The sequence below is a fragment of the Tachysurus vachellii genome, chromosome 9, assembly GCF_030014155.1.
Source record: "Tachysurus vachellii isolate PV-2020 chromosome 9, HZAU_Pvac_v1, whole genome shotgun sequence".
NCBI lineage: Eukaryota > Metazoa > Chordata > Actinopteri > Siluriformes > Bagridae > Tachysurus > Tachysurus vachellii.
The window spans coordinates 17,198,041-17,315,325 of record NC_083468.1 but is presented as its reverse complement, the minus strand read 5'-3'; the positions used below and the strand labels follow the sequence as shown (position 1 = coordinate 17,315,325).

The window sequence follows — 117,285 nt, the reverse complement described above, 5'->3', positions numbered from 1 at the left end:
TTAAAAATTATGATTTATTGCTGAATGGAGCTGTGATTGCAGATTAAATGAAAGTGAAGACATTTCAAACAGTTAATATCTTCCTCTTAATTTCACCCTAATTAGGCCTTTGCAACTTAATGTTAACTAACATTAACAAATTGAGTATATGAGAAGGTCCAAGTGTGGCAAGAAACATGAAATATACTATAAAGAAATCAGACTATTTGGAATCACAACCCACTAGTAACTAAGTTGTTTATGTATATTTTTGCGATGTCTATATCTTTATCTACTGCTCATTTTAATAGAATTTTATTGAATTGAATGACTTTAATCCAAACCTTGATACCTCAAAAACAAATTGTCTATAAATAAAGATTCAGAAAGATAGAAATGTTCACTCTCACTCACTCATTTCCAACCGCTTATCCGAACTACCTCAGGTCACGGGGAGCCTGTGCCTATCCCAGGCGTCATCGGGCATCAAGGCAGGATACACCCTGGACGGAGTGCCAACGGAGTGCCAACTCACGCACTCACACACTACGGACAATTTTCCAGAGATGCCAATCAACCCACCCTGCATGTCTTTGGACCGGGGGAGGAAACCGGTGTACCCGGAGGAAACCCCGAGGCACGGGGAGAACATGCAAACTCCACACACACAAGGCGGAGGCGGGAATCAAACCCCCAACCCTGGGGATGTGAGGCAAACGTGCTAAGCACTAAGCCACCGTGCCCCCTAGATAGAAATGTTAAAGATAATAAAAAAAAACTAAACAATCCTATTATTTAAACAGACCGATTATGTTCATTAAATAAATGTATCCTGAGGACATCAGTTTGGGGATGTAACCAAATTCAAATAAATTATTTGGAATGAACAGATAACATGCTTTAAATTTTTTCAGTAAGCATGCCAAAAAGGTTGAAACTATATTTTAATGGAACTTAGATACTGCAGGATATAACAAAAATGGCAGTGACTGGGAGGTTTAAACTTTTGTGTGAGCCAGTAGTCAGTTGTGTAGCTCACATGACAAACAAAGACCACATTCATTAATATGGTGTATCTTTAGTAACTCTAGGGCTCAAATGATTTAAATTAGACTACTTCTCTTATACAGCAGGAAATATAGCCAACAGAAACAAACAAAATAGATCTCAAGTTGAAAGCCATTTTAAACATTAAATGAGGTAGAGGTGATGTCACAGCGCACACTGCTGTCATTTGGTTTATTCTGAATCCGAAGTTTTCAGGTTTCGGCCACAGCCTATTTGTATTTAAATCCAAATCTAGATATTTGGAACACTAAACAAACACAGATGGTGGCATAGCTTACACCCTAATTACAGTCTTTCACATAAGCTCTTTCACCTGTGGCTGGGCATAATTTCACTACTCATGGTTATGAGGGTATATATCATTTTTGATAAAAAAGAGAAAAAAAATGGGCTTGTGTAAAATAAATGTTGAATATTCACATCTTATGCATTCTGTTTGTTTTTTGTTATGAAAATGCTACTTAAATCTTCAGGATTATATCTTTATTTTTTATTGTCTATTAGCTAGTCTATAGCAAAAAAAAATCCCCTTGTCCTTGACAGTTTTCCCCCAGGGGCATTTGTGGTTATGACTGCAGAGAGGAAAAGTGCTCTGTTTCCCATCAAAAAAAAATTTGAATGAAGGGATGATGCTCTCTTAGCCCTAAATGCAGATATTTTACACTTTAAACACTTTGGAGGATCATCTTTCTTTTCTATGTTTATTTTAGTATGAAGCTGGTGAAAGAATAAACCCAAACTGAAAATGTTTTCCCTCTAATCTGCAGCCCATAAACTCTGAGCTGTCAAGAAAAACTTTTGCCGTCTGTGATATCATACTCGTGGCTTTAGTATAACTGTTATACATAGCATGTAATACATCTTTAGACAAATGCAATGTTATTCATAATACTTATTTGAAAAAGGGAATTAGGGCATTTCAACAAAATAAACTAGATCAATTACTCTTATGGTCTTTGCATTGTCTGAATGGCAGATGTGTAGGTTATTGCAGGCTTGGGTTCCTTAGCAAATTAAGGGATCTTAAATAAAAATGTTATCTTAAAATTTCTCATTATGAGAGTATTATATAAGAGATATGAGACCATTGAACCTATTTCATATAGACTAGCTCAAAGACCTAGAAATAGAATTAATAATATTACATTCGTTATATTAGGTGAATTTGCCTATATTTCGATATATTCTTCTTTTGCAGTACATATTGTTGATTAATAGATTACTGCTTGTCTAATGAAACAAAACTGGTACAGAAGTTTTGCAATGGAATTTTCATTCCAAGAAAAGAGCAGATAAGAACGCTTTGTCCTAGAAACAGTGAAGCTGTTGGGCTTTTGCTAGAGTGTCCAGTCCCACAGGAATATTTATATAAGAAAAACATTTAGACGTTTTCCATTTCTACAAAAATGCAGATACATATTACAGCTCAAAGATTATGCACATGGCATGAAGCAGTGGTCTTATTATGTGGTGGAGCATTATTCACTAGTCTATATGTATCGGATCACTGTATTATTCATAGACAGAATTTTTAACCAGATTCTCCTAAAAGGTACTACAGATACACATTCTTGTCACATTCTTTTATCAAGTGAATTTTGCAGAACAAATCTGAGGTAAATGCATTGATATACAGAGCAGTATTGTACCTTTACAGTACATTACCTTTTTGGTGACAATAAATGCATGATTTGCTTCATGATTTGCTTTACTCATTATCTTCAGACCCTTCACCTTTCACACATTTTTTGCATGTAGTGCACATGACTTATTATTATTTTTTTGTGTGTGATTTTTCTCACATAATTCTTCTCACATAATTTTTCACATAATCACATATTGTTCACATGTGCATTGAAACTGACACTGATTCACATTGTCAGTTTTTTACAATCACTCATTATTCACACACATAAGAGATTGTTTCATGAAATCAAGTTCAGTCATTTGAATCCTTAAAGATGATGTGTCTGAGAAATGAATGCAACAAAAATGGATATGTATTAATTATTTTAATTTCATTTGTTGTCTGGTCAGGCACAAAAGAATTCTCAGCCTGTGAATGTTAAGTTGTACCATAAGATAAATTAGTAAACGCTATAGTCACTTCATAGCCTGCTTTAAAGCTTCAGATTGAGAGAAGGGGAAACGTTCCTTTACAGCACATCTGTGCAGGGGGATAGATGAGAGCCGCTGCGTCTAGCTCACTCCCAGCCTTCGGGTGGATGTCGCTCTATTTACACGTCTGACCAAAAGAATCCTATACACAGGAAATGCTTGTGAATGTGAGTCCCCCTTCTCAAATGTGGGGAAGTTTATTTATTTCCACAAGCATTCCTGATTTGCACTTTGTAAAGCTACACAGAGAGGCTGTGCAGCTGAATCAGACACATGGCTATATATAGTGGCATGGGATAAAGTGGGTACCGAAGGGGCTGGCTCTTGAGACTAAGATTAGATTTTATCACTAAAGATAAATCAAGACAAGAAATTCTCTTTGAAACTGTCCACTGTCTGCATCTGTATTCAGGTCCAAGTGTTGCTTTAGGTTAAAATGATCTTTTGCCAAAATGTCCTTTCAAATAAAATATCAACATCATGAAATATTAAACTGAAAAAACCTAAAGGTTGCTTTGAGAAAACAAATAATAGTATCATTGACATAATTGATGTTTAAATGCAATTACAATGAAAATCCTTAATATTATCAGCTATTTTAGGGTGCCATAGTTTAATATTTTATTAAAATTTAGCAAATAAGTGTAGGAACACAGTGTCAGCTAGAAATGCACAGATAGATCTTCTTTTAAATTAATATAATATATAATATATTAGAATAATATAATTAATTCAGATTAAAATGAAAAAGCTGTTTTAGAACATTTAGACACATTTCTAACAGAGATTACACATGAAAGGTTGTTGTGTAAAAAATATTTTATTTATACAATAAGTGTTATTTATTGTGTCTCGGATTTTGTTCCACAAACATGTCACTCATTCACTCCTGTTATGTTTTTCATCAGAAATGTTCCCAACTATTTGCATCCATGAAGTACTTAAGGAGCAAAGAAAAGCAACATACACAATACAATTTATCTTGTATTAACTTTACAAGCACTGAAAGGAGCATAATAAAATCAAATAAAGCTCAAATAAACATTTATATTTAAACAGCAACATCCATGAGGGGTAATCCATCAGCCGAGATAACTACTGTCAACCTTATGTGAACCTTTGAAGTGGGCCACCCAGGTTGTGTCAAACAACAACAAAAAAAAAAACAACAACAACAACAACAACAACAACAATAATAATAATAATAATGATAATAATTATTATCATTATTATTATTATTATTAGTAGTAGTAGTAGTAGTAGTATTTATGGCAGTTATTGAACTAAGCTATCGAAATAAGACCTAAAGAGTTTTTGTGTCTTATGCCACAGCGCTGCCTGGTTTTTAATTCTGATTGATCAGAAGGCCATGGAAAATTATTTCTGGTTTTTTGATAACCCTGCTTCATTTCTGCATGTTGTTGTTTTCAAAAGAGAGAAAATAGAGGCTAGTGAGGGAGTAACTACAGCTGGTGGAACATTGATGATAACAGGAACAATGTTCCATATGATTGCATATAACTTTAAAAGGTTTATACGATGTGTCATTTCTTAATCAGTTATAAATACTTGCCAAATTGTAATTTACCGCTGTGGTATAAGAGCTATAAAACCCATCAGAACAACCACTAACATTCAGTTATTGGAAAATAATCCGCTTGGTCCCAGATGAGTGTAGAAGTTAATTAAACACTGTAGATCTTAATTCACAAGTGTGAATGTCTAAGTCTCAGGCTCATTACCTGTGTTAATTGAAGCAAATGTTCTACTTTATGAGTTAGCACACTAAGCCAGCACACTAAGGCTTCCTAACAACAGATTTCATTCGATGCTAGTGATTTTCATCACCTCCAGTTATTTAAACACATCCACATAGGCTATCAGAGCTTCTTCAGCAGTTTTCTGGATCAGGTGCGTGAGAACTCTAGGAGTCGACTCTGCACTGCACTGATTCACTGCTTTTGGAGTTAAGAACTGCTACAGATTTGAGTTTGCTTTCTCACTAAGCGGTCCCTTGTCGATATCTGTCCTATCTCAGACTAATTTCTCACCACTCTTCTCGCAGTACTGAAGTAGAGTTTCGGGCCACGCCAGGGAAATATAGGAGCACAGCGGGTAGGCTCTCGGATAGGGATGCGGCGCTTGCGCACCCGGAAGAAGCACTGACGCGAGCGCGCGGTGACGCGTTTCCAGACACGCAGACTCTGAGCCTCCGCAGCTGCACCTGCGCTGGAGCCGGTTTACCTTTTTTGCTAAAATGCTATCTATGCTAAATTCTTTTGATTTGTCTGAAGTCTTCTTGCTGTCCGTTAGATCTTTGGTGTCTCCCTTTGGAAGTTTCGCGGAACCCACAGACGGAGTGCCATCGGTGCTTTCTGCGCTTGTCAAATTCCCAGTCTGCATTTCGCGCACCTGTGGAGAGAGCAGTTGTGACTGATGCTTGGGCTTTGGCGAAGACGGGCTTTGGTCCCCAGTTAGGGAGCAGGAATGCAGACTGGTCGGATTTACACCACGACAGTGTTTCAGTGAGCTGGAAGGCGGGAAGCTCAGATATCCTCGAAGTGGACGTTCTTGGCCTTTGTGCTGAATTATCATTTCAGTCAGTGGCTTTTCACTATTAGGGGTTCCATCTTTCACATCCTGCGTTCCTGCGCAATCTTTAGTGATTCCCTGAGCCTGAGTAGTCGGACCCCGGCTTCGTTTGTGACTCGGTTTAGCATCGCTAGGCTCCTGCATTTTAGACTTCCTTTTCCTCCTCCTGTAGTTGCCGTTCTCAAACATGTCCAGGCACTTTGGGTCTAGAGTCCAGTAGCTGCCTTTTCCCGGGCGCCCTTTCTCCCTGGGCACTTTAATGAAGCAGTCATTCAGCGAGAGGTTGTGTCGAATGGAGTTCTGCCAACCCTGTTTGTTGTCGTGATAAAACGGAAAGCGGTCCATAATAAACTGGTAGATGCCGCTCAGCGTTGCGCGTTTGCCCGGTGCGTTCTTGATGGCCATGGCGATGAGAGCGATGTAACTGTACGGGGGCTTCTGTGGAGGTTCCTGTCGGGCTGAGGCGAGTCCAAGTGCCGGTATCACGCCTCCCACTTCTCCACCATACAGATAGATCAGGGACGAATTGGTAAGGCTGAGACCCGCGGGTCCCTGCGATACCCGGCCGTGATACAAGTTCATGTTGTGTCCTCTTAAATGCGCACCGGTTTAGAGCTACTCGAGCTGCGGTCCATAGAGATGTCGCAAAGAAGCCCGAGAGTCAGTCAGGCTGGCTGTCCTACACTAGTCAGCAATGATAATTGTTGCACGTTTTGCTTTTTTATGTTGACTTAGCGCCGGAAAATAAATTGACTATGATAAACACTCGTTGTGTTTCTCTCAGCCCACCCACATTAATTAAAATTTCATTGCCCCAAAAGCCCCGTGTCTCCTTCTGCCTGCCTTCTCTCTTCCCGTGTGTCCTATACCCACCAGCCAATGGTGAGCTCGGTTTATTCCCTCATTTGTTTATAGAATTAGTCTGTTGATAAGTCTGCCCACCCAAGTCGAATCAAGCTGTGTTTATTTGGAAAAAATTTCCGGGCACCCAATACATAAACGTGCTGATCTGATGTTTGAAAGATCACGTCCACCCCTCGACGCTGAGAGTTGCTCACACAGAGAGAACAAGCAAACAGGACAGAGCTCGTGCTCAGAGTTTCTCTGGTCTGCTCGAAAAGAAAACAAAGCATGAAAAGGAAACAACCTAAACAGTTCTTCTTATATGTCAGCTCCATAGATGTGGCGTTTTTTTCACCAAACACCAAAAGCACAATTACCAATGAAATGGTTGCTTCACCTCATTTCAATTATGCTTTTAAAAAGATTACATGAAAATTGAATTAAGTGCTAGACTCCTTTTATCAGAACATTACCAGATTAGTGCAGATTTCAGCTAAACCTGTTAAACCATTATCATTTGTGAATAATGTAATATAGGCAATATCTTTAGATCTACATTTTTTTTTATAAAGCATCAATAATCAAACCTCAATCATTTGAACAAACATGGCAGTCATTTCCAAAAAAGGAGAAATTGGCAGGATACTGGAGTAAACTATATTTTTGTGAATGTGCACATGATTCTGTATATTATGTATTTTCCTGTTTATAGGAGCAAGGGGGATTATAACAACTTTACAAGTGCACACAGCTGGCCCATGATTACATTACGTGTTTGGAGGTTTCAACGGATAAACTTAGAAGTTTTCCTGAGTTTGACTTTTCCATCCACAGACAGTGATTCATAAAGTTTTATACATGCCAGACCCAACAGCAATATGTCTCAATGTGTGGGCATTGAGCATATTCTTCTGTTTTGAAATCAGTCAGTTCCTTTTCCCCTGCAGATAACTCCATTTTGGCCCATACCCTGCACAATTGCATCATAGCTTGCACAGCAAATCCAGCACTTTTGTCACTAGAGTGGTATCCCCAGGAATCATTTAAGGAGCACTCTTTTAGGCTACATTAAAGAAATGAATTAAAGCCGAACCATATGGAGCGCAGTGAACCATCTGAAGTACACATGGCTCTTGCTGGTCCCTTGTTTTAAGGAAATTGTATAATAGGCCTGCCTTTTTTCCTGACACACTATAGCAGTTATGTAAAGTCTAAGAAGATTTTAAGAGAGAAACTCAGAGACAGTTAAAGGTAAAGAGGTATATGATTCCTCTGTGCTTCATTACTTGGATCACACATGTGAATATCTGAAAAGGAAATCTTGCCTGCATTGAAAACACATCAGCTATATATTTGCTGAATTTACAGGTAAGCAATGTCTACAGATACAACTGTCCACAATGCATACAATGTTTTTAGCGGTGTACAGTAATCTGCATGTATCTGCATCTCCAGTAGTCTAACCATCAATGGGGAGGAAACAGGAGTACCTGGAAAAAATCCAAATTTTTTATTTTCTTTAATGCTTTATTTAACTTTCCCTTGCAGCTGCCAACCTGCTGTGTGTGTGTGTGTGTGTGTGTGTGTGTGTGTGTGTATATGTGTGTGTGTGTGTGTGTGTGTGTGTGTGTGTGTGTGTGTGTGTGTGTGTGTGTGTGTGTGTGTGTGTGTGTGTGTGTGTGTGTGTGTGTGTGTATGCTACCATCTGGTGGTCATTTCTAGAAATGTGATAAGATTAGAAGTGCATCTCTAATACAGCAAGTTAAACACTGTAGTAATTTGTATGTGGAAAGACAATGCTGCGGATTTACACTTGAAAAGTGTCACTCTGAACGACATGGATACTACAATCCACCAACGTACTTAAATGTTAATATAAGGTGTCAGAATAGGTTTTATTACACTAAAAATACAACTGATTCATATTCGCCATAGGACTGTTACTTTGACAACTAGAAAACGCCAGCGGTGCAGTGACTCTTCACACCGGAAGTTGGAATATCAGCTGATCGAGCTGTTTGCGATGGAAGTTACCGTTGGAACTGTGCAGGGTTTATTATTGTGTCGAGCTGAAGAGAAACATCAGTGAGACAGAAGCATAAACGCGGTCTTATAAAGTACGACTGAATCCTAGGAAGGCGGAGAGAACTGAGGCGTTATGAACAGTCTGGTACCAGTGTTGGGAAATTCGCGAGCTGTTGAACCTCAGTGAAGAAAGAAAACAAGGCTAGGCGAGTCTGTCTCTCTGTGTGTGTGTGTGTGTGTGTGTGTGTGTGTGTGTGTGTGTTAGTTATTGTGTTATTATGTGTGTGTTGAATCCGTTAGCTAATTTAACCACAGTGGTCTGAACCTGAAAGGCAGTTAAACTGACTAGTGTTTTACTTTAGAAGGACATTTAGGTTGTGTGTGTGTTATTGTGTGTGTGTTATTGTGTGTTGTGTGTGTGTTATTGTGTGTTGTGTGTGTGTGTGTTGAATACGTTAGCTTATTTAACCACAGTGGTCTGAACCTGAAAGGCAACTAAACTAACTAGTGTTTTAGTTTGGGAGGACGTTTAGGTTGTGTGTGTGTGTGTGTGTGTGTGTGTGTGTGTGTGTGTGTGTGTGTGTGTGTGTGTGTGTAATGTTATTAGGGCTCGAGTTTACAGTGATTGTGTGCATTATAAACATTTCTCTTTAACCGCTGGACTGATTGTTTTTAATGTTCACAGCGTACTTAAAGGAAAGACAACCTGTAGCCATTCGCGCCTGGTCGTATTTAATAATATTTAATAATAAAGTTTTATGTATTTTTAATACATTTCTAAATAAGTGTGCTTGTGTGCGTTAGGTTTTTTTTTTTTTTTTGTTTGTTTTTTTTTTTTTTTTTTATGTCGTATGTTTTTAGCACGCAGACACTGTTAGTTTGGTGAACCCTAGAGAACGACCGTGTGCATATTGATTGGTTGATGTGGCCTCTGACAGAGAGGTGCAGGTGAAACTGAGGCTTGTGTAACAGCAATTTTAGTCTGTAGTGTGAGACAGAGGAAAGGTCCAGCTCTGGCCCAGTCCGAGAAGCCCACTGAGAACCCAATGCTGGATCTGGAGGTGGTTCCTGAGCGCTCTTTGGGAAATGAACAATGGGAATTCGCATTAGGTAAGATTAGGAAACAAAAAGCAGCTTGGGATCTGGTGGTTAAGGCTTTGGACTAGGGTTAAGTTCTTCAGCAAAATCCTTAACTATCAACTGCTCATTTGTGTGTATTATAAATAAATAAATAAATAATCTGCCAAATGAATACATGTAAAACAAAATCGAACCACTTCGTCTCACACTGCATGGAGCTTTTATAATCTTATGAAATTGATAAAATAGATGCTTTATAGATAGAGGGATACATGCATTAATGAAACATCATATATTTTTATTCTAAAAGGAATGCCATTGGCCCAGGCCATTTCCATCTTGCAAAAGCACTGCCGTATTATCAAGAATGTTCAGGTGCTCTACAGCGAACAAGTAAGGATCAACAAATCATTGTTCATTTCTAAAAATTAAAAGCACCAATTAAGGAAAACTGATGCTAGATCTTGGTCTTTTAAAAATCATTCTCTTTTGTGCAGATGCCACTAAGTCACGACCTCATACTCAACTTGACTCAGGATGGAATTAAACTGCTGTTTGATGCCTGCAATCAGAGACTGAAGGTGTGTGTGTGTGTGTGTGTGTGTGTGTGTGTGTGTGTGTGTGTGTGTATGTGCGCATGTGCAAACTGGTCAGTTGTTTTGCTCATTTATAGAATCATTTATTGATTTATTGTTTTGCTCATTTATTTTAGAATTTAATAGGATAGTTGAATTTGTGCCCTGTCTGTTTTCAGTTTCACATATACGAACTTATTATTATTATTATTATTATTATTATTATTATTATTATTATTATTAGGTTTATTACGTGTATGATTATCATTTGCAGGTTATTGAAGCGTATGACCTGAGCAAGGTGAAATTGAAATACTGGTAAGTAAGACGAGATAAATAAGATAAAATATTTCTTTCTGTACTACAATGGAAAAACATGTATTGTTACAGCAGCATAGGAATAGCAGTTAAAGAAAAAGATCAAGATAAAGAAATTATAGAAATATAAATACACAGTACAGGATTGTATATATAGAATAATGTCCCTACATTATTGCAGTATTCCCATTTGAAATGTAGGATTCCCAAAGATTTATTATCCAGTTATTATGGTGGGAGCAGTACTGGCTGTACAGTCTCACAGCAGCAGGGAGGAAGGACCTGCAGTACCAATCCTTCACACACTTGGAGTGATCTTTTCCATGTAGGAGTTGTCCAGTGTTGTCAGAGTCTCATTTGTGGGGTGGAAGTCATTCTCCTGCATACATGATAGTTTAGCTATAATCTTGTGTCATATACCTGTGTATTTTCACAGTTATATAGTATATTTTAACAGTTAGTCAACAGCATAAAATGCAAAATTCCATAACAATGAAAGCTGCATTAAATATTAACATCAAGACTTGTTAGGACATGACCTGAAAATGGCATCTTGGCCTGTGTTTGAAAGACTTTGAAAGACTAGAGTGTCATTAGGTTTGAGGTAGAGCACCACCTGCTGGGGAGGGGGTTACTTGTCAAAGTACTGCACCAAACATACTAATCTCTTCTTCCTTATCTTACAGTGGAGTACATTTTAACTCTCAGGCAATAGCACCCACCATAGAGCAGATTGACCAGTCTTTTGGCGCTACTCATCCAGGAGGTATGTCATCCAATCTCTCCATTTCTCCACTACTAAAATTGCTGCTTTCTTTACTGATATTATATGGACTGCAAATGTACCATCTGTTTAAAGGTCTCTTCCGGGAGGTATATGCATAGAGCATGCAGTGAACTTTCAAAGTAATTGCTCATGGTGATTAAATAATTGTTCTTCTATACCCAGTGTACAATGCTGCAGAACAGCTATTCCATCTGAACTTTCGAGGCCTCTCGTTCTCCTTCCAGTTAGACTCATGGAGCGAAGCCCCAAAATACGAGGTAAGCTTATTGTCCACATTATTGCTTGTCCTTTCCCCTGATTTGTTGCTGTACACAAAGCTTTAATCATTTTCTAGATTCTTCCTTCATATTCCAGAAATCGTATCACACCTGTCATTGGCTATTATCAAGACAATTTAAATTATACTGAATGATACTATGAAACATGATAGGACATGCTGTTATAGGAACTTAATCAATGACATGGTGCTGTGATGCTTTTACGTCACAAAGTATTTTATTCTTTTAACATTAAGGGAAGTTTTTACCATTTCAACATTTGAATTTCTAAAAGAGTGACACATTAGGCTTGGTGGCTTAGATGTTAGCATGTTTGCCTCACACCTGTGAGGACAGGGGTTTAATTCCTGTCTCTGTCCTGCATATGTGTAACTTGCATGTTCCGGGGACTCTGGTTTCCTCCCCAGTACAAAGACATGCATTGTACGTTGATTGGCAATTGGTGTGTGTCTGTCTGTGTGTCTGTGTGTGTGTCTGTGTGTGTGTGTGTGTCTGTGTGTGTGTGTGTGTGTGTGTGTGTGTGTGTGTCTGTGTGTGTGTGTGTGTGTGTGTCTGTGTGTGTGTCTGTGTGTGTGTGTCTGTGTGTGTGTCTGTGTGTGTGTCTGTGTGTGTCTCTGTGTGTGTCTGTGTGTGTGTGTCTGTGTGTGTGTGTCTGTGTGTGTGTGTCTGTGTGTGTGTCTGTGTGTGTGTCTGTGTGTGTGTCTGTGTGTGTGTCTGTGTGTGTGTCTGTGTGTGTGTCTGTGTGTGTGTCTGTGTGTGTGAGAGGGAGATTTGTGCCTTGTAATGGGTTGGGCACAATCATGACACTTCATGATTTTTGTTTGTTTGTTTTTAAATACCAATGTAGAGGTGCATTTATTGTTATGAAACATCTGTGAAACTAGTTCATTTTTCTTATCACTTACATTCCAGACTCTGTTAATGACATAAATAATTTTTTTTTTACTCTGGAGACTCATCCATAAATGTTTGTAGAGCTTTTCCAACCCTGTCATTTAGCTGTTCTTATAGAAACGGCATTGCATTTGATTAAATTGTTTATTAATATAAAGCTGTGATTTTTTTTTTCTATTACACCCTTCACCATCAGAGCTGTACTGTCAGGGAAGATTTTAAAAGATTAAAAATCAGATATGTTAGCTATTTAAGAATCTATTAACCCCTTTTAAACCCCTATTGGGTTTAAAACATAACAAAAATGCTTCACTTACCTGAGAAGAATTCTATTTTAAAAACACTTTTACATGAATTGTTAGTTTCCGCTCTTTATCCATAGCTATTATAAATCTCTTAGATAATATAAAATGTTTCACACCTACACCTATGCATGCTAATCCCTTTCAAAGTAAAGTTATTTTACTTTGACAGCCTAACTTTGCCCATGGCTTGGCCTCCCTGCAGATTCCTCATGGAGCGACCGTGAAGAGGATGTATATTTACACTGGAAATAACCTTCAAGAAACCAAGTAAGCTTTGTGTTTGTATTCAGGTGTGTGTACACAAGTCTGGCATGTGAATCAAATCCTATTCTGAGAACATAAAATCTCTGAGACTCGGCAGAAAATCAATAGGCAGAACTGCTTACCTCTCATTTAACACAAATGATATAGTTCTCTGTCGGATGTAAGTTGACCAGCAAAACTGATAGATTTAAACATCGTAATCAGTTGTAAATCCTGTTAAGTGGTGTCAGGCCATTGATAATAAAGTTTCAAGGGTCTAGGCAGCTTAACTTTGCTCATGGCTTGGCCTCACTGCAGTTTTCCTCATATGGAGGAGTTTTAGTTTTGAGCAGGATGTTAAGGTATGGGGGAATAAGTCAGTTGTAGAATGCACTAGTTACATATAGTTGTAAACCCTATCCATAAGAACAAGCTGTATGAAAGCTTCTAACATATCAATGTCAGGATATTTTTCCAAAACCTGGTCTGCCAGTTAGTTAGTTGCCAGGAAGTTGCGTTAGCTCTAAATGGACTTTTCAGCCAGATAAGGTGCAGCTGCTCAGGATGCTCTCAATGGTTCCTCTGTAGTACATGGTGTGGATGGGGGAGGGAGATGGGCTTTCATAAGAAGTATAGACGCTGCTGGTCTTTCTTGTTGATGGAACTGGTGTTGAGTGAAGGTCTTGGTTCCATTGACAGGAAACTGTAATGCTAGAGGTGATGGGGAAGACATTCAATACTCTGTTTACATTATATAGTTGTATGCTTCCAACTTTGTGGGAACAATTTGAGGAAGAACCATACGAGTGTGTGTGTGTGTGTGTGTGTGTGTGAGAGATCATCAGGTGTCCACATACCTTTGACCATATAGCGTACAGTTTGTTTTTGTGCCGGTCGTTTTGAAATCATTGTTCACCTGGAAATAAAAAAGGTTGTTTATGAAATCTTAAATTTGAAATGTGGTGAAGGGTTTTGTATCATTATATCATTAGTTAAATCATTAAGATTCAGAATTGGCACAAATCCTCTGGATTCGTTTCATTCTTGAAGAGAGATAAATGACTTTAAACTCTACACATTTGCCAGAGTGTCTCTAAACGTAACCTTGTTCCATGTGAGTGCAAAGAGTATAAGTGTTGTATATGCTACCTAGATATGCAGCTAATTTAATGATCAGTGCTAATGCATTTTTTTTTTACAACACATTAGCTATAGAATTGAGAATAGGGTTTAAAATACCATTTGAGTTCAAGTGCTTAAATGAGTCCAAAACTACTTTCCTCAAGCTCTCTCTCTCTCTCTCTCTCTCACTCTCGCTCTCTCTCAGAGCCCCTGGGATGCCCCAGGCCTGTTTTCTCGGTAATGTGTATGCAGAGTGTGTTGATGTTCTGAGGGATGCAACAGGGCCTTTGGGTCTCAAACTGCGGATCCTCACTGCAGGTTTGTATGATATTAGTCTGTTTCACTCATATCAGGATTCTACTGTGATGATTTAACATATAGCTGCAGCATTCCTATCACTTAGCTATTTATATATAATTATAATACTGTGCTGTTAAATTCTTGAGTCTAAGCAGTGTTGAAGCAGAATGGTTTAGTTAAATTCATTTTCTATAACAGTGCAGCTCTGTGCTGCTCTGTAGTGCTTGTCCTTATATGTTTTACTAGCAATTCAGTCACTGTGATTTATGTATGGCTAATAATCTATGCCTAATAAGCAGATTTGAAAACCTTTTTTATTTAACTATGAAGTGTCTTTGTGTGTCTTTGTGTGTCTTTGTGTGTCTTTGTGTGTCTTTGTGTGTCTTTGTGTGTCTTTGTGTGTCTGTGTGTGTCTGTGTGTGTCTGTGTGTGTTTCTCAGGCTGTGGTCCAGGCATGTTGGCTGATGCCAAAGTGAGGGCAGTGGAAAGAAACATCTACTTTGGTGATTCGTGTCAGGATGTACTGAGTGCTCTGGGCTCCCCACATAAGATTTTCTACAAGTCTGAAGACAAGGTAGTGACACAACAATAATCAGACAGTGTCAGTTTGCTTTTAGAAAAGCATCTGATTGGATTCACTGCTTTCCCAGTGCTCACTCAAAGGTAGAGGTCTGCACTTTCCACCTCCTATAAAGACTCAAAACCTTACAAAGTCCCTTTTAATTGTCAAGATCTTTCTTTAGGACTTTTCACCAAGTACTTGAATATCCCAATCACCCATTTGTGTGTTTAAACCTGTGTATATTCTGTTTCTGTTTTTATTCTTATTCAGTAAACAATGTCAATGTTAAATGCGCTATACAAATGAATTCAATTGGTGTGTGTGTGTGTGTGTGTGTTTTGCATATTTCTTTTCTTGTGTGCTTTCTACATTTTGTACAAAACTTGATACTATTTAATTTAAGGTTTAGCTTGATAGCATCCTTAGTCCCTGTCTTAGACATTATCAAAAGTCTGCGATAAAGATAAGAGCGTCTTCTTTATGCTATAAACTTAGATGTCTTAGTGATGTATTAAAAACTCTCTTGTGATCTATTAGATGAAGATCCATTCTCCTTCTCCACACAAGCAAGTCCCATCCAAGTGTAATGACTACTTCTTCAACTACTTTACCCTGGGAGTGGTAAGTGTCTGAAGTAGGAAAGCATCTGTTTCTCTGCAGCTCAAGCCAGCCTGCTCTGTCCACAGTTGTTTTCTACTGCATTAAGTAGCTCTTACGTTTTCAGTCTTCCAAATCAAAAGAACTCTTTGATTGGATCACATTGATTAGGTTTTATTATGAATATGATTATATATTTTTTTATTATGAATGTAATCCACATTTTTAAATATTAGGTATATTAGACCATTATTTATTTGTTATTTATTCTTGTCATTTTAACATGTATTGGAGTTGATTTATTCTATTTTTCATGGGTTATACCAAATGATTCAGCTGGAGATTAGGAAATTTCTTGCAAGAAAAGCATTGGCTTGACAGATTGCTCGATTGAGAAATTATTAAAAAAAAAAAAAAAACGACACATCTTTGTCAGTTTATCACTGACCTTCCACTGGAAACCACAGTTTCAGAACATCTGGCTATAGTAGGGTAAATGAATGGCGGGAAATTCCCCCCTGTCTCCAACACACAAATTAAATGCATTGGAATTTCCCACTATTCACGATGCAAGTGAGACAAATCCAGTTTCCTTGACTTACTACTGCTTAAATGGCAAAATGGTGCCTAGATTTAATTTGCAATCAAATGGAGCCCTTGATAAGACTCATTTTGGAGCATATAAAGAAATTGCAAGCAGCAACATATTTCTACAAATAATTCTTTAACTGTTTTCCCTACAGGACATACTGTTTGACTCCGCAACCCACCTGGTGAAGAAGTTTGTTCTGCACACTAATTACCCCGGACATTACAATTTCAACATGTGAGTCTTGTGCTGCTTCGGTTCAGCCCTGCTTAGCAGTGCACAGAGAATATGTTTGGATCGATGATCATTTCCTCAGACGAGGGATGTTAAACTGCTAGTTTAGTAGTGTGGATGAATTACCATTTCCGTAGGTAACTAAGACTCTGCATGAATTAAACAACACACATTTAATCTTCTAAGAACATTTATGGATGTTGGTCTGATTTAGAGTGTTAACCGATTCTAACAAGCACTTTCCTGAATTTGACATAAATTTAACTCCCTTCCTGATTACAGATACCATCGATGTGATTTTAAGATTCCACTCATTATTAAAAAAGGTGAGTGAAAATCAGGCTTGTGTACTTTTTTTTTCTTTCTTTCTTTCTAAACTTATGTTTCCCTAATACAGTGAGACAAATTGTTAGAAGCTCTGCTTTGTCTTCATGTTTTTCAGATGGACCTGATGCTCAGGAGGAAGATTGTATCCTCACCACCTACAGCAAGGTGACTGCACATAACTTACATCACTGAATGCAAAAGGTTTTGTTAAATGTTAAATGGTAAATGTGCTAAATATATTTTTTCCAACTCAGTGGGATCATATCCAGGAGTTATTGGGACACCCTATGGAGAAACCAGTGGTGCTTCATAGGTAAGAGAGAGAGTAATACGTTTTGAACAAATTTACGAAAGTTAAACAAAAGTATATAAGAATATAAGGAATGGCTGAAATAATTCCTAAGCATCTGATATAAATGTGTAATTCATAGTCTTTCTTTGTAGCCTATGAAATCTGTGCAGTAATTTTTGTTTCCCATTCAACATAAAACAAATTAACAAACAACATTTGTGATGTATGTGTGCTAAATATGGACAAGAACATGGTTGGACCTGTTTTTTTCACTACTGAGAAAAGACTGAGAAAACCTGTGTTCAAGTTATTTGTGGTTATTTATTCTTCATTTGTGTTATTAATCCATTAAGAAATGGGAATACTTTTTAAAGCAGAAATGTTGCACTAACGCCAGACACTTTCAGCCTGAACACACATGGCTACACACAACATAATTACACGCCTTTATATAAGCAGCCGGACTTTGTAACTACTAAAGAAAAGCTTTGGTCTCATTCTTAGGGTTAGGGTGGCTGCTTCATAGCTCCATGGTTACTGACTATGTGGATGTCCGTATCTCTCTGGGTTCCTCTGGGTTCTCTGGTTTTCTCTCACCTCCCAAAGCCATGCCTGTAGGTGTAATGGCTGTGCTAAATTACCTCTGTTTAGAATGAGAGTGTAAATGTGCACAGTGATCTGCAGTGGACTGGTTTTTCAGTCAGGATTTATTTCTACCTTACGTGCTTATCCTGGTCAAGATTACAGTTACTAAATGTTAGTGAATGAAATTCATTGACATTTCCAGTATTGTAGTTACATATTCTAACATTCATATTATTTAATTGCATATTTTAATTGTTTAATTCAAGAGATGGTTTCGGTTTATTGGTCACTTTCCAGTAAGTAGGATTTTGTAACGCCGTAGCAACACTAGAAACATTCTTTAAAGTTGTTGGTAAAAAACCTTGGAGGACATAGGCAATTTACAGTATGTTTTATTTACAAAACTAATGATTAACTTTTCTTTAGATCATCATCCGCTAATAACACCAATCCCTTCGGATCGACGTTCTGCTACGGGCTACAGAGGATGATCTTTGAGGTGTGAGAGTCAGGCTGTTGCATGTGGGACTGTGACGTATTTCATTTAACATATACACTCACAAGATACTTTAATACTTGCTCATTTATGCAGTTATACAATCAGCCAATCATGTGGCAGCAGGAGATTGCATACTTTCAGTCAGACACAGAACATCTCTGGAGATTTTAACACCCAGTAGTCTTTAAAGTTTACACAGAATGGAGGAGCAGTTCTGTGTATGGAACGGCATGTTAATTTTTTTATCACTTTTTTTGTATTGCTCTGTGTAAACTCTAAAGACTAAATACTTGAAAATTCCATGAGATCAGCCATTTTCGCCCATTCTGATGTTTGATGTGAACATTAGCTCTAAATCTATTGACTTGTGTCTGGATGCATGTATACACTTCTGCAGAATAATTGCATAAATAAAGCACATGTACAGGTGAGTGTAGACTTTTCAGGCAATTCTGCCCACACAGTGATTTACTTGATTATGCCTGAAACATGACACCTCTGTCGCTTTGCTTCCAGGTGATGCAGAATAACTACATAGCATCAGTGACCCTGTATGGAGCCCCTCGCCCTGCCGGCCTTCCACGTGCCGAGCCAAGCGCTCACTGAGATTCCCGTCCTGCCCAGTAGGGCCCACCAGCGCCGTGTGCCTTCCCTCACTGCTGCCATCACACAAGCTAGAGAGCCACATGTTGGGAGTTCCCCAGCTATCCTCCAACAGCCTTCTGCACACCAGGATGGGTGTCCCTCTTTGACCCTCTTTATTAAAAACACAAACAAACAAAACCCCTCACACACAACAGACTGCATTGCTCCTTCTCCCTTCCACCTCCATCTGTGTCAGCACAAACACACACAGACACATTTTAACTTTTACATTAATAAGCATTGTGCACACATTTACAATGAATCTATTATTTTATATTTCTAAATTTGTCCCACAAAAGACACATCACAGGATGGATTTGTCCTGCATTTCATCACCCGTTAATTTACTGCACATCACACACTCTTTAGACGCATTTTCAGTTCATTTCAGTACAGCAGTGATGGCACACACAGCTCACAGATAAACACATGGCTAACTGGCATCTACTGCATGAATACAGTGTTGCTTATGGATTGTTTTGTTGTTTTATAAATTTGAACTGATTGATGTACATTATTACAAGCACAAATTAGCTGTGCAGTTGATGAGTATGTTAGTGCTATGAATGTTTTCTTGGCACAGGAGGCAACACTTTCTCCCATAGAGATACAAATGTACACAAGTCAAGTACACAGCATGGATCTTCTCCCAAGCTTCAGCTTTAAATTCAGTTTGCTGCCGATCATCATTGTGTGCTGTTTTAAGGTGAAGCATTGTGGGTTTTTTTTTTTTTTTTTACATTTGCACTAAATATGCATCGTATTTACTTGACAATTGATGTCTTCACTTCTTTAAACTGAGGACTGTTGGGATTATTGAGTGTGGGATGGAGAGATTATGTGAGAGTAGAGGAGGGCAGAGAATTATTGATTTTCAAGCTGTTAATGCAGCCCTCTGGACTTCCTGATCTCACAAGTTTTGTTCCCGCTACTTAACACTCTCTTTTACACTGTTTGTGGATTTGATCTCATAATTTGTCAACTATCTCAATTCTTGATCCTTTTTTTAATTGCCAAACATTTGCCAAAGAAGGAAGAATAATAGATTGATCATATTAACTTACAAAAAAGTTGTTGTGTAGGATATTCCCCAGAAATATTTCTTGTTCTAATTATATACTCTTGTACTGTTATTTTAAGGTATTTTAGCATTAGATATCCTATCCTCTTTTGCTCTGTGCTTTTCTCCTGGTTTCTGTTCTACAGAAAGGTCTGGTGCTGTTTCTATACCAGACAGAAGTGAGGTTTTCCACAGCACTTTGCTGCTGTGCTTGTTTATGTACAGATGTGTAAATAGTGTACTTTAAAAGTCTTGTCCTTTTAAGCTCATGGTACCATGTGGGTTCAGATCAAGTTGAACCTGAGTTTTCAGACCCAAGTGGTTCAGATGGACAGTGAAGCAGCAGTGTAGCAGCAGACGAAGTCAGACGATTGCAGTGCTTTTAGTATTCCACATTTTGTCTAAATAATTTCTAGTTTCCCAGCACTTGGTGGTACTTCCCTTGCTAAATAAAACCTTGACCTCATCATTTTAGTACCAGGTATAGAGTTGTGTTTAACGAGGGAAGTCAGTAAACCATGCTGCAGACCTCTGTTTTAAAAGTTTAATGCTGAGCCCCAGAGCCAGATGCTTGTAGATGGAAATGTGTGGTGATATTTTCTTCTGTAGCAGGAACATCAGCTAACACTGAACAAATCTTTGCGGCTCAGGCTTCAGTACATGATGCAGGCGTATATGAGCATTGATCAGTTTCACAGATCAGTACGGCTGTGGTTCATGGTCATGTTTTTCCCCCTTGCATACAGCAAGTTCCACATTAATGGGAAAATAAACTAAACCGCTGTTAGGGCTGTCATCTCCCATAGAGCTTGACTTGAGTGTAAAGGAAATTATTTAAACTGCTTTGTGTATGATTGATTGAGCATGTACAACTCTAAAACCAGTGAACTGTCTGTTAGTCATTTTGCAGCAAAAAAAGAGCCCTACATGATTATGTATGAAAGGAGAAATGTCATGAAGGGCTGAGGATATCAAGTCACAAATTAAAGTTCAAAAGTACTTCGGTACTGCTATGTAAATTTAGTTTACCTGTAATGAAACATTTTTCCATTCGTTCAGTTCTCCATGACTCGACATTCACTCTGATGGTTGTGATGTTTCTACAGAACCAAACACGCACTTTCATAGAATCTATTCAATGTTCTTTTGAATAGCTTTTACATTCATACGAGGGTATTTTTTTACATGCACAACTGGAGTCTCAAGTTCAGACGTTCATCCAGGAAATTCTGAAAAGAAGCAGCACAACCACTCAGTCATACAAATGTAAAAATATCAGGAGAGAGTAGTTGGATGGGCCGATTGGCTGCCCGATCTCAGGTGGATCATTTTAAAGCCGGGAGCAAGTGAATGCTTCGTTTTCATCAACATTCTTGCTTATTTCCTGTTTTTGATTTTATGCTAACGTTGCATTGGAATGATTCAGAAATGGAAATTCTGTTCATTGTAATGCATGTTTAAATGCTATGTATTGTGTTCCTGACATGTTGTATGTTTTCACCCCATCCTCAGTAATGTTTTTTTTTTTTATTCAGTATATTTGGTCCATTTCTGGAAATGGGCTTCTTAATTAAACATTGTGAATCATTGCAATGTTGTGTTATGTATTTTGCTTAGACTATTGGTATTTATCAAGCATATATTCTGTTGTTTTGTTTTTGTTCATTTGTTTTTAAAGCAATAACTAGCTGTGGTGAATAATTCATTGAAAGGGCCAGCTATAAGCTTGACAAGGCCTTTGAACCCATGCAAAAATGCTGTGACTAGTTTGTCTCTCGTCTAGTCTACTGAAAGCACGACATTTGCAATTTTGTAAACTGCATTAACTTTTGCTCATTAAACATTGTTACAGTGTGTTCAGCAAGAATAATATTTGAAGACTGGATGTAATAAATATGGGAAAAATGGTCTTTGGGTTTTTTCTTCTTTTTTTAATGAAATATGAAGAACAAGCCTTATTTGGGTCTTGCTTAACTTAAGTGCTTTGGCATTAACAGCATTTTCACCATAAGCTTTTAGTAACATTTATTAATAGCCATCTGACTCTTACCAAACAAAAATGGCAGATGGTTAAAACGAAGTTAACTGTAAATTCTAAAAACCATGTGAAGTCTAAACCCATGCTTAAGAGTGTTTTGGATGATAAGTGGTACAATTTGAGTATCTACAGTATTCCACATGCCTGTCATTATGATTAGCCTGTGGGCTTTGATAAGGTGGAATTGGCTCTAGTCCCCTGGGCTTTACTGTCCCTAGAAAATGTTATTCACAATGTCCTTGGCCTCCGCACTTTGCTTTTATAGATTATACAAGTGCCAACATAAGCCAAGGAAAAATAAAATCCATTTTAAACCCTGGGAAACCCTGGGATTCTTGCTCTATTGCAAACAGTGGGTGTTTAGAAATATTATCTCTTGATTAAAACTGCCAATAGCAAACCTTTTACATTCAAGACTTTACATTTCACAGCATGGGCATCTCAGTGCTTCACAAACACTTGCATGTCATAGTCAGGTTTATGAGAATCCTTAGTCTCTGCTTGTTTTGGTGTGTTTTTCATCCACTTAAAGGGTTTGGCTGTATGAATATGATTAGTATGACAACGTAAGCTGGGGTCATGTAGTAGGTTCCACATAAGCCAGATCTGTGGCACATTCAGGCTGTGCACCACCATCAGCTCCCGGTAGAAACATGGGTCAAACACCTGAAGGTGTGGCGCCGCCGATGGACGCACAATTCCAAAGGTACGGAAGCCCTCGTGGCGGCTCGGCTTAAGACCAATCCTTAGCAGACACATTCCCAGGAAGACGTCATCTATGGGGAAAAGTTCCACTTCTTTGCAGGCCAAATGTAGCCTAAGCGCAGTGTGGCCTGACATGACAAAGCCTCCACCTCCTGCATATGAAGGATAGATGCCCTGGCCATATATAAATTCAGGCACAAAATATTTACTGTTTCGTCTTCGAATTGGTTTTGCATGGAAGATAATGTCTCCGACTAAAAAATCCTCACCGGCTGATCTACTGCCAAGCATTTCCAGGATGTTCTCAATGTTCACAAAGACATCTGCGTCACCCTTGAATATAAACTTAACGTTTGAACAGCTTGAGTTCACCCACTGGAGGAAGTGAATTTCTTTAAGTGTCAGATTAAAGAACGTGTCCTCAAAGTCCCACAGCAAAATATCCTGAAACATTTGGCTCTCATACACCAACAACCTGTCCCACAAAGGAAGCGCTGTAACATTATGGGGCACTCCAAGAAGAAAAACAGTCATGATGTTCATTCCTTTCTGTGCTATACCTTCTCTGCCCCAGGTGTGTCGCACAACCTGTCGCTTGTCGAAGTCTTCCACTACTGATTTTATGGCAATCAGCAAATATGGTGCACCTTTAGGCCCTATACATTTCTCTGGCTGGTCAATAAGCAACTGGAACTCTCGCTGGTCCTTCTTGCGAAGGTAATCCTCAAAGTCAAACTGAGGAAGAGTGGGTACAGTAATAGGTTTTGCTGTAGCCTTTTTCCTCCCATCTTTTTTCTTTGATTTGACTTGACTTTTTGGAGGTTTTATTTTAGCCTGTGGTTTATATTTGGCTTGTGCCTGGACTGTAAGCTCACAATGATCACAATGACGTTTTGAAGTTTGAGAGGTTGGCAAGATTCCTTTTGCTGGTGCCCCAAGAAGTGTTCTTGAACTGCTAGAGCCATGCTCGATGAGCACTGCCCCCAATATAGGTGTCAAACTCTGGTGGGCATACCACAATATACAGAGTAGAACCAGTAAGATGAGAGTGCAAAGCACATCTCCTTTTATGTGGACTCTCCTCATTCTGTTAAACACTGAATCCCAGGGATTTTTGGATTGCTCACTAAGCATGGAAACTTCAGATTTGTCATACTGTCAAAGTTTCCTCATTGCCACTGATTCCAATCCAACCACACTCCATTTGGAGCAATATTTATCCCCTCGTTGAGTGTGAGCTTGATTTTTATCCAACTGAGAAGGTTTTTTCACTCTGAGAAGTAATCTCAGAAATTCTGATGAGTATGCTGGCCAAAAACAGTCTGTATTAAAACATACATTATTGTAGTATGTGTGCTGTCATGTCCCAAGTCAAAAGCAGCTCCTAAAAACAGAAATACAGTATTACATTTATTACACTAGATACATAGTTGATATATATATATATATACACACACACACACACACAACTACTGTATATACTATTGCAATGTAAATATCTATGTCACTCACTCACTGTGGAAGCCAAAAGCTTTTTTCACACCATTCTGTGTAAACTCTAGACTGTTGTGTTTCTGAAACACTCAAACCAGCCCTTCTGGTACTAAAACCCATGCCGTCACTGAAATCACATTTTTTCCACATTCAGCTTTTTGATGTGAATATTACACAAGGCTCCAGTACATTATTGTTTTGACTTTATAGGTAACTTCATAAATGTAGAAAGTGGTGCATAGAGTATACCCCATTATTTATTTATTTGATTTTATTTATTACTGAAGAACAGACTCTGTTGGAGGAGGAGGCTTAGGTGACAATGCTTATAACTTGTTGAAATATCAATCTTTGAATCATTCATGACAAAGAATCTTTTGCGTGTCACAAACTTTGATATCAACATATAAACATAATTATTCAAGTCAAGTAAAAAAAAAACTTTGAGAAAAAAGCTTTCATTTCGACCATGTATAGCTAATGCCGTACATAGTGAACTGAAACAACATTCTTCCTGGACCATGGTGCTATATAAAGACACTGCTTTACCGTCGATGATGAAAGTTTTAAAGGTTGGAAAGTTGGAGCTATATAGTATATTCATTTGCAGAGTGGAAACCTGGGGGTGTGACAGACATTATCAAATGGGTTTTTGAAGTAAAAGAAGTGTGTACTTCATATGCCATCTGTCCGAATTGTGCGTTGAATTCTTTTTAGTTTAGTTTGGGTCTTGTGCATGAATAAGTCAGAAAACCAATTTCCTTTGTGCAGATGTTGAAGATGTCCAGATGTTAAATATCCTTCTTGCAAATCTCTTTTGAGAGGCCAGAGTGAGGATACAATCCCAACATGAAAAGCTCCACACCAAAATGCTTTTACTTTGGGACAGATTTTCTAAAAATTTATTACCAAAATGACTTTATAGACTATTTCATACTGTTGTGAAAAGTTTTCCTATCAATCTAATAGCAACAAAAAAAAACTTACCAAGAAATTTCAGCAAATAGTGATTAAAAGTCAAGAAGAGCAGTTCCTTACATGTGATTTCATATTCCAACAGTTGGTGAACCTTTTCGATAAATAATATTAGAAAATTATGAAAAATAATAATAATAAAAATCAGTAGAGACTTGATGCTTCTTACATCGCGTTGTAGCTGAAAAGTCAGTACTTTTTAAAGTAGGCGGCCCCTTTAACAAGCTGAGGTGTTCACGTGACCTCCAGATGCCAGCACAGCAGACGGCGCGCGCGCGCGGGGTGCAAGAAATAAACAGGGCGCGCGCTAAAGTTCAGTTGTTTGTAAAAGTACTGATTTTTTAGTACTTTTTTTTAGTAATGTTTATTAACCGTCTTTACTGCACACGACAAACGGACACGACTGTCGGATTTCGCCCCCTAGTGACAGTCGCACGGAATATGCAATATGATTGTGTAGACGTCAACATGGAAGAGAAGTTAATTCTCGCGGTCTCGCAAAATCCATTACTAGATGATCGTGATAAAAATCTTCTCCATTAAGGCGCAACTCTTGCACTAAACGGTGATACCGAGACTTTTTCTCCGAGTCGGGTAGTGTTTTATACACACTGATTTGCAATGTTTTCTTTGGCATCTCCAGTAAAGGAGAGCAAAAGCAAGAGCCTGTGTATTCTCCCTCCATTTATCATTGTGAATACAAATAAATAAATACAAACAATCAATGCAACAATAAATCCAGAAAGACCGCGAATAATTTTTGAGGAAACATGGACACAACATTAAAAATAATACAATATAAATATTAATACGTTTTTACTTTTTTATCAATAACAATATATTTAAAACAGTTTTTGGTAAAGTTTAAAAATTACTAAAGTTAATATTAATACTTTTCAATAATTCTTATCACCTCGCGCACACGAACCTGATAGGACACCGTTAGAATACATCACATCCGGTCGGCATATCGGATGCGGTGTAGTCGCACAAGTTCAATTTTTTTAACGGATCCAACGCTCAAAACGGATCCGAAAATTACGGATCCGCAGATGGTCGGCACCTCATGCAGCGACCTTGCGACTCTCCATAGGAAATGAATGACTTCCGGTTTATCGGCGGTCGTTTGTCGTGGTCGAAGCCGCCTTCACACTGCACACGACAAACGACCGCCGATAAACCGGTGATAAGAATTATTAAAAAGTATTAATATAAACTTTAGTAATTTTTAAACTTTATCAAAAACAATATTTTTGTTATAAATACATTGTTATTGATAAAAAAAAAAAAGTAATAAATTGTTAATATTTATATTGTATTATTTTTAATGTTGTTCCCATGTTTCCTCAAAAATTATTCGCGGTCTTTCTGGATTGCATTGATTGTTTGTACTCCTAACTTCATCCACCATGATAAATGGAGGGAGAATACAGGCTAATTAAGTTTGCAAACATTTAGCACATTTTGTAATTACAACACACCTGAAAGACCGACAATCTCGGCAACACGCTTCCATGCTTCATTTTTCCTGTAAGCATCTCTGTATGATTCAAGAGTTGGATCATAAAGTAACGGGTGTTCGGAGAATCACGCTTCTCTCCCATGTTGACGTCTGCACGATCATATTGCACATTACGTGCGACTGTCACTAGGGGGCGAAATCCGACAGTCGTGTCCGTTTGTCGTGTGCAGTGTGAAGGCGGCTTCAAGGCGGCTTAAGTGTAATAGCACTTTTCCACTGGACAGCACAGCTGGATTTATAACTAATATGGACCCTATTAAGTAATTGTATGGAGTATGATCAGTTAAATACTTTTTTCTTTAATATAAAATAAACTGTCTACTGTAATGTTTTAATCATTAACATACATTTCAGTATTGTTTATGGAAGATTTATTTTTAAATCAAATAAAAACAGCAAAAAAACACCTGAAAGATTATATTTATAGATATATAAAGAAATTAGATGACTTTTGCCTTTTTCATTTTTTCCCCCCTCTTGATGGGTCAGACATTTATAGACCTGGTAAAATAAGTGTCTCAGAAACAATAATTATTGAATTTTTGAAGTAAACCAGTGTAGACATACTCTTTATTGTGTTTGAATTCTTTTTAAGTTGGCATAACCTACATGTTTATCGCAGTGACTGTGATGGTCCTGTTCATTTCACTGGCCTTCCTAATACAATCCTTACAAAAAGATGCTTTAGGATCTCATCCATGTATTGAACAAGCTTGCCATCTTCATGATATATATGTTTAGCTACATTTATTTAATAACTAATCTTATAGCATGACAGCATCCAGCCATTTAGCTATTTGTTTATCTATTCCAATGAGAATCCCTTTGTGTACTGAAAGACACGGCATCCTTCTGATCTCCCACCAAGACAACATAGCCAGTTTGCTCTCTTGCACTCCCAGCCACAAAATTGTATTATTGATATTAACTTTCTTACAAGAGGGCAAACATTCTCCCCTTTGACATGAGATTTTGATCAATAAATGAAAGCAAATTACTGTTATATACAAGGAATAAAACACTTTGGAACATGTATGTTTCCTATTACAGCTTAAACTACATGAAATCAGTGGGCAGCACCAACTCAGTCACCACATAAAAGTTCACATATATTTAGACTAAAATGGTAAAAGCATAAATATTCATTCATTCATTCATTTTCTACCGCTTATCCGAACTACCTCAGGTCACAGGGAGCCTGTGCCTATCTCAGGCGTCATTGGGCATCAAGGCAGGATGCACCCTGGACGGAGTGCCAACCCATCGCAGGGCACACACACACACTCTCAAGCATAAATATAAAAATGATAAAAGCTAATTGTTCTATAATACAAAATCACAGCCAGTGAAACCACCCATCTGTTGTCTTAATCATTATTTAAATAATCATTAATTCTTAAGAGGTTAATGAGAAATGTTTAATAAAATGGTGCTATTGGAATACCTAAAAATAGTTTTTAAACTGTATAGATAATATAATTAAATTATGACATGCAATTATGTTTCGGTTGTAGTTGTGCAGCGAATTTGCTGTTTGTCATTATGCAACTGATTTGTCCTGAGCAGATACAAACATCTGTACTTGACTGTATATCTTATTTGCAGGAATAAGTATGATTTTTGACCAAGAGATGTTTTCAATAATTTAATTAGATTCTCATACACAATAAGTGCCTATATACACCTACAAAAATTTTGTGTCATACCTTCCACTGTTCATTCAACACAACAATTCTTTTCAGCTGCCTCTTTCAGAGGACCCAACTACTCCTCTACATACAAGTGCTGCCACAGTGAGGAAGCAGATAGAGCCTGGAATAGAGATTCGCTCCTGCATGATTTTCCCTGACCTTAACTGTAAAAGCTGAGGTTTTAGGACTGTGTGTGCAGCACTGCATTTCGGTCTCTCCCTGAGGGCTGGGTCAGTAGCCAGAGCTCCATCTTTTAGGTAATACGGGTGACCAGTGAAAGGCCTCCTCACGAGGAAGCAGTCCCTGCACGCATGATCTTAAAAAGGGCATTTATGTTGTTGTTTTTGATGGCTTCCCTGCAGGCAGTGATGACCTGGTTCTTTGGTTTTCCCACTACAAGATAAAGAAATAAAAAAGAAAGACCAAAAAAGTCTATATTTAAACATATTCTCATTAAACATTAAGAGCATTTCTCTGAGAAACTGGAAAATGCCAATTACTGACATTGGGGACTCCTTCCATGATAATTAAGATGGTAAATATTCAAAAACGAAAGCTGCACCATAATCAACAATTACATTTTTATCTGTAAAATAACGTTTTAAATCTGTTTATTTTTAGCCTTAGATCAAATGTTACCTTCTGACTAATCAGATGTGAGAATTCAACAACACTGTGATACAACACACATTATTACCTGCTGCTGTTTTTATAAAAAGACATCACCCAAAAACCATTCCGAGTTCTCTACCTACCTCTAAGCCTGCCGGCTCTCTGAATGGCTTGGTTCACAGCCTTAAGGCGGGATAACAGAGCATTGTGGTTGTTGGAACGGATTTTATATTCGTTGATCAGATCTCGATTGAGGTCATATAGCTCAATATAACGCTTCTTCATGGTCTTTCTATTAGAGAAAGGGGTGGGGCAGATTAATGCGCAAGTCAGAGAGACAGAATAAGACATGAGTGCAGACATATTTACAGCATCATAAGGGTGAATGACTGACTTAAGACACTTACAAGTCCCCCATGAGCCTGGAGTCTTCCGCCTGCACCAGCATGTTCCTGATGTGACTGGAGTGATCTGCCATGGCTGCGGTCAACTTCTGATGCACTGAATGGAAGTCATCCACCTACCAACACAGTAATGCATATTAGCATAACCTACATGTTTATCGCAGTGACTGTGGTGGTCCTGTTCATTTCACTGGCCTTCCTAATACAATCCTTACGAAAAGATGCTTTAGGATCTCATCCATGTATTGAACCAGCTAGCCATCTTCATGATATACAGTGCCCTCCATAATTATTGGCACCCCTGTTTAAGATGTGGTCATGGACTTCAAAAAATTTTCCTTTTTTTTAAACAACATAAAACCCAAATGCAAAAAAAAGAGAAAAATACAACCTTTCATTTATGTACATTACTTTGGTGGTAGTAAAAAAAAAAAAAATATCACACATTTAGAAAAAACAACAACTTGAAATCACGTGTCCCAATGTTATTGGCACCCCTGATGTTAATACTTTGTACAACATCCTTTTGCCACCAAGACAGCACTTAATCTCCTCCTATAACATTTCACAAGATTGGAGAACACAAAGAGAGGGATCTTTGACCATTCTTCTTGCACAATCTTTCTAGATCATCCAGTGTCCTGGGTCCTCTCTTATGCACTCTCCTCTTTAGATCACCCCACAGGTTTTCGATTGGGTTGAGGTCTGGGGACCGAGATGGCCATGGGAGGACCTTGAGTTTGTGACTGCTGAACCATTTTTGTGTAGATTTTGTCACATTTTTTGGATCATTATCCCACTGAAAGACCCAATGACGACCCATCTTCAGATTTCTTGCAGAGGCCATCAGGTTTTTATTTAAAATGTCCTGGTAGTTCAAAGTGTTCATAATGCCATGCACCCTAACAAGGTTCCCAGGGCCTTTGGAAGAGAAACTGGCCCACATCACAGATCCTCCACCATACTTCACGGTGGGCATGAGGTGCTTTTCGGCATACTCATCATCATTTTGTTTTACGCCAGACCCACTTAGAGTGTTAGTTGCCAAGAAGCTCAATCTTAGTCTCATCTGACCAAAGCACAGGATCCCAGTTGAAGTCCCAGTACCGCTTAGCAAACTCCATACGTTTACATTTGTGAGTGTTAGTGAGAAAATTCTTTTTCCTTGCATGCCTCCCAAACAGCTTGTTGGCATGTAGAGAGCGTCTGATGGTTGTTATGGAGACTTTGTGACCCCAAGATGCCACTCTTTGATGCAATTCTGTGACAGTGAGCTTAGGAAATTTTTTTACTTCTCTTACCATCCTCCTCACTGTGCGTTGTGGCAAGATAGACTTGGGACCTCTTCCAGCCTTGTTTGTCACTGTTCCAGTTGTTTTAAACTTCTTAATGATTCCTCTGACTGTAGATACGGGCAAGTTAAGGCGAGTGGCTATTTTCTTGTAGCCATTGCCTGACTTATGAAGGTCGACACACATCTGCCTTACTTGAATGGTGTGTTCTCTTGTCTTTGCCATGTTGACAAATGGGTAAGAGAATTAGGCCTCTGTGTCACGTCATATTTATACCCCAGGGAAACAGGAAGTCATGAATTACTAATTAAAAGTTCCTCGATACCCTGACCAACTTTAGCAACTATAGAAAAATCTATTACATTATTCAGAGGAATTGTTAGGGGTGCCAATAATTGTGGAACAGGTGATTTTATAATATATATATTAACTTCCTTACAATAGGGCAAACATTATCTTCTTGTGACAACCTGCTATATTTAAAATCCAAGACAAAAAAGTATGGGTTTTTGATCAACAAATGAAAGCAAGTTGAAGCATTACTGTTATATACAAGGAATAAAACACTTTGGAACATGTATGTTTCCTATTACAGCTTAGACTACATGACATCAGTGAGCAGCTCCACCCCAGTCACCACATAAAATTTCACATATATTTACACTAAAATGATAAAAGCATAAATATTAATCAGTGGTTACACATTTTCGAAGCAGGTAGCATTATACACAATTAGTTACCTCTGTGAGAGTGACTCGAAGCTCCTCAAAGTAAGTAGGAAAATCAGCCTCTGCCTGCAAATCTTCTATTGCCAGAAAAGTAGCCAGTGACTGTACCAGATCTCCTGCTAGGTCAATGTCATCTGTATTTAGTGATATCTGAAAGAGCAGCAGATGTCAATTTGGGGAAAAAAATAGTATTAGTTCTCAGTTTTAGGTTTAGATCTCCAGTTTGTAAAAAGTTTTTCCATTTTATAACTCAATTGTCCACATTTAAGTTGTTGATAAGGCACAGATTGGGCAACACACACACACCTCGCCAGTGGACTGCATGCTAATAGACAGCAGTCCTTCTCCACGCAGTGCAGTGAATGTCACATTTGGGCTGTTGATGCCTTCAGGTAGAAGAAAGTTCTGGTTCAGCCACATAACAACCTGAATATAGATACAGAGACTGCTTTAGAAATGGCAGACATGCACAGTTATATCACAAAGGAAGTTTCATCTTAGCAAAAACTAATCCCACTCTCCTCACCAAGGGGCACCACCAGAGGGCGTTGTCACACCAAACAACCCCATAAACAACCTACACCTAAGAGCTATTTTCAAACAAAAATATTTTAACCTGAACACAATGACAATAAAATTTGATTGCTGTGCCTCCTTCTTGTTATACTAACACTTCTCTAACAGTTTTTTAGTGGACACTGCAAAGCACTTCTGTAAGTCACTCTATCTAAGTGCATCTGTTAAATTGTGTGAAAATAAAAATGCAATTTGGATAAAAATAAAAGGCTACTAGAAACCATTCACAAGTGTTTTACAATCTTCAGACTGTTTATTGAGGTCTTATAAGAAAAACAGAAGATTTAATCATTTCAAAAAAGAGTGAGAACAAGAGAAAGTCATGGATAACAGGTATACATCTAACAAGCTACAAATAGCCTGAAGATAAATGGAGAGAATAAACTTACATGTTTACTAGAAGACAACATTACACTTCTAGTGCATTAATAAACAGCTAATTAATCCTAATGTCACTTAAAGGCAGAATGGCATATGGAAGCTACTCAGTGCAGTGGTGATTTCTTTGATAAATAATAAACAAAATTGCAATAATTTGTGAGAAAGCTCATCAGGCTACAACTAATAATTCATTTCCATTGCTTCTCTTTAGACAACTTGTGACCATGTCCTTTGAGAGTCCTTTCAAGACATGAAGCACAAGGCTCACATGTATACTCACATTTATGAGCGAGAGCGAGAGAGAGAGAGCAAGAGAAGGAAGCCATTTGGGATTCAGACTTATCCCTGGGCAGACATTTACAGCTAAGCTAGAAACAGCTGTAAATACATTTTGTTGTACATGTTGCTTGCTGCAGAGAAAAGTGCTGCTTTGTTGTTATTCTAGCAAAACACCCACAAATTCCAACATTGTATTTGTTAGCTTTCAAAAATGATTTGATATCATTGTCATGTGTTTCAAAGGTCAGCTTGTACTTGGGTCGACACATCTCCCACATTCAAACAGATAAAGCTTGCAATTGTATAGCTGACAATAACTTGCTGGGAGCGTTTTCATGATGGATACAATGTGCAAAAACATTACATAATAATGACTTAGTGGCATACAACACTAAACTAAAATGGGCCTTTGTGTTTGTATAAGAATGTATTTATGTGTCAAACTTACCCTTTGTGGCCTGTCGTTGACACTGAATGTAACTCTTCCTTTTGGATGGGGGGTTGAGGGATCAACTTGAAGGTCGTACATGGAGAATCGAGGCAGCTGACGAGTTATCTCAAACACATGAAACTGTGTACTAAAAGGAGGGGACATAAAAGCAAAAAAAAAGCACAAATGTTATTAAAACTAGGACTCTCTGTTACTGTTACATTTTTTTACTTTAGAGTAGCTTAAAATATAGACAAAGCTCTACTGGATTACTTTGGATCAACATCATATCTTGGGTGCTTTCATAACAGGTCCGTTAAATGTGCAGCGCAATACACAAAGGTTAACTTTTGTGCACAGTCCTCCTTCTAATCAGAATAAACACATTAATATAGGAATAATATCTGAGCCTGTAAAGTGGCTTAATGTCAGATGTCCATCAGCTTTAAATGAATGTATGTGAATTGCTGGAATCCCATCACTTCCTTCTTTTTGTTCATCTAAAGGATAATTCCTTGACAGATCTTCTATTATTAAATGTGATGGCACTTCAGTGAGTGCAGTGTGGCACGATTCTTTTCTAGAATGATCCATAGCCATCTCTGATGTCAAAGCAGACAAATATTGCATGAGTTATTCAAGCAGGTTTCTTTGTTTATGAAACAAAGTCATTAATAACCCATGATCGCTACTCTGGAATGTTACTGATATTACTGCAAGGTTCATCCTATTTACAGCAATTTCGTGTTTTTTTTTCTTTTATGTCATGAGCAGTAAAATTCAATACAAACACAACTTTCATGTCAAACAGTTGGACACTTGCCATTTAGTTGTATCTGGCTCACGTATATATGTAAAATATATTTACAGGTCTCTCAAAAATGGAAATATTAAAATTAATCAAACATAGTTTTCATACGGCATAGTTTTCATATGTAGACTGACCACATATTGATACCTCATCACCAAGAAAAAAATATATATACCTTGTCCTTCCACCCACAAAAGCCTTAATGTGCAGATCTACTGGAATGTCTTTAGGAGGAATTATGGGAACACAGATGCAGCCAGACAAGGTTTGAACACTAGGGTGCACCACATGACTCTCCCCCTCAAAAATGCCCTCAGCAAAAATCAACACAGCCCGAATGATGGTCTCTAAAGGAAGAGAGAATGCAAGAGTGTGGAAAAGAAAACAGTACCTAGAAAAATGATAAAGCAGGAGGAATCAGTACAGGAATTGAGATTGAAAATTATAAATGGGATGTTAAAATTATTAGTCTGTTGTGCTGTTATAGGCTCTTTTGAGGGGTCTTGAGGTGGTAGTTGGTGCTACCATTTGGTGTAGATATGCTGAGTTCTATGTGGGCTCTCTGGCTCTCAGTGCCTGCTCGGACACTCAAGGCCGTCTGAAGCTGAGTGTTGGCAGGAATGACACCCATCTGATTTTCCACTTCTGGGGCACCAGGAAGTGCCTAGAACAAAAGGTAAGTATTCAGACACTATTGCTTGTTATTTAATATACTGTTTATATATCCACTTATGTTATCCAATACACATATATATATATATATATATATATATATATAAAATCACATAAATAAATGTTAGGGAATGACATAAAAGAGTCCTAGATATAAATGCCACAAAAAGGTTTTTATGCAAAATGAACTGCAATTAAAAAAGATAAGGGAAACACCATGATCATCTCCAGTCCTATACACCACAAATACAACTGCTAAAAAAGTTCAGAGATGTGTGTCTAAAAGCATTTTAAAAAAATCAGAACTCACATCAACTCGTGCTGAGAGCAAAAAAGGGTTGTGTGTATGATCCTAAGCTCACTAGTACAACCATGTGCTACTGTCAATCAAATACTTTCAGTTGCATTAATCATAAGACATGTTGTGTCTACTAAACAGACATTGTATATTTATTTGCACATGTATATATTTGGACCTTGTTACTTTCTTCATAGTTCCGTAGCTCCAGTAACAGGTTTTGTTTGCGCTGGCTCAACTCTCTAATGAGGTCTTGTTCCACGCTTGCATCCATAAGATTCCCCTTCATATCCTTACTGGCTGGAAGGTAGCCACGTACTATAAGACACAGGGAAGCAAATGATAAGCAGATGATGAAACACAGTAGTCTGTTTCATTCAGATGCCAAATCTATCGGGTAATTTCAGTGCTAGGGGTGTGATTATATTTGTCAGTGTTACTAGAGAAATATGTAAATTGCCAGCACGAGCTTAGCATTGACGAGTCAGCATATTTGACCATAAATGCTGTAAATGTTAAAGGCCCGTATAGACTGTTCAAAACGCGAGTTACAAATCATTTGTTGCATGCATGAAAATTGAATGAAATAAAGCATCCGTTCCAACAGACCTAACCTTAGATCCAAGTTACTTACAGGTGTGAATGCATTTCAGTTTGACATCTTCTCCATGGATTTCCCCCATGCTAACAACTTTCTCTTTTACTTTTATTTTGTTATGTATTCATACAGGAATACTTCCAGGATGCCTATGCTTGTCTTGCTACATTACATCCCCAACAGAGTTTTTAGACTGATGGTATTGTTAGTCCATGATCTAGTAAACCAGTATCAGAGTGAATTTATTAACAAAGACTTCAGAGCACTCGGGATAAAGACCTTTAACCAAAGGGCAAAAAATTTAAATGTAAAAGATGTAAAGCCCTGTAGTGTCAAGCAATAAATTACTTTAATTGTTATGTTCAAATATTTAAATTTGCTACTCAATAAAATACTCGGGGGGCACGGTGGCTTAGTGGTTAGCACGTTCGCCTCACACCTCCAGGGTTGGGGGTTCGATTCCCGCCTCCGCCTTGTGTGTGTGGAGTTTGCATGTTCTCCCCGTGCCTTGAGGGTTTCCTCCAGGTACTCCGGTTTCCTCCCTCGGTCCAAAGACATGCATGGTAGGTTGATTGGCATCTCTGGAAAATTGTCCGTAGTGCATGAGTGAATGAGAGTGTGTGTGTGCCCTGCGATGGGTTGGCACTCCGTCCAGGGTGTATCCTGCCTTGATGCCCGATGACGCCTGAGATAGGCACAGGCTCCCCGTGACCCGAGAAGTTCGGATAAGCGGTAGAAAATGAACGAATGAAAGAATGAATGAAATACTCTTTGCTATATCACCTTCTCCGTCAACAGAGGTGCAAATAAGTTGGACCTGTCCATCCATGCGATAGTCTCCCTCTACCACACCAGCCACAGATGAAGAAAAGTTGTCCTTGAAGATCACTTCACCAGTTCGGTCACTACGAGCATCAATCTAGATAATCATCGGAAAGGAGATCTCTTAAAGAGACCAAAATTTAAAAAATCATTAAGTCAGAATGTGTTTTGAATGTGTCTCACCTTTCCATTAGACCACCCAGTTATGAGTTCTACAACTCCATCCCCATTCAGGTCAAAAGCGTGGATGCTCATTGCATGGTTTTTTGACTATGAAAAGAGAAGACAGGCTTATATAATTATCAACTTAAAAAAAAACAAAAAACCTTTTAACAGAAACAAGTTGTTTGCCCTGAAGTGACAATCACAATTTTTTTCACCACATAACAAAAAAAGTACCTTAATTCTCCAGTAGCGGGCTGTACGGTCATACACTCCCACTGTTCCATTGGCCAAAGCATAACCAAACCTGCTGCCATGCATGTGACACAGTGATGTTACAGTCTAAGAGGAACAAAAAGTCACCAATAAACATTCTTTAAAGATTTTTTTACAAGACTCTTTTAGCTTATGACTTTACAATCAACCATCAACTATTTTTCACACAGTTACCTCATTCTCTGCCATCTCAGACACCAGCTCATCTTCTCTAAATACCCTGATGTCAAAATCTTCTGATCCCACAAGAAGCTACGAATAACACAATACAGCATGAGGGACACAGAAACAAATACCATAAAACATATGTATTGTTTATTATGTCAATAACCTATAAAAACATATGAATTGTTCATAGTGAAGCATAATGACCAAATACACTAAGATGGATAAATTAGTAGCCCAGAATTTCTGAATAAGCAGATTTTGTTTCTGGGCTATTCGGTTTTAATTCATTATTGCCTAGAGGACAGACAGGATCAAAACCAAAAACGAAAGAAACTTTTATTGTTAAAGTAAGATTATAATGGCAAAATGCTGAAAACAGATTTGACATACCCATGTCAAAAGGATGGTAAACATAAACATGATTTTGGGAGATAGAAACAAAAGATCCTGGGAGAATTATGGACATGGGGACATCATAAACGACACAAATATTAAGATTTGGGTGGCTGCTAGGTGGTTCCCACTGTGCCAACCTTCTGTGTAAACAATCACAGATATATTGTCTAAACAGTAAAGCTAAATCTTACCTCGTTCTTCCCATCACCAGTAAAATCACACAGCACCATTGATCTCACGTTATCGCCAGTTACCTTTCATACACAAACACATACTTTAAAAATTCTTTAAAACACCTTTAAAAGGAGTGAAAGAAAAAAATTGTTCTGCAGACTGACTTACTGTCCAGAACTGATCATTTCCCTCACAGTCAAAGCCTTGGAGAGCACAGTTTCCTCCAACGATGGCAAGGGGTGACTGGATGTTCCCTAATTTTCCCAAAACAATGGCATTGGCCCCGTCTGTCACCTGTAACACATAAAAAGCTTCAGATAGACCTTTCATGGAATATACACTATTTTGATATTATTCAATCAACAGTTAAAACTATAAATTATATATGAATTGCACACACCTCCCTGTAGAATATGTCAGTGTTGTCATGTACATCATATGCTAGCAGACTGGATTGGGAGCCCACCAGCAGTGTGTCCCCTGTCGTATTGGGACCCAAAGTACCAGCTGCCAGACAGCTTACTGCCTGGTTAATATTAAGCAAGGTGATGTCAGAGTCTTGGGTACTCTGACTCAACCGATGAGCTGTTTGCCTTTTCCCTCGAGTGTGAGGGTTGTGGATGAATACCTAGTCAGTGTGAAAGGGATTTAGTTGTGGGCTTTCAATAAGAGACATGTTTTCAAAACAACATGGTACTCTTACCTTGCCTGCTTGTGTTGCTGCAGTTAAACATGGATGAACGCCATCAAATTTCCCCACAGTAACCATCCGTGGGTTAATCTTATGGTTCAGCTTTAGGGTGAAGATTGGGACCAACATAATGGCACAGTTTTGTTTTTGGCTAGAGTCTAAAATAGGTCAAATGTGATTTAGAATCATTCACTAATTTGAAGTAAGTCAATCTGAATGTATAATAATTTGGAGTCATGCACAAGCACTATAATGCTAGGTGTATAAATCCTCCTGTCTTTCTAATGAAATAAACAGCTTAACCAACATGCGTCTGTTGCCTGCCAACCTACGGTTGCCTAGCAACACCGCGCGCTTTTATCAACCCACTTTTGCTAGCGTGCTAGAAAACTATTGATAACTATTTACCCCGTTAAAAACAATAGCAGCAACAACAACCGTCATGTCTTGCCATATGTATTCAGAATATACTTGAAATGTAGTGTTTTGCTGCCAAATCGAATAAATATCTGCGCTTAACTTGACTAGCTAACCAGCTAAAGCTAGCCAGCACGTCAATCTGCTTACTAAAGATAGATATTATATTTATATAATATAATTATTTTATACACATGTGTGACGCTTGATTTGACAGCAAAGCATCTTAACATCTTACCCAAATCCTTTACTTGTTGAAAGAAAAGATTCGTATTCAGTTATCTTCCTAACTAGCATGCTAAGCTGAACGTCGTAGTACATCCACGCATGCGCAGGAATGACGCAGAATGATCCTGGGAATAATAATGGCGTATATGGAATACTCTGTACACTACTCAACATCTATCTATCATATCTATTACCCATCATGTCTATTAGTGACTTTTAAAGCAGACTTTTCAAACGTGTGTCATTTAACAAGTCTGCTTGTGAAGTTTAATATGAGTTTTGGTGAAAATGGCCAGATCTTTTACTCTGTTATACAACACAATTCTACCGTCAGCTATTTTTGGGGAAACAGTGACCTTAGGTGAAAAAACATTGCACTCGTTACGCTATTTTCGTACTCATTTCCCCTTTCCTAAAACCCCCTTTATCACCATGACTGAGTGCAAAACTCTTATTTTGTTTGTTTTGGTCTCGCGCGCAGGACTTTGGCCGCGTGCAGAACAGCGCGCGAGACCGTTAGAGAAGGTGCCGTGTGCAAAAAGAGCCCGCTGAAAGCACTGAAAATGAATTGTAATTAAATTGCAATAAATTATTTTTCTGTTATTTTTATCTTTTAAACACAACCCATCTTTAAACATTCATAAATAACAAAAAAACAAATATATATTTACGAGAGAGAGAGAGATCGAAATAAATCTTTCATAAATTAACTGAAATTGTAAATATTATTAAATGTTTATTAAGTATAAACAAAATAAGAATGAATTGTGTTCAAAATGAACCAATTGTGTTTTATCAAAACTTGTATCTATTCATTTTTAAATTCCATCATTAATCACAGACTTGATTAAATATTGGACTCCATGAAGTCCTTCAATAATCTTTCTTCCCTGATTCTTGTTTATTTGAGATTCCCTGTGAAACGGGTATATTTTTAAATGTTTTTTTAAACATACAGTACATTTTCTCATGACTTAAGCAAAAACTTTTATCATTAAACACTGACTTCTTATATATATATATATATATATATATATATATATATATATATATATATATATATATATATATATACACACACATATATACACACACACACACACAGAGGGGCGATTCTAGAATTTTCATTTTAGGCCCCCAGTGTAGGGTTGTATACTACTAACCTTATTGCAATCCACTATTCCATTGTATTCCCTGTATTTTACTGTAAAAAAAATTATGTATAATGATGTATAATGTATAATGATGTGTGTCTAATCATTTCTGCATATTTGTAATGCCGAAATACACAATAATATGTTTTACATTTTAAAAGGTCAATTAAAATAAATCATGGTCGTTTTCTAAAGTATGTTTTCATGGGTGTTAATCGCCTCATTTTTGTTGTAAGAAAAAACAACTATCACACTGTGATAAGGGCTGAAGTTGAACGCAGCGAAGACGCATTGGATGAGAAACCGAACTGTGTACTGGTCCAGTAAACTGCAATTACAAGAACTGCACCGATGCAGATGTCATATCATAGCAATCCATCAACAAAAGCACACACACCTTGTACTCTCTGATGTTCGCTCTGCTCGGCGTCCCTGCAAATTGAAAAACGCGCTGAATCCACGCAGACTCAATTCAGCGGAGGAGCCGAAACATGACACAGCTTGTCGCCGCTTCAAATGCGTTTTTAAAGCGATCAAAAAATAATTAATCAAATAATTTTTTAGGGGGGCTGGGCAGAAGTTTAGGGGTGCTAAAGCTCCCCTAAAAAGGGCCTAGTGACGCCCCTGTATATATGTATGTATTTATGTATGTATATTCCTAATTACACGAATAAACTCAACTTTTTTCAAGCATGTGCACCAAAAGCCTTTCAGTCACATGCAAACACATCAAAAACTCTCTCCATGATAATAACATGCTCAGGTGAGCTTTTTGAATAAACCCAAGAAAGACGTTTTGAAAAAAAAGCAACAATTGTGTATAATGATATAAACAAGGCATGGCTGAAGAGAGGCGTGTGTAATTAGCGGCTGAGGGTTTGCACCCAGTGTTGATGGCGTGTGGAAACGTGTGGAGACGTGCGCAGTGTGTTTGGAGGCGGAGCCGCTGCTCTTTGCGCTCGTCCTCGCCTCTTCAGCCTGCTATAAATTCACCACCTGCACGTTTACACGTTATATTCAACCTTCAACCACAAGAAGAAAGAGACTTCTACGAACTTCTATCTCTTAAAGAGTTTCGTTTTTTTGGAAAGCGATAATGGATCCTTGCGAGTGCTCCAAGAGTAAGTAGATGTTATGTGGCTTTTGGTTATGTTTTGTTTTCCCTTTAGCTTTATGTGGCGTTGGTAAACAACCATTTTTTTCCCTCATGTTATTCAGCTGGACCCTGCAAATGCGGTACATCCTGCAAATGCTCAAAGTGCCAGTGCACATCAGGCAAGAAAAGTAAGGCTTTCTTAAACATTTCGATGACTAATAACCTCCGTTAACCTTCCAGACTCTTCATATATTCACCAGAAATTTTTCTCCTTGTCTGTCTACCCTGACAGGCTGCTGCTCTTGCTGCCCTTCTGGCTGCAGTAAGTGCGCCTCTGGATGTGTGTGTAAGGGCGATTCCTGCGATTCCAAGTGCTGTCAGTGAAGACTCCAACATTCCCACCATGTGAATGTGTCTTTATATTGCATGTAGCCTTACCTGAGGTTTCTTATGTGAAACTACAATAAATCAAATCGGTGGCATTTTTGTCTCTAATGGTGTGGGGTGTTTTTGGGGTGTTTGTTTGTTTTTTTTTCCCTGTAGATTTTGCTTAGGTTTGCTTAGTGTCAACATTTATACTCCTTTTTGTCTTCAGGTTCAAAAATGAATCGTTCACTACCCCTTGAAATTTATACATTATCACTTAAGATATAATCTATCCAACACACTCTTTGACTATTAGGGTACACTTCTGAGTCTAGAAGGTGGACAGGTAATAAGTGTCTTTTGTTTTGTTTAAGCAGTAGTTCATAGTAATGACTTGACAATCACTTGCACAGAGCTTTAATGCGACTATACTTTACTGTGGCAAACTTTTTCAAATAAAACATAAAACAATCCTTCAATTTTAAACTTTTTTTTAATCAATCTATTATTGCCTGCACCATGAATGCATGCCATTGAACCCACCATGTGGGGGGGACCAAGATTTTTGCTAAAAGAGGTGTTAATTGAAAGCATTTAAAGGTCAACTACAGAAGAATCTGATTTTAAGTGTTTTGTTATTGCTGTATTATTTGGATCTTAAGTTTTAGGTGCTTGCATCTTTTATGCCCTGATGCACATTTATGGCATTTTGGCAGACACCTTTTTAGCCAGAGTGACTTAAGTTTTACGCAATTGAGGGTTAAGGGCCTTGCTCAGGGGCCCAGCTGTGGCAGATTCAAACTCAATCTTCTGATTTGTAGTCCAACACCTTTACCACTATGCTACCACATCCTCTGTGTGAAGCTTTTTATTTCTTATCCTCATAATGTGTATTTTAAAGTACATGTATTCATTTTAAATGTTTCAAATAAATTTAATGTTTTTCTGCATGTTCATGATTAAATGTCTATTGACTAAATGTACTGGGTTGTTCAAAAAGTAATTATGCAGTGTAGCTGTGAGGGTCACAAGGCAGCATCATGGTGGAACACGTTTATTAGGCCACGAGGCAGCGTCATGGTGGAACACGTTTATTAGTCCACGAGGCAGCGTCATGGTGGAACACGTTTATTAGGCCAAGAGGCAGCGTCATGGTGGAACACATTTGCACGAGGCAGCGTCATGGTGGAGCACATTTACACGAGGCAGCAGCATGGTGGAACACTATTAGGCCATGAGGCAGCGCCATGGTGGAACACGTTTATTATACCATGAGGCAGCGTAATGGTGGAACACATTTACACGAGGCAGCGTCATGGTAGAACACATTTACACGAGGTAGCGCCATGGTGGAACACATTTATTATACCATGAGGCAGCGTCATGGTGGAACTCATTTACACGAGGCAGCGTCATGGTGGAACACGTTTATTAGGCCACAAGGCAGCGTCATGGTGGAACACGTTTATTAGGCCACGAGGCAGCGTCATGGTGGAACACATTTACACGAGGCAGCGTCATGGTGGAACATGTTTATTAGGCCATGAGGCAGCGTCATGGTGGAAAACGTTTATTAGTCCATGAGGCAGTGTCATGGTGAAACACGTTTATTAGGCCACGAGGCAGCGTCATGGTGGAACACATTTATTAGGCCATGAGGCAGCGTCATGGTGGAACACATTTACACGAGGCAGCGTCATGGTGGAACACATTTACACGAGGCAGTGCCATGGTGGAACACGTTTATTAGGCCACGAGGCAGCGTCATGGTGGAACACGTTTATTAGGCCACGAGGCAGCGTCATGGTGAAACACGTTTATTAGGCCACGAGGCCGCGTCATGGTGGAACACGTTTATTAGGCCACGAGGCAGCGTCATGGTGGAACACGTTTATTAGGCCACGAGGCAGCGTCATGGTGAAACACGTTTATTAGGCCACGAGGCCGCGTCATGGTGGAACACGTTTATTAGGCCACGAGGCAGCGTCATGGTGAAACACGTTTATTAGGCCACGAGGCCGCGTCATGGTGAAACACGTTTATTAGGCCAAGAGGCAGCGTCATGGTGGAACACGTTTATTAGGCCACGAGGCAGCGTCATGGTGGAACACGTTTATTAGGCCACGAGGCAGCGTCATGGTGGAACACATTTATTAGGCCAAGAGGCAGCGTCATGGTGGAACACGTTTATTAGGCCACGAGGCAGCGTCATGGTGGAACACGTTTATTAGGCCACGAGGCCGCGTCATGGTGAAACACGTTTATTAGGCCAAGAGGCAGCGTCATGGTGGAACACGTTTATTAGGCCACGAGGCAGCGTCATGGTGGAACACGTTTATTAGGCCACGAGGCAGCGTCATGGTGGAACACGTTTATTAGGCCAAGAGGCAGCGTCATGGTGGAACACGTTTATTAGGCCATGAGGCAGCGTCATGGTGAAACACGTTTATTAGGCCAAGAGGCAGCGTCATGGTGAAACACGTTTATTAGGCCAAGAGGCAGCGTCATGGTGAAACACGTTTATTAGGCCAAGAGGCAGCGTCATGGTGAAACACGTTTATTAGGCCAAGAGGCAGCGTCATGGTGGAACACGTTTATTAGGCCATGAGGCAGCGTCACGGTGGAACACGTTTATTCCGTGCATTCCAACACAGTCTGGCACATGTACTATTTAATAATAATGTGATTATTTGTAAATAATAAATATATATAATTAAATACATTTGGTTTGTTGAGTTCTGTCAGTGCTGGAGCGCGTGGTCTGTGCATGGGTTTTAAATAAAGTTATTTTGAACGCGTCATGGACCGAGTGAATGAGCCAATCAGCGTCGGCGATGTGCAGAACCCGGGAGTGAAACTGGAGTAATGTGAACACTGAGACTCTTATTATAAACTGTCAAAACAACCAGTTTGAGCGCTTCATCGCAATTGTACGCCTTTTGGAAATAAACCGGTAAGTGAAACAATCCGCCATCAGCTTCTGTTCACTGTACAGTGAGTTATTGGTCCAGAGACACCGGTATATTAATGACATGATGTGAAACGTGCTACATGCTAACTAAGCTAGCATGTGTGTAGTTAGCTTCATACATTCATTCATACAGTCTAGACAATTCTATTCATGTTTTTTAGTCTTCTTTCCGTATCTGACCGTAAATATATTCGTTTCTATGACGTGCACAGTAGCTGAGTAACACATCAGTGTAGATAGATAAAGTTTTTAGCCGATTTGCTATCAGTATATCTGTGTGTAATTGTAGTGTTTATTGTAATGTGTGAATACAATGACCTGAGCAATTAGATCCGGTGAAATTCAGTTACTGCAGAATTTTGCTTTACAAAAGCTACTTATTTTACTCCGTGTGGTGGGAGATACAAAAAATACATTAGTAGGATATTTGAAGGCACTTGCAGGATACAATTTAATGTTTTTTTTTAAAGTCTGTGAAAACACAATGAACACAGATTTTATAAGATGTGAAAATAACATAACAATAAAATATCTTTATTTTTAGAAAGTTTTTTTTAGCTTTAAGGTCATAAAAACATCTGATCAGCTACTTCCAGTCAGACCTTTTAACTCTTATGGAAATACTGATGAGACCTGAGATAAGTCTCATGAAACCTGATGTTTTGTAGATGCTCTGCCCCATCGATGGTTGAGGAAACAGGAGTACCTGGAAAAAATCCAAATTTTCCTTTGCACCTGCCAACCTGCTGTGTATGTGTATGTGTGTGTGAGAGAGAGATGGGATGGGTTGACACCTTGTCCAATGTTTCTCTTGTTTTGTGCCCTAGTTATAGTGTCCAGTTTCTTGGCATCTTTTCTATTCTAGAAATAATGCCAAATTAAATGCTTCTGCGAAAAAAACTATTTACACAATTCATGCCCAACATATTACACATCAATAAATGATCTTATTGCACTACACACAATAGTCATTTAAGATTCAGGCTTAATAACACTGCCACTGATACTAAATTGTACTAAAGTAATGCAATACATGCCCTCTGTGTTTGTATTTGTTTGTTATTACTTACAGTGTGTGAAACGTAAAATTGTGAAGGGATGAACAGGTACATGCATGATTATAAACTCCGTACTCTTTTCTGTGTAATCTCAGGAGTTTAGACATGGATGCCGAGGGCTTCGGAGAACTGCTGCAGCAGGCTGAGCAGCTGGCAGCTGAGACCGAGGCCGTGTCCGAGCTGCCTCACGTTGAACGCAACCTTCAGGAGATCCAGCAGGCTGGAGAGAGACTGCGCTCTCGCACCCTCACACGGACCTCGCAGGACACGGCTGATGTCAAAGCGTGAGTGTGCATTTAGCACTTTATTCACCCACTGATTATTATTTAATACCACACCAAAACAATATTACCAATTACAGCACATTCTTTTGTGAATTTTTTCTTTTTCTTGTATACATAAGTGTTTGTCACTTGAGAGTCTTTTGCTCCAAAGAACATTTCTACAAAATTAAATACTTAGCTAACTGATTCTTATTGTCAGCTTCAAAACCATACGCTTGCTAAACTCCTAAAGTTCCACTGTTTTGAAATGTGCAAAATTCATAATTCTAAAGTAATACTTAATAACAATAACATTCAGTACTTTTGGAACTAGTTACATTTACCCTGTGTATGAAGAACCCCACACCACACAGCAGCAACAGGAAGCAATAAGACTTCACACAAGAGCAGCAAAGCTTCAAAGTGCACAATAAACTTAAAAATAAGGCTACAAGCAAGTTATTACAGCCTGAAACAGATCTCTGTACAGATGAACTGTATGAACAATATTTACCGATTTAAAACTCTGTGCTTAATGCAGCTGCTGTCAACATCATGTATACCTTCAGATTAATATCGAAAGAATAAAACCTTATGTTGATAATGTAACTGAGTCAGTGATGCTTCTCACAAAACACACAAATATTTACCGAACACCACATTAGAACTTTACACATTATTGATTACTTATTGTATAAAACTTGAGAATCATATTAACGGTTGCATACATTCCCTTAATCTACTCACCCTCATAATGAAGGCATTCTACTGAACAGAACATAAATAGTGTATCTTGAATATGAAAAATGGCAAAACAATAACAGTACTTTGTTTGTACACATTTAACAGCCTTTAAAATGCTGAAAAACAAACAGATCAAATACTAAGATATCTGTTACTCCTTAAAGCTTTCCTTCCAAGTGAGATCGAATTCTTTTCCAAATCTTATTAAAAGTGCAGATCTTATTTCCTGCAGATACACATTTCCCAGCTCTTTTGGCCACATCTCAAAAATTTATAGAGATTCTGTCAAATGCACAGACAGCACAATATATTCTGTAAAAAATCTGTGATGTCTCCACTTGTATAATTTTGTGCCAAATGGCCACAAAGCATGCAACACATTGGAGCATTGAAATAATGTGAGAATTACAAACACCCAGCCCCCCTTTCTTGTGTGCGTTTTGCCTGATTTCTTTTTTCTTTTCTTCTTCTTTAAAAAAAATAAAAAATTCAATTTGATCATAATGATGGTGTATTTTGAGCCAGTTCTGAGACCAGCTCTAAATATATATATATATATATATATATATATATATATATATATATATATATATATATATATATATATATATTATATATTTGTTTTTTATTTCAGGTGAGTCAGATAGAGAGATATATATATATATATATATCTATCTATATATATATATATCTATATATATATATATATATCTATATATATATCTCTGTCATATATATATATATATATATATATATATATATATATATATATATATATATATATATATATATATATATATATATATATAAAGGAGACTATATTCAGCTGCAGCACTTAATGGATGATCCTATTAGAAGCTATCCGCCTGATGCAGTGTATGAATTATATACATGAATTAGCACCAGTTTTTTCCCCTTCTCTATTAGATTTCAGATGTGCAGATTAACAACAGTATATAGGTTGTTTTTTTAAAATAAAAAATACATGAAATGAAAATCCAAATTACTTTTAATCGGTATGTTATTGTGTCATGCTGGTAATTGTGTAATCAGTGGAGTATAAAACCTGTCGATATATCAGTACAGCGAATAACTTTTAAATAGCTCAGCATTAACATTACAGGCAAACTGCGTGTCATGAGCTGCCGTCACGATCACTTCTCATTTCATAGTGATTCGTTAGTGTGTTGAATGTTTGAAATACATCATGAATAAATTCAAAATCTCCATCGTGACCTGAAATGACCCTGGATTTGATAGGACCAGATATTAATATACCTCTTATATCTTCTTTCTCCTCACCAGCTCGATTCTCCTGGGCTCCAGAGGACTGGATATCTTTCACATCTCCCAACGTCTGGAGAGCCTGAGCGCAGCTACGACCTTCGAGCCACTGGAACCTGTGAAAGATGCAGATATTCAGGTGAGTCAGATTACAGAGGTATTGTAATATTTGTAAATGTGGAGATTGTAAGAAGTCTGACTGTCTTGTCTAAAATATGAAGAAAGTTTTGGTCTTTACACGTAACTATGACCTTAACCAGTCGGTGGCTTATTTCTTTCAATTAAAAGTAATCAATCAACCAAAGAAAAAAATACAAAAACATAGCAAGTTGAATCACAACTTCAAACAAAAATCCTGTAGGAAGGGTTTAATATATAAATCCTAAAATGATCCAAGGTGGAACAACAGAAAAGCATTTGCTCTGTTGGGAGGTCACACTTGGGAATCACACTAGTGGCTGTCGGTCCTAGTGATTCTCCGTATTCTAGTAAAGTTTACTTTACAGTGCGTTTAAGGAACAGTCGTAAAACACATTTCACTACATGTCATACCGTGTATATTTACATATACAAATAAAACTTGAATTTTCTCCTTTCCCCGTCATCAGTGACTCAAACAAATTGCAGGCTTCTGTCAAGTCTCGTATGTTCGGGAGGACAGTTAATCTGCCTTATGACACATCATGAGCAACAGGTGGAAAGATGTGGATGATGGCTTCATTTGTCTCCGAGGAAGTTTTCATTTTTCCTGATGTGTAATGGGGCGAGAAATGATGGGGAAAAAATCCAATCAACATATCAGTCAAACAATAGAACAGTATATCAGCAGCTCAATGTAACGAAACAACCCTTTCACAGGATTCGCCTTCATCTATGAGCATCTTGGGAAAACCATAAAAAATTAATGGTGTCATTTGTGATTTTAATCAATAAATATTGTTGACAATTTTCTGTCGTATAAAAGGACTAAAACATGCTGTTTTAGCAAAATAATAAACTCGCTACCGATGGCAGTGTCTTATTGTAGAGTGATACGAAGTGAAATTCCGTAGGTAGTGAAGAAGTCTGTCAGTTTTTGCTCATTCTTACACAGACTCCGTGTGCAACTCAGCTAGAGTTTGTGCTGCCCGTTTTGCTTCTTCTGTTCCAAATAATCCCACACAATTTTCTACAGAATTGAAGTCCAGTGATTTGGCAGGTCAGTCACAGTGACTCAGTGTACCGTCATTCTTGTCAGACAAATCGCACACACATTTCTTTCTTCAGCGGTCATCCTGTTACGTAGGAGTGTCAGTGTTGTGTTAAGTCTAGCTGATAATCGACAGTTTTATGCTGAGTAATATACGTACAGTTGTACAAAACGATGCTGCTATTGGTGGAAGCTTCATTTTCCTTATTTCTTAACATGCCAGATATGCACCTGCTCCTTAATCTATAGCCACAGAAATCACACAATAAAATAAATCTCTTTCAATGTTGATTTATCTATTTTTTTTTAAGATTCTTCTATAGTTTAGAGCCTCTACTTATCTTTCACTCAGTGCTACTGTATCTAATCTACTGTACGTGCACTAGAGGGCGATAGAGGACACAGCACAAGGGCGTAGTATTTGCTGCCTTTTTGATGATCATTCTTGTTGAAAGTGTTCCTAGAGGACATTAGGTACTTAATGATATTTAAAGCCTGATATTGATATGTAAATCATGCTTTAATTGGTATATACTGTCTCTAGTCAGTGGTGCCTTTTTAAACAATTATTTAAAATGCCTCAGCGTGGGATATGAGCTGTTCGCTTGAAGACTGATCGTATGACAGATTCATGGGAAACTTTGCTTAAATAAGTCCTCCTGAATATGTGCAGATGTCTTCTTGGTTTTGATTTATTGGTGCTTTTCTGAACGAATAACAGATTTATGTGTGGTGATGTGTAGAGCTGAGATATTAGACCCTTACCTGGAAAATGAGTCACGGAATGACAGTGGTGACCGAACACAGAGAATTAGATCATCTGGCTGTATTTTTCTCAGAGCTCATAGTGTACGTCATGAGGAAATTTTATGAACCTCATTCATTTTAAATGTATTCACAAAGCTACGGATGATGCTCGGATGTCAAGATTAGTCAAGATTGGAGCAGGTTTGCACGGGTTGGTAGTTTGATTCCCACCTAGCTAGCGGAAGTCATTAGACTCCATTAACCACAAATAGAACATTACGTCCGTAGACTAATTTGGCCGAGCCTTTGTCCAGCATTTCTCGAGTTGAGATGCTTGATTACATATTTTCCAATGTCCTTTTCTTGGAAAGAAACGATTTTTTCTTGGAAAAGATGAAATGATTTCCAGTAAGGGATCATAGTGAACAGTAATGCTCTCTTGTGTTTGTGGTGCATTGTGGGATTTTTTTTTTAGGGCTCATACATTCCAGGGCACTAGAAGGATTCTGTGATTGAGACAGACTTTAAAATGGCCGACTCCCTGGTCAGTGCCCTGACTGCTAAACTAGAGATCTGATGTTCAACTTCATCTCCTGCACTAGTAATAATTATAGGTTTTAATGGTATTTATCTTAACCTGGCTGCATTTCTTATCATTAAGTTTTTTTCTTTTGATCGCAGCAAAAGGCTCCGGCTGCACTGGGCGCTTGGAGGATTTCAACATTTTTCCCGTTTTGAACAGACTGAGATGGGGGTGGAATGACTGGGCATTTAGGGAGTGTCTATAAAAAGACTGACAGGAAGCCCACGTAAACACAGACAAGCACTCAGGCCCAAAACCCAGTTTTTATGAGAACTGGTTTTCATAACCACATTATACACTTCGGTTAATCCCACAGCTTCAACAGCAGTGTTTTTATTTTTTTTTATTTTTACATCATGTTCCACATATTTTTCAGATTATTTTTACAAGTAATAAATAATGCAGCAAGGAAGATGTAAGGCTTCCTGTGTCTTATCTGCTTTTTGTGCACTTCTATACACTTAACCCTGAGCCTCAATTTCGGCTGTCCCATAAGATCTTGTCCTGTTGTTTCAGACCGGATCATGGACACTTGTCAGTCACGGCTACATGTTCATTGTGGATGTGTTTTGATTTTTGCTAAGGGTCATCATATGCGTGCATTTTTTTTGTTTTTTGTTTTAATCGATGCAGCGCGATAGAGACAGGTTTTGTCGACTCATCACGTTAGCGTATCGATCCCCTTATGTTTTGTATCGCATCCTGAAGCCTCAGTGTGCCTCCTCCCTCATTCGAGTCTGCGTCTCCCTCCCTCTTTCCCTTCTTAGCCTAGATATTTCTGTGGTGGGGCCTGCCAGAGTGTTCCTCTTACTGGAAGTGCACTTAGCATCTGGCAGTAAAGCTCTCTCTCTCTCTCTCTCTCTCTCTCACACTCACACACACACACACACACACACACACACACATACACTCGCTAACTCTTTTTCCCAGTACGGACCGTGTGTCTTTGATCCTCCAGCACTTATCATGCTTTGATTTGATGTGTCTCTCTTAATAACTGAATTATTTTTAATATAAAGACTTTTGAAAGTCTCTTATTTCGGAAGTATAATGAATATGACTCTATACATATGCCATGAGGAAGTGTGTGTGGTGGGGGTTAAGGATGTCAGACAGCTATTGTGTGCTGCATTTATGTTAAGTTATTGTTCTTTGTGCTGCTCTCTCTAAGGCTGCTGAGCTGCTTGTCTCAAGACAAAGAAAGCATACACTGTTGATAAGGCGTAGCCGGGTATATCTCCCTGCGTGTGTGTGTTTTGGTAAATTCAGTGTAAAAGTTATTCATTATTTTATGATGAAAGGAGAGCTGTGAATTGGGCTGTATGAGATGTATATGAATGTGATTATGCATCACCACTCTCTAAATACTGTATAGATCAGAGAAGAAGGTAAGGCCTATAGCAATTGGCTTTTCTGTGCATGATAGAAGTGTGGAGGTTGTGCAGCGCAGCAGGAGCATGTAACAGCATTTGAGCCAGGAGTGGGATGTATGGAAAGACTTCTCACTATGACATCAAGACGGTAGAATCATGAAATGCGCAAGTCTTTTCCTTCTCTCCTGCTTTTTGCTTCTTTTGCGTTCTGTCTTCGAGAGCAGCCCCTGTTGTCTGCTTCCACACTGTGATAGATGCAGCTGCTCTTGCTCACGAGGGTGAAATAGCTGTACATGCACTCGTGCTTGGCCTGGCCAGCCGCTCCAAAGCCACTGCACTCTTCTCATTAACTAAACATGACTCTTAAGAGGATTATTAGCCCAATTTCTGGACAGGATGTCGGAAGCCATCAGGAGAGGGGAGGGAAAAAAAATCCATTACCATAATTGCGTTGCGCTAAGAGTGGGGGGTGGGGGGTAGGAGGAAGGATGCAGAGATGTATAAAAAAGGAAGAAATGAGTGAGTCTGAAAGAGGAGGATGGCAGGGATGCTGGAGGGAAGAGGGAGGGGTAGATGGGTGATGGAGAGCGGTAGACGGTTCAGGCTGAATTATCACTCCTCCTCCATATCCCCCCCCTCGTCTGTGTACAGACTTGGTATGATCCTCTTCTGACAATAAAGCAGCCCACAGGAGCCCTGCTTGTGGCACATATCTGGGTTCAGACCAATGGCCTGGCACGGGGTGGGAAGGCTCTCGTGGCAGTCTAGTGTGTGTGCCGGCATCGAGGTCAGAAAAAGCCAGAGAATGGCACTGACCAACTTCCTGAAGCTAGGGGAAAAGGAAAGAGTGTGTTGGGTGCAGCCACACACTGCTCCTGGCTATATGCAGCTACACCGACAGACTGAAGCACGGCGTGAGTAAGTATCTCCTGCACACACATACATGCTTGCACACTTGCACGAGTTCACTATACGATTCAATTGTAGCACTTGTGTCATGCTGATTCCACACCTTGCACCTTGTCTTATAATAATGCTTTAGAATTCCGATGATATTGATAATGATGCTGGTAATGAGGATGATGATGATGCCGACGAAGGCTCAGTGGCCACACAGGAAGTAGTGGCATTAGGGTGGGGTTCCTGTCTTGGTCATTGTTTCGAAGTGCTAATGGCAGAAGCGGGAGCATCATCCTCGTTAAATTAAACAGCGCAGATAAACAGCATGATTTCACGACTGGATTATATCTTCGACTTTTGTCCAGTGAGTGCCGTGCCAATATATTTGCTGAACAGAAATATTTTTTGCTGCATATGTGACAGCCTTTATTTAAATATATAGGTTAAAGGGTACCATTGCAATTTGTATGTACTGCAGTCCACAGAAACGACACAGTCTGCACATACTAGATTGGATTTGTAAAAGCTCCAGATTGTAAATGTGAATGGTCGATCCTGACAAAAATTAGACATCTCAATGTGTAGCGTTTCCAAGATATGAATTCTCCTGGACATTCCAGAAAATATCAGTAGAATCTTATAGTGGTTACTATGTCCTCTTTCCCCACCTACGTGCAGTTCCCTATACGAGTGCATGGCTGTCTGGGTGGGAACTGCTCTCTTTGTGTGTCACACAAAATTCCCTCATCGTCGGATAACACACATTCTGACAAATGCACAAATCTACACAAGCCATACGTGCTGAAATTTTATGCCGCAATACGAGTCCTAATGTCTCCTGATTACTATTAACATTGAGTTATAAAACCAGCAAGAGAGATATGAGATAATCTAACTAGGCCTTTTACATCTTTAAGATATGAGCATAGCCTCAATATGTTAAAAAAAAAAAAAAAATTATAATGCAGGATTTTAGAGTGGATAAAAACTGTTCCATGGTCTGGGACCCTTTATGGCCAGTGGGTGGCGCTAGCATCTCCTGTGGTCTAGTGGAAGACAAGGCCACGATGACTGAGCTAGAAATGACTGGCGAAAAAAACAGCAGTGAGATTCATGGCTCTTGTTTCATGATCGAACGATTGAAAAATGCACACACCATTAACCACTCTCCTCTCTCCATGGGTCTCCACCCATCTCCACACACTCCACTACTCTGTATCCCGGGTCACAGCAAAATCGGTCCTCATTTGCAGCTGTCAATCAAAGGTGTGGTTGAGTTGGTTGTCTGTCAATCAGTTACTGGGGTGGGGGAGGGACATAAGGGGTAATTGGGTAGGCTAGAGAAGTCAGAAGGTGGTGAGGGGGCAGGGTGATATAAGCTTCCTGAAGAGTCATGAGATGGGGAATGAATAGAGGTGTTCATACAGACGTTCAGAGGGGTCGAAAACGTCTAAAGAAAAGTACTTCGGGGGGCAGCTGAGAAGACGGCAAAGGAAGCAATAATGCGATTTAAAGAGGGGTGTGGTGTGTTGAAAGAAGACATTATTCCATATGAGAGTATGACTCAGACGACAGAGTGAGGCATCATGAGATTATAGGTAGTATCATGTTCTAAAAGCCTCACGCGAGAAAAAGTATTGGGTGTCTTACTGCCATTCAGAAGGCTTCCACCACCACATGGTGTCGCTGTTTCATGTAACGCTTCACCCTTCAGCCCCACCCAGCTGCATTCTGATGCTCTTTATCTGAAACTCCAAGCTGACCACTGCCAACTTCCCCTCATTTTGTGTACCCTGCTATCCCCAGCCCCTGCCGTGCATGTGTGTGCTGCAGATGGCTGTTCTGTGCCGCTGTGAGAGCGAATGCGCTCATTTCTTCTGCAAAGTGTCCTTTCCTGTCGCCAGTCACAGCACACAGGGTTTCACTGGAACGAGCGAGCGAGGATGTATGTTCGGTGCCTGTGTCAGGGGATTCGCTATACAGCCGGGTGTTTGTTGTAAGGCTGCATGGTTTCCTGACGAATCTTCGCAGTCAAATTTCAAAGATCTTCTTCCTGCACTCAGATATCAGAGTCCCTCTGGCGTAGCTTGCAACCATTCAGAGTTCGAATGATTTCTACAGTATGTCCCTGTTTTATTCAAAAATAAACTAATACAGTAAAGGAGATGTGTTAAGAGATAACATCCCCCAGGCTTACAATTGAGAATATGCTTTCTGTGCCATCACAAGTCTATAAGATGTTATGATGATAACCGTTATCGTTTTTAGTAGTGCAAATGGAATTGGTTTACAGGATGCCAATAAAAGGCAGCTCCGTAATCAAGCTTTGTGGGAAATGCTTTCAAAATATCAATCAGACGTGCTGTGAGCAGCTCGTCGTACACAACCGCGTGTAAAAGCATGCTTTTCGAAAGTGTTTATCACTTCCAGAACCTTCTAGAATGAAACCGAAGATCTCTTGAAGCAAACCGAAGCTAGTCTGGCGCCACCATGTTGGAAGAAAGGAATTACAGCGTGGCGAAATTCGCCGGTCGATTAAAAGCGGATTTTCTTTAACTGGTGATTTTGTTAACGATTCATATTCTTTGTCTTTGCCGTCCTTGTGCCTGCGAAGACGTTCAAGGAAGGAAGGAGAGAGTGTGACAGATTGAGAGAAAGAGAGAGAGGGCGTGTGCTCTGAAAGCCGAGAGGGGGAAAAGTAGGTTGCAGCACATTTAACCTCCAGGCCGTGTCTGTTTTTCCAGGGCTTTCTGAAGAATGAGAGAGACAATGCATTGCTGTCCGCTATTGAGGAGTCTCGCCGCAGGGTAAGTCTCCACTTCACTTTGCAATCAGTTAGTTTATCTATCTAGATGCACATCTTAATAAATATTTGTTTATTTTTGCTTTTATAATGTTGGTTTTATTTTACATCAACCAAAAAAAAAAAGACTTTGGCTATTAACTATTAAGTTGCCTCATCATACATCTCTTCTACTCACATTAACTTCTCAGCATTAGGGTAAAAATAGGACTCACGCCAGCCGTTATCCCTCACTTAGTCAGAGGGCAGACTTCTGCTGGGTCAATATTTTCTCCATCTCATTACTTAATCTTTTATCCCTCTGATTTGAAGAGTAAGAGATCTGTTACCTATCGGTAATAGAGAAGCATTTGCTACAAAAAAAGAAATCAGTTTAGACTTTAGCTTTATTAGCCATAGGATTGAAGTCATTTTTCCAAAGCTGCTTTCTTTCTAAACATGTTTTAACAATAAGAATGACTCGGAATAGCTCAAGCATTTCACTCCATTACGTCAGACTGCATTTTGGTTAACAACTAATCGATTTAAATCCTTCAAAAAACTGCACAGTGTCTCCATACATCTTTGGAGCTCCAGAGATTTTCCTCAACTTAGTGGGAACATGTCACCTTGTGCAACCCCCTCCCCCACCCTCCCTCAACACACTTTGTTCCATAAAAGATTTTCTTTGCTGTTTTAATTAGAGCGTTCGCAATTACCACACGCCGGTCCTCCGGGATTGCGTGAAATAGACAAAAAGGTCTATTCAATCAGGCTGTATGCTAAATCTGTAGCAGGCGTGAAGGCAGACCCAGTTAGTGGCACACTTCCTTTAGACGAGAGGGAGCACATTTCTGAGCTTTCTCAGTTTCTGATTCTTTGGCCTGAATGGAGAAGGAAACGGCCAACGTTACAAGGCCATGGCTGCCGGTATATAGTGCACTGTAAACATACACACACACAAATGCAGGTCTATGCTTCTCCCATCTCCCTCCGGTGGCTATTTTTGATGCATCTCATGCTGGTTAACCTATTTATTTAATAGAGCTTTTTTGTCTTTTTTATTCTCCTCCTCCTTCACTTGTGTTCTCTCTCTTGCTCTCGCTCTCGCTCGCTGTCTCTCTTTCTTTCCCTTGCACCTTCTTGCAGACTTTCCTGCTGGCGGAGGAATATCATCGTGAGTCCATGTTGGTGCAGTGGGAGCAGGTGAAGCAGAGAGTGCTACACACCCTGCTGGGAGCAGGCGAGGATGCACTGGACTTCAGCCAGGATGTGGAGGTCTATAAACACACACACATATGCATGCACCAATGCTCACTCACAGTCATCAGTCAAATGTTCATTTCACACTGTGTATAGCTTTTGCACACAGCAATGACATTAAATCTGTATTAAAATGTAAAGCTGGAAATAGGATTCACTCAGAAGTAGTACATAGCAACTCATTTCAGTTGCTATGTATCTCTGCACACACGTTTTTGGTATCATTCTGTATGGCCAAATGTTTGTGGACACCTATTAATCACACCACTATGTACTTTGTGAACATCCCATTTTTGATTTAGTCCAGTTTGGTTGTGTGTGTGGGTTTGTGCTCATTTGTCCACCATAGCTTTATTGAGATCAGGTGAGGAGGCATGGGGTGACGTTCGGTGCTCAGTTTTGCTTAAAAATGTTCAGTGGGGTTGAGGTCAGGGCTCAGTGCAGCATAGTCAAGTTCTTTCATATATTCCAGTAATTCACTTTATGCACAGTGAAGGGAAATTACAATGCTACAGCATGCAAAGACATTCTGTAAAATTGTGTGCCTCCAGCTGTTTGGCTATAATTTGGAGAGGAACCACATATGGGTTTGATGGCCAGGTGTCCACATAGTTTTGAATATATAGTGTATAGTGCAGCGCTTTGGTGTGTGTGTGGCCTGGATTTCTTTGTGCGTGTGGGAGGGGGATTAAAATAGCAGTCCCACACACACCTCTCATTGGATTTCTGTGGTGCCTAAGTAAATGCAAGTGATGGTTGAAAGAACATGCTACATCTGTTAGGAGGAAGAATGGAGGAAAAATATCCAAATTTTAACCTTCAAGCCGCATTTTATTTTTTGTCACACAATTCCTAATCACTAGAAGAAAGCCCTGTATGTAATAAAGTAGTTATTGAAATCTAATTGAAATCTCTCCTTTTCCTTGGGTGTGTTTATTTTGTATAATATAACCATTTTATACTCTAAACCATAAACGTGTATAGTGGAAAAGATACTATTTTGGATTTAGAAAAAAATCTTGAATTCCATTTTTGACTATTGAGGCATCGTATGGTAGGTTGCCAAATAAAAATAAATCCCACAAGATAACATTATTATCTTAAAAAACACAAACTGCTAATGATGCATTTATTTATATATATATATATATATATATATATATATATATATATATATATATATATATTCTATATTCATCCTGTATCATAAAATGAAGGATGCTAAATATGTCTTGTTTTTTTCTGTGAATGTTATTTACTACATAAATAAAAATGGTTGTGGGAAAAATGGAACAAATATTCAAATTGTAGCAAACAGCAGCTTTTACCTGCCAGAAATGCAATTTAAAATAATAATAATAATAAAAAAAAAGCTGATCTGTTTTTGTCCCTAAAGTTTTCTGATGACATTTAACATGGTCTGTTTTGACCAATAGCTCTTAACTGACAATTGGGTTATGAGATGCTAAAGGATGCTAAAGGATACACGTGTTCTGCCTTCACAAACTGACCTGAGTAAAAAATATCGGTAGGCAGCATTCAGTGCAGGGATTTAGTTTAAGCTTGCTGCTTGTGAAAGCATTGTATTTTATTTTAACGACACACTTATAGACTGATAAAATGGGTGGCATTAGGATTTATAAAGTGGACAGAATAATGTATTTTACTTCCACCCGTGCTGTGACCTGGATAAAGTCTGGCCTGCATTATTAATGTTTGTTAAATCTTCATCACGACACAAGCACCCACACACACGCATACACACACTTCTACTGTCTTTCATTTTCCTTTGTGTCTGTGTGTGCGAGTGAGCGTGGGTGAGCGTGCGTGTGCGTGACCGTTTGTGTGTGTGAGTGCGTGTGTGTGAGGACGCGCGTGTGTGTGTGAGGGCGCGCGTGTGAGAGCGCGTGCGTGTGTATGTGAGGGTGTGTGTGAGAGCGCGTGCATGAGAGCGCGCGCGCAAGTGTGTGTGTGAGGGCGTGTGAGCGCGTCTAACTCTTCAATTATTAATTAGCAGTTAAATTTTGCAATGTATGGCCCGCTGTTCACTTCCTGTGCTGTGAGCCTCCCTGATGCTCTCAGTCTGTTGCTTTTTCTACAGCACACTTCTTGTATAATCCACTTAAACTTTTAAATGAGTGATTTCATCCAGATAAATTGTCATTCTTTTGAAGAAGTCAATTCTTTGGCCTGAGGCAAGTTTTATTGTGTGCACACGAGCACTGTTGAGAGATGTGCACTTGAGCTTGGGTTATGTTCTCCTCTGTAGATTTCATGCTGCATTGATCATTGCATTTACATGAAAACATATTTGAGGGAGTTCTGTGCCTCTCATACCCTGTTTACACAGGAGTTGCAGTTGTTGTTGTTGTCTCTGGTGTGGAGAGCTACATACAAAGAAATCAAACAGACCATCTTGTGTGTGTGTGTGCGTGCGTGTGTGCGTGTTTCCTCCACACAGCCGAGTTTTATAAGTGAAGTGGGAGCTCCTGGACGCAGCGCTCTGGACAGTGTAGAGGTGGCTTATGGGCGACAGGTGAGCCTACTGCTTATGCACAATATTTAAATGCATGTCCACTACGGTACCTTTGATCATCTCTTATGTCACAGCTTTATATTAATGTACTCATTCTGTTATTAATTCTATAGTTACAACTGAAAGGATTAAAATCTCATGGAATCTCATTGATATATTGACGTTGTAAATGTTGGTTTCTGTTACGTGATAAACACATCAGGATTGTGCTTTTATTATTTAGCTTTGTGGGGAGATACATGACACAATGTAGTCATTGACTATTTTTGTTTATAACAGCATGTCTTCTTTAGTTTATTCCTTACCCACTTAGTCGTTATTTCCACCAAACTGAACATTTGCATCGTACGTTAAGCCACTAAATTAAGCGGATGTCCATGTAAGCTGTGCTCCACTGTCTGTTCACACTACGTGACCAGGCTCAATCAGGTCATGTACTGCAAACCCAAGCCCTAATTGATCCAAAAGATTGATTGGCTGACTAGGGGCACTATGGGTAATCTCTCTATTCCAGCACAAAAATCTCTTTTGGTCACTTTATTTCCTGCAGTCACCATGTGCCGCCATATCGCCGCCGGAGTCCTGTTTCTTGTCTTGGTTTTCTTTTTCAATGACCTTCTAAACGTTTTCATTGTTTTAATATTGTTTTTTATCGTCCATTTCTTTACTGCAAGGTCATAGCCCAAACTGACACATGACCTTCCCATAAGGATGTGTGTGAGCTCTTTCCTCTCTCCCTCAGATCTACGTTTTCAACGAGCGGATTGTAAACGGACACAGTCGGCCCAATCTGGGGGAGTTGTGTGCCTCGGTAGCTGACAGTCTGGATGATAAGGTTAGTCCCAATCATAGCTGCCAATTACTTTTGCTTTCTTTAAAATTGTTTTTAAATGACAACCTTGTGCTCATTAGCGTTGTGATGATCTATTAGCTACTGAAATGTATTTGTAGTTGTCAGATTGTTTATAGTGTGTGTGTGTGTGTGTGTAGAACGTGTCTGACATGTGGCTGATGGTGAAGCAGATGACGGATGTGCTGCTGGTTCCAGCCAAAGACACGCTGAAGAGTCGTGTCTCTGTGGAGATGCAGATGGCTTTTGTCCGACAGGCTCTGATTTTCCTGGAGAACAGGTTAGAGATCAGACAGGAGAACAGAGCATGTGGGTAAAAAGGGGTGGGGGGGAATCAGGAGGGATCATTTCATATGAACTGACCAAACACACAGACTTTTGGGCTGAAAATAAGAGTATCATTTATGCTTATGGTACTGAACAGGAAAAAAAAGCAGGAACAAAACCAACCAATGGTATAAATATGTGCACAAGTACAGGTCATAACACAATTGTAAAATGTCATAATATTTGCTGTACAAGCTCACAGTATTTACAATTTACTTTGAAATATAATAATTGAAATACTTAAAATCATCCGTCCCTCATCTAGTTTTCTGACGTTTATGGTCCCCCTCGTTTATTTTCAATGATTGTACTTTCAAAGTTAAAAACACACATTTCTTCTCACAAATGATAATTATTCCTTTTAAAACATTTATTTTAAGTACATCCTATGCTATGTATTTCCTAATTCTATACTAAATAGCCATGTTGAGTAACAATCCTTTAAAAATTAAAAATTGTTTAGTTTAAGTAAAAAATGTATGCTGAACTTTGTACGAGGGCCCTGGCCTAAAAAAACTTTTTAAACCACTGCTCTAAACCTCATGACCTCTTTTTACAGCTATAAGAAATACACCATGGTGACGGTGTTTGGGAACTTGCACCAGGCTCAGTTAGGCGGTGTGCCTGGCACTTATCAGCTTGTACACAGCTTCCTCAACATCAAACTTCACGGCCCACTTCCAGGCATGCAGGTAGTGCACCGTCGCTGCAGCATGACCCTCTACATCACTCACTAGCGTGTGCCTGTGTATATCATAGATAACACAGTGACAGATATTCCCAGCATGAGAGAATAAGCCTCTTAGTTCAGATGTTCCTGTGAAAAGTGTGCAAGCAAACGCAAGAGCACTGAAAGACAAGCTTCATTTATGTGCTTGTGTGTGGAGCAGGATGGTGAGGTGGAGGGCCACCCGGTGTGGGCTCTGATCTATTACTGCCTGCGATGTGGAGACGTGGCTGCAGCCATGCAGGTGGTGAACCAAGCGCAGCACCAGCTAGGAGACTTTAAGACCTGGTTCCAGGAGTATATGAGCAGCCCGGATCGCCGGTGAGATTAACTAGAATCACGTCACACACGCAAAGCTGCACTGTGTTGCTTTTACTGTGTGCACACCAACGTAACGTTTAAGCAAAGAGTTAACATGTGTGTCTGTTTGATCAGCCTGGCGCCAGCTACAGAAAATAAAGTACGGCTGCATTACCGGCGTGTGTTGCGCAACAGCGCTGATCCATATAAGCGCGCCGTATACTGCATCATCGGCAAGTGCGACATCGCAGACAACCACGGAGAGGTGGCTGATAAAACAGAAGACTATCTGTGGCTCAAGGTAAGATTCCAGCTCTTCTTTCTGGCACTGATTCCGATTGCAGCACTATACAGATTATGTGCCTCATAGACAGATGTAGTGTAGATTTATACATGTGCATAAACATTAAATAATACAGAACTAAACTCTTTTGTTCAGGATTATTGATGGTGTGCTAATAGTCTTGAGCAGCATTAAGAGCATGTTAAGTGACTTTTGTAGTGGCTTCCCCTTTGTTTTATGTTCCAAAAATCTATTCTAGTACTCTTCAGTAGTAAATGGAGCTTTTTTATTAGAAGGAAATACATTGTACAATTTTAGCTTATATATGTATATATGTGTGTGTATATATATATATGTATATGTATATATATATATATATATATATATATATATATATATATATATATATATATATATATATATATATAAATGTGTATGTGTGTGTGTGTGTGTGTATATATATATATATATATTTTATATAAATTCTTTATTAATATTATTATTGGGTATCATACTTAAATGTTAAGCAGTGCTTCTGTTGTCCTGTAGCTGAACCAGGTGTGTTTTAATGAAGATGGCAGCAGTGCTCCACAGGAAAGACTCACTGTGGCCCAGTTACAGAAGCAGCTCCTTGAGGACTATGGTGAGATGCACGCCCATTCCACTTCTCCAGATTTTTTATCATACTGCAGTTTATTATGTACATTCCCATAACTCTTTAGATCCACAGTGTTCATAAAGCACTCTCTAAACATTAGACCAGCGGTGTCCGATATCCACAAAGGGCCGGTGTGGTTGCAGGTTTTCATTCCAACCAATCAGTTGTTCTTGCCTTTAATAGACTCTGTTGTGACTTCTGCTTGGTTGGAATGAAAACCTGCTCCCACACCAGCCCTTTCCGGATAAGATTGGACACTGCTGCATTAGATGCTTGGGTCAAAACAAGGCACAGAGGGAATGCCCTCTTGTAGGAAGCGATTCAGGAGGAGGAAATTTATTCTTCAGCAGTTAACTTGTCCTAGATAAGCTCTCTCTTTGACTTAAAACTTCTTCTCGCTGCATTTTAAAAGGCACTGCACTATATTTTCCCCACCTGCCTGATGAGTCAAGCTTATCTCTCACGATGCCCCACCACTAGGCTGCATTAAACACTTGTGCTGATAAGGACCGCTCCGCTTCCAGCTGCAGCTCTTTTCACTGCTCTTTTTATAAACGTCAGCTCGAATCACAGCCTAAATGAAAAGGGATTATTTCAGCTCATGCGAATGGAAAGAAAGCAGCCTCTTTACAAATGTGGAGGATTTTTGTAAAGCTCATTACTTGCTTTAAGGAGCATATATTTCTTTAAGTTGCACATGCTCCAACAAGATGAGCATGTGCAACTTAAAGAAATGTGTGTGTGCGTGCGTCCGCGTACACTGCGAACATGCTGAAATTCCTGAATTATATTTTCTACAGTGATAACTTAGAACTTGAATCTTGATAACTTTTTACATTTTAATAAATATTAGATCATCTTTAAAAACTATAAGTTTACAACTTATGCTTTTTATGCAATTTTTACGAAACGAGTATAAATGGTCTAGTTTGTTAAATGTTGCCAGTCTGCAAATTTGTGCAGCATTATTATGGTTTGTGTATCAATAATGTTCCAAAATGTCCTGAACATATTGCAGTACTAAATAATTTCTTATTGTTCTCCTCAGGCGAGTCTCATTTCTCGGCCAGCCAGCAGCCGTTCCTTTACTTTCAGGTGCTTTTTCTGACCGCACAGTTCGAGGCAGCTATAGCGTTCCTCTTCCGCGTTGAGCGTCTGCGTAGTCATGCTGTGCACGTGGCCCTCACCCTCTACGAACTTAAGCTGCTCCTCAAATCATCAGGACAGAGCGGACAGCTATGTACGCTGGTGACAGATTTGTGCTGATCTATATATATATATAATTGTTTTGGTGACATGCAATGCAGGCCAAAACAAAACATTTTTCACTTTATTGCATCATTTCTGTTTAAGTTACTAATATAATTACTATAATAAATTAGACCTAGTCAAATACAGCTTTTATCAATATTGGGAGTGCATAAATAAAGCTTTATGTGTATAGAGGGTGTGAGTGGTTTGAAATGTGACTTATAATGCATGATCTTCAGTTTTCATTTGAAGAGCAGTTGAATAATTCTTATGAGAAATCCACAGGTTTTATATAATTGAGCTATAACTGCTAGATAATTGAGTTGATTTATCTCCTGTTTTCTCAGTGAGTCAGGAACCAGGAGATCCCCCCTTGGTGCGACGGCTAAACTTCATCCGTCTTCTCATGCTCTACACTCGTAAATTTGAGGCCACAGACCCACGAGAGGCTCTGCAGTACTTCTACTTCCTGCGGTACATAAATCCGACTAAACCTAAACAAACCCCTGTGAACCTGACCTTAGATAAAATGTTTGATTTTGAGCATTTTCTACTAAAAAGCCCCCAGTTTAACTGGAAGTCATTTCACCTTCACTGCAGGAATTGCTCTCTTTCTCTAAGAAAGGATGAATAATTCATGAGGGACTTTATGGGTGCAGTCACAATGCACTCTGATTCATGATTATTTCCAGGAATAATGAAGCCATTTTCACACACCTTCATGTTTGAAAGCTGGTCCGGTGTTTGGAGACCACATGGTTGATCATTTTATCATCATGTATATAGCTGTTATTAGCAGGACTGTGTGTGTGTGTATTTGGCAGGAATGAGAAAGACAACCAAGGAGAGAACATGTTCATGCGCTGTGTCAGTGAGCTGGTTATTGAGAGTCGTGAGGTAGGGTGTTGCTGTGCCTCAGAAGTCAGACAGTTTGTTTTTTACCGCTTGTATGACCTTTCTAAAATTCCTAACCTGCCTTTTCCTTTTACAGTTTGAGATGCTTCTTGGAAGGCTTGAAAAAGATGGAAGCAGAAAGGTATGCCTCTAGGTTCTGTGCTCTGCCTTGTAGAGTTATATAACATGCAAGGCGGGGTTAGAAGAACACGCTCTGCAATCATGCCTCTATTCAAAGCTTCTCCGGGAGCTTTATTTCAGCTCATTGTACTCATGCTCATTCATTATTGTACCCATTCAGCTCTACACAGGCTGTAAAAATGTTCTATTGTTTCAGCACTCATGAAGTACAATGTTTGCTTTGTTCTTTTGGTGGACAACATTTTAAAAATACAAGCGTGCCTCCTGAATTGCTGCCCGTCTCTAAAAAGGGATTGTGTTAATCCTTTCAGCCTGGTGTGATTGACAAGTTTGCCGGAGACACACGAGCCATCATCACCAAAGTGGCCTCAGAGGCCGAGAACAAGGGTCTGTTTGAGGAAGCTGTCAAACTTTATGAGTTAGGCAAGGTCAGTGAAACCATGACACAGGAAGAGCACTTATCACTGTGTAAGAACAAGTTGCATTTTTACATATTTTTGCTTGCTACCAATAGAACCCTGATAAAGTGCTGGAGTTGATGAATAAGTTGCTGAGTCCAGTAATTGCCCAAGTCAACGCTCCACAGTCAAACAAAGAGAGACTCAAGAACATGGCGCTAGGTGTTGCTGAAAGGTACGTTTCTCCTTGCAATAAAAATCTTTTTTTTTTTTTTTTTTTTAAAAATCCCCACCCTGAAACACATTATTTATGTTTATGTTGAAATATGTGTTGCACCATTTTGTTGGTTGCTACTGTATGTTTATTTCTGAGACGTCAGCTACAATCTGCCATAAAAGGTCACAGGGGTGTTGCTAGTTCTGTTACAATGAGGTTTTGTTTTTATTAAAACAAAAGGAAAGGTTCTTACTCACCATTTTCCATGTCGTACTAATAAGAAATCCAACAAAATGGAGTAGTGATGCAATGCAGGTATACACAGAACACAGTTGTGCTAAGTGACGAAGTTGATTGTGATATTAGCATGAAATTTGCTTTGGAGGAAGAACACTGGGCAAACTGAAGTACTAAACTCCTGCCACATTGCTCTCTATAGACCTGGATGATGCAAGGGCTCAGTCCCACTGGCACCATTGTCAGCAGGCAGATGAATAGCATTGTGGGTAATGAAGCAAGAAACTGTTAACCAAAACAAAAACAGAACATCGATGCAAGAAGTATTAATAGGTAAAAAAAAAAGCTCAGAATTTCAATTAGAAAAAAAATATTCACCACTAATGATCATTTGTTAATTCTGAAGATTAATAGCAAGTCATTCAAGGTGGACCTTTCCTTTAAGCCTTCTTCTTGCTGCAATTGATTATTGGATATGTTGCTGATTCTGAGGAGATGCTGGGGCAGGAGATGCTATTTTGATGATGTGCTTCTTTCAGGTTCCGCACTAATGGTATAGCTGGAGAGAAATCTGTGGATAGTACCTTTTACTTACTCCTGGACCTCATGACCTTCTTTGATGAATACCATGCCAGCCACATCGACCGTGCATACGACGTGAGTTAAGATGGAGTCTGTGTTCAACTCCTCAATGTGCCACTTATTGTGCTTTTATAACCATTTGTGTATGTGTGTCAGGTAATGGAGAGGTTAAAGCTTGTTCCTTTGAGCCATGACCAAGTCGAGGAGAGGGTAGCAGCATTCAGGAACTTTAGCGATGAGGTAAGAGAGCTCATTATCAGGACACTTTACACTTTTGCATGAAATTCTGCTGTCATTTTAATATTATTTCAATGCTGATAATGCTGATTCTTACTCGATGCAGGTCAGACACAATTTATCCGAGGTGCTTCTTGCCACTATGAACATTCTGTTCACCCAGTACAAGCGCCTGAAGGGGGCGACAGCGGGAACCCCGGGCAGACAGCAGCGCACACTGGAGGACCGAGACTCGGTTGGGAAAACCATACACATTTGTCTTAGCACAGCAAGACAGATTTATAGATATTACACTTTAGTTTTTAACTTTAATCTTGATTGCTTTGAAACACTATCATAAAGTCTTTTGAACTAATTATTTTTAAAGATATATTGTGACTTACTTATATTAAGACACTCCTGAAAAGAGGTGTGTGAAGTTCACATTCCACCTAAAGATGCCTCACTCACATATAATTATAACCTCGTCCAGTCTCATAAATTGTTACTCGGATGTATGCTTACTCTCATTTAGTGTGGTGTTAGATCATTCAGCCATTTTAAAACTTTTGTCCATGGTCATCATACGTAGTGTATAAGCACTCTTTTTTTGGATTATAAACTGTACTGTACTATATGGTACTATACTGATTGGACTCCTTTCTAATTCACTATAGTGTGCAACTGTCCAAAAACCTTTCAAAAAGTTTAACATTTTCTGTGTAAGTAAAGCACCTTGAGCTAGCGAGATTCTGATTGTGATCTTTCAAGACTCCAGATTTGAACTTTGCAGGCAAAAGCAAGACAGCCAGAAGTTAATCTGAATAATAATCCTTAACATTTGTTATTTTGGTCAACTATATTTGTGTTTTGTTTAGTAATAATAGGTTTAATAATTTGTTTAAATCAATAGGCTTGGGATTTTTTTTGACCTATTTGACCGTTTTCTAGAATTCAGCTTCTGTGACATTAGATGTGTTTTCTCAGAGCATTAATACATATTAGTGATATGCAAACTGCTAGTGCTCTTCTGTAATGCAGTGTGTCCTCTACATTTACATGCACAGATACTGCGTGGCCAGGCACGGGCACTGATCACTTTTGCTGGGATGATCCCATACCGCATGGCCGGAGATACCAATGCCAGGCTGGTACAGATGGAGGTCCTGATGAACTGAGAGAGAGAAAAAGAGTGTGTGTGTGTGTGTGTGTGTGTGTGTGTGTGTGTGTGTGTGTGTGTGTGTGTGTGTGTGTGTGTGTGTGTGTGTGTGTGTGTGTGTGTGTGTGTGTGTGTGTGTGTGTGTGTGTGTGTGTGTGTGTGTGTGTGTGTGTGTGTGTGTGTTCTTACCCCCATCAGTTCTGTTTCTTCATTAATCATACCTTGTGTGAATTTATATTTGTATTCTTTTTTCATAGTTTTGAAAAATAAAAAACGAATTTCAGTTTTCTTTGTGTTTTGATTTCTCTTTTGTTTCTCATTACCTTGTTTCATTTATCTTATCCTTTTTTATGTTCTTTGCCATTTTAAATCCACTTGATTCATATAATTATTGAATGAAATCATTTATCATTTATAATCTCTCGTACAATTTTATGTGCAAATCAAGTCTGATGATTAACGTTTTAATTAACCAGAGCCATTTTCTCACACATTTTTATAGTATTTTATATTCAGACTGACTTGAAAGAGACTACCAGTGCCAGTTTCTTCACGATGGTTGACCACAAGCCATTTGTACAAAAGACTGACTTTACTTTGTCCAAATCTTTGTGACATTCTCTCAACTGATTGAGAGGTGCTGCGTTTACTGTTCAGTGTGTGCAGTACATTCTTTAGTACTATAGCTAACCATTATAAACCATATGGGCATAGCCATTATATGGTCATAGCCTTTATGTGGTCAGTAAATAGATTTTAAAACAAACCATGTGCATGAGAAAGTGAGTGTTTCATGATCTGTTGAGTGTCAGTATCGCCATCTAAAATCCGGAAGACTTGAGCAAGAAGCCGTTGTGAGAATGAGGTGTGTGTGCCGCAGCTGGTGTTGTGAATCAGGCCGATGCCACACGTCCGCGATAACCCGGCTATTTCACAACACCAGGGTGGCCCCACACTGCTGCCAACATCAAGATGAAGAACATAACTTGAAGAATATTTGTATATGGATTCAAGAGCCCTTTTTTTTATAAACGTCAAAAATAAAATGCAAATCTGTTGAAAACTTGTGTCCTATAGTAACATATGTTTATATATATTTTTTTCTTACTTACTTCAGTCTATGTAAAACAAGCTGCATTATTGGTTTTACTTGAAATTAGGACTGTCATTACATGTGTTCTAACAACTACAACATTTCTATGTCGATAAGTGACCACTTAGAAGAATTCTCCCATGTTAAATCTTTTGTATGGCTAATTATAAAAAATTAATCAGAAAACTGAAAGGAAGGCAGTCAACAGGGGAGCACCTGTGGACAGATTTGCAAGATCTGCTCTAATTGCACAGTGAAGAACCCAGCAGTGAGCCTTCCAGAGCAATTTCTGTAGAAATAATTGCTTAACCTAGAGCTGTAGCTTAGGTCACATGTATTTGTAGACTTGAGTATGTAAGTTAATGAGGAACTGAAAGAATGATTATTCAGTGCCTTAGGCAAAAGTCGTTCAGCTGAAACGCTAATGATTTGTTGTAATGTTTTACATGGCATTACATGAGTACCTGAAGCGAAGGTCACCAAGAAGGAGTTTAAATTCTACAAATCTCTTCAGTGTATCAGTTGGCCTGGTATTTCAGGTTAAAGCATAATCAGAAGAATGAGTTTGCTTTTATAGACTCTGCACATTTATATCTCTTTATACTCTCCATTCATCATCAAATTTGCAGTTGTCCTCATTTTTAATGACTGGCTTTGGAAAGAATCGTAGCCTGCAGGAAGGTTATCCTGATTTAGATCAGAGTCATTGTGTTGTGATTATGTTAACAAGCTTAAGTACAAGCCAAAGACCCTGGGGCAGCTCTTTAAGAATTACTGACCGTTACAAAAAATGCCAAATGGTTCTATGTTTGTATAGTCCAAGAACAAAACTGAGAACATTTCCGGTTCAGGTACAATATAACCCGTGCACCAGTCACCAGCTCACACTGGCTTTTAGTCACTCATGGAGGACACACTGTATAATAATGAGGTGATCAACCTCACTTCATTCCGAAGCCAATACTCTGTCTCTCCAGCACTCAATGGTGGTGACAACCGGCGGTACACTGTAGAGGAAAACAGTGGTTATGACCTGAATGGAGTGACCCCACGTAGCTCTACTGTGCTGTCTGGATATGATACAATAGATTCTCCTCCTAGTTATGACTTTTATGCCAACACAGAGGTTTTTGGGAGATCGAAAAAATTAAGACCATCTCTCTTTCAGCTACACTCCAACCATGAGGTAGGTGGTACTGGGTTAGAGATTCATGGTGTGAATAATAATGAACAATGTAGATTCAGTTTCATAAATGATAAAGTATGAATTTATTAACAGGGTGATTTCATGTAAACTTTAATATGAGAATCAGTAAAAAGTTAAAAGTAATTTTAAAATGCTTTAATGTTGTAGGAAGATAGTTCACCACCTCCTCTGTATGAGGAGACGAGTGGTAATAAAGAGAGTCCTGATGAAGAGACAGCTGAACCTCCTCCTGAGCCTGCTCGCTTTGGATGGGTACAGGGGGTCATGGTAAGGGGCAATTAAAGCTCATCTACACTGTGAATAATATACCAATTAAGAATTGTGTAAGAATCATATGAAATCCTCATGCTGAGCAGTGGGGTTGGAATAAATTGTAGACTGGCAGAGAAAGCTACAGTAGTAAAAAAAGTAGATTTTATTGCCCTTGGCTTTATTGGATACATTTTCATCAAACTAATTATTATGCACGTATGTAAGTGATGAAAACAACATTTACAGACTCAAGGTTTGATTGTACAGGAACAGAACAGTTGTATTTTAACTTGGAACATCTATAATTTTGTTCCACAGGTTCGGTGTATGCTCAACATCTGGGGAGTGATTCTGTACCTGAGGCTTCCCTGGATCACTTCTCAAGCTGGAATTGGTACATCAGACATTCTTTATTTAACACTGACTCAAAAGAAGAGCTGTAGCTGTATGACTATCACATAAAAATGTGATTTGTATGTGTACACACTATAAATGATTTAGAAAACATCTAAATGATCCTAAATACTTCTTGATTAATTGCAAATTTGGGAAGGATTTAGGAGGTCAAGAGGCCTGATACACACTCTGTTTTTCAGTTCATCTCAAAGGTGATCAGTGATGTTAAGTTCAGGGCATCTAAGAAATAATTTTCTTTCTAAATTTGTGGCAAAGATTTTGGGGAAGGCCAAATATGGATGTGATCAGATGTCCAAAATTTTTTTTGAAAACATTGTTTATTATGATGACAGTGTCAGAATTCATGATTCTTGATTCGTAGGTCACTTTACAGCCTACAAATGTGTGTACTGTATGTACATGAATAATTATCATGTAATACCAAATCTGGAGGGTGCAGTGACTTCATAGTCAGCATATTTGCCTCACATCTCCTGTGTTGGGGGTTTGATTCCCATCTCCACCTTGTGTGCATGTTTTAGGGCATTCTAAAGACATGCATCAGGTGCATCTCTAAACTTTCTGTGATTGTATGTGCAATTGTGCCTTGTGATGGCCCTAGGGTTAGATTTCCCCTGCCTTGTGTCCTGAGTACCTTTGGATAGGTTCCAGGTTTCCTTCAACACTGTGTAGGATAAGCAGCACGGAAAATGGTTGGATAGATTAAATGCATGGAATCATGTGAATGTTTAATGAATGCGACCCCCGATAAGTCCTGAAATCTTTTATACTGTATTTCAAATAGTATTCTTGTATGTTTCATTAGGGGCACTTATGTTTTTAACTTGTTTAAAAACTTGTTCTTAAGGTTTTACATGGATTATTATCCTGCTTTCTTCCTGCATCACTGGGATCACTGGCCTCTCTACCTCCGCCATTGCTACCAATGGCAAAGTCAAAGGAGGCAAGACATTTACTTATTTTACTCAGCACATTTCCATTACATGGCAACAAACAACTCCAGAAGCTTTCCTAATTCACACCTTAATTCTTCCACAGGTGGCACTTATTTTCTGATCTCACGCAGTTTGGGCCCAGAGCTGGGAGGATCCATTGGACTGATCTTTGCATTTGCTAATGCAGTAGCTGTGGCTATGCACACTGTAGGCTTTGCTGAGACTGTACAAGCACTAATGCAGGTAACCTTAAAACATCTATAGGCTTGCATCCTGGGTTCACTATTCCTGTTGGAATAATATTTGTGTTAAATAGCCCTTCTTTTATCCAATGTTAGGAGAGTGGTACATACATGGTAGACCCCCTCAATGACATTCGCATCATTGGTGTAATCACTGTCACCTGCCTGCTAGCAATTTCTTTAGCTGGAATGGAGTGGGAGTCCAAGGTCTGTGTCAGAATCAAAGAGCATTTTGTTTATAGTATATTTACCAAGCTGAATTAAAAAGCCTTACCATAGCAAACTGTGTTGTTAATCAATCCAACAGGCCCAGGTTTTGTTCTTCTTCGTTATCATGGTTTCCTTCGTAAACTACATTGTTGGTACCATCATCCCCGCCACTCCTCAGAAGCAAGCTACAGGCTTCTTCAGCTACAAAGGTCAGTGTGGCATGATAGTAGAGCATATGCTTCCTCTCAGCAGATTACAAATGTAAGTGCATGTGTCTCACAGTGTGCTTTTCTTTGTGCCTACCAGCGGATATTTTTGCAGATAACTTTGTGCCCAACTGGCGTGGGCCAGAAGGCAGCTTCTTTGGCATGTTCTCCATCTTCTTTCCCTCAGCCACAGGCATTCTTGCAGGAGCCAATATCTCTGGAGATCTGAAGGCAAGCATAGCTATTTCAGTCAAGTTTTTCACTCCTTTAAGATACAAAAATCTCATAAAATCTCTTTGATACACATATGTATGCGTATTTTAGTTGTTATTCTGTATATACATCCATATTCTAACATACATATCCTCATAGGACCCAAATATAGCTATACCCCGTGGCACAATGCTGGCCATTTTCTGGACTACGGTGTCTTATCTCATCATCTCTGCTACCATTGGTAAGATCCAGCAGCATATATTTAGGAAAATCATAAAACAAAAAGTTTTTTTTCTGATAATTTTTTGCTTGACACTATACCTATAAATGCATCTAGATTTTGGCTGGAGTGGTACGTTGGCACAGTGGCTAGTGTTCCTGACACAGCTCCAGGGTTGAGCCTGAGCTTGGGTTACTTCTCTGAGGAAGTTTTCATGCTCTCCATGTGTTCACATGGATTGCCTCTGGCCTTTCTGGCTTTCTCCCCCTGGACAAAATCAAGCTAGTGGGTGGGAGGAAAACAGTGTGTATGTGTGTGTGCAATGTGCCATGTTATGGACTGGCATTCCATGCAGGATATATTTTTTCTTTGAGCCCAGTGTTCACAGGATAGGCTCTAGATCCAGTGTGACCTAGATCAGGATAAAGTTCAAGGTGAATGAATGAATAAATATAATTCATCATTGTTAGCATTTTAAAATAATGTTTTTTTCTCTACCAGGCTCATGTGTAGTTCGCGATGCTTCTGGTAATCTCAATGACACTCTTCTAATCACTGGGTCTGATGTTACGGACTGCCTGGGGACAGCCTGTAAATATGGCTGGAACTTCAGTGACTGCATTTCCAACAATACCTGCAATTATGGCCTTAGCAATAATTACCAAGTACCCATAAGATATAATTACCAGTTGAAATGAAAAATTTTAAGTGTATTTCATATTGCATTAATTGTAATGACTGTTTTTGTTTTCACACTCTAGACCATGAGTATGGTGTCTGGATTTGCACCCCTGATTGCAGCAGGCATATTTGGAGCTACTTTGTCCTCTGCTCTGGCTTGCCTGGTTTCAGCCCCCAAAGTATTTCAGGTGAATTTTCACTGATGCACTTTTTTTGCTCTGTGTGTAGTTCCAAGTGTTACGGTGACGTCTTATCTCATCAATGATGAATGTAGCATACATTTTATTTGTCTTGTACTAGTGTCTTTGCAAAGACCAGTTGTATCCAGTGATTGGATTTTTTGGAAAGGGCTATGGAAAGAACGATGAGCCATACAGGAGCTACCTCTTAACCTACATCATCGCCGTATGCTTCATTCTCATTGGTAGGCAAAAATTCAAAAATATTTTAGAAGCTTAGTGGTGGCTCATACATGGGTGCTTGTGGGGCAGAGCACTACACCATATGAGAAGTTTATCAGAAGTGAAACCTCATGAAGTCCACATTTACAACTCCATTTTAAAATCTGTTGCCTCTTTTAAATGAGCAATAATTACAAAAAATTGCTATATGACAGATTTAAGCCACTGATACACTTTTCCCCCCTTCTTCAACCTCACATTTCCTTTCTGTATGTTTTTAAGACCATAGAGTTATTATTGCACCTAGTGGTCAAAAACAGGAACTGCAACTAGTGAACAGGACAGGTAATGTTTTTTTTATGCAAAATTGGACTTTTAAATATTTTGTTGACCTCCAAGATTTTGTTTTAATGTAAACTATTGAAATAAAAACAAAGTGTAAGTGCATTTGCTGTGTCTGTACACAGAAAAAGAAGAAACTGTGTCCAAGTTTGTTCGAGATTATTTCAGGTCATTTGTGTTGTTTTTGACACTATTAAATAAAGTTATGTTTATAAATGCTTCTAACAAACTGCTGCACTTTATACTGGATAACCTGAAAGGTTTTCGACTCCCAACTGTCTTTTACAGGATTACTCTAAAAATTCACTAAGCTATTAGCTTATAGCTTAAGACAAATTTTGAGAGTTTCTCGGCTTCTTTTCGTTTGAGGCTATGTCATCCTGCCCCACCAACATCTATGGTCACAAGTCACTGCTGCGCTGACTTCTAATGTACTACAATCTCTGTGTGCACATAATAGTTAAGATTTACTGATATTTCCCATCCAAAATACATTTCAGCTGAGCTGAACACTATTGCTCCTATCATCTCCAACTTTTTCCTGTGCTCCTATGCTCTCATCAACTTCAGCTGTTTCCATGCATCCATCACTAACTCTCCAGGTGAGAATGAAAACTTGATCTGCATTTCTATTTATTTATGTATAATGAACAGTGTAAAGAATGACACTAGTACAAATATTTTGTTGTTTTAATATCTGCTGCTACATGCACAGTAGATTTGTTTGTTTTACCTTAATAAGTAACTCAACCATTGCATGGCCAGCATGTGTTATTTCCCGCCTGTTTGTTTACAGGTTGGCGTCCCTCATTTCGGTTCTACAGTAAATGGGCATCTCTAGTGGGTGCTGTGGTGTCAGTGGTCATCATGTTTTTGCTCACCTGGTGGGCTGCTCTAATTGCCATTGGGATAGTGCTCTTTCTATTGGGATATGTGCTCTACAAGAAGCCCTGTAAGTCACCCGTGCTTTCTGAACCATGATGAAAAATTCAATACCAGTTGCTTAAGGTTTATATGTATTTTTTTGTAATTACACTATAGTGACATAATCACAATATTGTTTTCTATTTTCTGCTGTAGCTGTAAATTGGGGTTCCTCCGTGCAGGCAGGCTCATATAACATGGCACTGTCTTACTGTGTGGGTCTCAACCATGTAGATGAGCACATAAAGAATTATAGGTATTCCATATTCAGTATACTGCCACATCATTAGCATTACCAATTGGTCAGGATTGTCCTTACACAATTCTTACACAAGTGACATATGTAACATGCCTATTTCCTATATATAGTTGCATTTCTTGATCCTTGTTTCAATATTCACCTCCCTTTTTCTTCTCTTAGGCCACAGTGTCTGGTTCTTACTGGGCCTCCAAGTTTGCGGCCAGGTCTGGTAGACTTTGTAGGTACCTTCACCAAGAACCAGAGTCTGATGATGTGTGGGAATGTCATTATAGTAAGTTGATTTGGTCATTAGAGTTTAGACATTTTAAACAATGTGAATTGCTATGTTTCCATAGCAAGGAGAATGATATAAAAATGATCATTAAAGTTACATTTGCTTCACAGGGAGGTCCATCACCTGACGCTCTGAATGCCGCCAATAGCAGCAGTCATGTGGCATGGCTCAACAAGCGAGGCATCAAATCTTTCTATAATGGAGTAGTTGCTGATAACCTGCGCACTGGAGCACAGATGTTGCTGCAGGTCATTCATTCACCGCACAAGTGCTGTGCCTTGCAAAAATATTCACCTGTTTGAACTTTTCCACATTTTGTAATTAGGATTATGTAATAAATCTACATAAATTAGCCTAGAATTTTGAGGTGAGGATAAAAATGAATTCGTCTGAAACCCATAAAACAGTTCTAGTGCAAACAGTTACTAATATTTGAGTTAACTTCATGTATGCAATATAAGTGTCACACCTGTTCACACCTGACCACAGAGTTTTTTTTAAAGAACAAACATAACCAAACATCATCAGGAAAACAAAGGAGATATTAATATCCTGGAAAAAGTTCTACTTCGGTTCCACGTTGGAACACGATAAAAATATTTAATGGAAATATTAAAGAAACATTTTTAAAACATTAAATTTGTATATTCCCTGTTCAGTCATTTGCTTTTTAATGGAAGTCCTGGTGAAATTTACTGATGTGATTCCTCCCTGATTAATTCTGATGTGTCTCTGTAGGGAGCAGGTTTGGGTCGCATTCGACCAAATGTCTTGGTAATGGGATTTCAGAAGAACTGGCGCAAATGTCCACCAACTACTACTGATAATTACATAGGCATTTTACAGTAAGTCTTACTTTAAGCAGCACATCTACTTAACAGCTTTTGCTTAAATGCCTTGTGACAATGAACTATCATTATGGCATTTTTTTCTTAGTGATGCTTTTGACTTGCAATATGGTGTATGTGTCCTCCGGATGAAAGAAGGACTTGATTTATCTTATCAGATGCAAGCACATGGTAATGGTCCTAAACATTTGAGAGAATTAATTTTTTACTATATTTGACATAGACTATGGTGATGTTTACCATAATGTTCGTTTTACTGCAGTAAACCACGGATTTGAGGCTGCTGCAGAGCCAGGGCTTGATGCAAGACCTTCTATCAACACAAGTATGCAACAAAACACTTTGGTGTCAATGTTGAGTGCAGTTTGGGTAGTTAACATGTATGCACTCACTTTCCACTTTAATAGGAAATTGTAGTCTTCATTATTTATAGTTTTCTAATCAACAAATCATGTAGATACAGGTGAAAAACTTCAGTTAATGTTCACATCAAAAATCACAATGGGGAAAAAGCATGATATCTTTGACTAACTGTGGCATCATTGTTGGTACCAGATGAGTTGGTTTGTGTATTTTAGAATTTCCTGGGAATTTCACACACAACAGTCTGTAGAGATTACACAAAGTGGTGCAAAAAACAAAAAATATCCTGTGTGAATAGGGTCTCAAGTTGAAACACCTTGTTGATCAGAGAGTTGAGAGGAAAATGATCAGACTGGTCAGAGCTGACAGGAAGGCTGTAGTAAATTAAATAATCACTCATTATAACTTTGGAGAGCAGAAAAGAATCTCATGATGCTTACCATCAAACCATGAAGTGGACGAGCTACAACATAAGAAGGCCACATCAGATACTACTCTTCTCAGTCAATAACAAGAATCTGAATCAGAAAAAGACTAGGTGACTATTTTTTCCTTGAGATCTCAAGCTCTTTTGTTTTAGCGAGTCTTTGTGATAGCTTCAGATTCTTGTTAGATTCTCCTTTTCTGGACTAACAAAAGTGGGCTTCTGCTATTGTAGCCCATCCATCTCAAGTTTCAATTTGCATGCTAAGTGTGTTATACATTATACATTTTCACTGTAAACTCTAGAGACTGTTGTGTGTGATGCTTTTGTAAATCTGACAAAAATATTTAGTTCGGTTTGGTTTATGCCAAATATCCATGCTGAATTTTATGAAATGTTTATAAAATCCTTTCTTGCAGTGGACCCAGAATCACTGTGTGCTATGCCTCAACCCACCAGTGTGTTTCAGTCCAAACAGGAAAAGAAGACCATTGATGTGTATTGGCTGTTTGATGATGGAGGTAAATATGAGCCAGTTAGTTGTTACAAAATTATCCATTTGTACACAGATTTGTGGCAGGATTCCCACTGCACTGTACAGCAATATAAGAGTAATGTATGTATACTCTTATATGTACGAATAATGTATGTATGCAACAGTGGCTAATGCTGTGTGTTGACAGGTCTGACTTTATTGTTGCCCTACCTTCTGAAGCGCAAGAAGCGCTGGGGCAGGTGTAAAGTAAGAGTGTTTGTTGGAGGTGAAATTCAACATGTTGAGGAACAAAAGCAAGAGTAAGTGGAGAAAGAAACATGATATCAGTTAAATGTCGACTGCTCTTTCATTTATCAGTGTGATAAACTAAATATAAACTGCAAAGAAAAAACATATATTTATTAAAATGCAAATACATATCATTCAGAAATACACACGTTAGATTAAAAAAACAATGTATATTTCTAGGCATATATTTTAACATAATTCCCTGAATGTATGAATAAAGTGTTGCCTATTAAGTCTTACTTTGCACTGTGCTTTCTTAAATTGGTGCAGTCCTAAGTTGGGATACTGTCTGTGTGGAGTTTAGTATTCTACTTTGTCTCTGTGCTCCCACTACTCTCAAAAATACAACTAGGTGTAGTGGCTATGCTAAGTTGGCCACATATGTACACTGACTATGCTAAATTGCCCATGTACAGTATGAGTACTAACTATTCTAAATTGGCTACATAGATATAGCGGTTATGCTAAATTGGCTATGTAGTTATAGTGGCTATGCTAAATCGGCTATTTAGGTAAAGTGGTTATGCCTAGAATAACTTCTCCCCTAGAAGTTAATGTCAACAGTCTCTATCTTGAATACTGGGAAATTTGTACAAAAGGACATCAGACTGTTTTTGTTGTGATCATTATGATAAATACACAGATTTTAAGTTTGGAATGTAGTGGCAGATCTTTAGATTGCTGAGTCAGAGTATTCTCTCTGTACTCTTCAGACTCACAGCTCTCATCAGCAAGTTTCGCCTCGGTTTCCACGAGATCCATGTTCTTCCCGACATCAATGAAAAACCACAACCAGAACAGTATTGCTATCTTTTATCATTCAACTCTGTTTTACCCTATGACAAAGTCTTTTAGTTAACATAATGGTTTTAAGGTAAATCATTTCTTTCCTCCTGAACACATTTCATCCATTTTGACAGTGTTAAAAAATTTGAGGACCTTCTAGCACCTTATAGGGCACATGCTATCCATAAGAATGAGGAAGGAGAGGGGCAGGCCACCAGTGACTTCCCATGGATAGTGTCAGATGAGGCAATGGAGAAAAATACAACAAAGGTAAACTTTCAAATTAAAGTTAATAGGTAGATATATGCCTATAATCAGCAATAGAGTTACATATAAAATATTATTTGTACAGGTAGTATATGAATAGTATAGTACACTTGCTTGTATTATTTATTTTTTTATAATTAATTTTTGTTTGTATGATTGTTTGTAATTAACATTTCTGTTTGTTCATGTTTTTTAGTCCTTTAGACAGATCCGCATTAATGAAATTCTACAAGACTATTCCAGGGATGCAGCTTTGATTATTTTGTGAGTTATTGTTAGATTATATTTAATCTCTATTTTCACAGACATATATCAGATGTTACAGATCAGATTGTTACTTAAAGATTTGTTGGATTTTTCTTGACAGAACCATGCCCATAGGTCGGAGAGGAGCATGTCCTAGTGCTCTGTACATGGCCTGGCTGGAAACTGTATCACGTGACCTGAGACCTCCAGTTCTGCTTGTCAGAGGCAACCAAGAGAGTGTACTTACTTTCTATTGCCAGTGATCAACGACCAAAAAAAAAAAGATTATCAGCGTCAGCTGTGAAGTGAAGGACACCTGTACCCTACAGTCCTATAAATGGTGTAAAATAAGACTTAGTTTGCACGTAGCACTGGAATTTAGCCTTGGTTTTAATGGGGTTTTATCAACCATGTGAATTTACATGTTCCAGTCATTCTGTGACTGATCGATGTAATGTCTATTTGTGACAATCCATCTATCTGTGACATTTACTGAACTTACTTTTACTTTTTAACTCACTTTAATCCTATTATAAGGTAGCCTATTTCCTAAATCAGCTGTAATTTTATTGAAATAATGTACCTGTTGAAAAATCCAGCTTGGTCTGAGGAGCTAGATCCGGTTAGCCAGCTTGCAAAGGAGCATTTTCTGAATTACTAATACTAATGCTACATCATAATCAATTTATTTGAAATAAAATAACAACAGTAGATTGCACAGCAGTACAGAAATTTGAATTGTGGCCTCACAGCTCCAGTGTATGGAGTTATGTCTGGTCTTCTGGTGTCTTTATGGGTTTTCTTTCATTTCTTCATGGTCCTCCTATGCGATGTTTGTATGCATGGATCCCTACAATGGATTCCCACACAATGTTATGGGATAGGCTCCAATTCCAATGTGATCCCGATTCAGCAATTACTGAGGATGAATTAATTAATGAAGGACTAGTGGTCTTTGAGATCCCATGATGTATCTTAAATAATTTTAAAAAGGTACAAGGCACAAAAGATAGAAACATACAGAAAGTACCCTTGATGGTTCCACCTAAGTTTGGTACTTTATTTCTGCAGTGTACAGCACAGAACACTTTTACGGAGCAAATGCAAACAATGCAAATGTACAGTGCAGTAAGTGTGAATGTACAAATGTGTGTTCATGCATGGTGCTCTGAAATGGACTGGCATCCCATCCAGAAGAGAGTATTCCTGACATTTACTGAAGATGAATGAACGAATGCAACAGTATGTCTATGACAATATCTCACACTGAATTATTGTTATAATAATAATAGTGGAATAATGCAGCTGGCAACGATGGTCTATTAGTTCAGTTTGTTTTAGTAGTTTGGTAGGTTTTCAGATCATACTTTATTTTTCATTAGGGTTAAACATTATTATTTTTATCCCACAGATATAATAAGTAAACTAATCATGGTCAAGAGATTATTAAATTATTAAAGGTTTAATTATTGAAGTGTATAAGCCTTATTGTGTTATATTTATTGATATTTTTAACTAAATAAACAAATGAGTCGACACCTGTGTCTAACAGTCGTTTTCTTCTTCATACACTGATGTAACTCCAGGCTTTATTGTAAAGCAGAACTTTCTGAGCACTTCACCCCGACTGAGTCTGCGCAGGGCGTGGGGCTGCCACATAGGCTCCACGTCTGTGCGCGAGCGCCTTTCAGCCAATCACGTTCAGCCACAGTGTGTTTTGGAAACACACACCCAGCATATCTCACGAGCTGTCAGCTGCTCTAAAGTTCTAGTGACGTCTCCGGTCTCCAGGTCACCGCTGTCGTTTTAAGCTCGAGCAGTCGGACAACTTCCTACAATCCGGTGCTGTGTATAAATGCGAACGTTATCGTTAATCAGCTGAAAGTAACGTTAGTGTTTTTGAGCGCGAGACAAAAGAAAATGGATTCCCAGGACTCGGAAAAGGAGACGATTTCAGTTGTGATTAAAACGCCGAATCAACTTCATGACGATCAGACAATCGAAAATGTAAACATTAACTGGACGGTGAAGGATCTGAAAACTCATTTGGCGAGAAATTATCCGTCCAAACCGGTGAGTTGTTATTTAATGGCGATTTTATTACGAACGGCTTTATAACCGGAAGTGAGCTGCTAGTTAATTAGCTAGCTAGCATTGCTACGTTATCAAATCTTATTACTGTAAACTGTTAATCACGTTTAGTCGTGTTTTCTTGCTTTTGATGTATGTACACGTCTTGTGAATTATATGACGACTATTATTAACTTTTCTTACTAGCTAGCTGGCTATGTTTCTTTCTTGGCATTCCTATACACTACTACAAACGTACTTCCGGTGTTAGCTAATGTGGCTAAAAGACACGCAGCGTAGAGCGCGTGCCCGCATATTTACATGTCACGTATTTACATACTTCTATGGCGAGTCGTCTTGTTTCTATAACAGGTGTTTTCTCTGGGGAATTTCTTTCCCTCTTTTGTTTACTTTTGACATTTCTGGTTTTCTTCCTTCTGAGCAGGCTGAAAAAGACCAGAGACTGATCTACTCGGGCAAACTGCTCACAGACAACCTGCAAATCAGAGACGTTTTTAGAAAGGTATGTTAATCTAACACTATGTTGTGAAAAACAATGCAATACACACATAGACACTTTGTATAGACAACATTTACAGGTGTTTGGATGACGTACAATGCGCACAAACACTTTGTATAGCTTACAAACACAGTCACATATACTGTTCGTGTAAAAATAGCTAGTTACCAGTCTGTCAAGATTTTTACTGTCCTTTTACTTTCAGTCAATTGGCTATTCAGTACTTTTAATACTCAATAATGAATTAGTTATTAGAGATCCTTGAAGGCAATTCAGGAATAATTTTTGAGTTACTGTTCTTTCGACACTTTTATGTTTTTATACGAAGACAAGGATGAGTTTGTTTAGACTATTCCTGGCCTCTATGTCATGTCATAATGGCTTGTAACTTCACGTGTGTGCGTTTACAGACAGATGCAGTACCCACTCTTCACCTTGTGTGTGCACTTAAACCCCAGCCTGATTTTCAGCAGGGAGCCAGACCTAAGGTATGCCTCAGTGGCCACTTTACAGCCATTCAAACTGCATATATGCCTGGAAAAAAAAAGTATAACTCTGGGCATATTTATATGAAATTGTAATAACGTAGGATCAAAGTATTTCTATGCAGTATGACACTTCCAGAAGGTTCTATCTCAGACCCCTCACTGCTGACAGTGCCATTGCACCATCGTATTATTGTTCCCTCATCCAGGCAGCATGCTGTGCATCAGTGAGAGTTAGTGACTGTCTGGAGAAAGTAGTGCTAGCTCAGTGGGTGGCCTGGAACAATCTCACACAGCTGTGCTCATTATGATCCACCAGAAAGCATATCTTTGCATCTTTCTTATACCGCACAGCAGTTATTTATATGTTTCAGAGTTTCAGTACTTGTAAGTCTCCTTTTTGGTGCACCTGATTTTCTTGTAAACAAATCAACCATGCCTGTCACTTGTCACATGCAGGTCAAACCAGCAGAGCAGCAGGCATCGCTAGCCCCTACCTCTCAGGCACCATCTGCGCCTGCTGTGTCCTCTACTGCCGGTCTCAGACAGCGTGGTCACCCTGCCCCTGCTGTGCCGACTGCTGCATGGCCTGCCACGGGCACTGGCACGAGCACATCCGAGTGAGTTCCTGCTGTTTCCTGTCTGCTCAATGAGATCAGGATAATGAAACTCAGTGGTTGGTACAGGTTCTGAGAGGGAAAAATGTACTAAAAAAGAAAAAGAAAGAACTTGTACACTGGTTTGACCCAATTGGAGTTTCAAGTCTGATGTGAAAACAGTGTATGTGTAGATGTGTAGATGTGTATCGAAGTATATATGAATACATGTTTCTGTATCCAGGCCAAGACCAGCAGCGATGACCCATCCAGCCTTCCCAACATACTCACTTTACAGCCCACAGCAACTCCTTTGGCTCCAGCATATGTACGCTCGACAGTATTATATGCAGTAGTAAGTGTTCTCTTACTTGTTAGTATTAACTTGGCTTTGTGTTTCCATCTACTTGAAAGATAAACATTTGCGCTTCACTTTCCAGCCAAGCAGCTATTGCGGCTGCTGCCTCTGTTCCAGTGACACCTCCTACATCACTTCCTGTCATGCCGCAACAAGCCACTGTACCTGCAGGACTACCCAATCAGGCACCCATTGAGAACCTGCCAGCCAATCAGAATGTTCCAGACCCTGCTTTTATCAACCCAGATGGAGCCAATCAGAACATACGCATGAATGCTCAGGGTGGGCCAGTGATGGAGGATGAAGAGGATGTGGAAAGAGATTGGTTGGATTGGGTTTACACTGCCTCTCGCTTTGCTGTGTTTCTGAGCATAGTTTACTTCTATTCCAACCTGAGTCGCTTCATTCTAGTGATGAGCAGCCTGTTCCTCATGTACCTGTGAGTTTTTTTTAAATTTTTTTTATTTACACTAAGCTAGTAAAATGCTGTGCATGGAAATGAAGGGAAACAAATGTTTACAGTAAAGTATTTAGTTTTTCACACATACCAAAAGCATGTAACGGTAATAAGCACCATTACATACTTTATTATTTAACTCAGGAAAACTCGATATGCTGTGTAATTTGTTTGGGACAAGTTATCAGGCACGTTTATCAGGTTGGAGGTAGAAGGTAAATGCGCACTGAGCCTGTGGGAATGTGGAATATGTGTTTATTCTGCAGAAAGAGATCTCCTCTGTGCACTTTGTTATACACTGAACATTTGAGCAAACCGCAGATCCAGGGCCTCTTTCCCTCTTGCGATGGTCATCATGCTTTTTGCATGATCATCAATTCAAGCAGTGCTTGAGAGGCAACACAACCTGGGAATCCTTCCCTTTCTATATATATTTTTTTAGATAAACCTTAAATGTATATTTTGTCTATGGTTTAAGAGGTAAAAAGAAATCAAGAATGGTTTCTATGAGTCTGGCCTTTCAGCTGGTACTTTGTCCTTCAGCTGAGAATAGTGCAGTGCAGATGGTAGATGGAATGCATGGTAGTCTATTTTAGCATGGAAAGTATCTTGTAACAAGCAATGAGTTCACCAGTTGTGTAGGTGTGCTATTTCCTGTATGTAATTCTCACTGCTGCTGTTTTCTCTTCCCTGCAGGCACACTGCTGGCTGGTTCCCATTCAGACAAAGAGCTCGGGCTGAGCCTCCAAACCATCCAGTGGCAGAGGTCATTCAGAATCAACAGAATCAGAACCAGGACAGACAAGAACCGGTGAGGGATTGTTCATATGCATAACATTCTTTATATGTATATATTACCATATGTGTTTGAGAAATGTCAGTGAGATTTTTTTGCTTTGGATATTTTTTAAAGATGGTGCCCCCTGTTGAATTGGAGGATGGTGAGACAGATGGGGGCGCTGATGTTCCACTCCCCACGATTGCAGTTCCTGTGTCTCCAGTTCGGCCTTCTATTCTCTGGACAGCCTGGGTGTTCTTCAAAGCTTTCTTTGCCTCCCTTGTCCCTGAAGCTCCTCAGGCTATGGCTAACTGATTCCAGCATAAATGTGGTCATACTGGTCAACTCAAAAGTAGCACCAACCATGAAGGAGAACTGTCTCCTTAGTTACATTTTTCCTGGACTTTTTGCGAACATGTGGTCTCCTGGGACTCCTGGATTAGATTTTATTTAGATTAGTGTTTAATGGAGCTCCAGGTTCAACTGTTCAGCACTTTTAAGCTGTTTGGTGATATGACCAAAAACCACATTTCTTCTTTCAACCAAACAGTGTGTATATAGTGTAAATAAGTGCTGAATCAACTTGTAAATGTTTCTGTATAGTTTCTGCACAGCACTTTACATTTTCTCTCTGCCAGCATCAGTCTGTCATCTTGCACAGTGCTTATGTCAGCAGGACTTCATTTTCCTGGAATGATCCAGAGATTGAAAACAGGAGTGGAACTTGGCTTATCTTCTCAAACATGACTGACATTGAAGGTTATTAATAGTTTCTTTGTGTACAAATGCCTGATATAAGGCTTGTGATTTTGGCACTTAGACGTACTACTGTTCTGTGTTTTGGGAATGAATTATGTTCAGGCTTATCTCACGCTTTTGTATGATTATGTATGATGTTCTGAGTTAAAAGAATATACAAAATAATACCAATCATATGCATAAAATATTAACAACCCAAGAAAGGTTTGTTTGTGACTACTGGAACAAACATGAATCCTGCATGAATGAATAAGTAGCTCCTATTTAATCTGTTTTGCATCAGCATGTAATGTAAATGAACAGGCATCTGAAAGCAAACAAGTATCATTTCTTTAATAAAAAAATTAATACATTTAAATAATAAAATGCATCATTTCTTTGATAAAATAATTCATACAGTTAAATAATAAAATGCTTTGATCTTGGATTTAGCAGTTTTTCTCATTTTACTTTCCTTTCTTAAGGAATCAGCTTTGCTGATGCAATTGAAACATTCTGTGAAAGTATAAGGAAGTGAAATAAATTCTGTTAAAAGAAACAAGTTAAATGTGACAAGTGTGATAAGGATTACAAGCTGCCATTGTCATGGTGACAGTGCTAATGCATTGTGTTTGTGTGGCATACGCTTGCTGTTCAGTTTTGTGTTACGTTTGTTCTTTGAACTTCAATCAGGACACAAAGCTATGAAGCAATAGCTTCTTTTCAAATGCTATTTTTTTGCACATGTGCATACAAATACTCTGTGCTCCTGCTCTGCTTACATAGTGAGATATAGTCTTCCCTGTAATTCCCCTGAGGGTTATCTGCAGACATCCATGTCCTTCGCCACTTCATTCTCCAGTCTGATATTTTGTCCTTTTCTGGTTCATTGTGCTCTGTCCTCTTCAACACAGAAAAACGTTGTGTACAGCAACATGTTCCTCTCGTTTTTATTGACTTTCTGTAACATAGTTCAACTAATACTTGTGGACTCTGGACAAAAGTGTCAGTTCTGTCCTGCTTGTTTTTGGAGCCAGTCGTAAACCTCAGTGCTCCTCCTCCAGCCACACACACACGAACACACACACATACATACTCATAGTCTTTCTCTGGGTGCCCCATCCCTACTATATTTTAGCTTATATCATTGAGAATTTAAAGCACGAGAAAAAGAAACTATCATTTACTGAAGAACAGACCAGAGCCTGTATTTGTGAACATTACAGAGATGAAGAGGAACACAGTGGGACCAGGTGTAGGATTGCTTCTGCTTTTTTGCCTGACTGCAGTAGGACAATCGTGTGTGGATCCTGAATCGGCCTACAGGTTTACCGGCATTGTATGTAGACTTACATACCCTGCTGCAGTTGTCTGTGAGTTTGATTTTTTTTTTGTTAACTTGTATGAATTTGTTTTGTGAATGGCAGTAGCACCCTAAACTGGACTGTGAGAACTTGTGAATAGATCTTGTGTCTCTGTAGAATGACATTTGTGTTCAAACTGTGATTTTTTTTTGTCCTTTTATTACCTCTGGGCTCTTTTATACAATTCCAAGCTGTATTGTTTTGACAATTTCTAATAATTATTGAGTAATGATAACCCGTTTGAACCCTACAGTAAATGAAAAAACCACAGAAGTAATCCAGGCTGCATTCCAGCATGCCAAATATCCAAGTATTCAGGGGGAGAAGACAATATTATTCATGGGCAAGCTGAAGTATGGAATACACAAGTAGGTGTACGTCTGTCTGTCTGCCTGTCTGTCAGAATGAGAATCAGAATCAGAACCAGAATCAGAATCAGAATTAGAAGGAGCTTTAATGCCAAGTATGCATACGCATACAAGGAATTTCTTTTAGTGTCATACACTTTCAGTACACAGAGACACCACACAGACAATAAAAATAAGATGAGAATAAAAAAAATAAAAATATACATATGTAAATGCAAATAGACAATAAATAAATAAATACATTTAAAAATAAAAAAAAAATTATGTACAGTTGTGCTATAGATGATAGATTGGAATAGATTAGAATAGAATAGAATGAGATGCAGTAATGTACCAGGGATGTAGGTGGTAACAAATAAATATGATTATTGTACATTGTTATTGCGTAATAGGGGAACATTTAACTGTTCATGAGGTAGATGGGGAAGAATCTACAATAAGACTCAATCAGATCTTCAGCAAGTTGTTGATTTGCCACAGTGCTCGGGGATGGTGTCTTGTAGTTGGTGATGGCTTTCAAACCTTTCCAGATTCGTTAGAAGTTATCTATCTATCTATCTATCTATCTATCTATCTATCTATCTATCTATCTATCTATCTATCTATATCTATCTATCTATCTATCTATCTATCTATCTATCTATCTATCTATCTATCTATCTATCTATCTAATCTAATCTAATCTCTATCTATCTATCATCTATTATCTATCTATCTATCTGTCTATCTAGGAAATTAACAATAACCTGGACGTATAAGTGCGGACAGCCTTGTATAACTGGGAATGTGTCAGTTTTTAGATACCACCATTCACATTTAAATATATGTTAAATACTAATACGCCTGCCATCAATTTCAGTGACTGATTAACCCCAAATAAAGTACAGCTGTTTCTATAGAATTTTTCTAACATCTTCTTGGTAGCATCCATTTGGAAATGCCATGGGCTGTAATGAGCTTATGGGATCTCAGTGTTAAAAAATATCAATTAGGAAATAATTACACAATATTGCACAACAGTGACATTACTAAGAGCACTACATTCCTTTAAAATCTATGAGAATACCAAGAGAAAACTGGTCAGGGAGGCTTCCAAGAGGCCTTCAGCAACATTTAAAAATGCTCAATACATGCAAAAACAGTTTCTCTCCCAAAACATTTGGAATATTGTGTTATGTTCTGTTTTATTTTGGCTATAATACCAAAAGATGTGTTTGTTGGAAAAAACAAAGCACATCATCAAAAGATCAACTTACCTACAGTGAAGCATGGAGGTAGCAGCATCATGCTTTGTGGCTGCTTTTCTGCAGCAGGAACTGGTGCTATAATCATGGTGGAGATAATGAATAGCTCCAAATACCAGTCAAAAACCATCAAAACCTTAAGGCTTCTACTTAAAACACTTGACAAGGATGACAAGGAATTTCACCTTTCATCATTACAACCCGAACTCACATAATCAATCTATAAAGGAATAGCTTCACCAAAACAAGAGGTTTTGGAATGCCCCAGCCAGGCTCCAGATCCTAATCCAATTGCACAGGAGATGCCCAGCTGATCTTACAGAGTTATAATTCTTTTGAAAATGTTGCTTAGTCATGATGTGCCAAATTTATTTACTCTTATGCAAAAATATGGAATGCTGTGATAAAATCTATAGGCACTTTAACTATTAGTTTATGGGTGTGCACATTTAAGGCTATACTTTAATATATATGTAGGTTGCATATATGTATTCACATAACACTTTTTTAGGAACACTATACTAATGCTGGATAGGGCCTGTCTTTGCTCTCAAAATAGCCTAATTTCTTTGTGGTATGGATTCCATAAGATCTGGTAAATGTTAACATGATGGCATCTCCTGTTCTACCACATCCAAAAGGTGCTCTACTGAATCAACTGGGAAGGCCACTGAAGAACATTGAATTCAATCATGTTCATGAACCCAGTTTGAGATGCCTTTTGTTTTGAAGATTGGTTAATTGTAGGCAGGAAGGGATGCACATGATCTCTGTACTCAAACACTGTACTCAAATAGGTGGTGGTGTTTAAGCAAAGATTGATTTGTATTAACTGGCTTAGAGTTTGCCAATAAACCTTCCTCACACCATTACATCATCACTGTATGTGAACATCACAACAGATCAGCAAAAATAATGCCAGGTAGACAGGTGTTCCTAATAAAGTGCTTAGTGATGTGTGTGTGTGTATACACCTTTACAATTTTACATACATCAACAATTATAAAGGTTTTGTCAACTCTCTCTGGTTCTCTATGTTTCCTCATATTTAGTCTGGAGATCCACAATCTGACAATTGGGAAAAGCGACTTTGAGCTGCAGGAAAATAAAGGCATTGCCATCACTATCTCCAATGTTTCTGCTGTTTTTACGGGAACCATTACATATGAATATGGGAGCAGTCTGTGAGTAATTCCATGTACTATCATATATGTCAGCATAGACCAGAGGTCCGCTTCATTAATTCAGTACTGTGCTTTATTTGTTCAATGATACTGTTCCTTAAGCAAACACTATAGCTAAATATCACCTTGAACCAATAACTGAACATGGCCATTTTAGTTAGTATTATGAAAATTTAACCAGTAAATAGCTTTGAAATGTATTTTATTTGGCAACCTAATGTCTATAATTCATTTGTGGTTTATTTAGAATTACTGAAACTATCATCAAAGTAAAGTTGACTACATTATTTGATTTTGAAGTCCAGTGTGTTTTTCTAGTAGGGTTTTTATAAATATTCCTCAGAACAGATTGTATCAGTGTTTCTAACACTACTGCACTGCACACCATCCTGTTTCATCTCATCCTGCACATGATGACAGAGCTTTATTAATGTTTTAGGACATTGAAAATTGTTCTGCATTCTTCAAGAGTTCTGTGCAGTGTAATATTGTTCCATATTCTCAGTAATAAAGGTTCCACACTGTACTGACAATGTCTTTATATACTTTGCCAATGATCAATTTTACTTAAATAATAAAGTTTTTCTCTCATACAGCTTCTCTGTAGGCCAGTCACTTGATTTTGAGGTCGAGTCCCAAATTGATTTAGTCATCAATTCTAATCTACGTGAGTATTACTAACTTTTCATTTTGTCTCTGTGGAATGACTGTAGTAGAATGTTCAGATCCTTGTCTGTGACCTCAACTATTGTGTGTGATTATAGTAGTGTGTTTTGTGTGTGCGCTTCAGACTGTGGAAAAGGCAGAGTAGCTGCAGACACGTCTGACTGCTACCTTACGTTTCACAAGCTGCTACTCCTACTGCAAGGCGACCGAGAGTGAGTGTACAAATTTAATGGATTTACTAGATGTGAATGTGTGTGAACTGGTTCCATCCAATGGTACTTTGTCTCTTGCCCATTGTTCCTGGGATAGACTTCAGATTGGTTAACAGCTACTGAAGATGAATGATTGAATGTATCAAATCAAAAGAAAGTGAGGAAATGCAACATCATTTTCTAGCAGAAGCATCCTCTTTAAAAATGTACTGATTACTGTTTCATTGAATGCTGCATACATTCAAGTTTCATCAGCAAGTTACTGTAGTCTCTAATGTCTTTCATTCACCAGACCTTTAAAAATAACACTTATAATTTGATTATATTAAACCAAAAGTGAGTATTGAGTTTTTAAGACTGATTTGGCTTTTTTGCAGACCTGGCTGGCTGAAGAAAGTGTTCACTAATTTCATCACTATCACAGTAAAGCTGGTTGTAAAGGGGCAAGTGAGTGAATTTATTGCAGAACATTGGTGTCCTTTTGGAGGAACCCATAATTGAGAAAAGCACAAAATGTTCATTTACAATATGCATTGCTAAGTAATTTGTGTGAATTACAGATATGTAAGGAAATAAACAAAGTGGCAAATATCCTGGCAGATTTTATTCAGGACACAGCAGGTAGGGTTTGGAAAACAGTTTGCTTTTAGATTCTGAATTTGAAATTCAGAGTTTCACTGAAACATTCTCTTTGTATGAACAGAGCAGTTTTTGAGTAATGGAAACATCTCTGTCGATATTGGTCTAACCTCTGCCCCTGTCATCACTTCAAATTACATTGAGTCTTACCACAAGGTAACCCACCATATCCTATTTCTAAATAATAATGCAGTCACAGGCTGCACTTTTTAGGTGATGCTAGGATATATAGATAACTACGGTATTTTGTTTCTCTTTTTTAACAGGGTCTAGTAACCTATAATAGCAGCACCTCAGTGATCAAAGACTCTGTCTTTAATCCAGAGCAGATTTCAGAGAACCGCAGCCTGTACTTTTGGCTCTCTGATGTTGCCCTTGACCCTCTAATGACGGCAGCATACCACGATGGACGATTCTCTAGAAACATCTCTAAAACAGAGCTTGCTGTTTGTTATCATTTCATCATAAATCAATTAAACTAGGCTAAATGCTTGTTAACAACATTACTGCATAAACATTGTATAAAGAGTGCATTGCACTGTGTAAACATTGCATAAACAATTGTTGTTAGATGGGACATTTTGTTATTTCCACATTCTAGCTGTGACTCTCACAGAGAAATTACTCGAAGGTGACCTTTTTGATTGCAGGACATGTTCCAGACTCAGCTGTCCACAGACAGACCTAATTTAGTGAGCAAGGTACTGTAACTTTCACAGTGCATTTTAGTTTACTTTTTTGCAATTCTTTGTGTTTCCATGGAAACATGAAAATGTATAGCTGTAGAATGGTAAGCCTGTTATGTGGGAGTTGTTCGTTGACACATTAACACACTGACATTTGTGTATATTTGCAACTGCATCAATTAGTGGCTTTTGTCCGAGGAACCGTTGTTAAGAGCGTGGAGTGCATCAGTGCCTCGTTTCTGGACAACACTGCAAGCCTCGTATGTCAGGGTGGTTGCTGCAGTGGAGCTCTCTTCTGCAAAGCAGGACAGTCCTGTGCTTTACTTTGAGACGGTCAGTCATCGGCACTTAAAACAAATTATGAAATTATGAATATAAAACAATTTTATCAAGGTAATTAAAGATCATTTAAAGTTGTGGTAGCTGGGATGTGGGATGTGGTAGATCAGTGGTTAAGGTGTCAGGCTACTGTTCGGAAGGCCATGGGTTCGAACCCCAGGTCCACCAATCTGCCACTGCTGGGCCCCTGAGCAAGGCCCTTAACCCTCAGTTGCTCAGTTGTAAGTCACTCTGGATAAGGGTGTCTACTAAATACCATAAATGTAAATGTAATGTAAATGTAAAGTGAGAACTAATATGATCCAAGGCTTAGAGCAGTTCCAGTAGTGGGATGTGAAATCAAAATCTTCCAGTCACTAGCTAGCACTGGCCACTTCACTCCAAAAAATGTTGAAGTGACCATCCCAAAAGCACATTATTTTCCTATAACAACAACTTGCTGATTATTGCAATTTTTAACATAAATTAATGAATGACAAATTTGTCATTTTTGATTTCAAAATTTCAGATTTGATTTCATTGCTTTTTAGTCCATGTTTATGACTTTTAACTAAAGAAATTCTAATATATTAGAACAAGTGCACTACATAAAGTGAATCATTTGAATTACAACCGGCAGTATGTTAAAATAAATCCATTCACCAGCATTTCTGTATATTTATAATTAGATTTAAGCTCATAATTAAATATAATATTTATATTAGCTATCTTTAACAGTATTTTTTGTATCCCATTAGGAAGTAGAAGTCTGTGTGAGAGCCTCTTATGCTGAAAAGAAAGTCATCCTGAAGGCCACACCAGTGCAGTAAGTATGGTAAATCTTGTAAAGCTGCGCACTTCAATTCCAAGTTTCCTCACTTAAATATGTCCTTCTGTGGTTTGTAGTATATCTACATCAAACATTTCCATCTCAGAAGGTGTTTCTGAGGTAAGAACAGCTTCAAAAAAGTATTATTATATGGCTTTTTTTTTTTGCTTTTTTTTTGCTCATGTGTCTGTCTTTGTCAACATCTGGTGTGGTTTCAGATGGAGAATGGCTTAAGTGTTTATCTTCAGGAAGCTGTTGAGAAGATTGGGATCACCAAAGTCATATCCTGTAAGTGTAGTTTGTATCTGTGTGTGCATTTATGAAAGTATACATGATGTATTATAAGTCTTATATATTTTATCTTCTTAGATCTAGAGGTAGCAGTAACAGGCTTGATGGATAAGCAGGGGCTCAATCTGTTTGACCTCATCAATCCTGAAGTAATACCTTATAATGTGAGTCTCATCTCTTGTTTATAACTTTTTTGGTAACTAAAGCCTAATAACAGCAACTGCATAGTCATTTATTGCCTATCATGTGGCTTCTTTTAAAATCGAGGTCGAAGGTAATGTCCTCCAAAGTTAATAATAATATTTTCTGAGAATATGTCATTATTAATGTCAAACTGCCACAACAAAATCTAATTTATCACAAGCTGCAAGTGCTCACAATATATGCCGAAGTGGATCCAGTTAACAATCATATCCACTGTTTCACCATGCAGGGTTATGTCTTGGTGCAGATGGACTTTGGTTTCCCACAGCATCTACTGGTGGAGTTCCTCAGGAAGACTCTGGATTAACTGCAGGCTGCTTATATAGACTAGTATATTTACATTTGTTTACATAGATTACATAATTTGAAAGAGCATTTTTGCAGCAAGAATTTATGTAGAAGCGTAATCATACATCCTGCTTATTTTGTTACAGTATAACATATAATAAATATTTGAAATATATTAGTCATGACAACGTTATGAATTCTGTTTTTTTCATACTTCAAAATATTTAAGCCCACCTTCTAGATTGTTGTAACCCTATACACCTTTATGTGATGTCAGATTAATTACAGCATGTTATTTCTCTCACGCAATGGTTTAGGAATACTTATTAGGCCAGAAAATAACTTGTTTATCGTCCCAATACACCTCAGCCTGTGTTCATCCACAGACACACTCATGGAATCAGAATCAGATATATATACAATATACAACCCGATTCCGAAAAAGTTGGGATGTTATTTAAATTTGAATAAAATGAAAATTAAAAGACTTTCAAATCACTTGAGCCAATATTCACAATAGAACATGCTACAGGTCAAAAATAGTTGGGACGGGGGCTTTAGTTTGGGGTTGGAATTTGGTCCCATTCTTGCCTGAATGGGACCCTGGAAAGGTTTCCATTTGCTGAAGAGTTTGTGGTCGTCTTTGCCTTTTTTATATAAGGATGCGCCAAATGTTCTCAATAGGTGAAGGGTCAGGACTGCAGGCAGGCCAATTCAGCACCCGGACTCTTTTACAATGAAGCCATGCTGTTGTAATAGCTGCAGCATGTGGTTTTGCATTGTCCTGCTGGAATACACACGGCCTTCCCTGAAATAGACATGGTCAGGAGGGGAGCATATGTTGCTCTACAACTTTTATACCTTTTCGCATTCATAGTGCCTTCCAAAACATGCAAGCTGCCCACACCCCAATATGCTCCCCATACCATCAGAGATGCTGGCTATTGAACTGAATGCTGATAACATGCTGGAAGGTCTCCCTCCTCTTTAGAGTGGAGGACATGCGTCTGTGATTTCCAAAAATCCAAGAATGTTCAATTTGGACTCGCCTGAACATAGAACACTTTTCCACTTTAAAACAGTCCATTTTAAATGAGCCTTGCCCCACAGGACATGACAGCGCTTTTGGACCATGTTCACAAATGGCTTCCTTTTTGTATGATAGAGATTTAGTTGGCATCTGCAGATGTCATGGTGGATTGTGTTTACCACAGGCATCCAATAAAGGACTTCGGCCTTGTCCCGTACGCACAGGGATTTCTCCAGTTTCTCTGAATCTTTTGATGATGTTATGCACTGTATATGATGAGATTTGCAAAGCCTTTGAGGAACATTGTTTTTAAAGTATTCTTTTAAAGTATCTTTTCATGCTCTCTTTCACAGTTTGGAGAGCCGCTGCCAATCTTTACTTCTGAGAGACTTCTGCCTCTCTAAGACATCTCTTTTATACCATAAAAATCATGTTACAGACCTGATATCAACTTAATTAGTTGCAAGATGTTCTCTTTTCAGAATTTCTTGATTTTTCAGTCATGTATTGCCCCTTGCCAACTTTTTGTCCTGTAGCAGGCATCAAATTTGAAATGAGCTCATTTAGTGGATAAAAGTGTAAAATTTCGCAGTTAAACATTTATGTTAGCTATGTTCTATTGTGAATAAAATATAGGCTCATGTAATTTGAAAGTTTTAGTTTTTTGTTTTATTCAAATTTTAAAAACGTCATTTTCGGAATTTGCCTATCATGGGTTGTGCACAGTACTTAGCCACATGGTGACGCTCTTGTCTTTATGCTGTGGAATAAATTAATGACTTACATAGCCTCACGTAAGGTTGCCACGTTTGCAGTTTATACACCAAGGTATGCTATTCAAAGGCCATAAAAATAGCACCTTTGATATCTTCATGTTCTTGCTGTTCTTTAGTGTTTTTATGGTTATCATATTTAAAACATTATATTTATCAGTAACCAGTGGTTTATTACTTGTTTGTAGCAGTATTTCAGTACCTGTTACAATATTGGACTTCAACAGGAAAGATGGTAAACACATCATACAACACTTTTGCCAAACATATTACCAAATATTAAGTGACCAACTTAGAACATCCTCTGAAAAAGACAAAACCAGTGAGGTACTGGCATACATAGTGCCATAATCAGTCATAATCAGCATAATCATCATAATCAGATGCCCGGCTTGTTTTCAACCTGCCAAAGTTCTCTCATACCACCCCGCTGCTGCGATCCCTCCACTGGCTTCCGGTAGCTGCACGCATCAGATTCAAAACACTGATGCTGGCCTACAAAGGCAAAAATAGACCAGCTCCCTCTTACCTCAAAGCCCTCATAACTCCTCGCACTGCAACCTGCACCCTCCGATCTACCAGCACTGCTCGACTGGTTCCACCATCTCTCAGGGTAAGAGGCAAGTATACTACAAGACTCTTCTCTGTACTGGCACCAAGGTGGTGGAACGAACTTCCCCTAGAGGTCCGGACAGCTGAGTCAGTGGCTATTTTCAAGCGGCGGTTGAAGACCTACTTATTCAGGAAACACTTCAACTAGCACTTCTTTCATTATCTTTTGCATTTAAAAAAAAAAAACAAACAAACAAAAAAAAAAAAACACACTTTGACACTTTCATTGTAACTTTGAACAAATGTTTTAAACTCATGGTATCTTAAGTATGTAACTTAGTGAGCCAGCATTAATGTATTCAATGTTAGAGATTTAAGCACTTATGTACGTCGCTCTGGATAAGGGCGTCTGCCAAATCCTGTAAATGTAAATGTAAATGTAAATCATTATGTATGTCTACACTGATATACTGCAAAAGTTGAACGAGTGAGGAAATAGTGGTATTATGGGGTGTCTAATGCCCATATGAGACAATGACAAAAAGGTGAGAACCTCTCTGACACAAAAATACTAAAGAAAATTCTCCGTTTTAAATGCATGACTAGTCACGGCTATTTTGTTGTATTTTGGTAAAGTTGTTGCTGGCAATATGGTAGTGATTAGCAGAAACCTGGCAACCTTGTCCTCACGTGAACTTTTCGGAGCTGGCGCATGTGCTGAAACGGACAATAAATTAGGTTTTAATACATTAAACAACAGTTTACCATCACGCCCATGCCTGATTTATGAAAATGAGTTTATATCTAAAATAAAATTTCGTTAACAAAATATATATATATATATCTGACACACAATGGACTTGTTACCACAACCCCCACAACCCCACCTCAACACACACAACCAAACCCACAGAAATAAAAAAGAAACTATTCACTAATGCATTTCACCTGAATTCGGGCATCTCTGTTTGACATATTCGCTTCTTTTAAAAAATTTCAATCTTCCAGTTAAACCAAACCAAACCAAAAAAAAAAAAAAAAAAAAAAAAAAAAGCATTTTAGTTTCACTTTCGTTTCATTGGCACGCCAAAGCGATGCCAGGTATCAAGTAACAAGATGCCAGGCTGTTCGCGGTAAGTGCGCAGATAATATCCACAAACAGGGGTCTCGTTTAAGGGTTTGAAGAGTTTTTTTAACGACTGAAGACCCTGGCGCTTGTATATGTTATTGCACATTTCTAATATAACGTGTTTATTTCAGTAGAGTAACTGCGCAGTTTGTGCTCTGTCTCTAACAATGACTTCAGGTGGCTCGAGTGAAACACTGCAGCTAATAAGCGTTAACCAAAACTTCACCAATTTCACCATATAAGGCTAGTTATAAGCTATAAGCTAGTTATAAGTTATAAGCTGTTTATATTACTGTTTGTCTTCATTTAAACAATTTCAAGCTTTTTTTTTTAACAAAAAATGACCCAGTTTATGATTTCATATACAAGACACATTACCCAACACCAAACCTTTCTGGCATTGCAGATTCAACTAGCTAGTTTAATGGATGAAGCACATGGAGCACATGGATAAAGATGGAGGAGCTGGACCTGGAGGAGGATGTTCATGTTGTGGTGGCCCAGGAGGCCACTGCAATTGTGGACGTTTTGTGTGAGCAGAGAAATAATGTTCTACAGCAGATCTATGCCTTAGTGGACCCTCAGACATGTGAGCGGCCACAACACACGCTCAGCCACAGAGAGTCTATCTCAGCTATTGTGGATTTTTTCAAAACTTCAAATCAAAACAAATGCCGCCATTTTCTATGCACTATTTGGGAGCTCTGTGAGAATATTCCCTTAGACCTGGAGATACGGATTTTATCCATAGCAGGATCTTCAACTGGTAAGTTTGTTTATGTACTTCCCACCTCATCACTGGTCAGTGTAATAATGACACTCAGGTTTATGCTTTTTGTGACTCAAATAACCTAGAAATGTTGCCTAATTCATTTAATGCACACAAGCGATGCATTTAGGTGGGTGTATCCCACCAGAAATATGCATCAAAACTATAATGCAATGCTGTTAAGAAAATAGAGCACATCTATAGGTTGTATATAAATGCATTCTATTTGAAATGCTATATGATCTAAAATGTAATGATGTAAGTGTATGAAAAGATATCTTTTTTCAGTTCCGATCTAAGGTCGATTGACAAAATGTGGAAATAAAGTGAAAGTGAAAGAGCAACAGTACAAAGAAAGATAAAATGTGACAAAAAAAATGTGGCGCATTAGTTCAGTTAACATCAATCATGATATTGTGATTCAATTCAATGTTGGAATTTACCTAAGAAAAGTTGTTTTCATGTAAAGGAGCACTGGAAAACAACGCTGATTGGGAAACTTCCCCTCGATCACACAGTGCAAAGCTTGCACGTCTAGGTACTTTTCACATTTGTCTTATTACACAACATTATTACATAATCCACAGTTCAATTTCCTGGAAGATAATTTTTGTTATCTTAAATTAATATGTGAAAAGCATAGTAAAAAATGTTACTTTTTTATCCAGATCAGGTGCAGAATTACACAAATGCTGTTAAGAGTTTTCTGCAAAAGAAATTCGAGAAGGTGACAAAAGATATGAAGAAAAAGGTTTGCCTAGACAAGACATGGCTGTGCTGGAAGCCACAAAAATATGTACGGGTGAGAGAACGACAAGCAAAAGCTCAGGATGGAGAAGAAGATTCACCAGAAGATAAAGAGTCTGTAGAGGTTCTGTTGAAGAAAACAGGCAGAGTGGTAATGTTATCAGGTCAGGCTGGTTCTGGTAAAACCCTGTTGATGCATTGCCTAGCCCACCACTGGGCTCAGGGCTCTTATCCCTCTATCGAGCTACTTTTTCTACTGGAGTTTCGCCAACTTAACCTTGTCTCACAGCCGTTGTCTCTGAATGAGCTGTTGTTTCGTTTCTTTCTTCCGTCTGAGGAAGACAGTGAACAAAGTGCAGCAGTACTCAATTATATTCTCTCCAACCCTGAGAAAATTTGCTTAATATTTGATGGATATGATGAATTTGGGGCTAGATTTACAAACCCAGAGGAGATTGTTGGTTCTGTGAACCCTTACCAGCAACTGCCAATGGCCGACCTCCTCTCTGCACTATGTAGCTCCAAGATTCTGCCTGGGTGCACAGTGCTGGTCACATGTAGACCACGGGATGTTTTTGACCTATTCGGAAGTTCTGGTTATTCTGTTGCAGAGCTGCTTGGGTTCAATCACCAACGTGTAAAAGAGTACACTGAGGAGTATTTCCATGAAAAGGAAAGTGACATTAAAGAAAGAGCAGTTAGATTGCTGATGAATAGCCATCATCTGCTGTCCATGTCGCATGTTCCAGGATTATGTCATGTTTGCTGTGTCTGCTTAGATCATTTCCTCTCCAGTGATGTGTCTCAGCATCATAGCACTCAGCTACCTACGTCCTTGACCCAAATCTACCTCCACATTCTTTCTGCATTTATGAGTCGTTGCCAGGGTTGTGGACGCTCTGATAATCATACCCCATTACTTCAGAGGTATAGGGTTCAGATTGCTAAACTGAGTAAGCTTGCAATGGACGGTCTAGAGAACAGCCGTATTGTATTCTCAACGAAAGAACTGTCTCCAGAGCTAATGAACTTTGGTGCCAATTCTGGAATTCTGTCCCGTGTAGATCTTACTTGTGCAGATGGATCCCGAAGTCTGGGCTGTGCCTTTACGCATCTAACTATGCAAGAGTTTATGGCTGCTTTGCATCTTATGACCAACTCCGACATCACAGAGTCACAGCTCAAGAAGAAGCTTAACCTGAAAAGTCGATGGACTGCTAAGACTGATCCAAAAACTGTGTTCACAGACTCCCTTCACCTGTATATGTGTGGACTCGCTGCAGAAGCCTGCACTTTAAACCTTGTCCTGCTGGAAGGCAGTGAGAATGCTAGATCTATTGTGATAAAGCGGCAAAATTCCGTACTTAAGATTTTGCAGCGATTTGTGGTCAGTGGCCGTCAGACAGGTCCCAAGATTATTGAGCTCTGCCGTTGTGCCCATGAAACACAAAACATTGATTTGGCCAAGGAGGTTGGGTCAAGAGATCGGTTTGAGCTGCGGAATATAAGACTCAACCCTGTGGACATTGATGCCTTGGCATTTGTAACTTCAGCTGCAAATCGGATGGCATGTCTAGACTTTGGTGCCTGTTCCATTGAACCAGAGTGTTTGACCATCATTCCCAACTGTAAGAACCTGGAAAATCTCATGTGAGTTCTAAATCCTTATATATCCATACAGTAGAGGTCTTTGTATGTTCAATGTGATTAGGATTATATTATGATACATTTGAAATGAGCAAAAATATAAAATCCTACAAATCATACAAGCATTTTTATATTTTATCTTCAGTGCAAAATGAATGTCCCAAACATTATTTAATGAAAATATTAAATTGCTTTAAAATGTCATGGTCATATTGATTGCCATCTAGTCACATTGCTTAAATTAAATACATGCATGTCTGAAGGTTGAATAATCAGCATAAGGGAATACGAGCAAAATAGATAGTAACTTATCCCATTTGCTAAAGTGTTACACTTAGGTAATACATACCTATTTTAAAATGCAGGTCTAGGCTAGGGCAAAGTAATGAGTCCACTGAAAGTTGAACCTGTGACCACTGTAGCCTCAGACTCATTTCCTGTCTGACCCAAGTGGAAACTGATGTGGTCTTCTGCCTTCCATCAGCCTCACAGTTTGCTGTGTTGTGCATTCTGTTTTTCTGCTTACCACAGCTATAAAGAAAAGTTGTTTAAGAAATAGTTATTGTAGTGAGCAGTCTGGCCATTCCTTTTTTCTACCCTCACTCCTGCATCACGGTTTTTGGCTTTTACACCATTCTGTATAAACTTGAAAACTGTTGTACATGACAAACACAAGCAGTTTCTGATATACTCAAACCTTCCCATGTGGCACCATCAACCATGGCATGCTCAGAGTCACTGAATTCACATTCTTCCCTGTTCTGCTCTTTGTTGTAAACGTTAACTGAAGCAAGTAACTGAAGCCACATTATTTTTATGTACATTGCTGGTTGTTATAGAGGTTGATAAGTGTACATACTGTGTATTGGCTAAGAAGTAAACTTTACAATATTGCTTGATTAATAATCTTGAAAAGCATACAAAATTTTCTCTACATACCCACAAGCACTGTTTCTGCTTGGAAAATGTAAAAAAAAAAAAATTACACATTACATAATATGCATATAGAAATATTCATCTGTGTGTCTCTTTTGACACAGTGAATTCTTGATAATGTGATATTTATTTTTTTATACTAAAAGGTGCCTTCCACCTTAATTATAAATTAAGGTAATTTAAATATCGTCGCTGTCGGGCGGAAACCTCGTATGTCCAAATTTGGTCAATTTCATATTTTTTCACATATCGATGCTATTGGTCAGTCCCCACGAGGGTCTGTTATTTTTACAAGTTATTAACCAATGTAAAGTCTTGAAAATAGCTTGAGCGCAAATCTCATAACTCCATTGGACACTTCAACTGTCCACCTCTTCCTCACTCAGCGGGAGAGCTTTGTGGCATATTTCTCCTCAAGAAGAGTCTCAACGAATCAACACGTCTTCTAAGGTAAATGTCTTCAAAACACTGGGCTCAAAGAAAAAAAAATCTTGACCCCCGCTAGTTCTGGTGCTCATCTGAGGACAGGAATTTAGCGCAAGACAATCCACTGCAATGTGGACTAAACCCTGTGCACTGCAGATAAGTTACGGCGTTTTTTTAATTTCCTGAAAAATAACGGTTTTGGAGATATGAGGATTCCGCCCGACAGCGACGATATATGTAATGTGTTGATGGTATAAAGAATATAAAAATACATTAATTACTGTAAGTGCTAGTGTTCTCTTTAGAGCAATTTAAATAAATTTAAATTTAGAGCAATTTAAACAAACATAATCTGTAAATAGCTGAACTGTTATTATATAATGGAGAAAATGTAGTGAAATTTGCAGTTCTTTAAATGATAAAATGTTTGAAAAATGCCTAAAAATGTTAGAATTTGGCAATTTTCAGTAGAATTATTTTAGTTTTGTTACAGTACATGTATATACTGTATAACATATACCACAAAGTAAATGTGTTTATTGGAATAGACCTGAATATTAAACTATTTCATTTCAGTTTTCGTAGCCGGAAGTATGATGACAAGTTTGCAGATGCTTTGTCTGGTGTCTTGCCCAAACTCAAGAGCTTGAAGCAGTTAGAGTGAGTTTCCTACTTTAACCAGTACATTTCCTCATTTTACATGGGGGTTAATTCAACTCATTGTGCAATGTGCTTTTCATTACTCCATCCACAGCTTTATCAGTGGTGGCCTCACTAATAAAGGAGCTGCTAAACTTTTTAAGGCTTTGGAGTTCTGCCCACAAATCACACACCTCAAGTAAAGGCCTACATTCTTACTATCCAGTATAACCTACAGAATAGTACAGGTTTAACGAGAGCTTGATGCTTAGACATTTAGTTAAGTGTAAATCAACAGGAAAATTCTAAATATTGAGTGATGGTGAAAAGGTTACTCAAACTGATTAAAACGAAATGTGTGTTTGTCAGTGTCAGTGATAACAACCTAACAGATGAGAGTGTAAGAAAGTTCACAGAGATGGTACCCAAACTGGCTAACCTAACATCTGTCAAGTAAGTGGCTTTACTTGTTGGTTTTCATTCATTTTTTTAATTAGACTAGGATCAGTAAACCATGTACATGGTTTTACATCCATTAGTTTACTTAAAGAACTTTGGTGTATGTGAGTATTTACTGATATATGCAGCTGTAATTACTAGTTGTCATCTCTTTTATCTTGTTATTAGGTTTGGAAAAAACAGCATCACTAACATTGGAATATTTATGCTCATTGAAAAAATGCCAGTCTTTCTGAACATTAAGAAAGTCTATGCAAAGTAGGTTCCATTTATTTTTTTATATGAATATGTTATCAGTGTTAACAAATTTAAAATGCATTGCTGTGCTCATGTTCCTCTTTTTGTTTACAGTGCAAAAAAGGAAATCAATGTATGCTTTTACCCAGGATCCCCAAAGTAAGTAACAACTAGCATTGGAGAATTATGTTTAGTAACTGTAGAAGGCTATTAAAATTGTATAAGAGGATTAAAGATTAATTTGGCTGTTAAATTAACCCTTTACATGACATGCGATGAGTTAAGGAAGTTACTATGTGTCTGCCTACAATCAATCCTACTTTATTTTCAAAGAAATTACAATTGTACATTTTTAGAATTCTTTTTATTAAATTAAATTATTTATAACTATACATTATATATGAATTAGAATTACGTAGAAGTTATTTAATCGTTGCATAAATGATTTAGTAACAGAAACACAAAGAGTTAAAAATAAATTACTCGACCACAGTCACTACGTTCACTTTCATTTATTATTATTTGCCCCATTGTTTTATTGAATATTTCCAGTGTGTATTTCCTGTTATGTGAAAATAGTTAAATGAATGCACACACAATAGTCCATATGTAATAGTGAATAAATTGCTTGTCACTCTGAAACACAAAAGTTTTCAATATGTATATTCTCATCCCATCCCAGTTCAACTAATTTGGCCAATAACATGAATTAATACTACATTTACAATATTAAGTTAAGTTTTATAATGTTTGCTGAAGATCCTTTTAATTTTTGGAATACAATGTCTTAAATGGTCTTAACTATATTGTTTTTTAATAATTATGTTTCAAATTCTAAACTTAATTTAGCTCATTTAGAAATCGTACATGTGGTAATGCCAGAGAATTTAACTTAATTGTGTTTTCACGTTTTATGTTTACTGGACACATAACCTTTTACATTGTTAACTGGAAGCCACACCTGAGTATACTGAAAGCAAAAATCAGATGGTTAAACAGTGGAATGTGGTTTGGCTCCTGCTTGATTGAAAACCTGCACCAATACATGCTACTTGTTACTGGACACTCCTGATTTAGACAGTCAGTATAGATAACAGTGGACATTTTACAATTTACAGTTTAAATTAATTTACAGTTTAAATGACCTAATAAAAGACATTACTTTATGATATATAACAGAACAAACCTGAATGATAATTTGTTGTTAATCCAGATAGAGATCATCATTTTGTTTTTTTTTTCAAGTAATATTTCTTCTTAAGTAGAAAATATTTTTATGGTATTGATGAGGAACTTAAAAATGTGTGAATGTTTTCAGAGCTATGTAAAGTGGAACATTACAAAATGTGACCATGTGAAGGGTGTTTCCATGCTGACACACATTAAATGGTGCACTGAACATGCTTTTAAAAAATCTACCCAGTTTATATCCTCCTTGTTTCTTCTCATTAGCAGTGCAAGCACCAATGACATACACAACAGAGGCAAATCAAAGGAACTAATGTATGTACATAGTTTTATTTATTTATATTTATTTATTTATTTATTTTATTTAGTTCTTATACAGGTTGTGACATACTGCTAAAATCTAAAATGTATCAGTATCCTTATTAGACTAAATAAAACTATTAAGGTTCACTAATGGATTATAGTATAGAAATGAACAATGTGTGCTTAATCTATCTACTTTTTTGAGGAAAAATGATGAAAAAGTAAATAATCCACTTCATTTATATTTATTACACTCATGACTGTATTTCACGTATTTTTTTTCCAGTCAGTGATGACGTGTTATTGATGTGTCAGTCTGGGCTAGAGAAAAATCAGCCCCAGCCTCAAATCTTCATATATTTGTGTACTTTTTTATGACCAATTGAGGTCCCTGGCTTCACGATCATTAAATAATTTCCAATTTCCTATTAAAATTTTTAGGAATAAGAAAAATGAGCTCAGAATGCTACACCCTGAAAGGATTTACAGTAGCTCTTGGTTTCCATCAAACATGATTATATTCATGCAGGCAAACATAACAATAGTCCAAATATTGTAAACGCTTGAAACTAATCATAACATTATCTGCAGTTTGTTTTTTGCATTTTTGTACAAAGCTAGCTACTTTACTTATGCTTTTACTTGATACACTACATTTATAGTGCTGAAAGTAAAAAAAACCTGTTTGTTAACAAGTACAAACATAACACTTTTCCCCCTTAAATGTGTGTGTTTAGATTGAATGACTGGAATCTGAAATGTGTGAATGTGTACAATCTCTGCACAGTGCTCAAAAGCTGCTCGTCTCTCACTGTCCTCAAGTAAGTGCTATTATGCACCACACAGTAGGGCTTTTAAATCCTTTAATGTACTTTTTTATCACATCTAAAATCTTTTATCATATCTTTATTTTCCCCCTTTTAGTTTGTCCAACAACTCACTGGGTAACAAAGGTCTAAAGAAGCTACTAGAAATTCTGCATACTCTCGACAGCATTCAGGAAATTAAGTGTGTTACAAATGATTGTAGATTCAATTTGTTTATATGAGCTTCGTCTGTTTAAGTCATATTTGTGATGTCCCATTTTATATCTGAATATAAAAATGTGATTGTGAAATGTTGTCCTTAAATGCAGTTTAAGTGAGAATGAAGTGGATATGGATGGTGTGGTGCTTCTCTTAGCTTATTTCTGTTCTCTGAAAAACCTGACTGAAGTAGAAGCAAGGTAACACCAACTATAGTAATGGATATCCTATTATAAAGAGTACTTGTTGTGATTTAACAATTATAATGGCATTCTGTTTGTTTCTAGCCATAACGGAAATAAGAAACTGGTCTTGACATTTGACTATAGTAGAAGGTACTGCAAAAGTTTTTTCCTCTTTGCTCTAATGTTACAGATTGAAGTACAATATATTATTCATAACAGTACATTGTTTTCCTGCAGTGATGAGTTAAACCAGTTAACCGCAGATGGGTGTGATATTCGTCACAAGAAACTCAGGTAGAATGCTAATGCAATTTATACTGGATTAGTACATCTTATTAATGATTTTCACAGCAAATGATCATTTTAAAAAGTTAAGATCACTATATATTTATCTTTTATGTCATTTCAGCTTAACAGAATGTGACATACACTCTAATGATATGAACAAGCTGTGTGAGACTCTGCTCAAATGCCAAAATCAGCTAGACCTGGAGTGAGTTCACTGTCAGCCCCCTAGTCTATAAATACACCACAGTCGCTTATATATTTTTTAAAATATATTTTCCTTATTGTTTTCTGTTGCAGTTTCTCTCATGGAACTTTACCGGATGAGTCTATTGAGAAGTTAATAATGTTCCTTCCAAACATGTCATCTCTCAATCTACTAAAGTAAGGATTTGTATTTAGTTGGATTCTAATAAAATACACAATTGCTGAATTGTGATCGTAAAGTTGCTTTGTTATCTCTTTTAGATTAAGTTACATCCAGATGTCAACAGATAGTGCTTTGTTATTGGTCCAATTGCTTTCTGTTTGCCAGCGGACTACAGTTGTGGAGCTCAGGTAAATGATATGAGCATAATCTGCATCTAATGTATATTAGAGTGACCATACTTCAACTTTGTCCTAGGCATTTTCTCTTTTTGGGATCTAAAAAACACAATAGTCCAGGATTTCTAGATTGCACAAAATGTCCAAGATTTTGATTATTGCATCCCCCACACATTCTCTATATTTTCATTGCCCATCACAACTGCATTATGTACATACCCTCCCTGTATCCACTGGTGAAAATATTTTCAAAAATATATGTCATTACTCTCAATGTGTATGAAGCAAGTAGTGCACCGCCACAGCCACCAGGTTAAAAAGTATCACATGGTGCATAACACCTTGCTCAAAAAAAAAATACATGTTTTAGTTTCAGTCAGGAAGTGGACCAAATATTTTTTACACGCAAATACATCTTTACTGTAGTAATATTAGTGTACAAAGGAAATGAATTACTATAGCTTGATAAATCACTTCTGTAAACTAAAATTTTAAACACGTTTTGCTAAGACATGTCGTACCCTCAAGAAAGCATGTCCTACCTGGGTATATCAAGAGAAAACAAAAGTGTCTAATGAGATATTTTTTCCATTATTTTATTTAATTGAATTCATTAAATTTTATTTAATTCTATGTCCATTAAAATTAAATTTTGTTTGTAAGAGACATTAGTTGAATTGAAAGGAGATAAATTGGCCATATACGTTATTATGAAATTTATTAAGGCAACTGTTTGTGTATTAAAATTTATTAACATAGTTGAATAGTTTTGGCGGTAAGTATCAGCTATGTTTATTAAATATTCCTCCAGCCCACACATACACACTGAACACTTGAAGCCCAAAATCACAAATTCTCAAAACCAGAATGCAGTCGTTCTGTCTACCTGTGATCTGCAAGTGAGGACATTATAATTGATGTTGTATCTGTTTACAGACCACTGGGAGAAGCATTCGTTAAGTTTGTCCAGGCCAAAGCAGAAGCTGCATTATGCAAGTGAGTCAAAATTGAAAGTAAAGAAACCAAAACTTTAGACATGCACAGAATCATAAGATGAATAGCATGGATTCGTTTATGTTTGCTCAACAGGTTTAACCATTATGACCTTGGCAGTGCCAATCTGGCAAAGCTCTGTGGTATACTGGAGCAGTGTCATCATTTGACTCATCTGGAGTATGTGTTATCAAGTTCAAAGTCTGTCAGCTATCAGCAATCGATTCCCATAAAAGCCTCTCTTTCATGATAAAAGCATAACAATGCATTCTTTTTCTTTTCTAATGTAGTCTGTCCAGTAACTTCCTTAAAGATGAAGATGTGAAAACCTTTGTTCATTTACTGCCCAAGCTTCACATCTCTAGCTCTGTGAGGTAAAGGAACTGTTTGTCTTATAGGTTGCTTAATACATTGATGTGGTGAGCTCTGCTGTGTTCACTGTATCTCCAAAATCACAAACATGACAAACATTCTGAAACTATCTTTGGTGCAAGACGGTGCAGCATGATGGTGCTTTTCTTACTACCACCCTCTTAGCTATAACATGTGTGCTGAATTTTGGTAATTTTTACAATTATAATTTTGTTCAGTCTATATATATATACATTAAATACACCCCAAGAATGCTCTAGCTGAAAGAAAATACTCTGTATTGTGATAAATAGTGTTGTAGTTTACTTCAGTTGTGGACTAGATTTGCAGTGCATTGATTGCAATAATGTAGTTCACTGTTGAGAGAATAAAATTTAATAATGAATTATATAGTGAATAGGAACAAACTTCAGACACAGCACTAGATTTGGTTTGGATTGAGAGTACGCCCTGTAACACTAGTCAATTTAAAAGCTCTAATAGATGCCTATGGAGGCCCCTATATCATTACAACCACCAACTTTCTTAGTATTATGAAGCTACAATGATGGCACAGTCCCTTTACACCAGTTCCACTAAGATGTATTCATGCAAAAGACTGTGCAAAGCATTAAAGTTTGCTGGGCATCCTGTCTATTATGCCTCCATTATTTGAGAGTTGTCAATATTAATACTATTAGTATTTTAGCATTTAAATACTAATTTAGCCAGAGAAAAAAACATTGCAGTATTTGCTTCTTATACTTTTTTTAAATGATTTAATCCCTGATTATTTTCCACAGCCTCAATAATAACAGTCTAACTGAAGTAGGTGCACTTGAGCTGCTGAGTTCATTGAGTGCGTGTGAAAAGGTGGCTGCCGTGGAAGTGTGGTAAAACTCTCTTAATAATTTCATTTATTTGTTTGCAATTCATTCTCTTGTGCTGTCCGAGAGCCTGTAGCTAACAAAAAGTAGCTGTGAGAGTCTCTCTGTGTTTAATAACTGCTTCTGAATAATACACCAAAAAGAAAATATATTATATTGAGGTTTTTTTAAACTCAATCTTAGTCTTGAAAAGCAGGAGCAGAAGGCCCTGATTCACTTTGTTCAGAAGAATTTGACAGGCAAATCTGTCAGGTAAGTACAGCCTCAACATGTCAATTTTGTTAACTATAATTCTAATAAAATGAGAGAGAAAATGCATTATACTTATTTGATGCCTGGCCACATTTACTTAATTAATGAACTTTTTGTTTCTGTTTTATTTTTCTGTGTTTTGACCATTTTCTCTTTCTGTCTTGTTCACATAATGCAGTCTGAAGCATTGCTGTTTTGAGTTAAGCCATTTGCAATATCTTGTGAAAATACTCACCAGTTGTCCCAAACTTAAACTAGAGTAAGATGATTTATTCATTTTTTACATTTTAGTAAAAAAGAAGACGCTCTTTAAATAAAATGAATTAGTATTGAGTGTTGTCTGTGTTCATTGTTTTTTCTCCTCTAGGTTATCATCCTGCACCGTACAAAGTCAAAATCTGAACATTTTAATGAATGATTTGGCTACACTGAGCTCAGTACAAACACTCGAGTAAGAATCTCAAGCACACATGTACTTTGAGTGCACTCACGAAATTATTTCTTATGTTACTATATATATATATATATATATATATATATATATATATATATATATATATATATATATATATATATATATATATTTGATCTTCTTCTTTGCAGACTACGAAACAATTCTCTGAATGCTGAGGCAGTTAAGCATTTGGTTACTAAGTTGTGTAGGACTTCAGATCATAGAACAATTGGGTGAGCATGATGCTGCAGGTCAGGATATCAAGCCATTTGCATTTGGATTATACCATGTGATCAAGGCTGTTTTTGTTATTTGAATGACAGGATAATGGAGCCATGGATCAAAGGGGAAGTTGCAGTTGGCCTTGTGGCATGCTGCCTGCAACTGAATCCCTACATAAAGGAAATCAGGTGTGTCTCTGCCTAATAGAAAAAATAGAATAAAAATGACAAAAATTACAGTAAATTTTAACTGAGTTTATGCCAGTTCCAAGTCTTTGAATTCTTTAATTCACTCATGCAATGTAATCTTCAGCACATGGACTACACCCATATACAATTACACACATGCATTAATTAACACCACCAGTGTGGTTTATAGACTTCTTTCAGACAGTTTTTTTTACAGTCAATACAACCCTCTGGTTCTAGTCATTCATTTGATTTTCCTTTTTTAATTAGCATTTATGTCTCCACTATGGACACGCTAGGATATTTTTCTACCACATTTATTTATATTTATTTATGCTATAAGCTGACTAGACTAAAAGTGGAAAAGTCATTGAGGAAAAAAATCACTAAGACAATATATTTTCCCCTTTCTGATGTTTGAACAAATTAAACATTAACTGAAGCTGAACCATGCTTATTTTGTCATGCAAATCTAATAAACCAGATTTTTATTTTATTACAATTATACGCTTTTATTTATATTCAAATATATTTCATCTAATGTGAAAAATAAATCATATGTTCTTGCAGAGTTGAAAAGACATGGCTTAACCTTTCTGTTGAAAGCCTCACCTCTGCCACGTAAGTCTCAAAACTTCTACTTTCTTCTACTAAATGTGTTGTAAAAGAATAAAACAGAACACGGACGCAGTTATAAGATAATAATGCATTACAAGGTGGTGTTATATGTTACCGCTCTAAAATTCATACCTGAATCTGATTATTTACCAGTAAGCTTTTATAATAAAATTTCATGCTGCACTTTTCACTTTTAGGGTCCCTAATGAGAATGGGAATTTCTCCCTGTCTGCTGTGCACTCTATAATGTGAGTTGTTGTATATTTTTATGTAGATAATTATTAATTTCAACAGTTCTATATGAAAAAAGGTATCTAGTGTATGCAAAACTACAGATGAAACAAAACAATCAAAACTGCAGACCTAGCATCAACTGCTTTTGTTGTATCTTATCAGACCCTTGAATTCATTTATTATGGGCTCTTAGTGAATTTATTCATACACATTGTACATATTGAGTGTATTGTCCTTCTCCTTCCCTCAGCTTTCATGACTGTGAAGTTGAGGGGCAGCACTTATCCACACTGCAGTCTACCATCCAGATGTGTCCCTCTCTGCAGCAGCTACAGTATGCTAAATAAAGAAAACCCTAACTGTATTAATCACAACCTAACGGTTTTATTGCGAATAATGTGCAATCAATACTTCTTTTTTGATTTTTTTTCAAGGTTTTCTCAGATGACCATGGGTGCAGTTGGTGCAGAGTTTCTCTCGTCAGTTCTTCCCTCGCTGAAGAATCTCAAGATCCTCAGGTAACAAATGATCACCAAATTTTATAATAAGTCATTATTTCATATTTTATAAAAAGTCAGCATGTTAAAAATTGTTTTATATGTTTCCACAGTCTAAACTCCAATGTAGAAATGGTAGATGAATCAGTAATATGTGCATTACAGCATATGCAAAAGCACCTGGAACAGCTGAGGTATAGCTCTCACATTCCTATTTTAATGCACATTTCTTTGCTGTCAAAATTTGTTGTTTTCTGATACGCATGCAAAATAACTTTCTATTCCCCAAATCCCAATATATTTTTATTTCACACTGGTTTCTAAAATGTTTCAAATGCCTCCTAGCTTGTCCCATTATGTAATTAAAGACAGTGGAGCCGCAGTATTAGGGAATGCCCTTCAATGTTTGACACGAATGCGATCACTCAGGTAAGAAGTGATTCATAACCTTTCTGTAATTCTGTCTGTACTTTCTGGCACCATTGACCATACAATCTAGTCATATATACATTTAAGAAATCTGAACAAATGATCAGAGCCAAATCTTATGTAAGTGGTGTTTTACATTAGTGACACTGTGTGTTCTTGTTCAATCTAGTCTCTTGCAGTGCTTAAATTGTACAGCAGCAGGAGGGCGTGATCTGGTCTCTGGTCTGGTCAAGTGTCAGTCTTTGGAGGAAATTAAGTAAGCATCCTCTATATCATGGTTCACTCAGAGTGTGTAAAACATCACCTAGCAGGGGATGTTCACTGCTATAACTGAATTCTAGTTTGCTGTAGGCAGTGTTGCATGATCTAGTATGATCTGTTGTATTCTATTGCAACACAATTACATTGGGTCTGTAGAACAGAAATAAAACAGTAGTAATAAAAGCTAGGGTCTTAAATGTCATCATAGCTAATTGTGCACAATGAGTGTTAGATGTGGTCACATTGGTGTAATTTCTCTCCAAAGACTAGACTGTTTAGAACTGGATGCAGAAAGCTTAGCTTGCTTTGCACAAGGTCTCCAGGCCATGACATCACTTAAAAAGATCAGGTAAGTAAACCTGGCTCCCTTAAAAGCTTTAGGAAAGTTGCAAAGATTTATTTATTCATTTATTTACTTAATCCACTAACCTGTTTCACTTGTAACACACCAACCCTACTCATACTTTTGTGTTATGATGGGTTTATGTTTCAGTTTGAATATTAAGACAATCTCGAAGGAAGGCGGTGGCTTTTTGTGTTTGCTAGCTAGTCTGCACACGTTGATTGAGCTAGAAGAGATTGAGTAAGTTTCGTTTTCTTTTCCTTTCTCTATCAGTTTATATTTTGCATAATTTAGAATTATTTAGAAAACAAGCTCATACTCTACAGTACATAGTTCTACAGAAATCCCCTTCACACTTTTCACTCTGCCACTATTTCCTGACCCTGATACTGAGTTCAGATCATGTGGTTGTGCTGTATTCGGGGTTCTGGGATCGTATCTCTTCTCAGAGAATTTGCCATTTTCTTATGGCAGAGAGTATTTACAATTCTAAGAGAACAATAAACCAAATATAACAGTAATAAACCTATTTCTTGACATCTGTACTATTTGAAAGATTAAACTAGTCTTGTTCTATTTTTTTAAATTAATTTCAAGCATTTGTTTCTAGAAAGAAGTAAAACTATCCATCAATACCTTATATAGGGAAACATGTGATAGATTTAACTCTAAACATATTTTCACCCGGAAATATATTATTTTAATGTATAGATATGGATATCATTGGTTTCAGCCTAAATGAAATGAAATGAAAAATGTGCTAAAAGATTGTACATTTTTTATTGTTTACTAGGTTGATAGGGTTGAGGATTGGGGATCAAGGGATTGAGGAGCTTGTGAAACACATCCCAAAATGGACTAGACTGAGAAAGATAAAGTAAGTTGTCATTCGGAATGATTTTCATGAAGTCATAAGCATTCTAAGCTTTTTTTGGATGTTTTTTTATCAGTATGAATTAGTGATGAAATAGCGTTCTCTAGTGGAAATGCTGAAACTAGGCATGCAGTGTTTTTTACTATCCAAAAAGCTTCCTTTTTCTACAAATTTCCAATGTTTAAGTTATTATCAGACAATTTTTTTATTTTAATTTTTTGTGTTGAAGTCTGTCTGAGAACTGTGTGAGTGACCATGCTGGAGAAATGTTGGTGAAAGCACTGTCCAACTGCCGAGCACTGCAACACATAAAGTAAAATCAAAAATTATCACTCACCTTCTTACATACACTTTCTTTGTAGTATTTCACATAATATTTGCAAAATATAAATAAATGTATGGTATATATATATCAGTATGTCACCCACAATGCTTTGTGTAATAAGCTGGAAAAAATCAGATAAAAGCTGAAAATCTGTTGGTGAACATGATGTTTTCTTATGTTCAGTCTTTCCAGAAACAACCTTGGTCAGAACTTTGCTGCTCTACTGGGTCAGGTTCTTCCATCTCTCTCAGGGCTTTCTGAATTGGAGTAAGCTTAATAGTTATTTAGGGACAAGTTATATGGAACAGGACAATCCTTTTCATGTTTCATGTTGTGATCCAGGTTATAGATCCACATTTCTTTCTCACTTAGTATCCTAAGTGTATTATAAGTGTATAATAGTATTACTAAAATGCCCATGTTTAAATGGTTTAATGGCTAAATGCATTCTCTAATCTCTCCATTTCCTTTCTGTGCTCTCTGTAAGTCTCTCTGAAAACCAGATGGGTTCAGAAGGTTGTTCAAGTCTCTGTAAGGGTCTGGTCAGCATGAAGGCACTGAAACAACTACAGTAAGATTCCATGTACTCTTTTACTCTTTTCATAAAACTAAATAAAACACTTAGTCTATTATAAGTTTGTTGGCCTGTTTTTTTCTTTTCTTTTCTTTCTTTTTTATTTTTGGTGGAGGTGGGTTTTTTTAAGCCCAATATTTCCAGGCTTTCCCAATTTTCTTATAGTTTATTTTTCTTGCAGCTTAACCTCCATTGGAACCCCAGACTTGGTCAATCTTGTATCTTGCCTCGAACACTGTACCTCAATAGAAGACATCAGGTACGTCTGACAACAGTTAATAATCTGTACTGAATTCTATTTTCCAACATAACTCACATTTCCTGTTTTGTCCTGTGGTCTGGCATGTTTTTCTTCAGCCTGTCATGGAATTTATGTGAAAATGACGTGGTTCTAAAACTGGCTGAAGTTCTGCCACAATGCAGAAACCTGAAAAGACTTAAGTAAGTGTTTTGATCATTAGACTTGCATATCAAGATCTATTATTGGGCAGAACATAGATGATATTCTCTTTTTTTTCCAGTCTGGAGGCCAATAATATCAACACATCAGGAGCTAAGGCTCTTGCTAGATGTTTGCAGTTTTGTCCTTGGATTGAAGTAATCAGGTAGTTGGAACTAAAATCTGTATCACATGTATCAGCTAATACATTAGTTTTATATTTGAATTCATCTAATAAGTGCAATCTCTGTTTTGTAAGGCTTTGGAGGAATCCAATTAAAAAGGATGACCCGAGTTTAAAGGATAAGAGGCTGAATTTCTCATCAATTTAATCTGAAGCACAATTCTTCAAAATGTTTCCTTAGTTGTTGTTTTTGGTTTTTAGATTTCTATTTATGACTTTCTGTGGTAATAAGAATATCAAGATGATTTTTTGACATATTTGGAGAACACATTACCTCACAATACCAGTAACTATTCCATTCCACAGTTTATATAGTTGTCTGGGATTCTGAGGTTTATGGAAGTGATGTGAGCAATCCATTTTTGTACCTTAACAGATACAACTCTCTATAGAGCTATACCTGCATGTTCAGAGACATAATAATCAGCAGTCTCAAACAGTTCCAAAGGACATTTTTGACACACAGTATGCAAAACACAGTAGGCTTCTAGTTGACAGAGAAACTGCAGAAAATACACAGAAAATGGTTAAACTTCAATAGCTGAGTGAAGCTTGTTAACCTTTTTACTTCCAATCTTTCATACACAGTATCATATTCTAATGTACCATTTAACATGCAGATAGGCTGTGAAATAATCAGATTTACTCCATTAATATAGGTATCTTATAAGGTATCACCCAAAACAGAAAGCTATTTTTTTCAATAGTCCTTCCATTAACCCATCCTAGACTTCTCCTTGTTGTGTTCTCCTGCATATCCTCTATTTATTTCTGTATTGATTCTTTTAAACCTTTAAGAATTGCACTGAAAAATGGTACATTTCTGGACAGTGAAACACTGGATGATGGTATCTGATATGAAACTGAGGACTACAGGTACCTTAAAAACTTTTAGTGAGTAAAGTATTAGTAACTTTGAGGGCTGATCTATAAACAAAGATACATAAGTAAAAGAACTATATAAACAATTGTTCATTTGGCTTTCATAAAATGACAAGCCAGCATTCATAGTTCAGTGAAGAAAATTAAGTGCCAAAATAGAAACCCAAAATATTATGATATCTTTTCTATAGCTTCAATAATGGGAAATCATTTAAATATCATGTATGAACACACTCATACATTTTTCCACAGAATTCGATGTTATATTTGACAAAAGTTGATGTCTCTAGTCTATAGGCTGAAGTCAATATGCTATATGTGTATATACGCTTGTCAATAAAGCACAGGAATGAGAATTCATTCATTCTGTTATTGCTTCTGTGTCTTCTGCTGATTCTTCCCACCTCATATATTATTCAGCAACTATGCTATAAAGTTCTACTTGTGGCTGGCAAGATTTTGGTCCCCACTTCTAATTTTGCAGGTTGTTGGACCACTCTGGTTTCATTCATTCATTCATTCATTTTCTATCGCTTATCCGAACTACCCCCCTCGGAATCGAACCCCCAATCCTGGAGGTGTGAGGTGAACGTGCAAACCACTAAGCCACCGTGCCCCCCGGGACAGACCATATACTAATAAATTCTGAAGACTGTAATTATTTCTAAAATTCTACTTGTCTCTCAGGGTGTTGCTGGTAATATTAATTGTAATGTAAGCCTTTGTTAAATGGAAAAACAACACCAAACAGAAGCATTTTCACGAGAGCTCTCTGACTTCTGGACTCCTGTACACTGTACATGTAGTGGGTGTATTTTTACTTTTACTTGAATGTTTTAGTGTAATACAGTGAAACCCACCAGTTAATACAACAATACAACAAAGTTCTAGTTACAAAAATTGACTCAGTTTTGCAAATGAATTAAGGAGTTGTAAGAGGACTTTAGCCAATCACTTATATATAGTGTTTCCAGAAATCTGATCATTTTATCATGTTTCTTTTCTGATAATCTTGATTAGTCGTTTCGGACAACCCAATACTTTGGGACAAATCTGTGAATCTGGCCCAGCAATGAATGGCCCAGCCACAGCCTGCACCCCTGCATAGAGAAAGCTGAAAATGGGTTTGAGCACCTGACAGATTGAGGGGTTCTGAAACAGGAATGGTAGAAGATTCTTCTTGCAAACTTTCATGTAATAAATTTTACAGCAGGGGGGGCACGGTGGCTTAGTGGTTAGCACATTCGCCTCACACCTCCAGGGTTGGGGGTTTGATTCTCGCCTCCGCCTTGTGTGTGTGGAGTTTGCATGTTCTCCCCGTGCCTCGGGGGTTTCCTCCGGGTACTCCGGTTTCCTCCCCCGGTCCAAAGACATGCATGGTAGGTTGATTGGCATCTCTGGAAAATTGTCCGTAGTGTGTGATTGTGTGAGTGAATGAGAGTGTGTGTGTGTGTGCCCTGCGATGGGTTGGCACTCCGTTCAGGGTGTATCCTGCCTTGATGCTCGATGACGCCTGAGATAGGCACAGGCTCCCTGTGACCCGAGGTAGTTCGGATAAGCGGTAGAAAATGAATGAATGAATGAATTTTACAGCAATGGCTGTAATGATATAAAATGATACAATATGAGGGGTGTGGTTATAAATATACAGTCCAACAATTGTGTATTGATGTGGAGGGTGATGTCCTCAGTTGGCATCTCCTCTTGGAATGTCCGAAAACTTCAAGAAGCGGAATCCAACTGGAGTTGGTACATCTCTAGATGCCACAGGATCCTCACAGGTTTGGCCTCATCTCAATGAAGGTCCAAAATCTTCATGACATGGAACACAACCGAAGCTGGTACAATCTCTGGATGAGTAAAAAAAGAGAAGCAGTGGAGAAGAATTAGCATAGCTGCTGTTCATAATATCAGCAAGCACTAAATGATAATGTGCATTTGATCAGATGTAATAAAGCACAAGATTATGGGATGTATTATGTGTACGCCTGACTAAAGAGATATGTCTTTAATCTACATTTAAACTGGGAAAGTGTGCCTGAGCCCCAGACACTATCAGGAAGGCTATTCCAAAGTCTGGAGCTAAATACAAAAACTCTCTACCACCTTTAGTAGATTTTGATATTCTGGAAACTACCAGAAGTCCTGAAAGTTTCAGTATTTGCTTTTGCTATGTCAGGATGTCCATTACATAAACACAG

The 117,285-nt window shown here is 38.0% G+C and overlaps 9 protein-coding genes across 15 annotated transcripts; 6 read left to right on the top strand and 3 right to left on the bottom strand.

Annotated features, from left to right (window-relative positions):
- Nucleotides 1-3,966: 3,966 nt before the first annotated feature.
- On the bottom strand, nt 3,967-6,664 carry foxl1 (forkhead box L1). The gene has a single exon (XM_060878010.1). It carries the CDS (start codon nt 6,337-6,339, stop codon nt 5,200-5,202), a length of 1,140 nt encoding a protein of 379 aa, XP_060733993.1. The 5' UTR covers nt 6,340-6,664; the 3' UTR covers nt 3,967-5,199.
- A 1,903-nt stretch (nt 6,665-8,567) lies between these two features.
- On the top strand, nt 8,568-21,826 carry phaf1 (phagosome assembly factor 1). Of its 2 annotated transcripts, XM_060878007.1 has the most exons (17): nt 8,568-8,831; nt 9,607-9,735; nt 10,016-10,098; nt 10,203-10,286; nt 10,555-10,598; nt 11,285-11,364; nt 11,548-11,642; nt 13,032-13,129; nt 14,433-14,545; nt 14,968-15,101; nt 15,627-15,710; nt 16,430-16,512; nt 16,792-16,835; nt 16,952-17,001; nt 17,091-17,149; nt 18,140-18,212; nt 18,729-21,826. In XM_060878007.1, exons 2-17 carry the CDS (start codon nt 9,672-9,674, stop codon nt 18,816-18,818), a joined length of 1,278 nt encoding a protein of 425 aa, XP_060733990.1. In that variant the 5' UTR covers nt 8,568-8,831; nt 9,607-9,671; the 3' UTR covers nt 18,819-21,826. The 2 variants fall into 2 exon arrangements, with proteins under 2 accessions (XP_060733990.1, XP_060733992.1); XM_060878009.1 differs by lacking the exon at nt 8,568-8,831 and having other exon boundaries at nt 8,841-9,735; nt 13,065-13,129.
- Nucleotides 21,818-26,231, bottom strand: b3gnt9 (UDP-GlcNAc:betaGal beta-1,3-N-acetylglucosaminyltransferase 9). 4 transcript variants are annotated; one of them, XM_060878005.1, is made up of 2 exons: nt 26,058-26,231; nt 21,818-24,044 (listed from the first exon to the last, which is right to left on the bottom strand). In XM_060878005.1, the coding sequence occupies exon 2, from the start codon at nt 23,792-23,794 to the stop codon at nt 22,397-22,399; it is 1,398 nt and encodes a 465-aa protein (XP_060733988.1). In that variant the 5' UTR covers nt 23,795-24,044; nt 26,058-26,231; the 3' UTR covers nt 21,818-22,396. The 4 variants fall into 4 exon arrangements, with proteins under 4 accessions (XP_060733988.1, XP_060733986.1, XP_060733987.1 ...); XM_060878003.1 differs by lacking the exon at nt 26,058-26,231 and adding an exon at nt 25,142-25,466; XM_060878004.1 differs by lacking the exon at nt 26,058-26,231 and adding an exon at nt 25,193-25,466.
- Nucleotides 26,232-28,283: 2,052 nt separating this feature from the next.
- On the bottom strand, nt 28,284-38,880 carry bbs2 (Bardet-Biedl syndrome 2). The gene is made up of 18 exons (XM_060878002.1): nt 38,768-38,880; nt 38,125-38,270; nt 37,822-38,049; nt 37,590-37,715; nt 37,439-37,501; nt 36,858-36,935; nt 36,645-36,749; nt 36,429-36,515; nt 36,207-36,342; nt 35,004-35,143; nt 34,381-34,519; nt 34,031-34,202; nt 33,063-33,192; nt 31,685-31,804; nt 31,391-31,528; nt 29,362-29,474; nt 29,098-29,246; nt 28,284-28,735 (listed from the first exon to the last, which is right to left on the bottom strand). Exons 2-18 carry the CDS (start codon nt 38,239-38,241, stop codon nt 28,629-28,631), a joined length of 2,148 nt encoding a protein of 715 aa, XP_060733985.1. The 5' UTR covers nt 38,242-38,270; nt 38,768-38,880; the 3' UTR covers nt 28,284-28,628.
- Nucleotides 38,881-44,171: 5,291 nt separating this feature from the next.
- nup93 (nucleoporin 93) lies at nt 44,172-67,460 on the top strand. Its single transcript, XM_060878001.1, has 22 exons — nt 44,172-44,326; nt 45,498-45,686; nt 47,715-47,832; nt 55,230-55,292; nt 56,417-56,545; nt 58,992-59,066; nt 59,809-59,901; nt 60,057-60,196; nt 60,803-60,935; nt 61,134-61,291; nt 61,406-61,571; nt 62,103-62,196; nt 63,260-63,451; nt 63,810-63,936; nt 64,287-64,359; nt 64,454-64,498; nt 64,809-64,925; nt 65,012-65,130; nt 65,889-66,006; nt 66,088-66,171; nt 66,275-66,403; nt 67,215-67,460. Exons 2-22 carry the CDS (start codon nt 45,508-45,510, stop codon nt 67,323-67,325), a joined length of 2,463 nt encoding a protein of 820 aa, XP_060733984.1. The 5' UTR covers nt 44,172-44,326; nt 45,498-45,507; the 3' UTR covers nt 67,326-67,460.
- Nucleotides 67,461-69,301: 1,841 nt separating this feature from the next.
- On the top strand, nt 69,302-80,436 carry slc12a3 (solute carrier family 12 member 3). Its single transcript, XM_060877998.1, has 26 exons — nt 69,302-69,585; nt 69,754-69,873; nt 70,177-70,252; nt 71,123-71,218; nt 71,314-71,453; nt 71,549-71,659; nt 71,760-71,871; nt 71,969-72,099; nt 72,241-72,325; nt 72,806-72,969; nt 73,066-73,173; nt 73,286-73,409; nt 74,229-74,330; nt 74,525-74,680; nt 74,809-74,908; nt 75,074-75,185; nt 75,299-75,436; nt 75,927-76,033; nt 76,125-76,207; nt 76,299-76,361; nt 77,243-77,344; nt 77,507-77,618; nt 78,321-78,407; nt 78,528-78,663; nt 78,857-78,924; nt 79,028-80,436. Exons 1-26 carry the CDS (start codon nt 69,304-69,306, stop codon nt 79,167-79,169), a joined length of 3,057 nt encoding a protein of 1,018 aa, XP_060733981.1. The 5' UTR covers nt 69,302-69,303; the 3' UTR covers nt 79,170-80,436.
- Nucleotides 80,437-80,610: 174 nt separating this feature from the next.
- herpud1 (homocysteine-inducible, endoplasmic reticulum stress-inducible, ubiquitin-like domain member 1) lies at nt 80,611-85,295 on the top strand. The gene is made up of 8 exons (XM_060878000.1): nt 80,611-80,979; nt 81,422-81,499; nt 81,907-81,984; nt 82,441-82,601; nt 82,822-82,932; nt 83,018-83,374; nt 84,089-84,203; nt 84,306-85,295. The coding sequence occupies exons 1-8, from the start codon at nt 80,827-80,829 to the stop codon at nt 84,483-84,485; spliced, it is 1,233 nt and encodes a 410-aa protein (XP_060733983.1). The 5' UTR covers nt 80,611-80,826; the 3' UTR covers nt 84,486-85,295.
- Nucleotides 85,296-85,936: 641 nt separating this feature from the next.
- Nucleotides 85,937-93,379, top strand: cetp (cholesteryl ester transfer protein, plasma). The gene is made up of 16 exons (XM_060877999.1): nt 85,937-86,281; nt 86,526-86,640; nt 88,937-89,068; nt 89,665-89,735; nt 89,859-89,946; nt 90,324-90,393; nt 90,507-90,567; nt 90,650-90,741; nt 90,852-91,031; nt 91,236-91,286; nt 91,455-91,604; nt 92,348-92,415; nt 92,496-92,538; nt 92,637-92,706; nt 92,788-92,873; nt 93,143-93,379. The coding sequence occupies exons 1-16, from the start codon at nt 86,137-86,139 to the stop codon at nt 93,218-93,220; spliced, it is 1,500 nt and encodes a 499-aa protein (XP_060733982.1). The 5' UTR covers nt 85,937-86,136; the 3' UTR covers nt 93,221-93,379.
- A 3,197-nt stretch (nt 93,380-96,576) lies between these two features.
- nlrc5 (NLR family, CARD domain containing 5) lies at nt 96,577-115,444 on the top strand. Of its 3 annotated transcripts, none has more exons than XM_060877995.1 (44): nt 96,577-96,689; nt 97,092-97,451; nt 97,927-97,992; nt 98,123-99,851; nt 101,787-101,870; nt 101,965-102,048; nt 102,219-102,302; nt 102,477-102,566; nt 102,660-102,704; nt 103,998-104,048; nt 104,774-104,857; nt 104,961-105,044; nt 105,172-105,261; nt 105,349-105,396; nt 105,484-105,540; nt 105,656-105,739; nt 105,832-105,915; nt 106,000-106,089; nt 107,014-107,073; nt 107,167-107,250; nt 107,361-107,444; nt 108,225-108,314; nt 108,492-108,560; nt 108,739-108,819; nt 108,928-109,011; nt 109,164-109,247; nt 109,338-109,424; nt 109,995-110,045; nt 110,240-110,290; nt 110,527-110,610; nt 110,711-110,794; nt 110,887-110,967; nt 111,119-111,202; nt 111,372-111,458; nt 111,729-111,812; nt 111,957-112,046; nt 112,600-112,683; nt 112,910-112,993; nt 113,189-113,272; nt 113,493-113,576; nt 113,761-113,838; nt 113,937-114,020; nt 114,101-114,184; nt 114,278-115,444. In XM_060877995.1, exons 2-44 carry the CDS (start codon nt 97,142-97,144, stop codon nt 114,348-114,350), a joined length of 5,238 nt encoding a protein of 1,745 aa, XP_060733978.1. In that variant the 5' UTR covers nt 96,577-96,689; nt 97,092-97,141; the 3' UTR covers nt 114,351-115,444. The 3 variants fall into 3 exon arrangements, with proteins under 3 accessions (XP_060733978.1, XP_060733977.1, XP_060733980.1); XM_060877994.1 differs by having other exon boundaries at nt 97,924-97,992; XM_060877997.1 differs by lacking the exons at nt 96,577-96,689; nt 97,092-97,451 and having other exon boundaries at nt 97,935-97,992; nt 98,128-99,851.
- The last annotated feature ends 1,841 nt before the right edge of the window (nt 115,445-117,285 follow it).

Bases quoted from the DNA above. Each gene is read 5' to 3' on its own strand.
- nlrc5 (XM_060877994.1), top strand. From the start codon at position 97,142: ATGGAGGAGCTGGACCTGGAGGAGGATGTTCATGTTGTGGTGGCCCAG. The intron at 97,452-97,923 runs GTAAGTTTGTTT...TTTCATGTAAAG, and splicing joins CATAGCAGGATCTTCAACTG to GAGCACTGGAAAACAACGCT. The intron at 111,813-111,956 runs GTAAGTAAACCT...TTTATGTTTCAG, and splicing joins ACATCACTTAAAAAGATCAG to TTTGAATATTAAGACAATCT.
- b3gnt9 (XM_060878005.1), bottom strand. From the start codon at position 23,794: ATGCTTAGTGAGCAATCCAAAAATCCCTGGGATTCAGTGTTTAACAGA.
- herpud1 (XM_060878000.1), top strand. From the start codon at position 80,827: ATGGATTCCCAGGACTCGGAAAAGGAGACGATTTCAGTTGTGATTAAA. The intron at 82,602-82,821 runs GTGAGTTCCTGC...TTCTGTATCCAG, and splicing joins ACTGGCACGAGCACATCCGA to GCCAAGACCAGCAGCGATGA. The intron at 83,375-84,088 runs GTGAGTTTTTTT...TCTTCCCTGCAG, and splicing joins AGCCTGTTCCTCATGTACCT to GCACACTGCTGGCTGGTTCC.
- cetp (XM_060877999.1), top strand. From the start codon at position 86,137: ATGAAGAGGAACACAGTGGGACCAGGTGTAGGATTGCTTCTGCTTTTT. The intron at 90,394-90,506 runs GTGAGTGAATTT...TGTGAATTACAG, and splicing joins AGCTGGTTGTAAAGGGGCAA to ATATGTAAGGAAATAAACAA. The intron at 90,568-90,649 runs GTAGGGTTTGGA...TTGTATGAACAG, and splicing joins TTTTATTCAGGACACAGCAG to AGCAGTTTTTGAGTAATGGA.
- bbs2 (XM_060878002.1), bottom strand. From the start codon at position 38,241: ATGTTGGTCCCAATCTTCACCCTAAAGCTGAACCATAAGATTAACCCA. The intron at 36,936-37,438 runs GTAAGATTTAGC...TGTTATTCGTAG, and splicing joins CTGGTGATGGGAAGAACGAG to CTTCTTGTGGGATCAGAAGA. The intron at 33,193-34,030 runs GTATATATATTT...CCCTCCTTTTAG, and splicing joins TTTGTGGGTGGAAGGACAAG to TACACAGTTTCATGTGTTTG.
- slc12a3 (XM_060877998.1), top strand. From the start codon at position 69,304: ATGGAGGACACACTGTATAATAATGAGGTGATCAACCTCACTTCATTC. The intron at 73,174-73,285 runs GTGAATTTTCAC...GTCTTGTACTAG, and splicing joins CAGCCCCCAAAGTATTTCAG to TGTCTTTGCAAAGACCAGTT. The intron at 75,186-75,298 runs GTAAGTTGATTT...TTTGCTTCACAG, and splicing joins TGTGTGGGAATGTCATTATA to GGAGGTCCATCACCTGACGC.
- nup93 (XM_060878001.1), top strand. From the start codon at position 45,508: ATGGATGCCGAGGGCTTCGGAGAACTGCTGCAGCAGGCTGAGCAGCTG. The intron at 63,937-64,286 runs GTACATAAATCC...TGTATTTGGCAG, and splicing joins CAGTACTTCTACTTCCTGCG to GAATGAGAAAGACAACCAAG. The intron at 64,360-64,453 runs GTAGGGTGTTGC...TTCCTTTTACAG, and splicing joins TGGTTATTGAGAGTCGTGAG to TTTGAGATGCTTCTTGGAAG.
- foxl1 (XM_060878010.1), bottom strand. From the start codon at position 6,339: ATGAACTTGTATCACGGCCGGGTATCGCAGGGACCCGCGGGTCTCAGC.
- phaf1 (XM_060878007.1), top strand. From the start codon at position 9,672: ATGCTGGATCTGGAGGTGGTTCCTGAGCGCTCTTTGGGAAATGAACAA. The intron at 17,150-18,139 runs GTAAGAGAGAGA...ACTTTTCTTTAG, and splicing joins AAACCAGTGGTGCTTCATAG to ATCATCATCCGCTAATAACA. The intron at 18,213-18,728 runs GTGTGAGAGTCA...CTTTGCTTCCAG, and splicing joins TACAGAGGATGATCTTTGAG to GTGATGCAGAATAACTACAT.